Genomic DNA, 135,603 nt, shown 5'->3' with positions numbered 1-135,603 from the left:
TATTGCATAATTGTAAATTAATGTATAATCTCGATACTTACCCATTATTTAATAAATGTTTAGTTATTACTTATCTTGGGTTCAATGGGTTCTTATGTTGATATTACAAATTTTAATAATGAAAAAATCTGTCGTTTAAAAAACGATTGATAGCTGAATAACGGACGGAGCTCATAATGTATAACAGTTTATGTTCAGATTTCACTGTGCTATAGTTGTTTACCCAATGAGTAAAGTAATGTGTTAAATTCTAAACTTTCCCAAATAATATGACTACATGTCTATATCTTTAAAGTACGAAGAATCCTTATTTTCTGATAAATAAAAATATATCTACTATTTAATGTAAATATCTTTTCAAGAAAATAATAATTTTAAGACTAAGCCATATTTTGAGCTTTGTTGACTGCCATATAACCAAAAAAAATCCTAGTGAAAATAAATTTATATCCTGCTACTTTTAGATTATAACATGCAAATAGCGAGGAAACGAAATTATTGTTATATTGGTCTACTTAATTACCTTCATAATCTACAATTTGCAACCATGTTTTATTTCGGTTAGTAACACATTTATACAATATACACTAAAATCCAACTAAATATTTTATGTACCAACCATATTCTCTATATATGGAAAATAATTACTTAGATGTTATTTAGAAGTTGTAATTTTTCGATGTCGTATTGAGTTTCTCTAAAAATAAGGAAAAACTACTGTATAATTTCGATAAACGTCAAAGGAATCACGACAGACGTGGGCTTTATTTGTACTCAAACACGTTTTATGATCACTGCAATGATTAATAACTGCTTTCCAATTAAATTACTGTACACTGCTCGTCACTGCTGTTACAGCGTGCCTGGCCATTTAATGTTTAGCAAAAGGTTAATTTTCCTGCTTATATTGTTATCTGTAATAATACTTTTGGAAATCGTATAACTGCATTATAATTTATTAATTATTAATTTATGATCATAATTAATAGCCAGTTAGCACTAGATTGCTGCATATGAGTAAAATATAGCTTTTCATTGTATAGCACAGACACACAGGGGTTATCAACTTTTTACAACAAATAAACTACCTACATTAAAAATATTTAAGTATTAAATTTGTTGATCGATCACAATTTATTTAGGGATTTATTTAAAAAAATATCATGAAAGTCGTAAAAAAAAAAAATTATAAGCCTATTCATAATCATTTTTATACTGTTAGCATGACAAAAATATGTATTTTATTGTGTAATTTTATTATTTTTTCACGTATAATATAGGTTCTTATTCCTAAGTAATAAGTAATTTTAAATAATAATAATAATATGTGTTAAAATCTAAGTGAAAACCCCACTATACGCGTGTGCCGTATACACGTAAAAGGTTTAGCTAATATGTCCAACAACATGGTAAAATGGTTAATCATATGGTAACCTAACCCAACCAACCAATCACAGCAAAGGATTTACGCAAACGTGTATAGTGGAAATCCGCCTTAAGCAAGAAAAGCTTAAGACAGAGAAAGCAACAAATATCTCAGCGAGTACTACTACCTATATTCGATTGCGTACAATTTATTATTTACTTAATTTTAATTTTGTGCCACACAATAAATTTCAATATCAACAATTGATACTTATAATTATAGAGATATTTGTTATTGTATTAAATTACACCATAGCACATTGTTAGATATATGTTTTTTAGTATGATTTCGTGAAGAACCGTGAATATTCATATTATATTACATTTTAAATTTGATATAAATAAATATTTTCCATGTGCCTATTATATATTTAAAAATATTACTTTATGTTAATCGATGACAAGTATAGAAAAAAATAGAAAACAAAATCTATATTAAAACAATTTTCTAAACAATATTATTTCCGGAAATGACACATTATGCAGCAACTCGATGTCAAGTGTCAACACAATAAAACCTTTAAAATGTGAACAAATAATTTATTAGTTCTTATTTTACAAACATTTTCCTTTTCTAAAAATAAATAGGTACTTATTTAATTTTTAAAAGTTCAAAGTATTATTTCCTGAATTGTCTGAGTTGTTTGCAACAGAAAATTTCTATTCTGGAAAAATGCCGTTTTTGGAAATATCATGTTTTGCGTAGAAAGTTTTTTTATACAACGCCATCTACGTGGTGTGTATTCGATATAATTTTGTATAAGATTTGTATAATAAGAATTTTGTATTAATATGTTTATAAATGTTTGTACTTGTATATAGGCAACCTATTGTACATATTCTTATTAATGACTAGGTCAGTAATTACCATGATATTATAAACAACATGTCAACATAGTATGATTGTAAAAGTCCAGACTTTGTTTAAGTTCGAGCAATTCGTCACGTCTTGCTTACCTATGTTATCACATTGTCAGATTGTCTTTAAATTATCAATTATTATTACTACACACTGCACGCCTTCACTATTTCCAGACGAAGTGCCTGACGAAGGATCTGATTTCGAATTTCCGATCATATAATGTTGTTTATATGTCATGGTAATAACTTGAGTATATAGTGGTCTCTTAGTTATAGGTATATAATATAATATAATGTATGGATGAAATTAGCATTATTGTAAATTAAATTGTATAATACTACTCGCCTATATTATTATAGCAAAGATATTTATAGGTACTTTTTCATTCCACGGCTCCTTTTTGACTCCACGATATTTAACGACTCCCAAACTATTTATGACTTTTTTTATCAACGATGTCGGTCGATGGGTAAAATTCGGACGATAAACAATAATGATTTTAATCCTGTCAGAAGCCCTCCACCCAGACAACATAAGACAAATAATAACCTTTATTACCAAGTCCAACCTTATCAATAGTATTTAAAAATGTAACTTATATAAGATGTAAATAATTTAGTTACCGAGGTTTAATTCAAATGAAAAAAAAAAATGATTTTAGTACTATAGAAATTCAACCATAAATTTTGATAATCACCATTGTGAATAAAAATAATATTTATATATCATATTCATTTTGGTTTTCAGTTATTTTACACGGCCCTCTTTGCCTCTTTGCTAATTACCTCGATGCCTTGTAAAACCCAAAATATTTTATCGTTATTATCAGAATAAAAAATAATGGTATATATAATTTAACATTTTGTTGTAATTTCTATAGAATTGCCTAGATATGAAATCCAATTAAAATAAATATATCTACCTAAGTACTGATTATATTTATAGCACATGTTTTGTTTCAATTGAATGGTGATATAATTTAGCACGTTTATAAACATTTTATAAACAATTTATAAACATGTTATAGGTACTCACTCGACTTTTATTCAGTAATTCAAATATTTATGATTCTATATTATACTTTTGTTTAAAAATAAACTTCTATAACCCTAAACATAGCACAATAAAATACACAAAATGCGCATTGCCTGAAAATTAAATAAATATAACATCATATTATAAGCAATATAAATTTAAAAAAAAATAACACAATATACATAATAATTTAATTTTTAATGGATTATATAATAATATAATTGATTCCTTATGCGGTAATTATATTTTATAAGTACCGTTTTGTATCGGATATAAATACAAAAGTTATAATATAAAGATCTATTGTGTAGAATAAATAGTATAAATCGTATAGAAAAAAAGAAGAAGAAAAATAAATAATTATGATTTTTATTGAGTTGGTAGGTAAAAAATATATTGTATTCAAATGATATGTGTGTCGTGTCAGTTTGTGGTCGTTATCGTTGTTTTATACATTAAAATATATACTTTTTACCTCACTCAATAATTATCCTATAATTATTACACTTCGATGGTGAATGTATCACGATTATAAATAATTTTTTACACTATGGTTTTATTTTGGTGTTCTACTGAAAACGATGTGCCAAATGAGCATTACAAAAAGAAATTACATTTGAAAAAGTAGAGTAGTTATAATATTGTAGCTGAGTGGTTACAGGTGATGTGTATTCATTATTTATATACACAGACACCTAAATATATGCGGCGGTACATTGGAGCTATATATGTATATACAGCGTGTTTCAGAGGTTATGATATTTCGTATTTGTAAGTGTAAAAGAAAATTATTTTTTTTTTTTATCAGATATACTCAATTAATAATCTTAAGATGAAAACTAGCTAATCCCGTGTTAAAATCATATTACAGAAGAAAAAATATCGCACGTTGTCGATAAAAATATAATATACTAGCAAGGTATAGGTAGCGCTCGTCTGCATTTGAAATTATACCAATTTGTGGCTTTTACTATAATCTTTTTTTGCCGATACTGAGACGAATACTGCGTCGGACACTTAAAATGCATACTTTTGTGCATCATAGGTATATAGCTGAAACACCCTGTGAATAATTATATGTCGCTCATTAAGTGTTATATGTATTATGAAACGGTAGTTGAAAAATCGTACTAATACAATGATGATGCGTGTACATTAAACAATGTATAAGAATGGATATTTTTAAAAACTTTGTAAGAATAGTAGTAATAATGAAGTTTTAAAGAAACACTGGTACTTATATATAATAATATAATGATATAAACAACTTAAACGCCGTATAGAAGACGCACTAGGCGATGCGGTAAAATACTCAGCGTGTCGGTTATTATAACCAATACCTACCTACATCACGTATTTAAGATGAACAGGTATTACAAAATATGTATTATGCTTGTCCGTATACTAATTGAATCTCGGAGTCGGGCCGTAAAAAGTTACTTATAATAAATTAAGATTAAAATGTAATTATAATAATATTATTATGAAAAAGTCGTACGTCTTAATAATGTGCGATAATAAACAAGCAAAAACCGGGAATAAAATTGCGTAGCTAAACAAATAAGAAAACAAATATGGCGTATTATAATGGCTCATTGGGCACGCGTTGTTTAAGACAAAAGATATATTCAACACATATTTATAATGATATATTTTTAATGTAATACATTTTGTATAACTAGATAATATTAATAGTAATAATAATAATAATAATAAACTTTAATATTAAAAAGATATGTTTAAAGTTGTACATGATATGATATGTATAGTGTTAGCTTTATTTTTGATATGTATTAGGTGATTCAAAACCGAATGTATACGATTAAAATAGTATAATGTTATATTATAAAGTTCGTTTTAATTGACCGAAAATAATTAGGGAAGTTATGTTTGGAATACCGTGGAATTATTGACGAAAGGAGTGGACGAAATAATATTATTATTTTTTTTTTAAATCTTGGATGGATATTCGTATATAGGTAGGTAATATAAATAGGAATAGAAAATTACAGAGGATATTATAATTGTATACAAATCCGATATTTTTTTAGTAAATTAATCTAGAAAGCCGGTGTTGACTAGCTTTTCGAGGAAAAACTTCACATCGCCTAGTTCAGAGTCTTTGATGCCCAGGCTCTTTAACATGCCGATATCGCCGTTCTCGACGGCGATGAATACCGAACGCAAATGCTCCAAGTCAGATCTCATTAGATGGAGAGCAGCACCGAAGTCCTCGATTGTTTGTGATTCTGTAAGCACAATTTTATTATATACGCGTTACACATTTATAGATTAATTAAATATTATCATGCTATTTAAATTTTATATTTTTGTTTGGATATAAAAGAACGATTCGTTAAATCCGTAACAAACTAGACACCTACCTACTCGTATATTAGTTATTATCGACTATTGTAAACAATAAGTACAACAATATAATTATGTGTATAGTTTAACCTGGAGTCGGCAGGAGTCTCCGGATGTAAAGGTAAATCGGTTAACGAACGTTTGAGAACTTAATACATTTTTGGTCAAACGATTGAGAACACTTAAAATTGATAAATAATAATAAAATAAAATAATAATATTGTAATAAATTAACAGAATTTTATCACGTGTTATAATATTTAATGTTAATGTTTAATATTTTGTCTTTCGGTTATTTTATTTTTCACATTGTTTTACCATAGCTTATTACATTTTAGAAGCATCTTCGAATTCTTCATGACTTGAAAATTGTAAACCAAAAAAACGACAATTCTAAGCCACTTTCTTAGGGTCATCAAACTTTTTAAATGCATTTTGAAATTTATTTTCGCTACTTCACAGGACTCGTATCAAATATTATTATTTACTACCTGTCTGTTCGTTATTGATTTAAATATACATAAACTATAAATTTTAAATTCTATAATAATCTTAATAGTATGAAAGTAATGCTAATAATATTTTATCTTTGGCTAAATAAATGAGGGTAAACAAATACGTTCTACAGCTAATCAGAAACCTTCTCCATACATCCCTGATTTGAGATTTCAGTTTTTTTAAAAATCATAAATAATAATATAAAGGTAATCTATCCACGTGTTCCAGTGAGTCGATACGTTTTTATTTATAATATATTATTTGTTCTTATCTTTATGTTTTTATAAGACTTGACCCCAGACTTTTTTTAATTATAATCCAGGGCTTCGTTCAAGTAGAATATAAAAAGAATTATAAAATTAATATGATTATTCGTTTAATTGAATCTGGGTGAAAGTTAAGAGCTGATAATATTTGATCCGGAGGGTTGCATTTTACTTTAAAGTTTCAATTAGTGTGGCATTATAAATTATAATATTATGGTATACACTATTATTTTTAGGCGAACTCCGCATTTCAAACGAAGGCACATAGGACCATTCTTCCATTTTTGTAAACTGATAAAGTATTAACTTTGGATAAAATTAGAAACAAAATCAAACTGAAAATAAATTAAAGTTATAGGGGATCTTGAAATTTTCAACGCCAAAATATAAGTAATGACAAGAATGATAAAACTATAACGATAAGTTGGTCGCAAAAACTTTTGGACAGGAAGATTATTTATTGGTTAGATTATTAACATTACTTTGTGGACCTACATATTTACAGTGACGAAATCGTAAAAGAAAAAAGTGGATGGGCTGTGTTTGTTACAACAGCAGTACAAACATTACATCCGAAAAACGATTCAGAACGAAACTTGATTTTTCAAAACATTCAAAATAAACAAGTAAAAAAAAAAACGTTATTGGTTACGTCTATACATGGTTGTGAGTTTTCTAACATTTACTCGGAAGTTTAAATCACGAGTTTAACCAGAATAAAGTATAACTTCTATATATATAAACATATTGTATATAGAGTACCTAACCATAAGTGTTATTATATGGTTGATGTATATGTGATTGCAATTTGTGGAGCTATTCTACTATTAAAAGACCGTGACCCGACAAATCGTTTTGACTTTTATATTACAGTCAATCATATTGTAATCTTCATAAAGTTGTACTGCAATGCGACAGAATAAGCAGTTTTACTATTGGCCAAAACTTTTCCAGTTAGTAAAAGTGTTATTGACTGCACCTCAATACTTATGGAAAATTTATCGCAGGTGGTATAGATTATTTTATAAGAAATTTCCTATAAATATTTTATATAAAAACGTGTAAGACTTTACTGGGAGTTGTGACCTTACAGGACTGCTCGGATCGATTGCAGACGGTGCAAAAAAAGTTTTTCTACAATTTGTAATTCAAAAATCAGAAAATACGACTCTGACTTTTTTGATGACCTTATAAACTTGTTATGGTATATTGTTGTCAAGTATAATATTACAAGTTTTATACTGGTTTAATGTAAGGGAAGCGATACGAATGCCCGGTATCAAGTACCTATTTGTTAGCGTTTATATCAACTAAATCGATAATTTGTTGAATTGAATCGACTTTATATTACTTTTTTACGTACCAGAGAGAGTGATTGCAACTTTTTCGACGCCTCCTAATGGTTCCAACGCGTCCCTGGCTTTGCTGCCAAATAATTTTTCCAAGTAGTTTGGTCCATGACTAGCTAAAAGTGACTGTAAAAAACTTGCTGTTTCTTCAACCGGTGGTCGTTTAGCTGAAAATCATATAAAATAATATTATTGGAATATCAAAATAATATAAAACAATTAACCGACTAAATTTTGTATTAATTAATACATTTAACCAAATATATTTTTTTAGGTCAAATATATGTATTAAATTTGATAAAACCTAAACGTGAATAAAATAATGTTTTTATGTTTATTTTAAAGATAAATAAGATAAATAATATTCGTATTATGTTTTTAAATTTCAAATTATAGCTACCTAGGTATATAAGTAGTGGATCATATTTTTTTTTTATTTATATCGTTTTCACTTAACACATAATTTTACTTGCCAAAAAATGATCGACCTATACTATTAACTATAATATGAAAATGTGTTGTACTTATAATCACTTATTATTTTACTGAAAGTTTAAGGCAAATTGCAAAATTTTTTATGAATTCGTTAACCATAAAAATATCAACTGAATTATGTGAATTAGTATTTGTCACGTAACTTATCATAAATATTTCATAAGTATTAGTATGATGTGTAAATATACATTATATTAGCATGTCGTAATTTATTAATTTTATAGAAAAATAACTATTAATATTATGTAAATACCTCTTTGAATCAGTTTATAAGTTATTTATTTATTAATTATTTCTTTATTCATAAAGTTGCATTATTATATTATAATTATAATTATTGCATTATTTAAATAGCATTTGCATAGTTGATATTTATTAATATTTTTATTTTCGATTAAACATATTGTTTAAAAATATATATATATATATTATAAACCTTGCATTAAAAAAATAATTTAAAATAAAACGAATGACAGTTCACCAAAATTTTTTCAAGATATTGCTGATAGTTGTTGGAGCGTACATAGAATATTTCTATTATGTAATTAATATACATATGTATGTTTTATTTGTTTTGTCGATAAAATGTATTTTCTTTTTCAAAAATTAATAATAAATTCGAAAAATGTGATGGTAAAATGTTGTGATATCGTCAGGCATATTTCTACAGATATTAAAGTTTTCTCGAACATTAATTTAGGTACCATAATATTAAATTAATTAATGTTAACATATAATAAGTCGTTCAAATATTGATTTAAGTAGAATTTACAATCTAATAAACTTTTTAAGCAGTATATGGCTACAGATAAAATGTTTTTATAATTCTAATTTATAATATAAATTATTGTTTTGCTCAACTAATTCAGATTTTAGAATATAAAATGTAATTTATCAAAAGTTTAATACCTATACGAAATATTTTAAGTGGAACTTAAATTATTTATTAAGGTTGAATATTCGGAGAAATGTAAAATATTAATAGTAAAATAATCATAAATAATAACTGTTAAAGAGTAGACATTTTAGTAAATTAGTTGACATTGAAGACTCTATATATATGCACGTACTGACGAACTTAAAATAGCCTCTATTGACCTCATTAAAATATGAAGTTAATGTTGCTTGAATTAATTTAAAAATAAAATAAGTTGAACCTTAAGTAAATATATAGTATATAGACATATGGGTTAACGTATGTATTAAGAAATTTGAATTTGTTTAGTTAGGTATCATAAACTATTTTGTCATATTAATACTTGCGGAGTTAAACATATTATAGGAGATTATATTAAGTTAATCACTTTATCTATTAAAGGATTAAGAAACTTTGCAGTTATTGTTTATTATTCTGTGAAATACGTTAATAATTGTGTTTTAACAAATATTATAATATATACGGCATACGTGTAGATAAGCGTAGTAGTTTAAATAGATTAAACGACAAAAAAAAATCCTTATCTAATAAATAGATAATCTAAGGACTAATACAAATCTTATGTAATGTGCTTGGAAAAAAAAACGTCAACACCAAAGTTTGGCTATTCAAAATATACATCAAATAAATATAGAACAGTTATGTTACCCGCAGTGCAAAGTCTGGCATCTTCATCATAACCATCTGGACAATCGGGTGCTCCGTCACATAAATATTGAATAGAAATACAAGCGCCGTTTCCAGGACATTTGAATGGTTCATATGGGTGACACGGTTCTCCTAAAACGAATTTAAACACTTTCTATTAATAAATCTTTATAATGCAACTAAAAATTTGGAGTTCATTTCCAAACTGCTTAAAATAATAGATTTCAAATAATAATATCAGGCACCAGGTATATACCTATATATGTATATAAATTATCAAAAATCAATTTCATATTTTATAGTTTCTACCAGTTGACATATTTTATGCCTTCGATTTGATTTTTTTCAATCATTTAAACATCTACATTATGATAATTTTCTATTTTTTTCAAAGTATAATAATTACTACATAATATCGTCACTTTTAGAAAATATGTTTTTATTATTCACATCACAGGGATGATTGCGAATTTCCTGCAAACGGTTTCATATTTTTTTTTTTTTAGTAGACTATTACGTTTTATTTAGTGATTATAATTCTTCGTTTTGTTTGTCTCTTACAAATATATTAATTTGACATTAAGTAATTATTATTTTATATTCGATATCCACCCCTAGTGACTCGTGTATTAGGTTATAACTTTATAAGTGTATAACACGCGTACTGGACGTCACCCACCAATCATATCCCAATCGTTTAATAATAACAGTCTCTATCGGAAATTTATGGATCCACATCCGTTTCGCACTGCCGTGTAGTGCTGTCGGTTGTGAAATAATTTCGTTTGATTACGGTCCGATTTCCTATTTCTGAACGACAATATAATAATGTGTACCTACCACGAGCACCTATTATTGTGACAGCGTTGTCATTTTACCGGCTATATCAACGTGTCAAGTCAAAATCGACATTTTGTTGAAATACATATAACGATATAACCATTAATGGCGCTCGCCACATAAACCGACGACTGCGCGTTCATTTATTAATTATTTAATTTTACAACTTTAACCTTCCTATACCGTGGTAAAATGACGTATTTTGTAAATTTCATCGCCGTACTCAATAATTCATTACTATTAATTGATCTGTTCTCTGTTATACGGAGTTACACGTACGGAGGCATACTACCTATACGTAAAGCGTAAAATATACTTGAGTAACCTAATAAAGATTTTTTGTCCAAAGCCTAGACGAAATAATGCAATAGGTATAGTCGATGACACGGTTGCAGGAGCGACGAGTTATTTTATTGAATTTTTTTTTTTTACTAAACATAAACAACTATCCGCGGCGTCTATGGCCATTCGATGTAACAGCATATTATCTATTAGTATATTTACATATTACATTAATATTTAAAAGATATACAAAGTATAATTTAGTATTTAAAACAAGACAAAGTAGTAATAATTAGGAGTTAAGTGATTAGTAGTATTATTTACAATTTACAGTTTGTTTATAAGATTCGTTTGTTTGAGAAATTGTATGATCTTGTGTATATTGTTGGGGTCCGGGTTGAGTACTTCAGCGAGGTGGTTGGATATTTGATATAGCCTTCTTTCTTTGTCGTATATTCTGCATTCGGTTAAGGTGTGTTTCACAGTAAGGAATGTTCCGCAACATGTGCAAACTGGGGGGACTTCCTTCTTCATTAAGTGGGAGTGTGTAAGGTGGGTGTGTCCAATTTTGAGACGGTTTATAGAGGTCTCGTGTTTTCTTGAGATGTTATCTGGAGAAGGATACGGTAAGGCGGATCTCTTGATTTCGTTAAGTTTGGTTGACATTTCATTTTATTGAATTTATTCAGATGGAAATAAATAATTTATGAAAATACATATTTTATACACCGACACCATGCTAGCAAAGACTAGAATTTAAAAAAAAATATTATTTTGTCATAATGTTGTTCGAATTATGAATATGTAATATTGTGGTCATACCGATATCATAATATCAAATATTAAGTACCAAAGCAAAAACCACAATTTTTTGGTAGTGTACATTCTACAAAATTCGTACATAAATTTTTAATGTGACGTTTTAGGAAATGTAAGAGAACAGTAACGCAGCGGAAAAAAGAAGACATCCTTAACATCATTTGTACTGAAACTAATTATTGTGCGCCCAGTGGCGTATTATTAAGGTTTTTCCGCCTCTAGGCACTTTCCAATTCGCCGCCTCACTCCCCCTTCATCCTTCCTACAAATATTTCTAAAACGTATTTAAATATACAATTTATATTATATTATAATATTATATTAAAAAGATACATTGAGATATATGTAGATATATGATTAATTTTGAGCGAACAAAAATTAGTTGAGTTTGATTTCATCAAATGAAAAATAATTTTTCTAATTTTGTAAAAAAAAATTGTTGAAATTTGCCGTCCTCCAATGTTGCCGCTCTAGGCCCGGGCCTATAGGGCCTGTGCCTAAATACGCCTCTGTGTGCGCCAAGTTACGATACTCGCACCGTTTCAACCCAAATGATGTGTACTTATAGACATGAGTAATGAATTGCACTCATATTGTTTGGTAGTGTTACATTCGTAATGATTTTGGTTTTTATGTAGAAATTACGTCTGTACTTTTTTTTTTTTTTTTTTAATTAGATACAATAAGATGTTCCTAGCCTTGGCTATCTACATCTATTGATATTACAATGGATGGTACATTTTTAACAATTTTAACATGATTAACGTCTGTATAATAATAATAATGTACATAATATATGTTGTAATTCAATAACGAGCATTAACTGAGAACGAGGATTCAATGACGGTGTGGTTAGCAGATTTCGTGTAAATTAATTGCTACTACGTTTGAAATTAAACTCGAGCATCGATAACCTGTTGTGAAAGATAAACGGATACATTGCAAACGTGTAGATACAGAGGATATTGTGAACTCAGGTAATACATACTGATTTGCCATATTGCAGTTCAAAGCTTATTATAAATAATTAATAGTTGATGGGGTTTTAGACTGTTCATGCAAACCACTTTATAGATGGGTGGGTACACATAAACAATTTAATCGACTATATAATTAATTAATCATTCAACAATAGAAATTTAATATTTTCATACACAATATCCAGGCTTAGGCGTTACGCGATCGTACCAAAATAACCTCTGTCCTATAATATATTAAACATTAAAATAGACTACTGCATAATAATTACATATAGTTCATATTCAGAATGATTTCATAAAATCGGGAATTTCTAAATTCTGAATAATTATATAAATTTAAGAATTCTGTTGTGATAGTATTTTTTACACGTTCAGTAAGTTAGCCATGTAACTGCGCCAAAGATTTTCGATAACTTCTCGAATTTAGACTCTTACATGTATTATTTTTTCAATTAAAATCACATTTCTGAGCAATAAAGTGTCGCTTTAAATTAAATTTAGAATATTATAATAAATATATAGTTTAATTTTTGTTAGTTATATTAGTTATAATAATGTTTGTACAACAATCAAACTAAAATTAATTGTTTAAATGACAGCAAACTATAATTTCAAATGTTCGATTGCATAGAAGTAATGACTGACTAATTTTGAAAATGGTTTTTTATTATTTATACTTAGCTTATGCAATAAATTTGAAAACGCAATTTTTCGTACATTTAATTATGCAAAAATTTTAAATCAGTCGATTATTTACGGAGTTTTAGCTTTCAACTGTAATTTATTACTCGTATATGGAATTGTTATTTGGTTTCCGCTCACATAGGTTACTTTTAATATAATAATTGTCATTAGATCTTTTTTTGTAGTGAAAAAATTCATTTTTTTTTTTCAGGAAATTAAATTGAAAAAAATTTATATCCGTAAACTGTATTCTAGACTTCTGCAGAATTAATTAGTTAAAAATCCACGAACTGTAAACTATTCCAATACTCTAAAATATAAATTAAATAAATTTTCTAATTCAGATAGTTTGTAATAGTTTGTTAGAAAAGTATACGAATAATATATTTTTAATATCTATTATTTACCAGAATTATTGGATTAGACTATTTGAATTGCTTTAGTTATTGTTTATTCGTCATATTTAACAAGTTTTTAACAAACGAATTTTCCATTGTTTATAAACCATAAAGTTTGTTCATAATTTGATTAAATATTTAGATTGGTATAAAAAAATAATTTCGAGAATTGGAATTATGCAAACTTTCAAGTTTCAGATAGCTTGGCTTCCTAGGTAGCTGAACGTCTGAATCAGAATTCAGGAAATTTTTAACAAAATAACTATTTATTTCCCGTCACTAAAGGTAATAACACATATTATTTATGATCAAATAAGACACTTAATCTTTTTCAAATAATTTAGTATCGTATACATTATACGTATATACACAATATAACCTTATTCGCAATATATTTTCATATTACTAAAACGACGAAGGGATTGGTTCATTATTAAGTTTCTGTAAATCGTGTTATTTATAATATTATAACCTTATATAGTATATAGTTATACCTATATACTTATTAAATACACAATATACATACATATTTATTTCTTGCATACCAATACTTTAATACCGAAGCTTTATAAATTAAAGATCCAGAAGCGCCCAACTTCCTGATATAATAAAGATTAAAATCATATGATATTGTTGTAGGTATTTATAATCTCGCTAACAAATACTCAGTTATATCAAATTTAAACATGTAAATACCATTTGAAAAATATATAGGTACAAACCGTATAACCATATAGGTAGGTAAAACCAAAATAAAATCGTTAAATAAATTGAAAAGAGTGATGTTTTCTTAAAATATATACATACACATAGGTATGATCTGATAAGTTATTTCAATATATTTATTTACATAATTATAAATTAATTACCTATCGTGTACACGTAAATAAACAAATATTTTTAATTTATTTATATAAGGTACAATACCATGTTGATATTTCATCAAGAGTTTAAGTGCATAAAATCATGAGTACATATAGCATGCAATTACATTTTTATTATAAGTAAGAAATATTTAAAACATATATTAAAATATCAACATAAACGTATATGCTTAAAGCGGTATCTGAAACTCGTACGAAAAATGTCATTATTATTTAAGACTAGAGTGTTTTTTAAAAAAGCTTTTCGACGGGCCATTTAGATTAAAATTTAAAATGTAAACACAACTGTGAAGAATAGTTTGATAATTGTTTTTTGTTCAAATGTTTGTGATACATGTACAACACCAGTCGTAATAATTAAGAGTTCTCAAAAAATTGTATTTCTCAAACATTTTGGTATTTTTTATAGCTGAAATGGGTAAGTGTTAATATCAATTACTATAGGTATAACAAAAAACGCATATAATGCAGATATTTTATCCACTACCTAATTATAAATATTAATTATTATTTATATTATATTCACCATGCACATATTAAATTTTTAATATTATAGATGTATTTAAAGATTTATTAGATACTCATATCGTATTAACACTATATTATATTTTATGTGTATGCTGTATCAAGAGCCTAAACTAATGTTCAAAGATAAGATGAATATATATTAATACCCAACTTTGCTAATTATACAATGTATTTTAGTAATAATAAAAAATAACTATAAAACAATTTTACTGCGAAAAAAACCCATTATCAAACATCATATTAGGACATATACATGGTGAAAGTTACACTAAATTGAAAAGGACAACTCAAAACACTTTTTATTACCGAACTTTCGCAATAATAACTGACGTATTATATGCTCGTGTATAATTTATATGTAAAAATATGATTTACTCAAATAGTTGAATGTATTTTTAAAGAAATTAAAAATATAAAAGAAAATAAACGATTTCGAGTGAATTTGAAATTGACATTGAAGTGTTGTTAAAATAATATTCAGTCCACCATATAATACATAATAAAAAATATTAGTAGCACTTTTAATTTTTGACCTTTTTCTTCCCACGTAAATAGTGCTGTCAAAAACACACCATTGAAATCAATATATTATACGTCACCATATTTTATTATAATATAATAAATACGTATTCTATTTGTGAATTCTAAGTTGAAAATAGTGACGTGCCAATTATAGTGAGATTATTCTAAGCTACCCAGATAAAGTTAAAATATTTATTCACTGGAGATTATATTATTTAATACAATTTATTCTCACTTTAGAGAAGCTGAAAAAAACAAAAATTACTTTTTCTGATATCATATAGGTATATATAATAATATGCTACCTACCTATTATGAATTCAAATAATAAGTGAATTATATGAACTTTTGATAATCTATTTTAAATTTCTAATTTAATATTCTTACACCTATCACACTTCACGACCTGAAATATATTTTGTTCTGTAATTCTTTGGAAATCGTTCAATATGAACAAATTAACGTCGTATGAAATGATTAAAAATACTCAGCACGTTTTATAAAACCTGTACGAAAATGATTATTCAATGTGAAAAATGTAATAGAAATACAATTTGTGTAGAGTTTAGATAACTAACATATTTCTGTTTTTCACGGTATATGTATATTGATATTGATATTTTTGCTTGCAAAATAACTCTTGAGTATATGATGAATGTGGCAGACAAATTTATTTTTATTTTTACTATTTTCCAATGCCAAAGTGAAAAAACCATGGAAATAAGATATACTTATACGCAGAAACTTTTTGAATTCTATTTTTATTTTATTAAATCCAATTTAATGTAGTTTTTGTTGAAAAAGAGTTGCTGCGCGGATGTCATAGGTGGTTGTTTTTTTGACGCCGGTGTCAAATTCCCATCGAACGGTCGGTAATAAAAAAATAACATCAATAAATAAGAAATATATTTGCAATATTGCGATCATGTGCACGTATACCCGTTACAACACGTATATGTCATATTTTCTTTTAATCTAAAACGTGAAAATATTACCTCAGGAATATAAATTCCCAGTTGTCATCGTGAAAATACATTTTTCGGATACCTACTGTCATAGGCTATACCTATACATCGATGCGAACCAGTACAAGAGATGAGTATCCAGTTACAGCAAAAATAATGAAAAAACGATCCAATGTACCTAACTATACATGCAATTATTACGGAAATCCGGAAACATTTGCATTTGATGACATATGTACACGTCGAGCGCTTCCCGATATATCCGATGACAGTATAATGTGCATATTACCTATGTGACTTGTGACAATATAGTTTTCAACTCGATATGACTAACCAATATCACTTTTACACGAAAAACAATTTTCCATTTTACGTATAATATAATATTATATATTTATACCATTATGGTATAATACAGTACTATACTATTATAGCTGCAGTTCCATTACTCCACCATTGCCGCCGGTCGTGCAAGAAATATACAACCGAACAATGCAACCACCGTCGGAGCGTATAATATTATATTATAGAGCAGCTTTTATTTGCGCCACATGTTATGTGTACACTCCGGGGCCCAAAACATTATGATAATTTGACTGTATTATTATAGTGACAGATAAGACTATGATATTGCCAGTATGCGCTGTGCATATATTATATATGAAAGTTGTAATTTCAAAACGGTTCGCGATATGTATATATAATATGGCTAAATCGGTGTGTGGGTGTGTGTCTGTATGAAAAAGAGAGGGAAAAATAGGGAAAGATAGGGGGTTGAGAATAAAAGAAAAAAGAGAATGAGAGAAAATAACTAAATTATCTAGAGACGTTTGCCATCCTTGCTGATGTCAGTGAATACTGAGTAGAACAAGACACGGTCCTTTATGTCTTATGTGCCATCAGGAAATTAATGCAATTGTAGTCGTGTTCGTGTGCCAATATGATATAGGCACCCACAACTGACTACCATGAGCAGTGTAATACCCAATTGGTTATAACAATTATAAGTACACGTGTCAAATAAACATTTTGCAGGACGGTATAAACAATTTTTTTTAATTAAATACGAATATTATTTTACCAGTGGATCGGAGTGTTCATAATATTTGTATTAAAATCAGCACTTGTGCGTAATACAATTATTACTAGGTACCTACAAGTTAACAACTGCAAGCTTAATAAAAGCAGATTAAATTTTTTTTAAATTACGTCAATATTATATGCATATGAATTTTTATACTTTTATAATTTATGCCTTCATTCAAATTTTTATTCATATAGCTTTAAACTATATATTTAAGTACATATTTTAAAATATATATATAGGTGCTCTCTACCATTAAACTATTAATAATAAGTTAAATAAGCCTTCTGTGGTGACAAATTCTCTCAATTTTCCTGAACCATCCCTACTACATTAAAATGTTAATCATACCATTTTTTTTTTTTTGAAAATTGTATGTATCTAAATCGAAATTCAAGCATACACATTTAAAATAGTATCAAAATCTAAGTTTTTTAAAGATAGTACACATAAATAAACTGGATAATTCTTAGAAAACTGAATTTGAATAAATACATTATGAAAGGATAAAATTGGGATGGGAATCACGCTTTACATCAAATATCTAAATTACAAATATAAAAATTAAAGTTAACATAATATTCATCTCTACATAATATGCCCCGTTATAAACTTTTATTTTAACATTATTCTTTGAAATCGATGATTTTTTTTAAAAACATATACATATATAGATATCCTATACAAAAAATAATTAGTTTTATCTAAGACATTTACATTATAGATGAATATATTAAGAAAATATAACTCTTGATAGTATTTTATAGTTAAAATTTTTATGATAAAATAATCATAATGACAATACTTTTAATTTTCAAGAAAAATATTGTGGAGAGATAATTTTTATGACAAGAAAGAAAATGTTTTTAATTATAATCAAACAAAAAGCATAAAATTCTTAAAATCTCACGGGAGCATTTAAAGAATTTTATGAATTCTATTTGTAGGTAATAAATACTTATTATTCATAAAAGATCATTTTTACTAATTATGAAATGTATATACTACCTACCGAAAAAAATTAATTGCACGTTTTAAAAGAATGAAATATTATTGAATTATATATGCTGCAAGTAAAAATATTAATAATATAAAATAAATTATATTTCTTTCCAATAATCCATGTATTTTTATAGCCTCGATTAATATTTTTAATTAAATATCAACAATATTTTATGATAAATATTTTTGAATACATCAATATACCTGATAATATACAATAAACCTATAGATTTAAGTTACAGTATATTTCTATTATTTCTATAGTGTTTATATATATATTAATATGTATGTTTTGGTTATATTACAATATTGAAATGAAACATTAATTAAATAAATTTAACACAATTTAAGTAAATATTAATACTTCTTTACATAATATGTAATATAAAGTAAATACTTAATTTACTACAAAAGACATAGTTAATTTATTTTTTTTTTTTATTATAAGCTACTAAGCTAATGTTTTCTGTGTGAAATTATAATGAAAAACTTTTTAGCTCATGGTTTATCAGCTAAAATTGTAAATTATTTAGTTCAAACTTTTTGAATTTGTTGCTTTAGAAGGTTAATAACTTTACTACAATAAACTTTTCAGTACTTTTACAGTGAAAACCATAATATTTATTAGTAATTATACATATATGTTTGTTTTCATTGGGGTAATTACGGGGATGCATAACGGTGCACTTGCACCTCCTGGTAATATGTAGAAGGCGCAAATATATGCTTTTGCACCTGCAAACGCTGAACTTTATACCTATTGACATATTATTATCAAGTATAAAAAGATGTCTATAGCATAATACGCGAGCAAAGCGATTAACTTTAAATATGACTTAATAATTGTTATTATGATTATTATTTATTGGACTGATAAAGTTTTGCACCTGCTGAAATTTAATGGAATTACGCCAATATTTGTTTCATAATTTCCAAAATATTTCAATCGCATGTGTTTAAACATTTCAATTCCTATTAATAACCTTATTACACTTAAACCTAATAATTACAGCTGTTTTGAGATAGGTATAAGAACATGATGTTTGAATTGAAATTGACTGAGGGATGATGAAAATGTTTACCAAAATATTAAACTATACATTATAAATTTACCATAAGGTAAAACAGTTTGACGCAGTATGGTTAATTTATATTATTAATAGTCATACATTTGAAATAATTAAATAATAATATATTTCAAGTGGTGAGTGAGATGATGTTTTTACTGTTAAATAAATGATGTTCGTTCTGCGTACATCTAATGTAACCACTTGAAAGTATTATTTATTATTACAGCTTGTAACAAAACTGTTTGAGATACGTCATGGGGATATATTGTCGAGGACACTTACTGAAAACTGAGTGGTCCTTATATAATAATGAATAAGGCGAAAAAACATCGTTTTACTCCAAACAAAAGTTTACTTACAAGTTTACATTAAAATTATTTATAAATCTTAACACATAAACTATAACCCTAAGGTTATTTGACCATACTTTTAAATAGTGTGTCATTTTAGAGTAGGTATCAAAAAAAAACATGCTGTTTTAAGAACTACGAAGAAATAATTATTCTATGAAAAATAAATTGCATTACAACCAAGGGAGAATTTTCTATTTTTTCTATTTAATCAATAGTGAAATCATGAATATGATCATCATAGAATAATTTGAATTGATTGGTATGGACAAGTGTTACCCAACTTTATTGATAAGCGACTGACTATTGAATCTTTCTTCTGTGAGATTAAATATATATATATATATATATATTATATAATTAGTTCTGATATACTCGTAATTATATAATTTAAACTAATGATATGCGTATTATCCATCAAAACAATTTTGCGAGTCAACATTGGTTCGTGAAATATAAGTTGGAAAACATAGATTCACACGGTTAAAGTTATGGAATGAAAACAAAATTTATAGATGATAAAAACATACCCATACGATAATGATTGGATGTGTTTACGGTTTTTGGTTAGTTATAATGATCCATTCCAAATTTCATTTAAAGTATACTCGATTTATATTTTAGTTAAAACGAATTTAAAAAAAAGAAATACTGCCGTGGGATAGAATATTAAAATCGGTTTATTAAATGCGTGTGAATTTTTACGGGTCATGTAACAGGTATATTAACCACGCCTATTTTTACATGCAATTTATTACAGTACCGTACAGTATAACGTTTTCACATTAACTAAGAAACTAATATACACTGCTAAAGCAAACTACTATTTTGAAAATAATATTAGTTTAGGTAAATTGTGAACATAATCTAAAAAGTTTTGTAATATTATTATTATTATTTTAGTTTGAAATTAGAAGGAAACTATTGTTAGAATGAGCTCATTTTTATGACACTTTTATTTAATAGTTTTAGGCCAATTGCACACCAAAAGAGCAAAGCTGTGTTAGTCATCGTTATAGGTAGTCAAAAATGTGGATACTTCTAACCGCAGTATCAATCATAACTAATTGAGTTTTAAGCTAAAAAAATGTTATGTTTTGACTATGTCTTATCAGTGTGCGTATATTTAATAGTTTTGCTTTTTTGGTGTGTGATAGTTCTAAGTGAAAACCACATATCATTGTTTTTTAATATCTATGTTATATAACGTTAATATATGCGCATATACAATTTAATGTTAGGTACTGAAGTTGCGCATTAATTTATTTTTATGTTTTAAATTGAGTGGTCATAACGTTATATTATGCATTCTATATGTGTGAGTAATCTAGCAAAAAAACGGTAACTTTTATAATTTGATATGCCTTTCATTAGACTCTTTTCATACATCACACATAACAAGAGCTATTCACCTGCCTAAGTAAATACACTTCTTTTTATGTGAAATATTAACTACATCAATATATTGTATTATATAATTCACTGTCGGTACGGGCCTTTCAACTAAAAACTAACCAATGTTAGTTTTTGTTAATTTTATCTATCAACAAAATGTATTTAGCGTACACGGATATGAATAATACGATTACAATCATTATTGTTTGTTTTCCTAAACATTGGTGTAGTGAAATTGCATATTCAACACGCCGTCAATGGTATTATTATTAAATTTGAATATAGAAGTAATTTCCTTAACCGTTATATAATATATAAACACGTCAAATCGTGATGTTTTTGTCTAACATCTTATTTACTGAACGACGAACATGTATAAATATTTTATTATCAAATTAAAAATAATTAGAACAACGGAAACGTAGTAACTATTGACACTAATTATCACTAAAGTCACTACACTCAAAATAAACTAAATAACATTACATTTAATCATCATTAGCATGTAATAAAATTAAATAAATAATTGCATAAGAATTCATTTTTTAGATAATAGTTCATATTATTATTAAAATACACATATTTACGTATCAATGTATAATATGTATAATAATAGTAAATGGGTTTTAAAAATGTATAATGGATATTGAAACAAAAATTGTAATCAATAAAATATAAAAAATAATGCCGCTTTTATATTAATTTAAGAGTGATCGTGATAATCATTTATTAACCATGGTAGCCAGATCCAATCATATGCAACTGTAGCTAAAGCAATATTTATGAATATACCCGAATTCCACAGTGAAACCAAACAATAAACGCACGAATCATTTCTAATAGAATATAATAATGATAAATATCCTACGTTATCTGGAACATACTTATTCATATAACTATAAGTTAGTCTTAGTTATAAAGTTATCATTTCACTAAAAAAATATTAGATAAAATCAAGTTCTAGGCAATTTGATTTAGTTAAATATAAAAACTAAAACATTTTAAAACTAATTATTTTGAAATCCTGGTGATCCAAATTTTCTTAATTCAAATAAAGTGGCATAAAATATTTAAATAAATATTTCTTATGCGATGGGACTAGATAGTAGTAAATAATATAGCAAACATTTTAAAATAAGGAACAACACACAACTGGTATTATAGCTTACTTTTAAAATGAAAAACTAAATAAAATAGTATATTATTTTTGTGCTGTGCAGTATCGTAAGCAATGTAATCTCACAATATACATTGGATTCAAGTAGTTACCATATTATATATTTTAGGGGTGAATCGAATACCTAAACGTACATGTGTACATATTTTTAGTCATCCGATGACATCGAAAAAAAAAACAGTGTGGAAATCAAAGAAACCTGCAACTGAAATAATCGAGATGGATTACGTACAAATAATAGCATATTATGGGTAAAACCGAACGCTTAGTTGCATGGCCGCTCATCAAGCTATTTTGATTATGCGCGTGTACTAACTAAATATTTTAAAGGCCTATAAAATTTTGCTAAATGGAGTGTAACGATAAATACATTATTATATATCATAATTTTAATAAAATATCCATACAGTTGCACAAACATAAATTAGAAAATTATATATCTTTATTCGTTAATATGCCTTTTAGATTTAATAAAATAAATAATAAATTATCTGTACAAGCTGCACAAACATAGACTAACAAAATATATATCATTATAAACTAAATTACTTTTAGAGTTAAAGAAATAAATAGAATATTATTTGCATAGCTATACAAACATTAAATAAAATTACAATTAATTATATAACTCTTAGATTTAGAAATAATCCCAATCTTTGCAGTTGTACAAATATGAGCTATTTAGTGAATGAGATACTAATGATGACACGCAAATGACACCGCAATCTCCAAATTCAATCACAAAGGCGGCATATCATGTCTATAAAAGGGCAAACAACAATCAATTACACGCTCAGTCGCTTACTCAACATTGTCTCGATGAATGATGTATGATATTTTTTTGTGTTAAATTTTTACAAGTTTAAATAAATTTAATTCACTTTAATATCATATCTTTCGATTTGTTGAATATAACATTCTTGCATACCTCTTTTCACGCCGGTCATCCAGCATCCACTACATCAAGTCGCATCAAATATAATTTCACATCTCGTGTCATTAGAAAGGTAAGTGAAAATTCATACAATAGATATTTTCCATACATTTAGTTTATTTAAAAGGAAAAACTGTCTTACCAAACCCCGTAATTTATCATACAAAGTGGCGAGTTAGAGATAAACATTAAAAATAAACAAAATTTAAAATACTATCTTATAATAATAATTATATATAGCATATTTTTAACTCATTACAGGAGTGACCGAAGATTATTATGAAAACGGTCGGATATTATACATACTCTCAACATAACTCCCCGGGGAAGTGTATACTAACACACATATATTTAATATGCCGCATCAGCTATTTTATTATACTTAATATTATTAAAGTGGACAAAAATGGCAACGTACCTATGTTCCTTTTCGCGTGTATGTGCCCGTACAGTTTGTTGAGATCGAGCGCGGAAACAATGAGGCCGCCACCACAGCAGCACAAGATCATCGCGGCGGTCAGGATGAGCTGCTGCTGCCTCGCCATGATATCGTCTGTCGGCTCGGACGGTGTGACACTGAGTGTGTATGCTTGCGTGTGAGCGTCGTGTCGGTTGCGAATTTCCCGTGACGGCGACGGCCAACACCCAAGCAATGATAGGGCGCCGGCGCCGGGCACCGCAAACAGTCGAACGTATATTTAGTCGTCACCGCCTCCTGCTCCTCCTCGTCCTGCACCACCACGTCCCTGCTCCTATTCCTCCTCTTCCTTCCGACATCCTACCATTCCTCTACTCGTTCTCCCAATCACCCCGTCCTGTTCACTTCTACGTCTCTAGCCGCCACTGTCGCCACCGCGCCCGTCGTAGCTTTTTGTGTGTTGTAGTCCGTACGGTAACAGGTAGGCAGCGCCGTTATAGTTGTTGCACAGCTATATTGCCCGAACAGCACCGCACCGGAGGGGTTTTGGCGTTAACAGCGGCACAGTCGGACCCACAAAAGTTGTTGGATGGCGGTAGGATGGCAGGGGCGATTGGGGTGCACGATGGCAGGAGTGAGAGTTTGCAAGTAGTACGCGGATTATCGGACATTTCCCCCATCCGCCACCCACCGTAATATAATGAAGAAACGCCACCACCGAGTCGGTTAACCTACACGTTGGCTATGAAACGTAAAATAAAATAAATTCATCTTCGTGCTCGGCGCGACACAATATATTTTTTCCATCGGTTCGTCGGGGTTTCTATTTTTATACCATATCATCGAACGCCTGTCACGCCGAAACACACTTTCAAAGTTATGCATTAGTTCCATATTATATCCGTAGTGTATACATACTTTAATATATACACATTTTACGCAGTCTACACGTCTGTACTGAAACATATGTATACATATTACAGAGGGTACTAATATATACAAACACGCCATAGATACAAATATCCATGGTAACGTTGTCACCGTTACCACCGAATATTCTGAACGACCCGCGTGCCAGATTTGATATACTACCTACATATCTTAGATCATATACAATGGATGAAGCCATCGGGCTAATTCTTGAAGCCAGAATAACTCAGAGCCCCGACTGTTTGTGCACATGCGCGTAATTCTGATTGGTTAATAAATTATCACAAAAAATAATATGATCATAATATAATATACTATTATCAGTCATTTACCCATTTACGCATGCGCAGTAATAACCAAGGCTCTAGCGTTTTCAGTCATTTTGGCTTCAAATCTAATACACAAGCATATACCGAGTGGCTACATCCATAGTATATGATCTAAGCTACATGTATAATATTATATAGCCCCATACGTTTGTTGCTGTGGTTGGCGCACCAAACGCAATATTATCATTATAATATTATGTAAGATTTTTATGATATTTCAAGTACCTACGATTTACGTCTTGAGAGACGGCGATAAAATAATAACAATAACAGCAATACAAAAGCGACCAACTGTTGGAGACACCAGGCTGCACCGTTGTGCCTCCGTCACTATACTTTTCCCACATTCACTATACCGCCTAAGTGTAATATATTGTTATGGTATGACGCTGTGAAATTTGTACCTACCTACCTAAACATAAAATGAATTAAATCGCGTGTATTTCAACAGAAAAAAAAATCGGAAAGTCAATAAAACACCACATAAATATTAAATATTGTACGTACTTACCTATTTTATTATTTTATTGTGTAAACACTAAAGCATTCGTTATGTTATTATGTTTACCCATAATTTATAACAATTAATTTATTCCATTATAAATGCATGCTATACTTTCCTTTGTATGCAAAGGTTGAGCAGTTTGTGTACAAACATTATTGCAGTCTTTTCGGTGAGAATCGATTAAAATATTTGTTCTAAAACTCTGTAATTAGTTCAACGTATTCGTTATTTTTCACATGAATACACTTTTTATAATATCTACGCTGTATTCATATTATTTAAATTAAATTTCTGAAACTTATTTTTGGGTCACTGTATTACTAAAATTACATTAGTGCCATATACATAATAAAACTGCATATAACATTTTTGAGTCAGGCAAGTTTTATTGTGTCAATCTAGCCATGTTTGTATATTATTAAAAAGATGTTATAACAAAAGTAAAACTTTTATAACGCCTCAATAGAGCGTTTTTATTTATGCTTACGCAAAAACAACCACTCTTTTAATGTATATTACATATACAAAAAAGTAACTAATTATCATTTAAAAATCTGGAAAATGTATATTTTTCAAACTTGAATACATTTTTTAACCCTTTCATTTAAAATGATAGCATTGTGATAATAATTTTTTTTTATATACCTATCTTATATATATATATATATATATATATATATGGTGTCAGTTAGTCGGTAGTTCTTTATCACACAAAAAGAATTAGAGTAGAAAAGCCACTTTAAAAAAAAAAGAGATTTTGTCATTCAGTAAAATACATTTTTTCTCATTTATTTATAAAAATATTAATTTTAAAAAGTCCTAAGCTTGTAATACATATATTTGGTTCCTTTTTAAGATTGCTTTTAATAATAATATTATATGTAATGAATGAAAGATTTAATTATATATAATTTGATTCTAATATAATGATTATCTGCGATTAATAATTATTGGATGTTTTGAAATCAAATCAAATAATCTAATAACTATTATCTAATTAGACAAAACGTCAAAAGTAAAACGATTGACAGATAGAAATTATTGTGTTCCATGTCCAAAATTGTTTAAACTACTCAATTCGCGCAGGAATGAAACATTCAAACTAGTGTTCTATAGTTGAGAATATCTATATAAAATGTATGCTTGATTTAGAAATTAGAAAATAATATTCAAATTTGAGTTCTAGTGAACTAATAATGAATAACGATCATTTTAAAAGTTAGTCATTTTTAATAATATGTGGCTCTTTAAACCCAATTTATAATTAGTTAAAAAAAATTACTTAATAAGTTTAAAAGTGTGTTTAGTTTACAAATTATTCAGACACTTGCCTATAATAATAATATACTCTGATATAGTGTTTCATTTAAATTTTAAATAACGTCTCGTTTATTAAAATACTAAAATATAGATATAACCTAATATTATGCATAAAAATAACCACCAATTCCAAAACTAAGACTTTGATAACTATTTTCAGATTATCCATACATCGTTAATGAATTAGAAGCTATAATTTAAAGTAAAATAGAAGTTTTACATGAATAAAATATTAACTTAACTAGGTAAACATCAAGTTCATATTCTAACGTTCAACCAATTTATTTTATTTGAACAAATAAATATATGCAATATTGCATAGTATTTTATACTGTTGATTTTAATTCAACACTTTTACAACATAATATGTTATAGAAATAAAAAAATACATTAAGTTTATTAAATTGAATGTCATTTGATCGTTTTATATAATAGTAAAATTGTTTTTATAAGCATAACAGCATATTTAATTTTAAAAAAAACGTAATTTAAGCAGAACACGTCATTATCAAAAGTATTTTTTTTATTCATTCAATCAGGATTTTATTGAAATACAGTATTCACGTTTTCACTGCAGTTACGATTCTAAAAATAAATTTATAATAATGGCCAATTTAAGTAAAATAATTATATGTAAAAAATATTTATGAATGTACACTAAAAATTCCAAAAACATTATTTCTTTTAAGTAATAAATAACAATTAACAACATTATACTAAAAAAACATTTACTAGGTACCTATTAGTTTAAAAATTAAAGAAAAACATATTTTTAAGAACTTTATACTATACCCATTACCCATTACACATATTACAGTAGGAACCTACTAATCTTGTTAAACATTTTAGATGGGAATTTATGAAAGCCAAATTTAATTCAAAAACTTTTTTTATCAAATTTTTATTATTATTTCATATACAATTTAGACTACTTTAGATTGGTTTAACAAGTTTTTATATTTAAATAATTTTTAGTTCGTCAATTTCTAATTTTTAAATAAAATTTCTGTTTTTATATAGCTTATTATTAGGTATTAATAATTTACAATTACTGCTGAAGCCATCGCCATACTATCAGCACTAAAACTTATTGAAAATGATACTCATCAGTATTACAATATTTTCACGGACTCCTTAAGTACCATCAACTCCATCCAAAATACATTTCATACAAACGACATTGCCACCACCATCATAGACCAAATAGAAAAATTAAAAAATCTAAATAAAAATATCAAATTCATATGGACACCAGGTCATTGCAAAATAAACGGGAACGAACTAGCTGACCAACACGCAAAAAAAAGCAACATTATCTGAAGTCCCCAAACAAAAATACAACACAATAATAGACAAAAAAAATCATATAAATTTTTTAACACGGAACATATGGCAAAACCACTGGGTAAACCAAAAAAACAAACTACGAGAAATAAAACAAAATATAAATCCCTGGCCACAAACAAAAACAACCAGGAAAACAGAAATAATAATAACCCGACTAAGAATCGGTCACACCCTCCTCACTCGTGGTCACCTTATGAACAACCAAACACCAACAGAATGCCCCTCGTGCGGAACGACCCTCACTGTTAAACACTTGCTGACCGAGTGCAGATCCAACGAGGAAGAACGTAAAAAGCATAACATACCTTCCAACCTGTACGAAATTATCGGTCCCGACTGCCTACCAGAAACCATCATATCTTTCCTCAAGGCATTAAATTTAGAAAAAAGCATATAATAATTAATAGTAATAAGTCACTAATATTGTATAAACTGTTTTTTTTCTTCTTATTCTATGTAAATATTTATAAGTATATAATTGTATAAAACTCAAAGCTAATGGCCTATGCTGCCGAAGCTGTAACGTTCAATAAAAAAAAAAAATTACAATTATTTTTTTTACAAAAGTTTGATATCATTAAATTATGAGTTATAACTATTCTATTTTTAATTTTAAATCCAAATAAAAGATGGACATTTATGTAAGATCATAGGCGTATGACCAGAGTGAGACTAAAGTAATGATAACATCCCTTTCCATATATACCAATTATTATTAATAAACAAATAGTATCCATATAGTAAATTAACTTTTATAAATTCAATAAAATGGTTTTTTTACATAAAATGTTACGTTTCAAGGTTATTCGAGTTACGTCATATAAAATGTTAAGTTTAAATACCTAACAAACACATTTTAAAATAATAATTATGTAGAATTTTTAGAACATTTACCATTAATAAAAATAAAAAACCCAATTATACTTAACTTAAATCAAAAGCCAAAACCCACAGAATATAAATAATACGTTGTATTTAAAATCATACTAAGAAAAATGTATTAAGAAAAAAATTGAAAGTAAATAAATGTAATACGACTATTTTAGTTATTTTTACTAAATTGTAGTTAAATTATTATTTTATTTAAACTCTATAAAACCTACAACAGGCAATGTTTGTTGATAAGTTGATCACAACATGTCTCATACGAGACATCATTCATCAATAATTTGTGTTGCTTAAAATTAGGCCTTTCCTTTAACTTTTAGTTCCTATCACTATTATCCAAATAAGATTATAATATAATCTTTAAGTTAAACATTTTTTCCATACATGTCTACATTACTTCGCAATTCATCGGTGATTTTGCTTTAAATTTTAGGTTATACTATATTGAAAATCGAAAAAATAATTTCGTTGAAATTTAAAATTTAACAAGAAAATATAAGGTTCCTTATACATTTTGACTCGTTCGTATCATAAAACTAAATGAAAAATTCGAATCGTGGAAAAAATGGCCACTGAAAAAAAACCCCAAACTAAAAAATACACCAAGGAAAAAAAAACCCACGGAAAAAAGCTCAAAAAATATATTATGTATAATATATTTACATTTATTTATAGATACATATTTTAAATAATATACATAATATATAATTAATTTTTTTTAAACTTTTTAATTTCAGTTAAATTTTGTATTGTGTTAACTTAGCTTTTTATAGTTAATTATCATTATTGTACAGCTAAGTTAATTTACAAGTAAATCATGTGATTTGGGTAGTTAAAGGTAACACCAGCGTGTAGCTGAATTAACTTTATAGTTCAACCTAAATAAGTTATATTTAAAATAGCTATAATTTCAAAATCATTTTGTATTAAATATTGATTCTAATAAATGTATTAATTAATGAGTTAAATTAATCCAAGTAAATGATTATCAATTAACCCTTAAAAAGTGTTTTGTTGTTAATTCAACACTAGATTTGTACGTGTGATAGTTAACAATACAATCTATATTATTATGTTATCACAAGTCCAGAAACGTGAATATTTTGTATTTTTAATATTTTGTTCTTATGTATTCTGTTAAAAATGTATTATTCTATCACAGAAATAAAAATATTATATGATTGTAAATCCATTGTATAATCAACAATCAACCCCATTTTATAAAATATTACAATTTACAATAATTGCACTTTTATTTTCTTGGGCTTTTTTTCCGTGGGTTTTTTTCCGGGGTGTATTTTTCAGTTTGGGTTTTTTTCGTGGGTTTTTTTTTTTTGGGGGGGGGGGGGGGTTTCCGTGGATTTTTTTCCGTAGCTATTTTTTGCGCCTACCGAAAAATTCTCTTAGATTCTAAACAGAAATTAAATAAAAATTAAGAGTTTCTATACTAAAAGAGAGTAAAAGAAATTATCAAATAAGCGTTAGTTTATTGATTCATCCATAAATTAAAAGATTTTTTTATAAAGTTTAATTCATGTATAAGGTATATCATCATTAAAATATTTGAATAGAGCTTATAAAAATAATAAAACTGAAAAAATAAATATATTTGCTTTAATATGTATATGCATACTTTATCGAAAACAATGACTCATTAAACACAAGTATACCTACATGGCTACATACATATTTTATGCACGGGATCATTGTGTTAGAAATAATTTATGAAATATTAAAAATAATTTTGTTTCAAAAGAAAAAAAACATACATACCTAATTTCAATTTCAAAATGTATTTATCTAAACCTAATAATGGACTACCTACAATGTAAAATAAAAACTCTCTTTTTATATTGCTGATAAAATTAATTTTACTAAATCCCATCTGTTATTTAGAAAATAGATCAGAAAATTTAATCAGGCAATGGTTTCATAAAATATACTTTTTAAACCTTTAACGCTTCAATTAAAGTATGTATAGAGTTACATAAATAACTTATTAAACATAGGTGTATTTTTAATTAATGAAAGTATATAAATTGTGATTTCAGTATAGTATTAAATTCAGATGTTAGTGTTTTAAATTTTTTTTGTTTGTTTGTTTTTTGATATTATAGTAACTCTTATAAAATCATAGATTTAATATAGTAGCTATTGGTGGATAATGGATGTTCTAAAAAGGTTTGTGCGAAGTGTGGTGAGACCAATAGTCACCTACTTAACTAATAATTTACTTATTTTATCCTTATGTTATGTGAGGAATGGCTTTAAATTAAATTTCTAGTACCATAGGTACATATTATTATTTATTATATATCATTGCAATAATAATAACCATTTATTAAAATTTTAATCACGGATTACAATATGGTTGGTTAATATATATTGAGTTAAAAATTAAATTACGACTGTGAAAAATAATTGTGCAGTATTTCAAAAAAGGAACATTATAGCTATTCTGAATTGTATTTTACAAATTAATTAATAAAAAAAAAAACATTATATATTTATAAATTAATAATGTAAAAACCATGTAGAATTATCTTATAATATATTCATAGTACTTGAATACTTAGTCAACAAACATTTTTATCGACTTAAAATAATTTTTTTACAGAAAATTAGATTTAACTTTGAAAATAATTATGTGTTCGTATACACATGTGCCCTTTTTTATTTAATATATGCAATTATATTTTATATTAATGGTACTGTGTTTAAAAGAAAAAAGAACTCGTTAGATTACGTATTTATGTTGTTGAGTTAGTGTACAACCAAATAAACCTCGGAAATATATAAATGGAAATCCCATCATCAACGAAACAGCCTGACATTTTTCACTCGGGGACTGGTATCGGATTAGATTTCTAGCCAAAGGGTCAGATCATGAGCTGAATGGTAATGTGAATACAATGTACAATGTACATGTGATGAAGTTACATTCTGAATACCTGTATGATTTAAAAATAAAAGTCGTATTGTTTAATTATTTAAAATAGTTTAAATAAAACCACATTATATATTCAGATAGTAGATAACTAATTTTAAAACTTAAGGAACCTCTAAGATAAGTAATTGAATATTTTCAATAATATTATTAAAATCTAGTTAATTAATAGTATATTTTTACTAGATTAGATTATTCATTTTATACTAATATTTTCTTAGCTATCCTTATTCTGAATAAAATATATAAAATCTTAAGTTGAACAAGATATTTCTTTGATATAAGTAAAGACTTTTATCTAGAGTTCTAAATTAGAAGAAAGTATTCCAAAATTTAAAATTTTAGATAGCTAATGACTTATCGCCCAACGTTTAAAATTAAAATATGTTAGTGGTTATAACTTACAACTATATCGTCCATCATACATTAATTTATTATAGTTTCCATATAATAAATCAACTTTTAAATATTTCCTCTTACTGTAAGTCTATGACTAAACAATTTTAAGTATAATAAATAATGTATAGTTTGATCTAACAAATAACTTATAACATTTTTTATTTAAATATATATATAAAAATAATATACATTGAATGTCATAAAAGTGTTTTTTAATAGGTAGGTACTTAACTATATTTAATTTAATATACTAGCTGAGCCCGAGCACTTCGTTGCCCGTTGAAAATACCAACTATATATTATGATTCAAAATTAGACATTCTGGTGACAGTGTTCTAGCATAGTAATGTTCAATATTATTCATAACTTCTCGTTACAAATACCTACTTGTTAATAAACCAAATCCTAATAAGTATATTAACTATAATAGTGACTTATTTTTCATACAATTAGCAGTAAACATTACTATCGCCCACTTAATGTACATTCTATATTAGTACATTTTATACAATTTTCGTTTCATTTCTATTAAATAAAATATGTCCCATCCATATTTACGTAACAATACCTAAATACATACATTATACATACAACATACATACATTAATAAATATTATATATACAATAGGTATATACAATATAAAAGTACCTATGACTAATCAAATAATCTATTTTATATTTGATAAACTAAACTGGATATCACATTTCCATTTCGATTAAAAAAACTTTCATAAATCCACTATATAGATTGAAAATTCAACACAGGTGGTACTACACATACTAAAAAAGTAAACAACAAATTTCCTATTAGTTATTAACAATTTATGAAGTAAAAAGAACAATTTATGGCAATGCTATTCTGTTTTAAAAAAAATAATAATAATCTAAGAGGGTAAAAACTTAACTACCAGAGAGTGATCTATGAGCATATTATACAGTAAATCACCCTGAATATATAGTATATACTGTACTGAAACTACCACATTTTAATTATACACTAATTGGTCCCCCAGAAGATTAAACAAATTAATTATTTTAATTTTAGCTAGACCATTTTTGTAAAAATTTAAAAATTGGCACTATAAAGAAAGAAGACAACATTAAATCTTTGTTGAGATTAACGTGTTATGCTGTAGATGGTTTTACATAACAATAACTGTCAAAATATTTAAATATTATTATACTAAGCTCAACAATAATCGTATTTGACAGTAGTCTGGAATGTACATTTCATGAAACATTAATTTTATCATACAATCCATAGACGAAAAAAAAAATTAAATTTCTAAAAATCATGATCGGTATGAAAGTTGGAAAATGTGTTACCTTTTTATTGATAAACAATCATAAATACATTTTACTGTATACAATACTTCATAAAATATTCCTCACCAGTTAAATATTATTATATAGGTACTATGTATATTCTATAATAAATTCTAAAGATAATATCCTTATATATACCTACCTAAAGCGGCTATAAGTTATAAGTCAAATACAGTAAATTTTAGTAATCCGATATTTGTAGCCTAATTCTGCAAGCATAAAAAATAAAGAAACGATTTAGCAAAATAAAAATATTCATATATTTTTCACAAGTATTGACGATGGCAAAGATTATGATAAATTATGTTTAGATGTGTTAGGTGATGTCTTAGTTTTACTGTCTTATTATTACGCTGCATGCCCGTTTTCCCGTGTAGTAAATCATAACATTGTAATAACCATCCAAATAATAAATTATTATTTGAGTGTCTTGGGTACGGTTGAGCTAATAGTAACGACACGAACCGTTTTAAACAACAGCGGTTGTGTGTCGGTAGTCGGTACATAACTGAATATTTATTCAGCTTATTAAAATAATTTATTATTTATAAACAACTATATTTCCATATCCGTAATTATATGTAAATGTAATTATAGTTATAAATAACTGTAGGAAATACGAATCTTCAACCTTCTTTAGCAAAAAAATAATTCACTATAAAATGTATTAGAGTCCTGAAATCATATGAATATTCAATGCCTCAATGGTATAGGTACTTCTTTTATTGTATGTCTTTTATTTATGCCCAGCGGCCAGCATATGAAAATGTTTAATAATATTTAATAGTAATTACAAGGTGGGTAAAAATAATAAGTTAAACATTGATAATATATTTACATTATACATATTTTAAATAAATTACTATACATAACTAGCTGTGTATGTGTCAGGAAAAAATCAATGCCAGTTGCATTGTCACTTGTCAATATGACATGAAAATTCGATAATTAAAATTTATAAATTGATAAGATAAATATAAAAAGTAAATAATTAGATTTTTTAAATTTAATATCAATAATATAATACAATCATCATTGTATGATAACCATCCGGAAGCTAGCAACTGCGGCCGGTACGTACGCTCAGTGCGTTTCCGCAGATTGAGCATACGATCGCGCCTCACAAAGCCACTCAAATTATATTACCTATATTTAGTTATAACTACAAAGGCCGGGTCGCTGAAGCTGAAATTTATACGATTTATAGTCGAATTAAAATTTAACACCTCTACTTTATTTCAAGATACGTGGCGTTTGTAATTCAAATGTTGACGAAATTGGATATTTTAGCAAAAATATCAGTTTTTCATCTAAAAAATTTAGTTACTGAGTTGTAATTCAAACGTTAATAATTCAAGAAACTTGAAACTTTTTGCAATTACGTATAATAATGTATTCTATACACAGCAGTGAATTTGTTAAACAATTTTTCAGCTGTAATAATACCATAATACCATGAACCTATTCACTTCGTTCTACGGTACATTAGAATTGATTCAGGTATATGTTACAAACTATATTTTTGAAATAATTATTTATGTAATATAACATATAGTTCAACCTATAAAATTATTAAGAAAATACTAATATTAATTCATCATAAGCTAGGTATCCTGAGATATAGAATAAATAAAGGCTCATGCGTAAAACGTTCTTCGCTCAGAATCCATTACCTATCTAATTTTCTTATATAAATATATAATAATCTATCATTGGATTTGGCTTGTGTTATGTACAACCTTACATTCATGTTAACAGCTAAACAACGACGGTTGACGAGGCACTTTCAAAATCTATTACACAGCTTATTAGCTCGAAGAAAAATTTTATTCATTTAATACGCATAATTTAAATGGAAACCTTATTCTCAAAAGATATATAAATTGATACAAACCCACGTTATGACTTAAATGTCATTCAATCCGTAGTATTACAAGATGAAAGTATAAAAAATGTTCTACGATTTAGAAGTAAAGGATAAATTAGATTTAGTTTTTATTAACTTAAAGATATCGTATAAATTTGTATTAGAATTAAAAAACTACACAGCTTGAAATGAACTTAAAAATTATTGTTATTTTTTTTTTTTTATGTATTGAAAATATTTGCACGCAAAACAGCAAACTAATTTTCATCCAATTAAATTTCTTTATAGAACTAGATTCGTTAACGAGATTAATTAATTATACATTTTATTTTTAATTATATTAGTTATGTTTCAAGTTCCTGTAGGTACAATTTATATGTTTTGAATTACAACCGAATAATTAAGATTATTAAAGTAAAAATCGATATTTTCTTCTAAATATCAAACTCCATCAACATTTGAAATTCAGATACCCATAAAATAATTGTGTTTATTACATAATAATACATAAAAATAAAATAAAATAAATACTTTTTAGTAAATTTAAAATCCTATTATATTATTATTATATTATTTATATTATGGCGTATATTGTAATTAAATAAATAATAAAATAATCACAAAAATCTCGTGATTCGTGTGATATCCTTTTTTACTACAGGTGCAATCAGTATGTAACTAATATTTTATAAACTACAGCTACGTAAATGACCACACATATTTTTACCAAAATAAATTGATTATAAATTACACGTTTTTCCACTCTAGTTGTTCACACATTTTCTGAAAAAGTACCTACTTGAGAAATTAGTTTTTTCAATTGCTCCCTACGGCTACTTCCAATCTGTAAAGCCATGTATTAAAGTTCATCAGAACTCTATTTACTATGTATATAAATATACATAATGCATCCTAAAAATAAAATTCACGTAAAATCTATAGCTAAGACTTTTAAATCTAAAATATGGAAACTATTCATTCTAATCTTCGGCGATTTTTAGTTAGTAGTTTTAATCATATACTGTTCATTGAATATAAGCTGCAATTGGCATAAAATTTTCATTATAATACGTTCAAGACTTACGTCAATCAGTTTAGCTAGATTAATATTTGTCCTTCAAATAATATGACCTACAATGGCCATAATATACACCTGTATATTGGAACCTGCAGGCTCATTTCAACTTGGGTAAAACTAATAACTAGTCTAATATAATTCAACTTCCAACCATCACGCGTAATAATTATAAATATTTTAAGCAATAATTTCCTGTTAAAGGGACATACATAGCATGCCCATGGGTTTCATTTACTGTGGTGTTTTTGGTAAATGTATATAGTCTATACTCTATAGCATACGTAATGCTCATATAAAAAAACTGGTAAAATCATTTGCCTGTGGCTATTTTTCTATACTGTTAAGTATTTCAGAATTATGATACGTCCACTGATAGATAAAAAAAATTTTATAGCACTTCAAATAATAAAAAAACGGGAAAGTGGATATCACTCTGCTGTACAGTAGGTTACAAGTTGGTTACTGTAATCGATGGAATTAAATTTGAATCCAATGATATTATATCATTGTATACGAAAAACGATTCTGAGCGGAGACGGTTTATCTGTCTAGGATATATTATAGATTATTAAAAATTTTCAAATCTTAAATTTAAAAAGAATTTTTTTTATGAATTTCTAGTTTAAAATAATTTGCGAATTTTTGTGATTTTTACGTAAGTTATCAAAATTAAAATTTGAATGCTTGTAAAAAAAATGGTGACTTTACATTTATTTTATTTTTCTACTGCTATTGTAAAAATATGTTAGGAGCCTTGTACTAAATTAACAAATCTTAGATTTAAAAAGAAAAACTTTTATGAATTTCTATCTAAGATAATTTGAACATTTCCGTAATTTTTACGTATTTAGTAAAAATTTGAACTTTAAACGCTTTTAAAAATAATTGTGCCTATTTATTTTTAATATTTTTTAACTGCTATTGTTATAATGCGTTAGAAGCCTTGTATTAAATGCTCAAACTTTTCTACCCAACAAATAAATTTTTATCGATATTCATAGAAAAAAAAACTAAAAAAGTTGAAAAATTAAAATGTCAGTTAACAGCTCCAAACAAATCTAAATGTTTTGAAAATTTTATCAAACTTAGAAAATGCCTATATAAACATTCTGTCAAAATTTCAAGTATCTTCGGTCATTTGTTTTAGAGTTACACCAAAATAAGGAAATCGCTAAAAGTAAAAATCCAGTGCTGTAAAAATTTAAATTTCAAATGCTCATAAAAATGTATTTGAATTTCTAGTGGATATTTTTTTTTTTTTTTTTGAGATTAAGATTGACAAATTTTAAGGAATCTTGTATTAAATTTTCAAATCTTAGATTTAAAAAGAAACATTTTTATGAACTTCTAGCTTAAAATAATTTGCGAATTTTTGTGATTTTTACGTATTTTGTCAAAATTCAAACTTTGAATGCTTATAAAAAAAAAATTGTGACTATGAATTTATTTTATTTTTCAACTGATATTGTAACAATATGTTAAGAGTCTTGTATTAAATTTTCAAGCTTTTCTATCTAACAAATAAATTTTTATCGATATTAATTTTAAAAAAATAATAATTTTGAATAGTTCAACTTAAGTCAAACATTTTTGAAAATTGCATGGTGGATAGAATATACTTATATAAACATTCGGTGAATATTTCATGTATCTATGGTCATTTGTTTTAAAGTAACATCAAAAACCAAAATCGATTTTGTCGAAAACTGATTGTGCGTAAAATTTCCCGTTTTTCCCTTAATTTTTAGTTTGTTTATCCCGATTATTTAGAAAAATATTAAGAATTTTTTACTTTTGACCCCCAAAGTCCACAACTAGATACACTTTCTGATCGTACAAGGTACTGAAGTCAAAAATCAAAGAACTTTTACTTAGCGGTTGACTTGGAAATAAAATAGTAAAGGTACTCTAGCTACTTTTAAAATGTAACGTCCCTAGCATTTTAAGAAAACTTACATAATCATGGCGGTGGGGGGTTAAAAGTTAACATAACAATCCATCCCATGCGTTCCCCTTTAAAAAAGAAGTAGGGGTACGCTAGCGTATCCAAAAAATTAGTTGAGGTACTCAGTCCCCCCACGTCCTCCCCTCAAGTCAACCACTGCTTTTACTGCCCCAAAACGTGATGACAGACACAAAAAAATAAATAAAAACACACATCATGGTAAAATCAATACATTCATCGCTCCGCTCAGAATCTAAAATAGAATCTTGGACCGTTCAGTTTAAATCGATTACGCACTAATACCAAAGTACAAAGCAGCAGCAGTTGCATAGTCACATACGTGTTTCATTTGACAACAAACACATCAAAGCACTTAATTATTTAAATAATAATATAGGCTCGCATAAAGTTATATTATACTCTATATTGAAAAGTAATATTTTTTCTATTAATCGTTTGGGTTGAATATAAATTATTTATAAAACAATTTTCAGATCACTGTGTGTGAAGAAACAATGTACAACGCAAAAGAATATAATTTACATTTTTATATAAAAAATAAACTCTAAGACTATTTGCGTTTTTTAAACTTAAAACCGGATTAGTTAATTATTTTGTAAAATATTTAAGGGATAATTTATTATTTTTATTACTCTTAAAATAACTATAATATTTAAACATTTAAATATAACACTATAAAAGATCTGTTAAAACAACAGTATACGAGTGTTTGTACAGTTTCTCTATTGTTTTCAAGATAGTTTTTAATTTCTTCCGTTATCGTTGTTAAATATTTATTGAGGAATAAAATTGATTAAGCTAATAACTAAGATTATTAAGATTGTTTAAGAAAGTATTTTAATTATAACTCCTGAATTATTGTTGAATTTTTGAATGAAACCTACTGCTGATTTTCTGCTCCGTGTTTTCATAATTAATATTTAATTTTGGTAGGTGTATATTTTGTTTAATTGTTTTGAAACTTAACAATCTTAAATTTTTAAATTAAATTTCAAATAATTGTTTTTACTATTCAACATGAATGAGAACTTAACAAAATTAACGCATTATATTTTTTTGTTTAGGAATAAAAAATTCCAACTATTTTAAGTGTAAGAAAAATGTATCTTGCAATTTGTTCCCATACAGTATACAGATTGAGAATACATATTTTTGCAATCCAGTAAGAAAATACAACACATGGATAGGAAATGAAGTACGAAATAATAAAATCAAATAAATAGAGAATTCTAGCAAATATCTATCTATAAAAGGAATATGATAGATGAAAGAAACGAAAAGATAACTTACGGATAATTATTACGGAGCTCCACAAAAATAAATAGATAGGGACAACATTATTTCATGAAATGTGTACATTGTTATACTTAAAAACTATTTACTTTACATACTATAATAAAAATGTACATTTATGATAAGGTAACAAAAAATAATTTTATAAAAATTAGATAAAATTATATAAACTAAAAAAAAAAGAGTTGATATTAAATTTATAAATGGTTGATGTGTAATGGATACTCAAACAGCATTTACTTAGTCACAGAAACAAGTATATTCACAGTTCAAGAGTACAACTTTAGCTTGTTTAAAGCAACAGTTAAGAATAATTCGAAGTTCTTCAAGATAATCTAATGGATTCAATGCTTGTTATATAATATAATATTATGTAAAAAATTTAATTATTTAAAAAAAACTAATAATCGGTTTTCTATTGATAAAAGTTAAAAACCTCAGTGTTTCATTAAACATAATAACATTAATAATCAAATGCATAACTATTAAATATTAAGTATATGTCTTATAGATTGATATAAATTAGGTATGTATAAAAAATTTAACAACTTCCCATCAAGTATTTCCAGATATGATTGAATTAAATGATAAAATACTATTTTTTTTTCAACTGCCTTTTTATGTCTTTACCCTTTAAATTTTTTCTATTATAGTTGATAAATGTATAACAAGAAAATTGTTTTCATGATAAACCATCTATAAATATAAAATATAATAATAAAGTAAAAAATACTCATATATAATATCTGATTGTATTATAACGTATTCTTAAAAGATAACTTTTAATTTATAATCACAACCAAAATACTTCAAATTGTAATTTAATATTAATCTTTACACTATATTTTTTATTTGATGATATGTCACCTTTTTATTTGTTGAGTTTTATTTAACTCCATGCGTTAGTACTATTGTTATTTGATATTTAATTTATAGTTAAAACTTAAAATTATTTTAATAAGCTAAAACCACCATTTCATTTTTAAAAGGATTATAAAGACGTTTCTACTTTAAACATTTTCTTCCCTATGATTATTTAATATTATTTAAATAAAATAATTATAAGAAGTTAAATTTGAGCAAATATAAAAAATTTTTTATAACTAAGTGGTTTATAATATAAATTTTAAATTAGGAATAGTTTTTAAACTTATTTTTTTTATATTTTTCAAACTAAGATGAATAATCATATTAAAAAATAATTAAAGAACTAAATCGAAAATTAAATATTTTTTCACTAAAGTCGGGTAGCCCCTAATACAAGAATCAAAAATTAGTTGATACATAATTAAAAAAAAAAAAATTAATCGTGTAATTAAAAGTATAATGGAGTAGTGTAATTGAGGCAACGAAAGTACTTCAAGGACCGTAAAAGCTGAAGAATAGTGTATCATAAATATAAATCTCCTATGATTACATGTAGCATGTACATTGTAAACCTACCTATAAAAGCAGTTGCGCCGAACCCTATGTGAAGGTCGGGCCATGGCCCGACATATTTTGAAAATTTAGGATAGAGTCGCTTCATATTGACCACTTTCTTTTTCCAATATTAAGATATTGGACCTCTTTAAATATTTTTCACCATACTAGATTTTTTGGACTTCGTGGGTGCCACTGATAAAAGTATATATTATTATATTTATACACTTTAAATGAGAAATTAGTCAGCTGCAATGTATAAAAACTATATTTTACATTTTTACCCTGATAGAAATTAAAAATTTAATCCTATCTAAACAATATGATTTATTTACAAATTTATTACGTAATAGTCCATATCCTACCAACAATAAAATAATAATTATATATCACTATTTATGAATATTTAGCATTTAAATTTAAAATATATATGTTTTAATATTAAAAGTAGTAGTTGTCGAAAAGAAGCTTCATAATTAGTAAAATAAAAATGAAATTTGTAACTTTAAAATTATTTATTTAAAAAATTAATTTTTATAAAATACTGTAAAAATCCATTTCACGAAAATTCATTATTGTAATGTATGAATAATATATATATATTCTATTTGATTATATATAATAACGACACTGAACACACCAAACTAACTCGTTTAATGTAGCGTTCATTACTTGTCAAAAATAAGAATAAACTATTTATTATTTATTATTTATTATTTATTATTAAATGACCTATGGTTCATTTAATAAATAAAATAATTTCCCAAGTGAATTAATTCTTAACTTAATATAAAGTATTAAATCACTAAAGAAGTATATTTAATGTAATATTAAAGTAACGCGACGAGTAAAGCATGCTTAATTAATTCGTAAAAATAATACTACCACTAAATTTAATAGCATAAAGTCATTTGTCTGTAAAATGAAAGAAACTTCGTTTACATAGTATATGAGATTATGTTATTTTCTTAAAAGTTAAAAAGTACGATGTCATACAATGTTTCACCAGGAGATAATAACTTACAATTATGTAAAATAAATTATTTCCAAAAACGTAAATACTTCTCAAAATAGTGAATCACTATTAGTGAGCGTTTATTATTAAAATTAACCCTATATAGTATAATATATTTACTAAATAATATTTATTTAAAGTGACAATATTATTACCAAATGTCAGAAAAGTGGTCGCTCGACAGAGGTGTAGCTAAATAGCCTACATAAAGCGCCGTGTGGTTATGTTTTATGTTTTATTTTTTATGTTATGTTTTGATAAAAGCTATGTAAACAATTAATGAAAAAGTTAAAATATTAATTATGTGTATTATAAAACTGTCACTATGGTTTTTATTTATTAATGTGCACAGCAAAAGAATAATATTCGAAATACTAATTTATATTGTGCATAATACATGCCTAACGGCTAACTTCATAATTCATAACAATATGTACTTATTTAATAAGTACAGTTGTACGTATTATATAATCTTTGACAAACTTTCAATGTTAAAAGATTATTAAAATATTTATCATATAAAATCTAATAATTATGGACAGTATAATCTAAGGTAGTTAAATATTATAAATTATAGTCCAAAAAAGTCCATGTTGCAGATAAAAGTTCAGTTTTTAATTTTAAATGTCTTAAATCATAAGAAAAGAAAATTAATTTTGAAGCAACGCAGGCGCAAGAACGTTTTAACTATTACCCGAGTTCAGAATCGGCTTTGAGTACTATGATTTATCATTGCTTTTAAATTTAATATCAACTAACGGAGTGTAGCTTAGGTCTTTTAGTATTTTCCATGAGGTGTTATTTAAACATGTCCTAGGTGCGTGAAATGGGGTGATAACTCAACACCAGGTCTCTATTAGGTATACTCCGTTCGATAATTATTATTAATTAATTTTTTATAAACGATATTTTATTATATTTTGGAAGTATAAAATCAGAGTTAGAACATAATATTTTGGTCGTCATGCATATCCACGTCGTCTATTTAATATTGTATTTACTCGACGTACTTTTATTTGTAAATCCATACAATTTGTATTGCAAAGAATTTTTCGTATTATATCAACAGTATCAAATGTAACACCAGACACCATGTATATTAGATACTATATCCGCTTAGGTATACCAACAATAGGTAATGGTCTAAATAATAGTCTTGCATACATAAACATAATATACCTACCATTGTTCCACAAGGAGTTGGTAAGTGCGGTACTTTCGGCCTCAACACTTGTGGCTCACAATAACGGCCACTATTAAATTACACCATATCTCCGAGGCCGTTTACACTTGTCGTCATATAATGACGTATTTAAGACACAACACTATTATATCGTTAAATATATTATTATTATCATATAATATTTACACGAGCGAATACAAGTCGACGGAACGGCGGGAGACTCGTATTACAATCCTCCAATAGAAACGTGACGTTAATCATTGACATAATTACACCACGACGCGACTTTGGTGGTTTACGCGACATGCCGGTATTAGGTATAATACGTGTATAATAATATAATATATATATATAAATGTGTCTGATGTATAATATGTATTATATGTATACGTTATTCGTGTACAGCGAGACTCGCCTTCGCAGTGAGTGATGTGTTTTGTCATAATTTCAACTGGTCATGACTGATGAATAATAAAATATAATAATAACGGTGATGGAAGAAAAATAAAAACATACTCGACGTGAAATGAAATTATAACCGCAACGTTGGGGGTATAGAGACGGATTGAAGATGATGCGGCAACGGGTTTCTTGATAAATTATCTGTGCCACACGAATAAATAGCCTTTGTGCGTGTGTTTTGAGGTTTTTATGTGTTAATGTGTGAGTGTTTTTGTGTGTGTTTGTGAGCGCACCACCCCGAAGAAGCTGCACACACACACAGAGGTCAAACGAGGTGGGAGACGCGCCCGCTACCGTGCTGCCTCCAGCCACTGCCGTCCGTCAGTCAGCAAACGGGCAACAGGTGCGCGGGGGAAGCGACCCCACCAGCCAGCCATCCCTTCGAGGAATGCCGTCGTTCGATCGATATCATTAAAGCCCCGCGTGACTTAGGTATACGTATATAACATTATATATATGATACTTTACTCTCCGTCACTACCTCTCTCTAACTATACGTAGGTATACCTACATTTATTAACGTATTTTCTGGCCGTCTTTTCGCATTGTGTCCACGGCGTCTAATCACACACCCACCCCGTTGCAGACCACCGTCGTCTCCCGAGCAGGGTCATGCCTTTCGCCCCGAACGCTCACCTCTAGAAACCGCCCCTAGGTCCAGCTATATACCTCTACGTCATGTAGAGCCCCTACTCCGACTGTCGTCCTGCGACCGCAACGACCCGAGAAAGCAGAGACTGCAGCAAGACCCGACGTGTCACGGCGTGCAGTGACACGAATGCCTATGAGCGTGTATTCAGTAGGACGGTGTCGTATATATTTTAATACATAGGTCAGTGTGTACCTACGTCGGCATATGTCACCTCTCTCACTCTATAAATTATTACAATTCGTGTGTGTACGCGGACCCCGCTCAACCCATACCTTTTTCGGCCGTAACAGCGGTGTGACGCGCAATGGGTAGATTCGGAGAGCGCCGGTGGGACCGGCTAATTGGGGTCTGGCGTGGGTTTATTTTATTGCGAGTCTACCGGGATTTATTTATTTGTCGGCGTCGTGGTCGAATGCCAACCACCGGTGATTATATGTCACTGCCGCAAGACATATACGTAGTATATCGTGTTCGTCTACATAATATTATACCTATACACAGTTATACACATAAAATAGGTACTCCAACAAATGATGGTGTTTTTAAAACACGATTGGTTTATTTATTTTTTTCCCACCACAAAATTCGTGCCTTAAAAGTGAAAAAAAAATTTTTCGATTACACGCGCGTATTTTTTTGATCATTGGAAAACGACTAAACCACCATTACTTATTATATAGAATAAGTATCGTTTAAATGGCAATTTCCTATATTATAAAAAGGTTGGTCTATATAATATTTTATGTGTGTCGATTACTAAAAGGGAGGATCAACGGGAAATATAAATTGAGAAATGAGAAATCTTAAACTCAAACAGAATACTATAATATACTACTATAGATAGGTACTATAATAATTTATCAATATTTTGGATTGGTATAATACACCGTTTAACGAACGCCATAATTTTATGATTATATACACTAAATATAATATGATTTTGAAAAGAGTATAAAATGTAATATTAAAAACACATAATATGAATGTTTACCGATTGATTCATCAAAGAAAAACAAACATAAGTATATATTATAACATAAACTTCGAATTAAATTAAATTACAATTTTATTTTAACTACAAATTTCAGGTTAGGTATAAGTATAAATATAAATATATCAATTCTATTATTAATAATTCTGTTACGATTAACAATATTATTTGTAATTCAATAATTTGACTAAACACACGGTATAATTTCTACCTTAATAAACCTGCTGAAAAAATTAATATAATCTAACAGTTATCTAGGTAGAAATAGAAATATAATTTTGGTAAATATTTTATAATGAAAGAAGATGGGAAATAAATAATTTTAATATGATATAAATTAATAATCTGAATCATAACAAAATATACAGTGCATCAGGTAGGTACTTACACAATATTTAAAATTGAAAATATTTTTACTTTTATAACGTCGCGGCAGTGAGTTTTCGAACTCATTATAATCAATTTCAGTCAGTAAAATATAGATGTATAATACACAGTATGCATGATAATATTTATTATATTATTTAACTTAAAGGTAATGACAATATTTATATAAGTATAAAACAATTATTGTTATAATATTTTGTATAGTGACTTGGGGAAAACATTTAAAATGATATATAATGTAGCAAACTAAATTTTTCATGAAATTTAATTCTACTTTGATTACTTTAAATGAAGTATTTAACTGTATACTAATAGTAATTGAAAATGTTTTTAATATCATTTTTTGACTGACCTTTATGTTTATATTTATATTATTTATAATTTATTCATAAAATATACAAAATCATCGTTAGGTATAAATTTATAAAGATGACATATTGACATTATGAATTAAAACCTATCATATGAAATCGCAAATTCGTTACGGTTAAATGTGGATATTATATTATATTTATTAAATATTACATTATATTATAAAAGTAGCTACCTACTTACCTACACATTTTTTTTCATTTTTAGTAAGATGGTAAAAGACTTTTTTATGTTGGCACTGCGGTCATTGTACTCACTATAAAAATAAATGTTCATAGGTTTTTTATTTTTTAAACTTTGAACATAGATAACATTTCATTTCAAAGTACATTCTACACATATAAAAGTATTTTTCTTCGTTTACAAACTGTTTTTTTTTTATACTTGAATCATCTCACTCGAATATCTTTAACGCATACCTTTCTAATATAGTAATACATTTATATGGTATTTTATATAAACATATGTATCGCTACACATAGTATGTATAATATATACAAGGAAATAATAAAAAATACAAGACGCCTGTGGGAAATTATCTAACAATACTAAGAAGTATGAACGTCCAACATTTTGATTTGAATATATAACTTAATAGAATTTCGACCGAAATTTATTTATTTATTCGTAACTCGTAAGTACCTATGTAGGTAAATTGAAAGTAAATACTTTTTATAAAGTAAAAAGGGGTTACAAAAACAAAATGTGACGTGAAGGAAGACGACTGAAATAAATTTATTTCACAATAAAACCCTGGCTATGTTAAATTTTAGACAACTAATACAATAGGGTCATTCGGTTTTTAAGTAGGTTGATAGCCATATAGGTATTTGTAATATCATTGATTATAAATACTAGTATTTATAATCAATGTCATTAGTCACGATACAATCCCTCTCCCCTCATGAAATCATATATGGCCTAGTGACTATTACAGAAATACCAACTTTTGATATTTGAATATTTTGATTTTTATTAATGACATTTTTAATATTATTTTTTTCCATATTTTTAATATTAAACTACATAATAACAACTGTACATCCTATGTTTTATAAATATTGATTTTTTTTCCCATTAGGTATATGGTCTAAATTAATTTTATGTATAAATTCTTTCGACAAAAGTTGGTTTAGAATTTCTATGTATATATTTGTAAGTCCATTTATAAAGCCACCCGGTCCTCTACAATTACTTCTTTTAAATTTACTAAAAGAAACATTTATTTGAAGATATTGTATAAATGTATAATGTATAAGAGAACTTAGAAAGTTGCTGTTGTCTCAAAGATGTACATTTTGTTGAATAAAATGTCTAGTTGTTATTAACCGCAGTTCCTTAGGGTTAACAATAATATAATAACCACGGAAACATAACAAATTTCGTAAATCTTTACGTCTCAAACTCTCAAAGGAAAAACAAAACTTGCTTAAAGTATATAAAACAATAATGAATAATAATAATAACAATATTTTTATGAAAATTAAAATAACAAAATAAAATATGTATATATTTTTGTATTTTATTCGTTTCACATAGATAGGTTTTACACGTTGTAAGTATATTATTAATACAGTGGTCGGGTTATGACTCTCCGCAACTCCACACATGTTTAGACATGTTTTATAAATCACACTGCAGGAGCCAAACATGATTTATACCACTCGTGTTCTTTAAATTATTATATTTACAAAATACAAATAAATCGTTCAAATTCCCAAAGAATACATTTATCATACATCTTATTACTTAGTTACTTGCAGGCTACAGCTAGCGATTTTGAGGACTATAAGGAAAGAGGTTCTTCTGAAGTGTTCAAAATCGTTAATTCTCTAATTACTACGAGTTTTAGTATACATAGGTATACCCTGAACATTAGGTATATAGGTATTAAGATAAATATCTATATTATAAGTTATAATATTTTACTTTTCAAAAATATGTAAAAAAAAAAAATAACCTTCAACAAATGAATATTAATTTACCTATATACAAGTAGAATATATTATAAATGGGTTCTCATTAATCCATATGTACTCGATTTAGGCTGATTACTGGAATTTCCTAACTTGATAGTACTTCCAAAAACACTCATTATTTAAAAAAGTATTTACTTTTTTTAAATATTTTTTACATGGTTTCAAGTTGTTAAAAAACCAACGTTTTTATTAAAAAATTATATTTTTAAATATTTTTTATCCTAATCATTTTTAAAGTTTTTTACTTTTTTGAATGACAACATAGAGTTTTAATTTCATATTCCAAAGCAGAATATTTTTCTAAGTATTTTGATTTATAAAAACCGAATTTAGCACTAGTTATTTATGAGTTATAGGTATTCTTTTTTTTTTTTTTTTTTTTAACGTTTATTTAAATATACACAATCTGTAAATGTTGTTTTACAATAAGTGCATGTGATGGAGGTGATATGGTTTTTGAGAGGCTGGAAATAAGAAACCGCCCATTGGAGGCACTTAAGGTTAGGATTTTAGGCTAGGATTTTAGTTTGCTAGTAGGAGAGGGTGTGATTACAAAATTAAGGGAGATAGAGGTATAAACAATTTTAGATTAGTAGGTCACGACACCAGGTACGTTTTAGACGCCTTCTGGGGTCACCAGGAATAGTGTTGGTAGATAGTTCGGAAATCAGGGGATTACGATGGCTGTGGAACTTGGAGTGTGTGCGTTTGTAGAAGGTTTTTGCGACGTTTTGAACTGTTGGAATAGCTAGATCTTTATGTAGAGTGTCGTTAGATATATAATAGGGAGTGTTTGCGCCACGACCATTCCTACAGTGAGGTTGACACCCGTGACTCGCACCTCTCTGGATGTAGGTAATTTCAAACTAAATAAAATGCAATCTTTTAATTTATATTACAAACATTACTCAATATATTGAAGCTTACCAACTGGTACAAATACAATAAATAATAAATACATTACATAAACAAAAGTAATAAGGGGAAGGAACATGTGCCTAAGGCTGAGCTGCAAAGACGTTGATGATTGTGCTGAGCTGCGAATACGTTAGCGATGATGCTGAACTGCAATGGTGATACCAAGGAACTACAAGGCTGTAGATGGGGCCCACAATGATGGTGCTCCCACGACGAACTGTCTGGTGGATTACCAAGCTGGTAAAAATGTCGAACCACTGTCGTATCGATGATCACACGTCGAGCTGACCGTCTCCAATGTCAATGGTGATTACACGCCGAACGGGCGGTAAATATAAAATATAATAAATGTCAGGCTTGAACTGCACGTCGTAGTTATAAAAAAAATGGACAAAGACTTAAAAACGTTAAAAGACACGAACATGTGCTTTCGAACGGAGCTGCTCATAAGTCATAAGAAGAAAACAAAACCCGCGGAACATACATGTGTTTTCAACGGCTTGGTAAAGCATTATATTCGACCATATGGCGACGACGCCACGAGCGGCGGCGCCGTCGGCGGCAACCAGTTGGTCAGTGCCGCCAACATTCCGAACTGGAAGTCGGGGCACGTACGGGGCGCGAACATACTCCCCCTTGTGATACAAGGGTGTATCACAACAGTGGCAAGCTAGCCCTGGTCCGGAGCTGGAACTGGAGATGAAGTTGTTGAGTGTAGACACAGCTTCATGACATCAGGCACATGTGGGGGGGGAGACATTTTTTTTTTTTTTTTTGAGCAAAATCAACACATAATCATGTCATGTGGAACAATAACATGGTTAAAACAAGTTATGTTTATAAACACAATTTAACAATATACAATATAACTTTCACAAACTTAATAGCAAGTGACAAAATTTAACAAACAAGTTAAAAAAAAAAAAAAAAACAAATGAACAAATGAACAAATAAAATATACAATGTATATAACAGATTACAAAATGCAAGAAACTAAATACAAAACAATGTATGAAACAAAATATAAAACAATGTATGATATAATATGAACAATGTGAGAATTATATTACCCCATCCATTGAGGCGGAGAACACAAGTGTCAACCACGGTCAGGAACGATAATGACACATCACATTGACACTAATTTTCATACATTGTTGTTATACAAGATAGGTAAAGGATTATGGATCATTAACAGGAAGCGGAACTATCTTCACCACAGGTCTCGTGACTAGGCCCTGAGTAGTCATAATCTTAACCACCCTTACCACCCCATCTGGGCCTGGAAGGAGTTCATGAACTCGTCCCAATTTCCAAACAAGTGGAGAAGAAGATTGGTCCTTGAGTATGACCAATTCACCCAACTTGATGTTTTCCTGGTCAACTGCCCAACGCCCTCGCATCTGTAGGGAGTTCAAGTATTCGCCAGACCACCTGCGCCAGTAAGCCTGGTACAGCTGATGGAGGAGCTTCCAACGCTGCTTAAGGTTAGTCGAGCCGACTGGAACCTCAGCTTCAGGTACAGCACGCAGTGGTTTACCAATCAAGAAATGTCCAGGCGTTAAGCATTCCAAATCATTAGGATCATTAGACATAGGTGTCAGTGGTCTAGAGTTTAAGGCTGACTCCACCCTACACAAAATGGTTACAAACTCCTCTAAAGTCAAAACATGGTTACCTACTACCCGGACTAACAAGTGCTTGGTCGAGCGGACCGCAGCCTCCCAGAGACCCCCGAAATGAGGAGCACTTGGCGGATTAAAGTGCCATGAACAAACCGATGAGGAACTGATCTGTTCCCGGTTTTTCGGATCATTGACAAGGTTGGACAACTTTCTAGCCGCTCCCACAAAATTTGTTCCACAGTCTGAATACACAGAGGTAGGTAACCCTCTGCGTGAGACAAACCTGTCAAAAGCTGCTAAAAAGGCATCAGTGGTCAAATCGGTAACCACCTCAAGGTGAACTGCCTTGGTAACCATGCAGACAAATACGGCAATATAGATCTTATATTGTCGTGCTTTGCGTAGACTAGTTTCTGCCATAGTTAAGGGCCCTGCATAATCAATTCCTACACAACTAAAGGGTCGGCTCTGCTGTACTCTAACCGCAGGCAGATCGGACATGATCGGTTGAGGATGTCGAGCCGATAACTTGGCACATGTTATGCACTGCCGTACTGCCCGACGAATAACATGGCGGTCCCCAATGATCCAGAATTGTCTACATATCAGAGCTGACATGAGACGATAGCCAGCATGACATGCATACAAATGCCAATGCCTGGCTATGAGCAAAGACAAATAAGAGTCCTTCGACAACAACATCGGAAACTTGCGTCGATCTGACAGCAGAGAGTGTCGAAGTCGCCCTCCTACGCGAATGACACCTTCATGATCTATGAACGGGGCTAATCGGGCCAACAATCGCGAGGAAATTACGTGTCCGGATGACAACTCTCGAAGCAACTGCGGAAAAGTGTGCGACTGGCTGGACCTTACAACTACCACAAGAGCTTCGTGATATTGTATGCTTGAAAAGAATTCGTCAACTGGTTGCTTCAGACATCTCTTGATGAAGCGACGCATACACATGACAATTCTCAACAGGCGGTGGAAGGATGAACACCTGGAAAACCATTCAACTGGCTCCCCCATGAGATTGACAACACAAGAAACAACTTCCTTAACTTCCGGGAGCTGTTCCGGAGAAATTAAAGAGATTTCAGAAAACCAATTCTCACCGAACTGGTGGAGAAAGGAAGGACCTGTCCAATATAGACTATACTGAGCTAGTTCACTTGGAAGCAGGCCCCGAGAACCACAGTCAGCTGGATTCATATCCGAACTGACATGAAACCACCGACATGACGGGAGCAACTTGTGAATCTGATAGAGTAGATTCGACACAAACACCTTGTATGCTACCTGAGGAGTATTTAACCAAGATAACACCACAGAAGAATCCGACCAAGCAAAAACATTACGGATCTGAATTTGAGCTGACAATGTGGTGTATATACGGTTCATCCAGCGAGCGAGTAGGCCTGCCCCACACAGTTCCAAACGAGGAATTGTGGTAGATGTTGTAGGTGCCAACTTTGTCTTACAACCCAGCAAGTAAACTGTAACTTGGTGGGATTGGTCCGTTACTCGGAGATAAACAATAGCCGCAAAACCCTTGATGGACGCATCGCAAAACCCACATAAATCAAAGTGACAACCTGTCTGTACTCCCACAAACCGAGGGACACGTAACAAAGATATATGTTGAAGTTCGCTGACAAACTCAGCCCAACACTGCTCAATCTCTGGAGGTAACTGATCATCCCAAGATACACCGGTCTTCCACACGCATTGCATCAAATGTTTGGCATAAAATATTACCGGAGCCAGCAAACCAAGAGGATCAAAAATCCGAGCTATGATCGACAACATGCTACGCTTGGAAGAGACAAATTTAGCCGAACTGACATCATAATTGAAGGTATCTTCCTGAGGATCCCACTTCAAACCCAACACCTGAACTGGCAACGACGCATTATCATTAAATGGAAGAGGGCCAACTGCCTGATCTTCTGGAGGAATGTTCTTTTACAATTCAGGAGAGTTACTGGACCACTTCTTTAACTCCAAGCCGAACTGACTAAGGAGTGAAATGAGTTCATACTGTAGGGCCAAGGCATTGTCAACAGTATCTGCTCCTGTGCAGATGTCATCCACGTACGTTTGATGCAGGAGAGCTGCCTGGACACGTGGGAACTGCTGGCCATCTGTGAGTGCTATCTCTCGAAGAACCCCGAGTGCTAAGTACGGAGCTGTACCCACACCATAAGTGACGGTATTCAGTTCGAACTCCTGAAGACGGTCATGAGGCGAAGGTCTCCAAAAAATATGCTGGTACTGGCGATGCTCTGGAATCAGTAATATTTGCCGGTACATTTTACAAATGTCGGCAGTAAAAACTACACGGTGAGTTCTGAAACGGAGCAAAATATCTACTATGTCCTGCTGGAGCTTAGGACCGACAAAAAGGGCATCATTTAGCGAAATGTTGGATGACGGTCGAGCTGACGCGTCAAACACCACGCGCAATTTTAACTTGCCCCCATCCATCTTGTGCACGGCATGGTGTGGTATGAAATAGGTACCCGGAGTCTTGGCCACTGACATATGTCCCAGCGCTTCATAGTCAGCCATAAATTGCTGGTAAGCTTCATATAGGGGTTTGTCACGTATGAGCTTACGCTCCAAACGTTCGAAGCGGGACACTGCTAGTGGACGAGAGCCAGAAAAGGTGTCTGCGGTCGGTGGGACACGGAATGGGAGTGGAACGACAAACCGACCCGAACTGTCTCGGTAAGCTTCCATATCAAATATCTCATCACACTTGCCCTCCTCTGTGGCAGACAGTGGAGCTTCTTCTGGTTCTTCGACCTGCCAGAATTTCTCAACCAGAGACCCAAGAGATGTGGTAAGAAGCGAAGTCACTGAGGATTGATGATGTTGGTTAGAAAGCACGTGTTGGTCAATTGGTCCGAGGAGGATCCATCCAAACATTGTTTCAAATGCTGTCGGAAGACCTGGACCCAGCTCTTCACGCTTGCTGCGAAGCACCTGGGGGAAGACATCAGCACCCAACAACAATTCAACCGGAGCGGGAGAATCAAACTGTGGATCAGCCAGAACTAGGTGGGAGCATTGATCCCTAACAGCGAGCGGCAATTGGACTGAAGGCATCACACCAGTGATAGTGGGTAAAATCCAGGCATAAAGTTCCAACATATGATTGCCCTCCAGCGACTGGATGCTGAGCTGCACCCGACCTTCAATGGACTGGACTAACTGCCCTGCCAAACCAGCGACTGGAACTCTCCATGGTTCCTGACGTAGACCTAACCGGCTCACGCATGAAGTGGTAATAATGCTTATCTGGGAAGCTGGATCTACCAATGCCCGAACTGGCTGCAGACATCCTGCCACATCCTTCACATTAACTGTAGCTGTACCCAAGACAACGGATCTGAGACCTTGAGTACTGATAAGAGACACGGCAGGTGATTTAGGGGTCTTGGCATGAGAATTATCTCTATGTAACATATGATTATGACGACCATGACACATAGAACAAGACGCCTTACACTTGTTAGCCCAGTGGTTATTACCAAGACAAACCATGCACAAACGGTGCTTGCTGACTAGTAGGTAACGATCATCAATAGACATGTCTTTGAACTTGGGACACGACACCAAAGAATGTGGCTGGTTGCATTGAACGCACGATTGGGAACTATCACCAGGTTTGTTGGCAACCAAGGTTACAGGAGCCTTAGCGCCATGAAAAGGCTTCGAGCTTGAAGCTTTAAACCTAGCAGGATTACCTCTCGGTTCAATAGAGCCAGCCTTGGTGGAAGATCTAGCTGTCGGTGCACCCATAGATAACCCAGCGTTTTCCAACACTTCAATACGGTCCTTAATGAACTCTAAGAGACTATCAACCGTTGGAAAATCTGTAGTGTTATCTTGCTCAAACAATCGACGACTTGTTGATGGCAAACAGCGAACGGCTAATGCAAATAACAAGAATGAACCCAAATCTGGAATTTTAAGTGAACGCAAAAGGGCAATCTTCTCACTGAAGGTGTTCATAAAACTAATCAAAACAGCCGGCGACTCTAGGTGGTTGATAGGCGCACTGAACATATCACTCACTAACGCGGTGGCCAACTGTCGAGGCCTCTCATATCTATTGACCAATGTGGACCAGGCAAGCCCATAGGTTGAGTCAGAAACTGTAATGCCTTTGATAACGTCAGAAGGACCAGTCTGTAGGCAGCCTAACAAATAATAAAACTTTTCGATGTTAGTGAGCTCAGCATTACCATTAACAAGAATCAAGAACCGATCCCTAAAGTCAGGCCAGTTTTGGAGTCGACCATCAAAGGTGGGTAAAGGAATCTCGGGTAACCGTACACGGGATCCTGCCGGAACTAAATTAGAAATGGCCTTATCCAAGTTAACTACCGGGTTTGTTACTTCTTTAGTCTCATTCAACTTGCCTGCATGATCGATGGAACTATCACCCGAACTGGGTGTCGATCCACAACGTAGCTGACTGGCTAATGTCTTAGCGCTCACTAATGTAGATCTAACTTCCAACTCTACATTATTAGAAAAATCTCCTACCATGTCCAACTCAATCATAGCCTCAAGCACTGAATCATTTTCCACTAAGAACTTAGCCCAAAATTCATCAATGTCCTCAATGGCTAATAGAAACTTTTGACGGAAGGTAGGATCAGTCGATGCCTTTAAACCTAAACCATAAATGGCTTCAATCTGGCTAGCTGCAGCGTCCCGCTTAAGCATAGCACGCTGTTTGTTACGAGTGAAACGCTCTACATCACCCATTGTAACAATATAAATAAGAACACTTCACAAGGTAAGACTATGAACTATAGTAACTAGTGAAGATGATTCAATGAGTTAAAAAATTAAACCAATATGTGAACAAAATATTATAAAGAAGGAATACTCAATAACACCACAATTGTGTAGTAACACTTAAAGAAACTTAGATATTTAAATAGAACAACAATTCATAAAACTATTGATAACTATCAACAATATTTAACAACAATAAAAAAAGAAAGGGATAACCAACAAAATAACAATGTGTGGTTGAGCGCAACTAACAACTATGCAACCAACTAAATAGGAACAACAGCAATAACCAATTAAGTCTGAACAGAAGGCTACCGACTTAACATCAAAAATTAGTCCATAGCAATGACTAAATGATAATACAAGAACAATAAAATATTGAGATCCAAAGTCAACAGTAACAATATAACAGTAACAATATAACAAATACTTTATACAATAAATAATAAATTAAGATAAGTATTATAATAATGCCTACCAACACTTATCCGGGTAGCATGTAAACTGATATGACACCCAAGTACCTAGCTGGTCACGCTTAAACTATAATGAGATAGTAACAGGAACTAATGGTATAGGAGGTTGACAGGATTAGAGCTTAATACTTGTATAACAACAATGTACATACAATACTTCAATCCAGGTAGATGCTGTGCTTGTCTGTCTGAAACCACGCTCTGCTACCATATGTTTGCGCCACGACCATTCCTACAGTGAGGTTGACACCCGTGACTCGCACCTCTCTGGATGTAGGTAATTTCAAACTAAATAAAATGCAATCTTTTAATTTATATTACAAACATTACTCAATATATTGAAGCTTACCAACTGGTACAAATACAATAAATAATAAATACATTACATAAACAAAAGTAATAAGGGGAAGGAACATGTGCCTAAGGCTGAGCTGCAAAGACGTTGATGATTGTGCTGAGCTGCGAATACGTTAGCGATGATGCTGAACTGCAATGGTGATACCAAGGAACTACAAGGCTGTAGATGGGGCCCACAATGATGGTGCTCCCACGACGAACTGTCTGGTGGATTACCAAGCTGGTAAAAATGTCGAACCACTGTCGTATCGATGATCACACGTCGAGCTGACCGTCTCCAATGTCAATGGTGATTACACGCCGAACGGGCGGTAAATATAAAATATAATAAATGTCAGGCTTGAACTGCACGTCGTAGTTATAAAAAAAATGGACAAAGACTTAAAAACGTTAAAAGACACGAACATGTGCTTTCGAACGGAGCTGCTCATAAGTCATAAGAAGAAAACAAAACCCGCGGAACATACATGTGTTTTCAACGGCTTGGTAAAGCATTATATTCGACCATATGGCGACGACGCCACGAGCGGCGGCGCCGTCGGCGGCAACCAGTTGGTCAGTGCCGCCAACATTCCGAACTGGAAGTCGGGGCACGTACGGGGCGCGAACAGGGAGCTTTAGTTATTTGACGGAGACATTTAGATTGGAAGATTTGAATTTTGTTTAAGTTGGACTTTTTGGCTGCACCCCAGAGTTGGATACCGTATGTCCAGATTGGTTTGAGTAGGAGTTTGTATAATAGTAGCTTGTTTTTTAAGTTGACATGATGTGATGTGAGGAGATAACGTAGTTGTCGAGAGCGATTATTTAAGGCAAGTCTTTTGTTGTGGGTGTGGGTTGCCCAAGTTAATCTGCGGTCTAAATGTAGACCTAGGTATCGAACATTTTGGGCGGTTGGGAGAGGTACATTGTTGAGGAAGATGGGCGGGCAGACTATTTGCCTTAGTGTGAACGTACAATGGATGGATTTTGTTTCGTTGATTTTTATTCCCCAGTCTTTATACCAGGTTGATAAGAGATTGAGATGATTTTGTACGAGGTTTGAGGCTATTTCGGGGTCGGAATGGATCGCTAGAAGCGCCTTGTCGTCGGCAAAGTCACAAGTTGTAGTGTTGGGGGTGGTAGGTTGATCTGAGGTGAATAAATTGAAGAGTAGAGGTGCTGTTACGGAACCTTGAGGTACCCCTGCGTGGATTGGTGAAACTTCGGATAAGGAGAAGCCAGATCGAACGGAAAAATGTCTGTTTTCTAAATAGGATTTAAATAATAGAAAATAGTAAGGTGGAAGAGTAGATTTGAGTTTGAAGAGTAAGCCTTCATGCCATACTCTGTCGAATGCCTGTGATACGTCGAGGAAGGCAGCTGTGCAAATAAGCTTTTTCTCAAGAGTGTATGATATTTTATCCACAAGACGATGGACTTGGTGTATTGTAGAGTGGTTATGACGAAATCCAAATTGGGTATTAGGTATACTGGCTTCAATGATAGGAAGGATGCGTTTTAGGATAATTCGTTCAAAAATTTTAGAAAATAGTGGAAGAAGACTAATGGGCTTGTATGATTCGGGAGAGTCGGGAGGTTTGCCAGGTTTGGGGATCATAATGATGATTGAGAATTTCCAAAGAACAGGGAAGTATGACAGTCTAAGTATAGAGTTGAAAATGTGTGTTAAGAGAAGTAAGGTTTTTTTGGGGAGTTGTGTAGCTACCTCAGCTGTGATTAGGTCGTAGCCTGGGCTTTTGTGACGAGGGGAGTTTTTTATCGCATATTCAACGTCGCTAGGTCGAATATGTTTAGGTGGGAGAGTCATGGGAAGAGGGTGAGAGAGAGAATGGTTCACTTTTTCGATTTGAGAAGAAGGAGTGAGAATATTGTTGTGGGGTTGGAAGGTAGAGTAGAGATGATGTCGAAATATATTGGCTTTATCTAGGTCAGTGACAGCCCAAGTACCATCGGATTTTTTTAGTGGAGGAACAGATTGTTTTGTTCGAAGGATTTTCCTTGTTGTTTGCCAAAGCGAGTTGTCAGTAGCCGAGAGGGAGACGAGACGTTTGGTGAAATTATCTGATCTAATAGAGGCTAGGAGTCTTTTAAGTTTATTTGTTAAATTGTTGAGTTTGCGTTTGTCCGAGGGATATTTGGTTCTTTGCCAAGTTGCACGCGCTCTCCGTTTGTCTGAGATTAGTATTCTTATATGTAGGAGAAGATTTATGGAGGTGTTTTTAATTGGCATTGGGGAGGAGGAGGACCAAGCAGCTTCTTGTATAGACTTGGTTAGGAGGTGTACGGCTTCATCGATATCGTTTGGAGATTTTAAAGTGATTTTGAGGTTACATTGATTATCAAGGGATGATTTGAATTTTGCCCAGTCCATTTGGCCTAGGATGAGGCTTGGTTGTTTTGGTTTAGCAAGAGGGGCAGAGTCAATTGTTAGGAGGATGGCTGAATGGTCAGAATAGAGGTCGTTGAGATTAGTTGTTAGGCTGTGGAAACTATTGGGAATTTTAGATATAAATATGTCCAAAATGTCTGGCCTTTTTCTGGGTGAAGTGGGCCAGTATGTCGGGGATGGGGGAGAGTGTACTTTGTAGTTACGATTTTGTGTTGCGAGTTCAAGTAGGTTACCACGGGGATTGTTTACGCGACAGCCCCATTGTATATTTTTAGCATTTAGATCGCCTCCTATTATAAATTTATGACCAAGAGTAAGGAAGAAGTCGTTGAATTGATTTAAGGTTATTGTGTGGCGTGGTGGACTATATACTGCGAATATATTTAGAGGGGTGTTGTTAAGTGTTATTTGTATGCCACTGGCTTGAATGTGGTCCGTTTGGAATTGCGGGAGAGGATAGAATAGTAGGGGAGATTTTACTATGATGGCGGCTCCCGCGTGTGCGGTGCCATCAGGGTGGTTGGTTTTGAAGACTTGGAACCCAGGAAGGTAGAAGTGTGTTGAATTGGTGAAGTGAGTTTCTGATATGAGTGCGATGTCGATTCTGTTATTTTGTAGTAAGGCTAAGAGTTCGTCTTTGTGTTTTGCTAGACCATTAGCGTTCCAATTTAGGATGAGGAGAGAGTGAGATGTCGCGTTATTATTTGACATTTTTGGTGTTAATGAGATTTGAGAGGACGGTGGTGAGGAGAGAGATAAGAGGGTTTATTATAGATTTGAACTCATCAAGGAATTTTAGAAGTGAGGATTCGTTGTTGTTTGTGGAGGTATTAGAGTTTGTAGACTGGTGACCCTCAGTTACATTAGCATACGTACGTGACCTGGGTGTGTTTTCGGAGCCTGGTTGTTGCTGTTGATACTCAGGATTGGTGTTGATGTTGAGATTGAGATTATGAGGCGGTGGCTGCTGGGCTTTCTTGCTTGAAGTGTTGTTGTTGTGTTTCCGGGAAATTGTTTGATATATTGTGCATCCCTTGTAGTTGGCTGGATGCGCACCTTGACAGAGGCCGCATTTTGCTGGTAGATCTGGAGATTTTGTGCACGATGATGAAAGGTGGTTTTCTCCACATTTGACACATATGGGTGGGTAAGCGCAGTATGAGCGTGTGTGTCCATAGCTTTGACAGTTTTGGCATTGTGGTATCTGACGTTTTTTATGGGGCTCTTCTATTTTTACTTTTGTATGCAAAATAGAAGTAATAGAGAAGATATCGGTAACGTTTTCTCCATTAGGGTCTATGTCAATAAAGAACATGGGCAACGAGGTTTTGGTTTGGTGGTGTTTAACATTGGTGACATTTCTCACCGTGAAACCTATTTCTTCTAGAGCTGTTGTTATATCAGATTCTGGAGTTGATGGATGTAGGTTCCTTATGACTGCTCTTAGAGGTTTGTCGGATTGGAGCTGGTATGTGTGGTACTGTGCATTGATTTCTTTCAATAAGTGAATGATTTTTCTGTAATTGTCTGGGGTATCAGTTTGGACTTTTAGATGAGTTGATGTCGATTTGCACGAGAAGGTGTTTGGACCGATAGTGTGTTTAAATTGGTTTAGCAACCCCATGTAGTTAAGTACCCCTTTAATGAAAATGGGTGGAGGCAAAATTGTTTTCGGTGTATTGTTAGTGGTATTCAGTTGCTCCTCGTTTTGATTATCAGATATGACGTCGAGGTGTTCGATAGTAGACTCGTCTACAGATAGAACGCTATACCTGTTTGGCGTGACGAACGATTTAGCTTTCTTAATGGCGGCTGTATAGGATGGAGATTGCGGTGGAGTGGATGATGTCGATAAGTTACGTTTTTTTTTTTCCTTTTTGTCATCATTATTTTTAATTATTTGGTTATTGACAATTTTAATCGGGGATACGGTTCTGGAGGCCATATCGCCAATGTTATCGGAGTCCAAAGGTCACCGCGCGCGACGGTGCCTGTGGCCGGTTTGTGTTTGACAAGGTATGTTTCGCAGTAGTGGGATGTATTGTATTTAGATTAATTTATAAATAATTTAAATATTTGACGATGTTACTTGATTTGGAGAAGTATTTATCTCGTGAGTTTATCAGCTAACAAGTTTGTAACAAGAGTGTCAGGTATTTCGTTGAATGAGATGAAAAATAGAATTTTCTGTTCAGTAGAAGTCTTAGAGCTGGACATACTCCGGGAGCGACGTATAAATGCGTGCGCACTATCGGACTGCCTGCGCGTGACTTATAGGTATTCAAAGTTTAAATTGGCAGAGTGGTGTGGTACGGGGTTACCCCGCAAAATGTTTGTCCACTACTCTGTATGCTTGTCTAAACTTAAAAATACTTATAACTCATAAACTACTTGTCCTAAATTCGATTTTTATAAATCAAAATACATATAGAAAAATATTCTGCTTTGGAATATGAAATTAAAAAAGTGGGAAAGTGGGTATCGCTCTGCTGTACATTAGGTGGTGGAGTGGACCTCTGACTAGGGTAAGTTAGATTTGAATGCAATAATATGTATCATTGTACACGAAAAACGATTCTGAACGGAGATGATTTGTCAGTCTAGAATATATTATATTTAAATATTGTCATATATTCTATTTTGAAACAATTATTTTATTTTTCAATTAAGACACATTTTGCATAAGGCATGGTTAATCAATTTTTCCAAAAACATTGCATGTAGTTATCATAATTCATAATACCTTATATTATCATAGATATACATATACCTGGTTTGAAGATAAATCGTTATCATTACGCGATTTCATAAAAATTTAAAACTCAAACGCTCCAAACATTTTTCCTATAACGACACTTCAAATTTTCTCTATAGCTATTTGAAGCAAAACTTATGGGAAAACTTAGTGTTGAATTTTTTAACCTTAGATATAAATACAAATAATTTTATGAATTTTGAACTACAAAATAATTTGAAATATTCATGGTTTTGACGAATTTTTGTCAATATTTGAAATTCAAATGCTAATAAAAATTTAATTTGAATTTCCGGTTGACATTTTTTTTGTGATAAAGATTCACAAATTTGTAAGGAATCTTGTATTAAATTTTCAAATCTTAGATTTAAAAAGAAAATTTTTTATGAAATTCTAGCTTAAAACAATTTGCGAATTTTTGTGATGTTTACGTATTTTGTCAAAATTCAAAATTTGAATGCTTATAAAAAAAAATGTTGACTGTATTTCTTTTATTTTTCAACTGCTATTGTAACAATATGTTAAGAGCCTTGTATTAAATTTTCAAGATTTCTTACCCAACAAAAAAATTTTTATCGATTTTAATTTTAAAAAAACTAATAATGATCGAAAATTGCATATACCTATGAATAGTTCAACTTAAGTCAAACATTTTTGAAAATTCCATGGTAGATAGAATATACTTATATAAACATTTGGTGATAATGTCATGTATCAATCGTCATTTGTTTTAAAGTTACATCAAAAATCAAAATCGATTTTGTCGAAAACTGATTGTAAAAATTCCCGTTGTTCCCTTAACTTTTAGTTTGTTTAACCCGATTATTTAGAAAAACATTAAGAATTTTTTACTCTTGACCCCCAAAGTACCAACTCAAATTGTATTGAAACAGAGAAAAGCTATTATGATTATCAGACGTATCTGGAATATTAAATATACGAAAAATCGCGAATTCGTTTTGATACCTGTAAAAATAACCCATTTTCAATTCTGATTTTTCCCCGATAAACAAAAAGATAAAAAATTAAAAATATTATAAAAACTAAAAAAATGTTTAAACAAAATTTAATATATTATCAGATAAAAGGAAACATGGCGTTAATATAATTCTAATAAAAGGGATGAATAAAATTAAATTGAAAAAAAAACGGGTAAGTCGTGGATGTCGCTGTGCTATACCTACAGTAGGTTAGTTACATGTGGGTTACTGTAATGGTTGGAACGAGGGTTGGAATTAAATTTGAATCCAATGATATTATATCATTGTATATGAAAAACGATTCTAAGCAGAGACTGTTTATCTGTCTAGGATATACTATAGATTATTAAAAATTTTCAAATCTTAGATATAAAAGCACAAAATAATTTGCAAAATTTTTGTGATTTTTACGTATTTTGTCAAAATTCAAAATTTTAATGCTTATAAAAAAAAACTGTGACAATGAATTTATTTTATTTTTCAACTGCTATTGTAACAATATGTTAAGAGCCTTGTATTAAATTTTCGAGATTTTCTACCTAAAAAATAAATTTTTATCGATATCAATTTAAAAAAAAACTAATAATGATCGAAAATTGCATATACCTATGAATAGTTTAACTAAGAATTTTTTACTTTTGACCCTCAAAGTACCAACTAGATTCACTTTCTGATCGAATAAGGCACTGAAGTCAAAAATCGAAGCACTTTTACTGCCCCAAAACGTGATGACAGCCACAAAAAAAATATATTCATGGTTTTAACGAATTTTTGTCAATTTTTGAACTTAAAATTCCTAATAAAAAAAAATTGTGCCTATGTATTCTTATAATTTTTTAATCATTATAAGAATAAATCATGAGGAACTTTGTATTCAATTTCCAAGTATTTTGATTGGGCTAAAAATGTAAAGAAAATGCCAATCTAAATAACTGTTAAAATTTTCATGTATCTACGACTTATACTTTTTGAATAATAACAAATATTTAAAATCGTTTGAGGTTAAATCGTTATCGCTACGCTATTTCGTAAAAATTTAAAATTCAAACGCATAGCTATAGCTACTTGAATGAAAACTTATGGAAAACTTAGTGTTGTATTTTCAATCCTTAGTTATAAACACAAAAAAATTTATGATTTTTCAACTTCAAAATTACTTGTAAATTTTCGCATTTTCGACAGATTTCGTAAAATTTCATGTTTTCCCTTAATTTTTAGTTTGTTTATCCCGATTATTTAGAAAAATATTAAGAATTTTTTACTTTTGAGCATTTTCGACAGATTTCGTAAAAATTTGAACTATAAACGGTTATAAAAAAGAATTGTGACTTAAAAATCGTTATTTTTAATTTTTTTTTAGCTACAATAAGAACAACTCATAAAGAACCTTGTATTAAATTTTCAAGTTTTTTTGGTGATGCAAATTTTTTTTACCGATACTTAAAAAAAAAATTCTCATAAAAATCGAAAATTTCAGTGGTCTATAAATAACTCAAAAAAGTCAAAATTAATTGAAAATTAAACTGTATATAGATAACACTAACATAAACATTTGGTGAAAATTTCAAGTATTTACAGTGATTAGTATTTGAATTAAAACCATATAAAAAATCGATTTTGTCGAAAATTGGTTTTGCGTAAAAATTCTCGTTTTTCTGTCATTTTTTTCGATTTTTTTGAAAACTATTGGAAAATGTTTACTTTTAACCTCTATAAGACTATAATGCATTAAGGATATTCACTTTTACATCAGAAACCACCCCCAAAGTTTGAAATGAAGCATTACTTCGATTAGTTATGCTGTACACACACAAAAAAAAAAACACACATAATTGTAAAATCAATACATTCATCACTTCGTTCAAAATCTAAAACTATGTTGTCATTCAAAAAGTAAAAAACTTAAAAATTATAAGGATAAAAAATATTTAAAAATATAATTTTTTAATAAAAGCATTGGTTTTTTAACAACTTGAAACTATGTATAAAAATATTTTGAAAAAAGTCAATACTTTTTTAAATAATGAGTGTTGTTTGATAAAAGAAGCAACTTGTATATGGCTAGTGGCTACCTATATTAAATTGTATATTCTAAATACATTTTTAACCATGTGGTGTATTCCTGGACTTTCAATTTTCTAAAATAACAACCTCCACACAAATATTGATACTATTTTTTTTGTTATAGCACCGTTAATCTAACACTAAAAGAGAAGGTCTAGAAGTTCTATAAAAGCCTAGTAGGCCACACTACCACTCTGCTCCCTGATCCGTGTCATCAGAAGTCCGGAAACTCTGTACTGACGTGCTATTGCTATATATAAAGTGTTATTCTCAATTCACGGGCCAATCGGTACGGGGACTTGAGGTACCTCATTTTGCGAACTAATTAAATCGGAATCCACACTTGTGGTGGATTGTATACATATAGCACATGGTATATTTTCATAAGGTATTGAGTATACATATAAGCTAAAACATATAAGGGTACCTACATGCCTTTTGTTGTAGGTAAATTTGAATAAGAACCAATAAATTAAATATTTTCTTTTAAAACTCCATAGTAATACATAGTGGATCTATAAAATTCCTTATTTAAAACAAAAATATACTTCTGTAAATGTCACCAATAGAAATAACTTAGTATACAAATAAAAGTTATTCAATTTCTATAAGCCAGAATGAAATTCATGTGTGAACAAAACCCTATACCAACTTATAGGGTAAACGTAAAGGGTTGATAAAAGGATCCTAGCTATAAACACAATTAGAATCTCAAAGAATCTATTGAAATTGGTCTAATAGTTTGTGAAATTACCCGTTAGTAAAAACTCATTTCACATTTTATGCATAGAGAAGATAAATAAAGTATCAGCCTTCACGATTTTGTTTGCACATGAAATTGTATTTAACAATTTTTTTTTTCTTGTTCTATTACCATATTATACGCTTATTGGACTAATTTTAGTATACAGTGTGTATATCTTATGTAAAAAAAAATAAAAATATAGGTTGAATAAATCAAAAATCGTATCTACTTAAATAGAAAAAAACTATTGTGGTTTTCTAATGGTCCATTAAGTATAAAATTTAAAATAATTTTTTTATAATTTATACAACATAAATGTGTATAATACTAATCAGAAATAATACAATTACATACATGTTTTTTTTCGCAACAAAATGATCGTAGATAATTACCTGTTATGTGACCATGGATTGTGGAGAGAATGGTAAAATTGATTATTTTAATAGTGCGATGCAAATGTGCCAGAATATCAAGCATTATAGAATAAATAATAATAAATGTTAATCTATTTTATATAATTTACTACATGAATTATGTGTATTATTTTGTACTGTTTAAGGTTAATAAAATGTAAAATATGTGTTCATAGACACAGATAAAAAACCGTCTAAAACCTCTAAATATTGGTACAAGTAAATATTATGATTTCTGCTGTTGTTGGTACAATAAAGTAAATCAAAATGTAATTATTTAATTTTATTACATGATGTATCGCACTCTAGTAGTAAAATAATGAACTAATTTTGCATAATATATTTTTATATAACAAATAATACCTATCTTCATTGTATTATTATAACTTTGGGTCTCTGTCCGTATTTTTAATTAAATAAATAAATATACCAATAGCATGAACACACCTAATATAATATAGCTATTACTGCATATTTCACGGTTTAATTTTAATAGTATTCTTTGCACGTATTTAAAATTGAAAAAGAAAATTAAGAGCGACCGGGGACCAGAGTTTTGGACTTATGACACTAATACTAACCAACATAAAAATAAGCTTTTAAAAACGTAAATTTATGTAAGTACATTAAAGACATGTATACATGTTAGTATACTAACTAAAAAAAAACGGGTAAGTCGTGGATGTCGCTCTGCTGTACAGTAGGTTACTGTAATGGATGGGATTAAATTTGAATGCAATGATAGGTATCATTGTATATGAAAAACGATTCTGAACGGAGATGATTAATTGTCAGTCTAGGATATATTATATTTAAATATTTTCATATATTCTATTTTGAATAAGGCATGGTTAATCAATTAGTGTAGTTATCATAATTCATAATACCTTATATTATCATAGATATACATATACCTGCAGGTTTGAGGATAAATCGTTATCATTACGCGATTTCATAAAAATTTAAAACTCGAACGCTCAAAACATTTTACCTATAATGACACTTCAAATTTTCTCTATAGCTATTTGAAGCAAAACTTACGGAAAACTTAGTGTTGAATTTTATAACCATAGATAAAAATACAAACAATATTATGAATTTTGAACGACAAAATAATTCGCAAATATTCATGGTTTTGACGAATTTTTGTCAATATTTGAAATTCAAATGCTTATAAAAATCTAATTTGCATTTCCGGTGGACATTTTTTTTGTGATAAAGATTGAAAACTTGCAAGGAATCTTATAATAAATTTTTAAATCTTAATTTAAAAAAGAAAATTTTTTATTAATTTCTAGCTTAAAATAATTTGTGATTTTTACGTATTTTGTCAAAATCCAAACTTTGAATGCTTATAAAAAAGTTTTTTTCACGGTGGATAGAACGTAGATACTTATATAAACATTCGGTGAAAATTTCATGTATCAATGGTCATTCGTTTTAAAGTTACATAAAAAATCAAAATCGATTTTGTCGAAAACTGATTGTACGTAAAATTTCATGTTTTTCCCTTAATTTTTAGTTTGTTTATCCCGATTATTTAGAAAAATATTAAGAATTTTTTACTTTTGAGCATTTTCGACAGATTTCGTAAAGATTTGAACTATAAACGGTTATAAAAAAAGATTGTGACTAACGATTTTTAATTTTTTTTAGCTACAATAAGAACAACTCATAAAGAACCTTGTATTAAATTTTCAAGTTTTTTTGGTGTTGCAAAATTTTTTTACCGATACTTAAAAAAAAAATTCTCATAAAAATCGAAAATTTCAGTGGTCTATAAATAACTCAAAAAAGTCAAAATTAGTTGAAAATTCAACTGTATATAGATAGCACTACCATAAACATTTGGTGAAAATTTCAAGTATTTACGGTGATTAGTTTTTGAATTACAACCATATAAAAAAATCGATTTGGTCGAAAACTGATTTTGCGTAAAAATTCCCGTTTTTTCTGTCATTTTTTTTTTTTGTTTTTCTCGATTTTTTTGAAAAATGTTGGAAAATGTTTACTTTTGACCTCTATATTGCACCAAGGATATTCACTTTTACATCGGAAACCACCCCCAAAGTTTGAAATTGAAGCATTATTTCGACTAGTTATGCTGTACACAGACACAAAAACAAACATAAAAAAAAAAAACACACTTCATTGTAAAATCAATACATTCATCACTTCGTTCAGAATCTAAAACGGTAAATTTTATTTTTATAATAATACCAACTTTATATAACAAGTTTTATATGGCCTTATGCGTTGTATAGAAGTTTATACACACTAACAGACTTACCTACACCTATAATTGAGTATGCATAAGTGTTTAGTTTTACTTGGCTGTTAAAATGGTCAGGAACTATGTCAAAAAATCTACTAAAGGTTCATGGTCCAAAAGTAATTTAGACAGAGCAATAAATGATGTAATTCTTAAATCTATTTCTTGCAATTCTGCAGCAAAGAAATTTAATACACCTGAGGCAACATTAGACAGTAACATTTTGTTAAAGATGCTTTAATTTATGTTAATATTTTCAGTTTTATTAAATAGGTAAGACTATAGGTATTGCCTAAAACAAGCTGTTTTTAAATTGCTCAATGCATTTATTTTTAATGTATGAAAAGTTTTTGATTTTATTAAAGATATATTTACCTACATAGGCACTATTGTATTATGTTATTCTTATTTGTTTAGCACTGAGAACTTATCTTATTAACTTTGTACAATTATTAAGAACAGTATAAATAATACATCCACTAGATTTATATATTATAATATGTCGTTTGATGAATATTAAAACTCTTTAAGTAATGAAACTTATTTCTTATAGATATAGTCAAGTTGCCCCGGCACAAAGTCAACTTACCCCAAGCATGGGGCAAGATGACGAAATTGAAAAAATAATTTAGAACTCAATTAACTTCTAAAAAACCATTGAGTATAAAATCATAATATATTTTTTTAATGATTCTAAATATTTTATACAATGTGGGTACAAATTTCACATCTTCACCTCAAATATTTACATTAAAAAAAAAAAATTGAATCTTAACATCATCAACTTGCCCCACTCTCCCCTATCATTTTTGTAGTTTTGTACCTTTGACGCTTATATCATACAGCGAGACCAAAGGAGTCGTTGCCAACCAAAAATTTATTTATTTATTGGATGGAAGGAAAATCAATCTCGAGGAAAGTCCATCAAAAATTCTTGGTTTTCTAAAAAGAAATGTGGAAATAGAAGATAAAAAGTTTACAAATACAGTTATCACTTATCACTTGGCGTAATTAAGTATAATACTATAATATGCCCAACATAGCAGGCTGGTATGAGCGGCGACATTTGGGTGACAAATTATATTATCTTATTTGTTTGCAAAATGACAAAGAGTGTTTTTTATTTGCTGAAATCGAATTTGATTAATCTGAGAAAAATAATTTGTATTCAAATATATATATATGTATAATAATAGTATATATAGTTAAGAAGGTAATCGGAAAAAAAAATCCCCAGACTACAATATCACTCATAACCTCATTCACAAATATTTTTTAAACCTTAATTAGTATCTATAATTACCACATTATTAATATTTCATTACAAATACGTAAATTATATTATATTATACTATATTATTATATTATATCATTCAATAAATTAATATAGTTCGAAATATTTTTACATGCTATGTTTTTACTGTGAGTAGGGGTGTTATCGGAATATAAAACAAAATATTAATACAATTATTTATATTATATTCTGTTATCACTAAATATTAATAATGAGCTAATTATAGATAATAATTAATATTTAAAAATATGTTCAATCATTTTCAAGAGGTTGTGAGTAATATTGCAGTCTGGGCCGTCTGGGGATTTTTTTTCCGCAATTCGTTAAGAAGTGTGAGTTAAAAGATCGTGTTCGACGTCAGTTTACTTAAAACCTCGGCTATGGATAATCTTAAGCCGAGCTTAAAATACGCATAACAACATAACACATAATTAGGTATACGATGTACGTAATATGAAAAGTTGGTACACACAAAAGAAAAAGTGCACACGTTTAATTGTTCTAGTGCTAGGCATATGGATGTGTTAAATTTTAATTAAATTATATAAAATCATAATAATTTATCAAAATATTTTAAAATGTTCATGAAGTATGTGAAGTTGTCATATAAATATTTAATTTAATTTAAAGTATCAATGGTTATTAGATTTCAGGTTAAACAAATAAAACCAAATCAATTTGGTGAAAAATGAGTTTTAATTCTTAATTTTTTTTTTTTATTATTCTCGTCCTTTTAGAATAATAGAAACTTTAAACTTTTGACCCCTCAAAATACCAACCAAATTTACTTTCAACTTAAAAAGCTACTGATATAAGAAATCAAAGAATTTTTACTGTATCAAAAGGTGATGAAAAACAAGAAAAACATCATTGTAAAATAAATACATTCATTGGAGCAAGAATGATTTTTTTTTTAATTCAACTCCATCAATAATTATTTAAAATAATATAAAGGTTGCTTACAAGAAAAACAAAAATAAACTAACAATATACAATTAAATCAAAAACCTATATGGTTAAAGAAAAAAAATATAATCAATATTTTGTTATTTTGAGAATATATATATAGTATCAAAAGGGATGTTGATGGTGGTCAAAAGAGACAATTTGTTGGCACAATGTGTTAATAGGCTAGGCAGATGAAGAGTAAGTGGCTAATATCACAGAGCCAGTAGCGAGGCTTGAGGTTTTTGGTCGGGGAGACACTGAAAAAAAATGGCACTAATATGCCTAGACTCCCCCCCTTTTTTTTCGTGCTTGAGCCCGGCAATTATGGACATTATCTATAACTTATAAGGTAAAAAATAAATGTTCAAAAACTAAAAACAAAATTGAATTATATTTAAAAACTTAAAATATATACTAAAGATAATATTAATTAATATTTAATATAACATAATATATTGTACATAAACATAATATATGCAATAAAATAAAACACTACAAGTTTACGATGGCGCGGCGTGAGTGTGACAATCGCAACGGCAACGTATTAAATAATAAATATTAAGGATTGAGGTAATTACGAACGGCGAGACATGTCTCATAGCGTACATAGTAAACCCCACTCTGATTGACAATCCCCTGTACCCGCGTCCCCATATTTGTGAGACGTTGCGTCGCAACGTCTCTTAGATATAATACCATATTTGGAATGACCCGTATCGCCAGCTCGTACGCACGGCCGTATCGCGCGCTTCTAATCTATTTTAAGAAATCCATAACTGTACAACACTACAACGAAAAACCGATTTTAACAATACTGAAACATATACATAATATATTTTATAATATAAAATAAAATTCACATTTTCTAATATTAAATAAAACAAAATAATTATTTGTTTGTCCCGTGTTCTAATTTCTAAGTGGGGAGACGTTGTCTCTTTGTCTCCTATGACGCTTCGCCACTGTCACAGACTATCAAGGAAGTTGTGTTTGGTTTAAACGGAAACAGAAGAACGATAAAATGTATTTCCTAGAAAGATACATAGTATAGAGTTATAGTACATAGTTATAGAACTAGGGTAGTGTTGGAATAGTTGGACATATTTCTATACCAAGTGACAAAATGAGAAGAGAGTGAATCCCAAAAACATATTATTTAAAATTAAATTAGGTAATCTTTATAATTGCTAGAACAAAATCAACATTATGAATTTATGACTAATCCAATCTTACACTATTTTTTTTCATAATACATTTAATAATCATAGCAGTCTTTTATAATGATTTATATTAGTAAAACAAATTTCAATAGTAAATATTAATACTAAAATCACTTTTAGAAAAAATAGTTGCATCAACATTAAAGTGTCTATTTTCTATTTTTCACACCTATCAAGTTGATTGTACAACAAATAATTTCACTACAAGATATAAGATTATAATATAGAGTAAGTTAAGTGATTTCATATTGTTTTAAGCAATATGGAACAGTGGGTGCTGAATTAGGAATAGCACTATGATTGAGAACACTGACGCTATACCTCATTCTGTAACATAATACATACACTGTACATAATAATATATACTCCTAAACTGGTTCATTTTAGTTTTTTTTCTCACATAAGTGTATACTAGTATACTTTAACTAAACCAGTTTTAACTGTGTAACTTATCAGTATAGTAAGGATGGTGCAGATTATTAATGTCTTTTTGCTGTTCTTAATATTGTTCACTCTTAAATATTTTTTATTTTATTTCTTGATATAAATACAAAACACATTAAGTAAATAATATTATTATAATTGTTTACAATTAGACTACTTGCCTGTACTTTAAATAATAAACAAATATATACACAATACTAATAAATGACTTAATTTAAAATAGAAAAATATTACATATTTTATCCAAACTAAATTGATAGGAAGCTTTATTGTTTGTTAATAGATAATACCTCCACATGTTCAAAAATAAATATAACATAGTATTGTATGCACATAAATCAACATTGAATTATTTGGGAATTTACTTAAATATCTTGTCTTTTTATACATTAAAAAAGTTTTGAAAACAATGAATTTAATACATAAAATTGATTCACACAGAATACTTAACATCATTTGAAACTATAACACAAAATATATCACCTGTTACCACTCAGCATCACCAGTTGCTTTTTGGAAGACATAGTCATAACCATTTAAACTCATTATACCATCTTTAAAATAGAGTTTCCATTTATTCCTGCTACGAGTAATCTACATTAACAAATAAAAACATTATGGTCACTTAATTTGTAAATTTTCGCAATAAAATACAAAGTTTAAACAATAGGTACATACAACAAAAATCATATTTAATTTGAGGGGAAATACTATGTGTTCAGTCTTAAAGGTAATAGGAAATATTTCGAATGCATCACTTAGAGTTAAATTCAGGGTTCTTTTACTACCTACTGGGAATATAAATACAAATATTTTTGATAATTTATAATTTAAAACTATCAATAAGAATAGTTAGAAATTAGAAATTATCAAAAACATTTGTACATGAGCAGTAAAATACATTTTTCTTAAATAGGAACCACAATTTTTGAGATTGGATTTGGATTGCTTTATTTTTCTGAGCAACTAATATTTACAGTTTTTTGATATTTTCAAAATTGAAAATTTTAAACTGTCTTTAAATGTTCCCATAAAAAATATCAAATGATCTAGAGAGCCATTGTACTGGACCATGTGTCCCCATCCATTTGTGGCCAAAACTTAGTTTAAGGTATTCTTGAACAATTATTACATTATGAGTGAGCGTCCCATCTTCTTGGAAAAAAAATGACCTAATTTAAAAACTTTAGACTGTCCTAATAATTTCAATTTTGAAGATATTAAAAAACTGTAAATCAAAGTTGCTTGGAAAAAAAAACAATTCAAATTGTCTCAAAAATAGTGGTTCCTATTTAAGAAAATTTTAATTTACTGCATATATGCTCAGTGTCGGTCTGGCCCACCCGGCTACTCGGCGATTGCTGAGACATTTTTATATATTAGGGGCCAATATAGAAGTATATATATATATATATATATATATAAAAAGGGGAAAAAAAATATTAAGTTTACTTGCGATTCTGGACTCGGGTTTCAATTGAATCTATTTGTAAACATTGAACCATTGATTATAAATACTGGTACCTATATGTATTATGTAATGGATGATTGAACATTGTAATTGTTGAGGCCGGCGATTACGATAACGCTATCTTTAGTCGATGTAATATCATTTACAATAATTTCCCAATAATTAAGTGATACACGGATACACCCATACACTGATACATACAGACACACAAACTTATGCTGGCTATACATTCGGGCCTAACCAAATTTTTATAGATGAACCATTATTAGACTTTCAAGATAATTTTGTATCAAAAAGAATATCTGTAAAAAAAAAACCTGGAGAATTATCTAATGACAAAGTCAAAACTTTATCTACTTTTAAAAAAACTCAAGCCACATATTTTGAAATTCTTGATACAGTAAAAATGTCTATTAGTGAAAGATTTGTACCTAACAAAGAACTGTTGATGGATATTGCTTGGTTGGGCCCTTCAAAATATAAGGAAATAGTAAATCTTTCATTAGAACAGCTTCCATCTAATTCATTAAATAAACTATCTAAATTGGCTGGAGTAGATAGGAAAACACTATTTGTTGAATTAAAACAATTTGCAGAACAATATTCAAGCTTTTCAGCAATAACAAGATCTGTATATTATGAACATAATTTAAGAGAAACAATAGATACAGAAGATGATGTGGCTGGTATAAAACAACCAATATGTGGTGACTGCTTACCTAAAGTCTTTCAAATACTTTATGAAATAACATCAAAATCAGATTTGTTTAATACTTTATATTTAACAATGAAATATGTTTTGATTCTTCCTTGTACACAAGTTTCATGTGAACGTGCGTTTTCAAAATTGAAAATTTTAAAAACAAAACTAAGATCGTCTAACAATTAAGAACATCTTGAACCACTAATGTCTTTATTTGTTGAAGATGATTTAATCAAATTTATTAAAAAAGATGAAATAATTTATCAATTAGCATCTTCTAGTCAAGTATTGAAGATTATTATTTTAAAAAATATTATAATTTACCTGTTATAATATTATTAAATATTATTAAAAATATTATTTTAAATTTTTATATTATTATTATTATTATTATTATTTTTTTGTAAAAGGGCCCATTGTAAATCAATGTGCCAGGGACCCAATCATAAGTATACGCTGATAAAAATAGTTAAAAATTAGAATTTATCAAAAACAGATGTATTTAAATGTCCTGAAGGCAATAAAAAAACCCGAATCAAACTAAGTGATGTGATCGAAATATTTCCTGTAACTCTTAAAAGTGAACACACATTATATCTCAATTGTACATAATTTTTAACTTTAATACATTAATCATAAAATTTACCTTATCATATTGGCAAACAATAACATTTTCCGTTTCAAATAATTCACCATTGTCAATATCACTTACATCATCACCAGAATTTAATGGCTCCTATAAAACAAAATATACATGTCATTTAAAATAAGACTATCAACATATACTACAGTAATATTTTAACATATTTTATTAAAAGAAACAATTAGTTAATATTGTCATATTAAAAGTACAATTAATTATTGTTTGTATATAATGTCAAAATAGTATGCCATATACAAAATAACTTAATCAATGTACACACAATATATAGTGTATACCTATTGGCTATTTTATTAAACACATGATCAATGTACTAAATTCAAAACACTAATCTTATTTTAATTTGTATTTAATTTAAAGTAGAAAATATAATATTTATTTTATTTAAACTAATTAGAAATAAATATGGTACAATAATTATTAAAATTTTTAGCTTCTAGATTCATTGAATAATAATAGTATGAATAAATAATAATATAAATTTCTATCAACAACTTGACTCAAACACATAAATATCCAATGGAAAATAAAACATAGTTAATTTCCATATAATAGTTGCAATGCCTTTTGTTCATAATATGTTAAAAATAGAAAACGTATTTTTACCTACAAAGTTTATTCATTTAACTGATACTTTGAAAATTTCCAGTAATTAAGATCTAATTTATTTATTTATATTAAAAATGCTTACAGCATCAGAAGCACTATTCTGATCTTTTTCATCGTCTTCATCATCATCGTCATCATTATCACCAATATCATCATCTATATCATCGTCATCATCATCATCATCATCTGAGGTTGAAGAATCATTAGCTCCATCTATCTGAGCAATAGTTCTTTTAACACCACCAGTTCCATTTCCACTAATAAATGCTTGATTATTTTGTTGAAGTTGCTGCTGTTGCTGTTGTTGTTGCTGTGTAGTTCGTACATCTGATAAAAATTCTGGTTGAACAACAGTTTGAACACCTAATAATTATAAAAATACATGTAAGATTATACAAAAAATAAATATTAATTAATATTCTACTTGAAATTGATTGAGCAGCAAGAACACTATTGACATGTTGTTGTAAAAAAGATGTAGCTAGAGGAGTAGTCATTGCCATACTATTAGTTATTACTGGACCACTAAGTATACTCTGTAGCATATTTCCTACAAACATTTAAAACAATAATAAATAAAAATATTGAAAAAAAGAATATCTCAAACTAAATATACAACAAACCTTGAATGGCAGAACTTGGAACTTGAATAGAAAGAATTCTAGAACCCGTTTCTTGGGAACCTGTCTGAGCTGGTAAGGTTATTTGAATTGGTACATATTTGTTTGCATAATCTGCAGGTAAAACTATAGTATTCTGTTGTTGTTGTGGCTGCTTCAGCTGCTGCTTCTGTTGCTGCTGATGTGGTAGTTGTTGCTGCTGGGGTAGTTGTTGCAGCTGTGGTAGTTGTTGCTGCTGTGGTAGTTGCTGCTGCTGTGGAAGTTGATGCTGCTGCTGTGGTAGTTGATGCTGCAACTGTGGCTGAAGTGGTTGCTGCTGTTGTTGCTGTTGGGCCATTTTTAATTGATGAACAGAGTTATCTAAAAATAATAATTGTCAATTGATAACATAAAAAAACTATAATACCTAAATCTAAAACTATAAATATTTAGAAAGAATATTCATAAACAATCTAATAGAAAAAATACTTACTAACTATTGTAGGAGTATATTGATTTTTAGTTTGTTTAACAACAGTTGGAGTAACAGTTTTAGGAAGTTGAGTAACTTCTTGTGGAGGAGGTGCATCAATTGCTTTACTGGCCATTACTTTAGATTCCCATGATTGACGCAACTCCATTAAAATTTGATCGTCAATACCTTCTTCTGCGAAAAATTCTCGAGAGCCATTTATTGTATCTTCGATAACCGATTGATATAATTTCATCTGAAATAAATAACGATAATTTACTAAAATTAATATATAAACTATTCATTTTTGAAAATTAGAACATCTACCAATGGACATGGTAATATGCTTAGGTTAAAATAATGTTATGTACATGTTTGGATCAGATTGTGTGTGTGTATTGGAAGAGGGATACTGAATTTTTCCATTTTTTTTAAATTTTCATTAGCATATACTTTTTTTTATTGATATCAACATATAAAAATTTATGATTTATAAAATTAATAGTTTTCAACATGATGTATTTTTGTACCTATATTATAAAACAAAACACTATTCAAATTTCACTAGTTTCAGTATTCAACTAAGTAATGTTTAGATATGAATTAGATTTTAGTGTAGGAAAAAAACAAAACATAAGAAAACCCTACATCCACATGACGTGTTGTCTTTTATTGAGCTATGGTCTATAAGAAGCTAATCATACTCTAACCAATAAAAATCTTCGTTGTAATTAAAAAATGAACAAAATAGTATGTTGATTCAACTTATACCTAAGATATAGCACAAGTCATTTAAGATAAATAATAATAATACTCACAAGAATATTAGATATGCAGACAGATAACAGAGGTTTCAAATATGGTGACACAAGAATCATTAAGTACATACAATTTATTAAAATTCTAACCAGTCCAGTCCTATCATGCTTAAATGTTTATTTTGTATAATTGGTCAAAATTATAAGATAATTGGATTACAGATGCTAACAGAAAAATAAATTTTGTTCATAAATATTAACATAACATGTATTATTATTTACTACAAATATGATAAATATTAAATCCTAAAAATGTAATTTATAGTACAATTTTTAGTAGGTATGTGAGCTATTCATTCACACTTCATAAATTTAATTTAAAAATAACAACTTTTATACACACATAAATAAATTTAAAATTTAAAACAAGTTCAAGGTTTATTCTATTGTAATAAATATAATAATAATTAAAATTATAATAAACTTAATAATAACTACAATAAATAACTTTAATTTTCTATCTGAAACTGCCATGCTTATCATAAATCAAAATTAATCAAATTAGGCAATAAAAAATGAGCCAAACAAATAAATCAATAAATCAAAATCAACAATCTTATCAGAATTTTAAATGTTTGATAAACTAAAAAAATGAATTGTAGGTAGATATTACTATGCTTATATAATCTATGAAAACATAATATTTTAATCAATTTTATCCAATACTTCAAAATGTATTTTAGGCTTACAAAGTAGAATCTTATTAGAAATGACGTATTTTACTTTGTCTATAAAGTATAAAATAATTTTTTTTAAAGTGCAGGTTATGTAATGGATATCTACGATAAAATATTGTATCTATTATTTATACCATTATTTTATGTTAGATTTTTCATGTTATAATAAGTTATATTATAAATTATTATCTAAGAAGTATAGGTAGGTAATCAATTTTACCTCTGATAATACCGAGTAATATATGAACTATATATTTTTAAAAAAACATTCAATACATTTTTGTATTCTTTTCATTATTTTTGAATATAAATGTTTGAATTTGTTAATTAGAATTACATTTAAGACTTTACTCATAATATTAACATTTTAATAGGATATAGGTACATTTAAACTAAAAATAATTAAATCTTGGAATAATGGCGCATGCTATAGTCATCATAGCATACCAGTAGTTCTCAATATCACGGAATAAGATAATACCTAATAACAATAATAATTTTAAAATGTAGGTACTTAAAGGAATTTAATAGAAAAATTACTACTAAATATACCTTACACTAAAATAAGAATAATCAAATTTAATGACCTACAAAATTAACCTTTAGATGTGAGTCACAAATTTACATAATATAATGAGTGAATTATCACCATATGGAAGCAATAGTCAATATTTTATTAGCCGCAAAGAGTGGCTTTTTACTCTCTATTAGGGCCGCCAAACATACTGAGTAAAATAAACACTCAATCCATTATTATCGTAATTATTATTAGAGCGAAATCCAAGTGTGCTCAGTGCATATGTGACAATATATCTTTTAACTTGTTACAATAAATACGGTATAGGCCAGGGCCAAGACATGTCGGCTAACAGGCGCACGTCACTCGACAATATTAATATTGTAAGTCATTGCAAGCGGCATACCCACACAATTGTACTTGAGCAATACGTACTACTTAGTACTTACCACAGACGATTGGGATAACGACATGTTTGAAGGGCCAATGGACACAGCAACGTCTGTCAGTCTGAGATTTTGTTTGGCAGTGTTGTACAGATTGCGATGACTAGCAAGAGATGTTTTATTTATACGTTAAAAAAAATCCAACAAACGAAGCAACACGACCGCGACAGCTGCAGCAGGACGGCCGGACGTGTGAGGTTTCTCGAGCGAAAGAACCCAAGTTTCACCATGTGCCGCGACTCCTTTTATACTGTCAGCCGATATAGGGAGGCAGCGGGTTTTAACGCACGGCCGACGTCATCGACCGCACGGGCTGGCCAAATACTACGATAATTTACTACCGTACACCGTACTACAGTACCTATGCACACATAATAAATGTTGCTGATCAGATTATTTTTAAATTAATTTCATCCACAGATTTACAACATTTTTTATATATCTGTAATTTCATTTAACTAAAATATCTTATATTGTATACACATTATACGGTATATACCAGTTACCAGCTACCAACCTATTAAATGTTAATTAATATTATAATTGTTAATAATAATTAATAATAAATTTTAATGTTAATTAATATTATAATTAATTTATGTTGTAGTTGTACCACAGATTATATAAAATATATAATTTATTTATATAATCTGTGGTTGTAGATCGTAGAATTTGTAGGTTCATCACAAAGGGTAATTACATGTACCTATTGTACCTATATTGCTCTATGCCTCTGGGGTACTCAGTAAATGGTACATCGATGTTGCTTGGAACTTTGGCATTTTGATACCTATGTGGCTATGTTTATTTATAGTTTAATGACTATTGCTTATACCTTGGCATATATATTGAATATTTTGAAAACAATTTTATCAATTTTTAAGTTTTTATTTTCAGTATTAAAAAATAAAAAATGTATTTTAAAAATGTAGCGCAAGTATCTATGAATTATATTTAAAAAAATTTTTTTTTTAATATTGATTAGAACAAAAGTTATTTCATTTATCAGAATGTCAGATCTCTGTGGGACATCCTGTATACCTATATTATGAATTTATGCGTGTATTACATTATTTTCCTTATTATCATAACATTCATAACTATATAGGTACTGTATGTATACATAATACACATTTGTTATTTACTAATTATTAATTAACATATTATGAATTATATAATTAATTTGACACGACAGTTCATCTATGATCTATAGTTATTAATGTTAAATTTATTATTAAGTAAAGATATGCAGTTAGGGAGGTAATACCCCCTACTCCATTATTATCAACGCTATTATAGCTATATGCCTAAACTAGTTTAGTATTGTGGGCATATGGCTATGTGGGTATACGATAAACCTACCGATATCTTATATACTTACCAAGTTGGCAATAATAATAATTCATATAAATATATATATCATATATGTATAGACGTAGCCACATAGGCTTTAATTGTAAATAGTTTTCAAATTCAAGTGGGTTCTTGAGCTACAGTAGTGTAGGTAGTTATTAACGAGGTTACTGTAATAAAGCTGCAATACTCTTAAAAGTTTATAACAGATTGGTAGGTTGGTTACACAATGACTTCGATTATCATTATTTATAAATTAATGTCAAATAACCAATAGGTAGTAATTAGTAGCACCGTAGCAATTATGAATTATTAATGGCTAACGACATCTGAAAACTTAACATTACCAATTGAATCTATCGTCTATCATCGTTGATCGTCCTATTCAGTTTTAATAAAATAATAAGCCGTGATTAGAACCCTATAAACTTATGTATGTAGATAGTCAGATAGGCACTTGATACTTACCTATTTTATATCTATACCAAATTGCTGTGCAATCTGCTATTGAATGTAACGCGTTATCGTAAAATAAAGGCAATAGGCATATTCACATAATATAACATATTTTTTATAGTACCTTGAAGCTTTATTAGTTTATAACCTACACAATAATTAGTAAGAATGCGTCGAACGTGTACTAAAGTTCAATTGTACTACCTTGAAAATTGGGTGAGTCGTGGATGGGTGGGCAAAATAATATATAGTTTACTTTTCTCAAAGTCTTACTGCTATATAATTTTCTCAAACACCGAAATGTCATTAAATTGTTTGTATTTAATTAGTGGCGCCCGTTTCATAGTCGTTTGAACTATTGAAACTATAGTTTAAAGGGTTGGGTTGGTCAATCAGTTTTTATTTAATTCAATACCACTGGTTATTAGTTATTACTAAACAAACAACCGATGAGTCAAACTATGACACACATTTAATTTTGTCATCAGTCCTTAAAGTCGAAGCTAAGTCCGAACTTCTTTTCAAAGTTTTCTTACTGGATTTTCTACTTCCGAATTCAGTTAATTGTTATATTACGACTGTCATATAGGATGCGGTCTACCTGCGACCGACGAGTTTTTACAGAGGCTCAAGATTATGTGTAATATATATAAGGTTTAATCGTTTTCATTAGTGAACTGTGAACAGTGAACACTTACCTTTATGACCTTGTACTTATCACTTTTGATAACAATGTTTCAACATTTTGTAAAAGTATAGACTCAAAAACGCTCAGCACGTCACTTATTACGCGACACTACAATTTATACTCACCGTACTCCCAATATGTTGGAAAAATATTTATATTTAATTTTAAGTAGTGAAGAATCAACCACAAAGTTTTTAAGTACTAAAAATAGGAGTGAATATGATTGTGATGTATAAAAAATAATTCATACAAGGAGAAATAAAATATAATCATCCCTGGACATAAAAAACCCATGTGAATACGTTATTTAGCATTGATTAAATACAAATAGATAGCACATTTCAATGTAGATTTTGGAAACTGTAATTTTTAGTGTTATTATGAATTATGATTTCACATAGATCACGTCTACAGTTTTGTTGCATAATAATAATAGTCGATGAACAATAATAAACATTTCATGTAATAAATATTATAATATAGTACAAGCATCAACTATTTAATCAATGGATTTAGTTAGGCGTCTCTGGATGGGATGGATATTAACTTTTGTACTTTACCCACCTGTATAAATTGAATTCGGTGCCACTGCCGCATCCTATACTCGTTAATTCTCTGGTTTATCGCATACTATACGATAGCCGTTATTACTTATTAGCACGACTTAAGGTATATTTTATTAGAATGTTTCAATTTTGTATAATTGTATATGATATTAGTTCTGTGGCATTCATGCTATAAATAAAGATAAATAATAATTATATATGTACTTAATGTTTTGACTATATATTAACAGATTAATTTAGTACTCAATACTAAATAGCTGAATTACGAAATTTAATCTAATTTTATTCTTGAAAGTAATGAAAGCTGACACTATAAATCACGATGTAGAGAAAAAATATCTTCTCAACATTGTGCATTCCTGCTATGAATTAAATTATTTATTACCTTTACCTTAGACACCGTCCTAACGAAACAGTCAAAACACCTCGCAAAATACAGTGTGGCTGAGGTTGGTGTGTAAAATATTAGAAATTCCCGTTAACACTGATATCATAATGATCCGTTTATTTGTCGGCTTGTGTTTTGTTGATGTTTGTGTTTGTTATCTTCGGGCTTCGAGTAAAATAATACAATTTACTTTATGGTATTTACAGATTTCCTATAAGGTATTCTGTTCTGTTCTTCTTGCCTCTTGGCATTAATAATTAGTATTATTAGCATGCCGTATATCTATTTTTCAGTTCTCTTATTTTACACTATTTAGTTCGTATGTGTTTAAATATTCAATAAAAATTATAATATTACATTTTGATTTGGTTTAATATAGGTACCTAAATATCAAGCAAATTGTAATCATGATACCCGAATTTTGCGTGTTTTATGGTGTCTTGACTTTTTCTTGGATAGAATTTCTTTGGGAACAGTACTTAACCCTAAGACAGGTAAATTAAATGATTTTGATATCTCATTTCGTTAAAAATCAAATATATTAGAGAAATGCCTATTCATAATTATTAATTATCATTGGTATATTAATTTTGCGAATAATCTATTTATTCTGAAATCAAACTTCTTAAATTAATGTTCTCTTAATTCTTTAATTATTAATATTAAACATTTTTAGAGACGTGTATATAAAACTACAGACAAGATACCTGAAAGATTAACTGGTGTACTAGATGTGGAAACATTTAATAAAGCAAAGTCTTATGGAATTGACAAAAATAGCTTTAGTATTGCGGAGGAATGGTTTCATATGATAATTTCAACTGTAAGTAAAAATATTGTTAAATAAATTATTTTTATATTTTTGAACCAATTAATTATAAAAATAGGCTTTTCTATTAGAAACCCATTATTTATGTTTAATTAATTAAATTATATTTTAATGAGTATTGATATACCATTTTTAGTTAAATAATATAAATGATTGATTGACAATTTAATTTAAGACTCTTAAAAAACAGATACTCGATAGATATCAAGTTTTACCATAAAAGTAATTTTCTGAACATATTATTAAGTACCAGAGTCTTAATAATATTTAATAAATAAAACATTGCAATTTTTGAGTTTGAATTATTGCTAAGTCTTGTACACTAAATATCACTTATACTTGAATGGGTAATCTAGATATTTTAGAAAATTGTTTAGTCATTTACAAGTTATGCTTACAGAGCAAGTAGAGAAAAAGATGTCTAATTTTTATAGAACAATAAATTCTTACATTTTCTTTATTATATTTAATTTTTAGTACATTTACAGAAATCACTTAAAATATTCAATAACTTTTTTTTTATGGAATTAAAAATCTATAGATGTGTACATATAGTACACTTTTAAATATAATTAAAAATATTACATAATTTAACATACTTAATAATTTATTTTTTATTTCAAATTTTTAGGGTTTCATCTGTTTGAATGGATTCACATTATTATGGAATTTTAGTAAATATTGTTTGATTGAGACACGTTATTTTGATAGTGAAATCATGACCAGTTGCGTATTTCTTCTATGTATGAATACCCTAGGTACATTAATGTCTTTGCCAATCTCAGCATATAGCACTTTTATTATTGAAGAAAAACATGGGTTTAACAAACAAGTAAATCACTAAATAAGATACCTAAAATACAATGTATATTCATTTGTTTTTAAAAAATTTTATAATTTTTCTTTTTACTAGACTTTAAATTTCTTCGTTAAAGACAAGATCAAGAATTTTTTATTGGTTCAAGTGATTTCATTACCAATAACTGCGGCAGCAATCACTATTGTTAAATGGGGCGGACGTTATTTCTTTATCTGGCTATGGGTATTTGCTGTAGTGACTTCATTATTTATCATGACAATATATCCAGAATTTATTGCTCCATTGTTTGACAAATATACACCATTACCTGATGGTGTTTTGAAGACTAAAATTGAAGAGCTTGCCAAGCAAGTCAAATTCCCTCTTTACAAAATTTATATTGTAGAAGGTAAATTATTTAAATTATAATAAAATATTATTTACCCCCTATTTAACTATATTTGTTTTAAATAAATTATTATACAAATGAGCTTCTTGTATTAAAAATATTGTTATTTGTTTTTAATGTTTAATCTTCCTTTTTGATATTAGGATCAAAGCGATCAGCTCATAGCAATGCATATTTTTATGGATTTTTCAACAACAAACGTATTGTGCTGTATGATACATTATTGAAAGATAGCAAAGATATTATGAATAACAAAACAGTAATAGAAGAAAATGCTCTTGGTGATAAAATTGAAGAAAAAGGAAAAGGAATGAATGATGAGGAAATTTTGGCAGTCTTAGGTCATGAACTTGGTCATTGGAAACTAAATCATATTTTATTTTATCTTATAATATCTCAGGTATTTTTATCAATAAATAATAATTTGTCTTTTGATATACAAGTAGATCTTCATTTAATATTGTGTTATATTTATGTTTCAGGTAAATTTATTTGTTATGTTATTTGTCTTTGGATGGTTATACGACAATTCAATGTTATATCGAGCATTTGGATTTTATGAGTCAGCCCATCCGGTTATCATTGGTCTTGCAATTATTTTTCAATATGTGTTTTCTCCATATAACACTGTTATTTCATTTGCAATGACTACTCTTAGTAGACAATTAGAGTTTCAAGCTGATGCTTTTGCTAAAAAGCTTGGATTTGCTAAGCCACTTGAATCTGGATTAATACGTTTACACAATGATAACTTAGGATTTCCAGTTTATGATTCTCTGTTCTCAGCTTGGCATCATACTCATCCTCAACTATTGGAAAGATTGGAAGCAATCTCTAAGACAGACTGAATATTTAATTTTAAATTAAAAAGTACACACAATTCCAATTTTAATTTAAGCAGTGTTTAACATATTATAATATATTTAATTTTTACATTCTTCTGTTAAGTTACGAGGTATCATTTGTTTTGTGAGTGTGCGCAAATCTTCTAGTCGACATGGCTGTGGACAACCTGGTAATTCAATTAACTCAATGTTTGATTCTTTCCATTCATAGTCTCTGTTGTATAATAGCTAGTTTTTTTTTAAAATTAATAAACATTTAATCATTTAATACTATTGAATTTATATTTTATTTTCTTATTTACCTTTACAATTGTTTCATTTGAAGGTGTTGCATATAATTCCATTACAACAGCTGCTCCATAAAGTGGATAGGTTATATTTTTTATATTTAGTGTCTTTAGGAAAGGAACTATAGTCGAATCATGGCCAACATGCAAATATAATTTTTTTGCATGAGGTAATTTATTTATTGATGCTTCCATTCTTGTTAACACATCATTCAACATTTCACCTGATAAATAATTATTCATATATATATATATTTTTTTTTTTTGTTAATTTGTTCAATATGTGTAAAAATAGTAACCTGAATATAAAAGTTTCATTTGATCTGTTTCGACTAATATAGCCATAGAATATAATATAAATTCTTCAATATCTTTATATCGTTCTAATGCCCAATTAGGGATTGGATAGTTTGCCATACGCTAAACAAATAAACACATTAAAATATTAAATAGATGCATTGAAAAAATAAAAAATAATTTAAAATTGTTATGATGCAATGCAAACATTTTTAATTTAATTAATGCAAATTGTTATATTAAATAATATGTATGTCTATTTCAGTTTCTTACTTGTGTCATAATGACATCTGCTACTTTTAATACATCATAAAGTGTATTTAATGGATTTGATGTATAGTTTTTCATGTAGTTAATTAATTTTTTTATCTTTTCAGTTTTTATTGCATTTTCACAAATTTCGTGTAATTCCATAGCATACTTTGGACATAATATTGGATCTCCTGTAAACTAACGTTTTTCTCTACTTCAAAAGTAGTTATTTAAGTTTATATCTTATACATAAATTGAGTTTTTAATTTTTTCTTCTTATTTTAAAAGTGGTCATTGAATATCACTTGTCACTCATGATTTGTAAACAGTTTAAGTAAAATCCCAGTACATGCCTCGCTTTATTCAGGATCTAAATTCAATACCCATTTATTGTACCCTATAGAAAACCAGCACACAATTTAATAAAAGGTTAAACTGGTTATGTAAACAATTACATTATTACATTTTTTTTCTCAATAAATTTAAGATCTCTGAATGACATTTTTCTACAGATATATACATCAAGTACACTGCACACAATACTAATGCATTGGTATAATTATAGTAGGGTGGCACAAGTAGATTTATAATCTATGATATTATGTCTAGTTGTTAGGACAAGGCCACAGTGATTCCTAAACTTTTTCAGCCATGGGATTTTTTTTTTTGCAGTTTTAGTAAACATTTTCTCACAGAGCCCCAAGAAATACATAATATTTGTCTGTGTTCTATGAAGCATACCTACCTAATCTATGTGAAGAAGAGTAAGAATAATAAGATATTTATTAAGAAAACAAACAACAATCTTAATAGAAGTGGAGAAAATATTTTTTATTATCTAAAATTTAAATCTACAAAATGGGAATAAAACTAGTTAATGTTATTGAAAAATAAAAAGAACGGAGCCTTTGAAAACCCAATGCGGAGCATAGTTTGGTAACCGCTGGAGATTAGATTAAGGACTCTACTAGATTTAAATCGAAATACGGAGGACGCAATTGAGATATTTAACTACTTTTAATAACCACGGAAAATATTATTCCTACCTTAACCAAGATACGGAAAAGGAAAACAAAATTACTTTGAGCCACTATTGGGTGATATCGATACTGGGTACCTAAAGACTAAAGTACTCTTAACCAACACGCAAATAAATACTACCACAGTATACCTACCTTAGATGGATGCATGTAAATTTCGCCAGAAAATGATAAATTCCACCCGAAATGAAAAACTCTTAACCTAATAATAATTTAAAAAAATTATACAAAATACCTAATTTTTAATCATATGAATAATTATATAGATTAATCATTATTATAAGTATTTAAATAAATATATATTTCTCATATCAAATCAACAATTATTACATAAATTATATAATATTAATAAAAAATAATATTTTTTTATCAACCCAAAAGCTAAAGGTCATCTATTTGCTCTAGAAAATTTAAATTTGACTAAAACTATAAGTATATTTCCATATCCGACTTCAAAAATTGATCCATTCTAGTTACTAGATTATGGACTATATGAAAATAGAACGTGTACTGAACATAAACACTCAATTCTAAAAAAAAGGAAAGTGATTTAAACATTTTAAACAATTAATAATGTTTTCATCTATCTAATTATTAGATCCACAATATGGTCATAAACTCATAACATATGACATGATTAAAGATTGTCGTCGGATACGACGTTACGTGTTCGAACATTTTGTAATTTTTTTAATAGGTATACTACAAAACGCCGCTTCACGAACAGTACGGTCGAGTCGGACAGTCCTGGAACGCTTGGTTTTAAAAAATTTATTTTTTCTGGTCGGAATTTACATAAACCTTTCTTTATCTGTAAATCTTCCATAGATTTTATTTTTACCTATTCACTTCGGGCGGAATTTTCAGTCTCTTGATAGAAGCCAAAGGTCTATTTACTCTAAAAACTTTAAATTTGCACCTACCATTCATCTATTTTAAGTACCTATGTAGGAATATTTTAATGATTAGGACGTTTGAATCTTTGTTTCTTACTTTCTGGTGGTCTTTTGATAAACTCGTCTTGATTGGTATAGGCTGCCATTTCAGGTCCTTGTTCCACATCTGCTCGTCGTTGGGCGGGTACATACCGGCCAACAGGTATCCGGCGGACTGGTAACACCGATCCACCTCCGTGGTGGACACGTCGATCTCACTTGGCGTGTACCGCTGCAGGGGGTGTAAGAAGCTCAAGTACCGTTCACGCAGAGCTTGACCCGCGCGGTACGCGTTCCACACCCCCTGTTCGGTCAACTCGCCCAAACCGCGGGGCCATGGTATTTGGTCAGTTTGATTTCTATACCGGATCAACGGCGCGCGATTTGTGTGTCTCATCAACTGTGCCAGACAAAACACATCACACAACTTGTCAGTTATCAATAGAATTTATAATTAGGTACCATCAATCGAGCCAGTCGAGGTCCGACTCTAGATGATATAAACTTACAACAGTACACGATATGTGCAAAAGAGCACTAACAAGTAGGTACTCAATAAGTATTAAAGTAACTGAGTGATATACCTTATAAGTATAGGTATAATCGTATGTTGAAGCAGGTATACATATAGGTTTCCTAAAGGTAACTTACCTTAGCTCAGTGGTTGAATTGGAAAAAAATAAATAAAATTGTACTCTAAATGAAGTTGAACAATTAAGCAAATTAATTTAATAGTAACTCTATTCCTTGATGAATATAATAAAAGGGTACGCTATAATTTGAAGAAAAATGAAGAGTAGCTCAGTCCCCCTACGTCCTCCTCCAATTCAACCGCTGCCTTAGCTTACAACTTACAAGGTACTGCATTTGATTTTAGATGTTATTTTCAAGTTAGAGGACTTTTTCGAATTTATTTCTTAAATGTCACTTTATTTTCATTTTTTTTTTTACAGCATACAGCAACCAGTTTTATATGCATTTTTATATTTTTTGATTATTCATATCCAGAAAATAGTAAAATATATATTCATTTTAATAAGTAGTAAGTACTAATTATACTATACTAATAAGTAATTAGGTACTATACCATAACTTATTAATAATTGAGATACCTATGTAAATTATGATAAAGTATCTATATGGTACTAACTTTTTACCTAACATAAATTATATCTTATTCTTAAATAATAAATTATAAATTATAAATTTATAAACTTTAATTTCTTCTTTATATTTTTTATTTTGTCTTTGTAGTTTCTTATATACCTACCTATTGGTTATTCCTATTTTGTATTCGTATGTAAGTATATGTTACAAATAGTGGAAATTGGTCTTCAGTAATAAAATACAACAATAAATTAGCGGCATCCGACCGCCGTCTTCGTGGGCCGTAAACGGTGCAGGATCTAAAGTAATATATTTATATAAACTATATAATTTAAGGAAGTCAGTTGTCAGGGACAGACGAGTATAATTGATACAACATTTATTTAAGAGGACGTCTGCGCAATATAAAACGTGCAACGATAAAATGCTTTCACACGAAATAGTTTTTTTTATGATTTTTGAATAATTTTAGAGTAAAATCAACAATTCAAAATTTGTATAGATATCTATTTCCTATCCCATAATTTTTCTTTTTTTACCTGTGATTTACGGCGCAATTGATATATATAGGCCGTATAGACATCGTAGATAATTATTAATTATTTATATACCTACTTAGGTACCTTCTAATTATAAATATCTGGGTATATCATGAGTCATGAGTTCATGACCAATTAATATTCTTGTGGGGACCTCATTGTTCCTTAATTTACTTATCAATTATTGGATGGGTGACATATATATATATAGTGTATAGGTATAAGGTATTAGGTAGCTATTATTATATCACAATAAATAAATAGGTACCTATGATAAATAGTCTCATAAATTGCATGTTGAGTATTAATTCATATTATAGACTATTTAGACTAGGACATTGAATTTAGTTATTTAGTACACAATATTAACTATTATTGTGCTCATTTTGAGCCTCTTTCAAGGTATGCCATGAACCATGATCCAAGGCTACGTTGCCAAGCTTATATTTCAAAATATATATATTATACATAAATATAATACAATGTGAAGTTTATAACTACGTTACAAATTAAAATAAAATTATACAAAATAATAGGTCACGTTTAAAACGGCGATTGATTAAAAAAAAATTAAAATAGTTGTTCTGAATTTTTTTTTTTATTTAAATTTTTACCTTGGTAGGAATTTTCAGTTTTTTGTAAATATAAAATATGATTCTTATGGATTTTATAAGCATTTAAATTTTTTAATGTTGATTCAATTCTAGATTTATCTTTTTTGGCCATAGGATTATGACGTACTTCATTTTTAATAGAATTGTCAAAGTTTGTGCCTGTGTTTGTTTAAAAACTGAAAACATTGCGTGTGTTGAAGGGTGGTGGTTATAAAACTGACTTAAAATAATATATAATATAAATATAATTTACTAACAATGAATCTGGCAACGCTGTACGGAAAAAGGCAGGTAAAAACGATCGCAATATTGTGTACCGGGTGATTATTTTATCATTGAACATTGAACACTCATTATTTCAAAAATTACTAATGTTTTTGAAAATATTTTTTTACATAGTTTCAAGTTGTTCAAAAACCAACGTTTTTATTTTAAAATATTTTTTATCTTTATAATTTTTAAGTTTTTTAATTTTTTCAATGACAATATAGCGTTTTAATTTCATATTCCAAAGCAGAATATTTTTTAAGTATTTTGATTCATAAAATTCGAATTGAAGACGAGTTTATGAGTTATAAGTATTTAAAGTTTAGATTGGTAGAGTGTGGTACGGAGTTACCCCGCAAAATGTTTGTTCACTACTCCGCTTGTCTAAACTTTAAATACTTATAAAGTTATAACTCATACACTATTCGTTCTAAATTCAATTTTTATTAATCAAAATACTTAGAAAAATATTCTGCTTTGGAACATGAAATTAAAACTCTATGTTGTCATTCAAAAAAGTAAAAAACTTAAAAAATGATAAGGATAAAAAATATTCAAAAATATCATTTTTTAATAAAAACGTTGGTTTTTTAACAACTTGAAACTATGTAAAATATAATTTTCAAAAACATTAATAATTTTTGAAATAATGAGTGTTCAATAATAAAAGAATCACCCGGTATATACCTATTTGAAGCTAAAGTGGTTAATATAGATACCTATAACAAATCATCCATGTACTGAATTGATATCTAAATACATATTATAAACATACAGTGGCTATAGCCGCATTTCTCAACCAGGGAGTCGCGAACACCTTGACTTGGGGTCGCGTAGGTCAAAAATAATAAAACGCTTATTTAAAATTGACATTGATAATGATGGGATATTTTTACTGTTCAAATTTTTACCTAATATTGATGGAGGGGGGAGGTCGCGAAATGATTGCCCATGTTTATTACCTATTTTGGGAGTCGTGACACTAAAAACGTTGAGAAACGATGGGCTATAGTAAATACAGTTCTGTAATTATTGTTATAAGCCTTGTAATATTGGTAGGTATATTTAGGTAGGTATACAGGTATAGGTACTTACTATGAAAACAAATTTTAACTGTAAATGATCTTGATTGATAGATTTAGAAACACATTCGTTTGCAATAAATATTATTAAAAAAAAAGACTCTAAATTAAAATACTTCATATTATTATATTCGGTATTATTTTGTTAGTATTTTAAAATAAATATTTACTAACTCTGATTATAGTTCTGCTGAGTTGTACTCACGACACGAGATAGATGGTTAGTGGTTATATTAATACTATATGCATGTTTACTGTTTACAAATGTTTTTAACTCACACTTTTAGACTTTAATACTGTAATGAATACGTCAATTTATACAGAGTGGTCCACTTAAAGAAACACACGTATTATCTCAGTCAATTGTACATTTTAAAGTTTATAACTAATATAATGATTTTTTTTATATAATTTTTATTTGATAATAGCCAATAGCTAGGTAACATTTCTTATCTTATCTTATTATATATTTTTATTTAATGATTTATAATTTTTATTTTATTTATAATAGTTAGGTACTTAAAATGTTTTAAGTTTAAATGACGGCTGAGACACGATTGAGCAAAAAAAAAAAAACTCTGCAACGTAGCCATTTTTAATTTTGAACTGTATTAAACAAAAATATTTATTTAAATATTTACTATAATAATTCAAAATATAACATGATTGCATAGTCAATAATATAATCACATTATAATAGAATAATATAGATCTGCAGTTTGATAATAATAATAGTTATGCTTATGAAAATAAGTTGATAAAGCTGGACTTGGCTCACGGCTTCGGGTTTGCGTTTTATATCAAAATAATTTGTGTAATAATACGTGAAAAGTTATTATTGCTTATTAAGTTATTATTATTGCTCAATCGTTTTATTCTCAATCGTGCTTTACCGTAAATGACAACCAGCATATAATTTTTAACTTCAGTAAACTTACTTACTTTGAAATCGAGTCCTACTGATAATGGTAATGTATACTAATAAAAATAAATATTATTTATTATTTATTGACTATAATATATAAGTATATTTTATAAACTATTAGATAAGATACGGGAGCATGTCAGCCATTGTCAGGGATTACCGTGATAATCACTAACCAGTATAATACGTTCATAATATTATTAACTTAAAATTGAAACTTTATTATAATAATTTATAAGTAAGAGACTATTGGTTCAATACCTGTCCTATTCAATAGACAATATTCAATATTCATATAACATAATCATAAAATTATTTTATTTTGATATAATAATTATGAAATAATGTGGCCATGTGTGGATCACCATAAAAAAAAAAATAGATAAGGAACCGAATAACTTAATAAATTTAACTATATATTGCAAAATAATAAAAAAAAATAGATTTGAAAAAAATAAGAAGAACTATAATCGCAAAATTTTGCTGGGCCCGAGGCAGATTATTTTCACGGGCCTTAGAAGTTTACTAGCAACAAATTTCGATAACACATTCGACATCGTGAATACAGATTGAGAATGTCGATTGTCAGGCGTGCGTGAGCGGACTAACAAAAGTTGCACGGACGATCGGTCGTTTAGAGAATAAAAACTTAAACGAGTAAGTTGACAAAATTGCGAATAGTGTTTAATGTCGTCGCACAACAAAGCTATACGGTGAGCGGCGTAAATATTACGTGCTTGCGCGAATACTATAGATCACTGTAGAGCCTTACAACGAGTACAACAACAAAAAGGACGGGGCGAAATTCGGTCGATGTAGGTATAAGCGTTGTTACCGCGCGGTATCGTCACATCGCTCTCACCCGCACATTCCGTGGACGTGGACAGGTCACGTTGCACCTTGAACGTCCTTTCCTAGCGTTCGAGGACGACGAGCGGGCCTTCGTAACCAGGCTGGAACGGTGGTCTGACCGCGCGCGCGTATATGCGCGCGGTGAAAACGTTCCATCATCCCGTTGCAGTCTAAGGGTGCATATAGCGATATTCAAAATTTCCTGAATGCTGAAGGCATATCCAACTCCTACTGTCGGCCTTGGTTGGTGGTAATGACGTCGGGCAAGCCGAACCGTGCCATCCAGTTCGTTGTTAAGAGCTCCACGGCTGCATAGGCCGACATATTCTCGATCTGTCACGCCTCTAGCCAGCGCGTGAATCGGTCGACCCAATCAAGTCAAGGTGAATATGACTGAAGCGTCGTTCGGTGTGATGCTGAACGTCTTGTGTTTGTGTACTTTGGCGTGTTGGCTGCAGCACGGTTGACAGATTGATTTCTTGATCCATGTCCAGCCTGCTGCAGCAATACCGCAATTTGATTAGTCGGAGGGTGGCGCGGCGAACGTTTTGCGCTTGACCGTGCAACGAGTCGATAGCAGCGTGCGCTGCCCGTGGAATAATCCAAATTCAGCACTCCGTTTCCAGGAAAGGTGCGCGCTTGCAGCGATGACGAACTTGTTGTATTATTCGGCGATGGAGCTGCGGATCGTTAGTTCAATCGATTCCCCACTGCCATAAGTCCGGTAGCGTTGTTGTCTCAGCGACTTCAATTGCCGACAGCGCGTCGTGGACGATGTGGTCCTTGCCCGAAATGTGTTCGATGTTGTGTATGAATTGAGACAGATACGAAATTTGTCGTCGCTGTTGAGATAACTATTTGAGCGGCTGCCACTGACCATAGAATAAAGCTGCCACTGACCGCTGACGTTCTATTCGAGACGTCGGTGATGCTGAGGTGTAGCGCGCCGGCCGGGCTCAGGTCATAGGCGCCAGGTTTTGTAAATGCCAATGGGGGCCGAATTTTCTACATATTAGCCTTAACTTTTGCTCTTCAAAATAATTTAAATATGTGGTTAAAGAGTAGAGACGCGGGAAGTGGACTACTTATATCTATATTTTTAATTGTATCCTCTTAAATTTTAAATCAGGGGAACACTCAAAATTTTTCATTAATAACGGTTCCCCTCAAATTTTTAGTCACTTAAAGTCCTAGTTTAAACTAATTCAAATATGTAAAATATGATAAAATAAATACTACCTGTAGTATAACACAAAATAAATTAAAAATATTTATTTACTTTAATTTATTTAACATTTACAATGTTCTCGAATCTCGGATATATTATTCTGTAAACGTGATTTGGGAAATTCAAATCTCAATCTTTTCAATGGGGGCTGAGCCCTGACTCCATCTTTTCAATGGGGGCTGCGGCCCCCGAGCCCCCATGTAGTCGGCGCCTATGGCTCAGGTGCATTAATCGTGCTGTATCGACGAGCGATCGTCAAAACTGGCTTGCGCGGTCGCCGTCCACAGTCGACCGTCGACCGTCCTGTTTTTTTTATCTCGGCAGCCATGTCGTACAGCTGGTCTGGTAATTCTGCCGCGTTGGGAATAAAGCGATGATAGAAGTTCAGTAAATCTGCAGTAAAAAGTGTTGAATGTTTAGATGACATTTGTATTTTGAATCTGAAAACAAAATATTATAAGCTTACAAAATTACAAATCATAAAATGCGACGAAAGACGCATATTTTTTCCATTTTTATTTATAATATAAACATTATTTGTTCAATGCCTTTATCGGATCTATAGATGGAAGAGTTATTTTTTTCCCATTTTAATCTTCCTTAGTCTGTGCACCGATTACTGTATATTATGTGTTAAAAATATAATTCGGGACATCGATAATGTATAAATGGATATTATGCCACCCGATAAATAGACGATTCGTAAATCCCCTTATTTGTCTCTTTGTAACAACCGACACACTTCATTTAAATGTATTATTATTATAATATCTCACACACAATGAAATTCCTGGGCACGCCACTGTACTTAAGTATCTAGCTATATAATTTGATTCATTTTATAATAATTAAAAACATATTAATATTTTTTTTTCTTGTAAACTGTAACACATTTTTACTTCATATTAACAAATTAGTATTTTCTAATATAAGTACCCTTAAGGCCTTTATATATGTAGATTTTCAGTCGTCATTATTGTGGACTGATTCGCTGCAATCCATTAATTAATATATTAATATATATAGACAAATAGTATTATTTTTTATTATAAATTTATAGGCGATATTGTAATAATTACCTACCACTAATAATAGCAATTGTACAATGAGTAAATCTCTCGCAATCTATACGCTCTGGCTCTATGCATTATACAAATACAGAAATACGTACTTATAAATTATAATTCAAAGTAGGTGAAATATCAATTAAAGATTATTAATATAGACACAATATAATACATAATATGCAAGAATGCAACTAAAATAATGGATACATTTTAATTGATATAATAGTCGAATATGTTATTTAAGCTGGCATTCTTTTTCCCAATTCTTTGGTACATAATTTTCGGTTGATATTATGAAATCTTCCAATGTTGGTAAAAAACTAGTTTGGCCTTCCATTTCTAGAGATAGAATATCTGGAGTGTCGTAGCTTTTTGTGTACATTATCTAGAATAAAAATATTTTTTTATCAGGAAGTACTTACTCATTTTTTTTTTAAATTATCCATATTCATAAATATTTGTAATTACTTTTACATAGAATTCTTCTTTGATTTTGTGTAATTCGACAAAAGCTGCAGCTCCGTAACTAGGTTTAAAAAGATTTTTCATTCCCAATGTATGTAAAAAATCAATTAACGTCTGCTCATGACTAAAGTAAGCAAACATTTTTCTGTCAGGGTTTAATCTTCCATCCATTTTGTCCCTCATTACTCTAACTATTTCTCCAATGAGTTTCCCAGATCTTAATTTTTTCATGAAATCTGTTTTCGAATAAGTTATTAACCATTCTAAAACAATATTTTCCATAAGACCCATGTAATTTCTAACTTTTACCCATGATGGCAAAGTCAGATGATTTCTTTGCTATAAATAAACGACAAAATTATTTTATGATTTATTTAAACATTATATAATTGATATAATTGGAATTGATATAAAACAATATACATCATTATAGCACCTAATTATATATGTATAAGTATAGGTGGTAGGTAGTTACTATTATTATAAAAAAAAAATCACCTGAATAGTTAATGAATTGAATATATTTTCAACGTCTGAAAGATGTTTTATTTCTAAGCCCGTATGACTAGATACATAGTTGAAGAAATTTTTATACTTGATTAACATATGTTTTTCAGTTTCATTTTTTGCTTTTTCAAATTCTACGTCATATGCAGGACAAGGCATTGTTACTCTAAGCATCTAAATATTAAAAATATTATGTGGTTATTTGATTTCTATAATATAAAATTTTAAAAAACAGGAAGGTTATGCATTACAGATAATAGGGTTTGATTTATCCTCGTTTAAAAAAATAAATATTTTTGCAATTTGTAGGTTTTTTAGGTACCTACATCTAATAGGTACTAGGTACAGTATAAATGTGTTGTTTTTCAATTTGTTAAAAGCTATTCTCTAATAAAAGTTACAATATATTATAACTTATAACTTATAATTTATAATATTATACTACATATACTATATATATACATATATACATATATCGTATTTGATATATATTATCAAAGTTATAATATTTGTTTTCTTAAATTTTGAAAAGTTAAAAGTTGTTTAAAACAAATTTAAAAACAGAATACTTTCGTATAAATATAATATCTTAAAATGATTGAACTTTGACTAACCTTTGGACTTATGTATGTTTTATACCATATATTTAGTTTTAATTTTCAATATTTTACAAAAAATCAAAAATATTTAAGTTAACTACAGTTATCATGAACATGATACTTTAAAAAATAATATTTTTGAACGAAATTTACCATAAGAAAAATAAAACGAAAAAGTATCTATGTGACTACTATATTGTAAAGAAATCTGAAATAGGTACCTTTTGAGAATCAAAAAAATATTTTATAGGTGAATTAATACTGTTAGTATAATAGTATATAATATGCAGATGAGAAGATGGTATATAATATTAGTACCTACTACTTAGGTAGGTACTTTACAATTAATATTGGCGTTATTATAATAAGTATTATATACTATATAGTAGGTTTCTGTTATATCATCATAAGATTAATAACTTTCTAGGTCCATGCAGCTTAAGATACGAAACACAAATTTACGTTGTCTTGAATTGGAGATATCGAATGGATTGGTATAGGTATCCATGGTAAATCATTGTTCCAAATTTGTTTACCACCGGGAGGAAAAGCTCCTGCTAAAAATGCTGACGCCGTCATTTGTGTACGATCAGTTTCTGTACTCTTTACCAAAACAAAGCTACTATTGTAGGTGGCTGGGAGAAATTTCGTGTACCGCTTTCGAAATCGTCTTCCAAATTCATATGACTTTAATTTTCCAGCCTTTTAAAAATTAAAATTAATTACACATTATAGATAGGTACCTATAAATATACATCTATACAATATTATATCACATGTTCTTAATCTACACGTATGAGCAAATAGCCAAAAAAAATTGGGAAGACTAAAGCGTGCCATTACTTGACAAAAAAAGTATCTATTTTAATTTTCTAATTTGTTGAAAAAAAGTTATAAATAAAGTATGAGTTGATAGGGATATATTTGAGAGTGATGTAGCTTCATAGGGCAAGCACGGTGGGGCAGTACCCCGAGGCTTTACAACATTACGTGTTTATTTTGAATGTTTACAAAAAAGTATAAATATTAGTTAGGGGGGGAGGGTTGGTTTATTTACTGCCCTAGAGTCCTTTCCTATCTACTATCTAGCCACGGTCAATGGCCGGTGAACAATCATAATATAAAATGTAGAACACATTTTATTATGATAGGTAACATTATTTTTTGTTATTTTATAAATCATGATTATTATTCTGTATTACTTATAACAAATTTTTTTTTGTTATTGGACATTTTAGCTTCGGCAACATAGGCAATAGCTTTTGACAATCTTATAGTTACATTTTTATTTATAAGTTTTTACATATTAATCACTTAAATTTATTTATTACTAGATGCTGTTTTCTACTTTTAATGACTTGAGAAATGCTTTATTACAATTATACATTGTTATAGACTTGTAGTTATTTGAAATTAAAAGATAAGAAGTGTTGTGGGTATAGTACATGATGTATACTGTATAGAACGGTCAGCGGACCAACGGAGACACGCACACATATTAAATTAAATAATCATTTAATTTACTAGTTACTACGCAAGTAACACACACACACATGCACTTCAAATATTACCTGTACCTCTCCTTAAAAACTGTCTTTACCCTTAAATGTATGTATACCTATTATAATTCTAGTATATATTTTTATTTTTGGACATCCCAATCGATTCTTATAGTTTAGTTAACTTTGTCAGATGAGTTAGTACCTAAATAAACATCTGAAACTATAGATAGTTGACTATAATTCTGTATAGACTTAGCTACTTAGTTATTGGAGTGTTATGTAAGCGTAAATGTGTGTTAGTATTATCATTTTATTATCTACTTTGTGGTATAATACTATTATGTGATTATTGAAATTCGATATCGACATTTTTACAGTTTTTCTTCGTCTATATTGATGAAGTTCAATTTTAAGTATTGGTAATGCAGACTTGCAGTCAGACTGTCAGAATCAAAATACACTCTAGATACTGTTGAATACATCTAAAATAAATGGCTTATTGCAGGAAACAATAGTCCAAAAATAGTTTATTTACCCGCAAGTGGAGAGAAAGTTTTTAATTCGTCAGTATAGCCGTGTATAGGTGCATATTCAAATAATATGGGGTCTGCAAATCAGTAAAACATTTGTCTGTAGTCTAGAAGACTAGAAATTAGGTATTTGGATTAGAGAAATTAGGGTAAACGAAGATTTGTCTCTAAAAGTCTTTCCCCTATTTCTGTGTATCTATTATATCTAATCATATTGATTAATATGAATTTAGTACCTATTTAATATTGACTAACAAAAATATTTTTCTTACATTGGTCAACTGCCCAAGGCCGTCTGGCCATGTCCCTTCGCTTGTAGGTGCATACATGTCATTAGGATAAGTTTCCCATCTCAATGGACTTCGGTCTCCTTGTCTAAAAATCTACAAGGACATTTTGATTGTGTATTAAATAATTATTTATTTCAGTCATTGATTTAGGTCTTACTTACGGCTATAATGAGCTGTAAAGAATTTTTTTTCCGCGATTCCTCTCCTAATATTAAATAATACACCACGAATACAGTGATAATTACTCCTGATAATAATATAGCCGCGTAAGCTCCTCTCTTTTCATTTCTCAATTCGGATGCCTTTTTTGGAGAAATGAGATTTTGATTGTTATCATTTTGAGACATAGTGACTACTGACTAATAGCAATTATAACTATAGCTGACAGCTGACTTAACGCGTATCTATATATGGTTATTTTAATTATAATTTTATAAACCAACATTTACGTTTTAAAATATTGAAAACTGTTTAATTAATAACTTACAATTTTCGCAATTATCTAAATCAATTGAACATTTTAGTTGACATTTTGATACAGCCATACACCCATACCTGATAATTATCACATAAAAAGTATAGCACGATTGTACTGATTTTTAAAAATAACTAAAATACTAATGATATAAAAAATACAAAAAATAATTGAATAACAGTCGTAAAGCAAACATATTTTATTTCAAATGGAAATTCTTAGGCTTGTATACAGACAACAATAGTTAGTTTGTTCGACGCCATCGGTAAGACCATAGTACAAAACGTAATAAACATGCACCTATTATGTGGTTATTTTATAATCCTGAAGTATATATACAGATTAGATAAGCCAAATTGTTATATTGTTAGTCCTCTTTTCATTGGCAGTTTAAAAACGTGTGGAAATTAAAAACAATCTTAGTAATATAAACGTAGGTAGCTACGACCTATATAGTACAATATTTACTTACAATTTATTATGTACCACTTAACTATGTAGCCGTCTATGCTGTTTGTCAGTTCCTTTTCAATATCAATATTCATTATTACCTTGGCCCTAGGTAATAATTATTGTATGAGTGTATTGACGTATATACGATGTACCTATATGGTGTATTTAGCATGGCTACTGGCAAGTCTGAATTAATAAGTCCTATATACCTATAAGGAATAATGATTATTGATTCATGATGGCAAGATAACTTGCAGGTATATGCTGGCAACTCGCGTAAACTTGGTGGATAGGATTTATCACTTAAATTATATTAAATTTGCATTGATGAATAATATGAACTATATTATGATGAGCAAAGAAAAGTCCATCATGTTTTCATAAGTTACCAGCGTACTGCACATAGGTACCTTTTTACTTTTCACGACCTCTTAGTCACACACACTTTAAGTAATTGGGCAATTAAAGTTTTTTAACCATGTTTGACCGTAACATATAAACATTATTCATCCTATTTTAAAATAGTATACAATATATTTTATTTTTTTGGTTAGGATTTACGTTTGGTAATTCAACGAACGCTCAATTTTTAGGCTAAAATATGGTTGACGATCTGACCATCAGCAGTTGATTTTGGAAGACCACTTACGTTTTGAAAGTATATACATTATACATACATCTAAATAACGGTGAAAAATACGTTTGTAGTATTTGTAAATTATGTTCCAGTAAAATTATTTTTGAATACATATTTAACTTGCTGTAATTATCAGTCGTTTCTAACTTAACAGGCGTACTTTATTATAGTTTGTATTATTATGTTGTTGGGTGTTAAATTTAAATTGTCAGGAAAACTTTAATTAACAAAAAAAAAAAATAAAAATGCAAACGCAATTAAAAGTTTTGATTTTATAATAAAAAGCAAGTTTCTGTGAATAAAATAAAATATATTAATCATAAGCATCGAAGAACTCAATACAGTATTAAAGATAATTTTCATTAATATTAAAATTGATGTCAAAAGGCACATGGATGTTTTCGCTTTCTGCCAGCTATGGGGTTCTCTCTTCCTCTTTGTTCGTCAGGATCTCCACCACCATTTTGAACAGAAAATCCTAAACGACTCTTTAGCTTCCATCAATAATGATGCCCCGGTCTTCCTGATTCGCTGGTAAGTCCCCAAAAACCAGCCCTCGCGGTGCACACGAATTGGGCCGGATATCAACAAACGTTGGCTGATATGACTCGAGCGAAGGTTGTTTAGGTGCATTTTGAACCAGTTCCAGTAAGGGAAATTTAATTGCGAGTGTTCTGCCGTATTGTCTGCACAGGGACAGTGCGTGGCACATGCTCAGTGAGCGCTCGCGTCATTCAGTAAAAGTTTCAGTATGATATAAAGGGTTTAGGAGGGACCTCCCCACCAATCCAACGACGTCGGGAATAAGCTGGCGAGTTGTCTAGGGGTTGACCTTCCGTCTCATTTTACATTGCACTACGATTCCTTACGTAGGTAGGTGCCTCATCCTTAATTATGGCTCTGAAAAGAAGCGGGGAAACGGTCATGGGCTAAATATCAATTGGTAGGTCTAAGCAAAGAGTATAGAGTATAGTATATTATTATAGTTTATATATTTTTTTTAAAGTCCGTGGCACTAGGCATGATTAAATAAACATTGGGACTAGGATAACAATAATCACAATACATGCTATTCATATTATGACAAGAAAAATAATTTCTGTTCATGACGTTCATGTCGTTTATAATCTACTCTATGCCGTGATTACAGCTATAGATAGTATTATCTACATTGTACGGTGCCTTGTGATAAGAAGATAATATTCCGCTTACTCGGCGGCGAGTTAGTCTGTTCCGTTGAAATGTTGAATATTATGTCGATGTTCTATGAAACTTTTAAGCTACTAATAGTTTTTTAACTAGACAGCGTTACTTCAACAATTAATTAATAACTATTATAATAATGTCAATTTTCAACATTTACAACTCGTTTCTAGTTTTCATAAATTCGCATCATCTCAGTTTCTTAAAAATAAATAACGTAAATGAAAAACCTGTTGACAATATTCATATACATCATTCTCAAGCAGATGTACCATGTCGTTCATGCACTGATTTCCGAACGTTTAGTCGTATGAGACGTCAAGAATTTAGTCAAAGTCAGGTAATACATGTTTGATTGTACAAAATGATTGATTACAATTCTTGAAATAATTTAGATTAGTAAACCAAGTGTTTTATCTGAAAAAAACTGATTCCTGACTGATCAGGGATTTGAAAACAGAACATGCAGCCCACATCAGCTTAAATTTATGAAGGTTTTTGGATAAGAAAACTATTATAAGATATTTTGGACTAAAACAAACACCATCGGTCATTAAATTTAATTATGTGTAAACAATTGAAAAGGATTTAAATTGATAGCATTTGGCATTTAACTATATTCTATGATTTTTATGAAAAATGAGTAATTTAATAAATTACTCGCATGTTATTGAGAAAGTTGGTAACATGATTTATGTAGCTGCTTTATAGACTACCTATGTAGTAATAATTGTAGTCTTATATGAAGAGTCATATTTAATGTTTTTAAAAATAGGTTCAATCACTGAATAGCCAATCTAAAGATAAAAAAGATGAAACTAAAGTTCTGGAACATCAAAGAGATGACTGTCCGTTAGACAAAGATGAATTAGGTTTGTTATTCAATTTATCTAGTTATTTTTACCATAAACAATATTATTTTAAATTGTTTATCTTAGGTCGGAGTACATGGAAACTACTTCATACCATAGCTGCCACATATTCAGATAAACCGTCACAAGAAGACCAGTCCAATATGGAACAATTCATTAGATTAATACCAAAAGTCTATCCTTGTGAAGTTTGTGCTAACGATTTTTCTGAAATGTTAGTATTAATTAATTAATTTTGTTATGTTAATTGTTTTTTTTTCACTTAAATTAGTAGATAGACTATAAAAAGTATTATATTTTTCAGATTAACGTATCATCCACCAAACATAAGCTCTCAAAAGTCATTTGCAAAATGGATGTGTGAAGTACATAATATGGTAAATCGGAAATTAGAAAAGCCTTTGTTTGATTGTTCTAATGTAAATGAACGATGGCGTGATGGTTGGGCTGATGGACATTGTGATTGATATTTTAGTAAACCAAATTAGAGGAATAATATAGAACAACTTCATTAAAATATTTTTAAATAAATATTCTGAATTATTCAAATTATTATTCATTATGAAGTAGTAAATAATCTATAAATATATATATTTTTTTTTACTGAAGTATAGTGTTTGTTACATTCTATTTACACAAAACATGTTATATTTAAAATGATTGCATTTTAATTAATTAGGGGTTACTACTGGGCATAACTTAGCCTACATATTGTTATTTGTAAAAATTAAAAAATATGTAATTACCTAATAATTGTTATCAACTGCTCAAATGCTTCCAAAAAGATTATATACCAATACCACCATTACAGGAATATATTGTATTCTTAATAGTTTTTTAGTCATATTTTGAATTCTAGTTCTGACCTATTGAGTTTTAAGGGTTAAAAAATTTTTTTTTTTATTATTCTTTTATTAAATATTCAATCTGTTTTACAATAAAAAAACAATAAGAAATAGGGATAACAAAGAGGGTATACAAAACATGATTAACATGAAGAGGAGACAGTTCATTAACAGAACCTCAGAAATTTTTTTAATTTTTTTCCCCCTTATTTAGGAGATCTCTAGCCCAGTTTATTTTTAATAGAGTTGGTAATGTAAAAGAGGACATATTTTGAATGACGGAGTTTGTATGATTTTTTAATTTTGAGTGGAAACTATTGTAGTGACTTTTTGAAAGCTCATTTACTGTTGGTATTTTTAAGTCGTTGTGGAGGGCTGCAATTTTGAAGTACCAAGAGGCACCGGTGATAAGTCTAAGAGTGATTGACTGGAAGGCTTGTATAGGACAAATGTTTGCGGGTTTAGCTGGGCCCCAAATTTGAATGCCATAAGACCATACTGGTCTGATGATTACTTTGTATAAGAGTAGTTTGTTTTTGAGACTCATGTTTGATTTTAGTAGAGGTCTAAGTAGGTGGAGGTGGAAGTTTAATTCTTTTCGTTTTTGTTTGGTGTGGTTTGACCAGGTTAGTCTTTTATCTAGAGTTATACCAAGGTATTTAGTTGACTGGTGAAGCGGAATTGGTTTGTTATTAAACTTTAGGGGGGGGAGGCATTCCCATTTGTTTAGTGAAAAATTCACCTGTGCGGATTTGTCATCATTAATTTTAATTCTCCAGTCTTTGGACCAAGATTCTATTTTACTCAAATGTAGTTGTAAATTTTGAGACACGATATCAGGAAACTTTTTTGACGAAAGTATTGCTGTGTCGTCGGCAAATCAGGCAAGTAGAGTTTGGTTTGATGTTGGTATATCAGCAGTAAATATGTTATAGAGAGTAGGCGAAAGAATTACACAGAAAAACTTATACGGTTAGTTATTATTTTTTTATATATTTTTTTTTTTCATTTTAAATGTGAAATTTCAAATATTAATATACTGTGTAAGAATAATAAAAACTTTTAAAAATGTATTCATTCTAACAAAAACAAAGTAACGTTAAGAGAAATAAGGGAACCAAAATGTGTAGGTACCTAATATATCAGTATTATAATATTATGTGTTAAAGTTAAACATTATTCTTATTGTTTAAATTAGCGGTTCTTTAACTGTAGTTTGTGGCGCTATCAATATTGAAATAATGATTTTGATAACTAAAAATTTAAAACAAGTTATTCGAGAGAAAATTGTTAAAAATTAATGGTACTAATTGATTGTCATTGCTCCATCAAGCGAGATTACATCAGCAGCTATTAATGTACAATTTTTATATTTGTCTATATAGATTAGTCTAGTATAATATTGTGATCTCTATATTGGAAAAGAGTTAATATTTAGTGTAATATTTGAAATTCTATTCTATTCTATTCTATTATAATTATGTAAATATGTTGTCAGCTTGTTGCTAAATTGTAATATGAATAATTTCAAGTGCATAGTTAGTGCAAACTACCTGTTACTAGCATTCAATTTTTACGAAAAAGAAAAAACCATATCCAAAAGGAATAAAATGTATGACATTTTAGGTTCTTTTTTTTACATATAATTATAAAATAATAATTTTTAATTATAGTTCTTTCTGAAATTGTACAAAATACATTATTAGTACAGCAGGCAGTTAGTGAGGTTATGGTGGAAAACATCCTTACCACGAAGGAGGATGAGGAAAGGCGTCGTCAGGCCACAGAAAGACCTCCGAATTCACCGAACTAATTAAAATTACGCATACCTATAGTTAAGTTTCAAAAAAATGTAGCCGAAGGCAAGTTCTCTACTATTGTACAACATCCATTGTAATAGCTAGCGAACGGGAGACTGGCCCGTCACAGCTACTAAATGTGTAATTGGTTATTTTTATCAATAAACGATGGGGGCCGGAGGAGAAGTATTGGCACCATGGTTCCTCCTCCGGTTCTCGATACTAACGAAAAAAAAAAAAAAAAAAAGGCAGTTAGTGAGGGTATGATTTTTTACGAGGTAGGATACCAACAATTAGGTATCAATTAATATTCATACATTATGTATCAATATTAAAATTAAATATTTAAAAATAAATTTATATTTTAATTAAATTTAATAAAAGATACCAATAAAATTACTATAAAAATTGTTTTTATTGCAAATAAGAGATAAGCGAAAAAATGTATACAATTGATATATCTTATAGTAATGTCATGAATATATAAAAACTTGAAGTAGAAATTAATATATACCTATAAAAATAATAACACAATTTATTTTGCACTTTATAAATTGTATTAATCAAGCAAAACTTTTATAGGTACTTTTTTATTCTGTATAACACTACTAACATGAATTAAATTCAAATAAATATACATAATTATCAGATTAAGAGAAAAACTAAATTTTTGATATTAAAACAATACAATACACATAAAATATTTAAATTATTATTGATAATAATAATTAAATTTTTAAATTAATTGTTTGTTAAAATATGATCCTACAAGCTATACAATAATCAAAGTAAATCATTCTAATAAAATAAACAATAAAATAGACAAAGGCATAAAATCAATCTTAACAAGACTTATAACTGTATGAAAAGTGTTAAAATGTAACCACTCCAAGTGTTTATTAATTTAAATTACTAATAAATAAATCACAATGAAAATGTTTAATGTCTAGTTTACATACATAAATTGTAATATATATATATATTATAATAATTATACAAGTCAGTAACTTGTTTAAAATATATAATAACTAATTTACAATAAATTTAACTGCGCCCAGCATATTGAATTGTGTCTAAATGTATAAGTATATTATATATATATATAACATATTTCATGACATTCCCTTTTTTTGAAGGTCTTTTTTGAGAGCTGATTTCTTTTTTTTGTGAAGAGATAGTGCTGTTTTTGTGAGTTTGTCACATTTTTCATTAAAAATGCGCAATATCACACTCTTTTGAATTTCTAAGAAATCGTCTACTATAAAATCTGATTCCTTCTTACCTATTTCAATGAATCTACATGGCGGGTTTAATGATAAGGCTCGTTTCTTGTGTTCTTCCCAAGGTTTGTCGGTCGGCTCCCAACCATCCAATTCGATGAAACAAGAAAAACATCTTACTGTATCAGGTATATCTGGATTTGGGCAATAGAAACCGGCTTCGGCCATTTCCTTGGCACTAGGTTTAGCCATGGTCCAATTTTGTAGCGATTTTAATCTTTTCATCTGCCAGATGTGATTAAGTGGTTCTGCTTCAAGAGATTTAATTTGATTATCGATCTGTTTCGTTAAAATATTGTCTATATTCTCCATGATGAGTTAAAATCTAAAAAAAAAATATGTTTAACACAGCTATACTAGCTTATACAAATTAAAAAAATTAGTAGTATTTATGGACCAAAGTTCAAATACCTCAATGCAACAGCCAGTGAAACGCAAAACAAAATTGAAAATATCTAAAAATTAATAATTATTATTACCTATTTAAATTTCAAGTCTACTCACTTATGATAAAATTATAACCGACTTCCGAGTTTCTGACACCAAACATTCGTGTATCGTGTTTAAACAGTGTAGCCGTTATTAAAACTAAAAACATATTTTACTAGTTTGATAATTGATTTCTATACGAATCGATAATATACTTATTATTACTATAATTATTATGAATCAGTTATACCCATCCATTTCATATTCTCTTTTAAAGTTTTAAATGTATGCATTCTAGATTTAAATTAATTATTGCTTATAACTATTAATTAAATTTTATTATCTATTTGTTATCACTACAAAAATATGACCGCGGGTAAAAACACTAAAAATTTACTGGTCTTTATGCACATTTGGTTGCCTATTTAAAACGCTTTGTGAGTAAGTTGTGACCATGACTAGCTAATTAAACTTATAAAAAATTATACCTATCAGAAAAAAAAACACGTTTATTTATAATAGTATTGGAAATTAAATGTATACAAATCAATTTAAAAAATTATTAATTGCAGATGATATTTCAAATAGAATTCTATATAATAGTTTTTTATATTTATTTAATAGTTTATATACACATTCTTTAACATAAAAATTTGCATGATTCATATTCTAAGAAATGATTCTAAATCAAGAATTGATAACCTTTTCATTTAAGCTGCTCTTATTTCGATGAGGGTCAAAGTGGTCACACACAAAATTAAAAGAAACTTGATTAAAAACACAATTTTAACATATTATAATATTAATATATTTATGGATAGTAACAATCATATTATGAGTTTTATTAGTCATCCTTATTAACTAGTTTTAGATAATATAAATTTGAATACCTGTAGAAAAGTTATACAGTCCACAGGGTGCCAGTGCTTACTCTAAATTTGAAAACACCTGTACCAATAATACATTTTATATTTTTAAGACAATATTAATATTAAGTAAAAATATAATCTACATTTTACTCTAAATGTACCTATAATAAATAGAATAACTTAATTTTACTAGTATAGAAAAATAAAATTTAATTGACAATAATTTAAAAAAATAAATATTTTCTATAACATTTAAAAGTTATATTAAGGGGTACATAAATCTATAAGCTACTATAGTAATTGTATATATACATTGAAATAAATTAGTTTGTGAAGGAAAAATACATGCATATATTATATAAATAAATTTAATATTTTACTCAGTATTCAAAAAATAATTTACAGTACAATTAAACGTTTATGTTTATGCTAAAGGATTTCCAGGACTTTTATTTAAGAGCTGAAACAAAATATTAATATGTTTTGTATTAATAGAATAACAATAACTATATACTCCACTTACGATTTCAATATGCTTTCTTAATTCAGTTGGAGTCACTTGGTGCAATAAACGTTCTTGTTCAAAAAATGAAAAATCATCTTCTAATTTTGAAGATGAATTACTATTATTATTGGGTCTTTTTCTTTGATATTTAATATCACTGTTTATTTTCTGAAATTTTATAAGAATTCAAATAATTTATTTTTTACCAGTATTGTAAATTGTAATAATAAAAAATGCATTGATAAGAAATGTATTCAAGCAAATAAAATCATGTATTTGCTTACTGAATTTGATTGACTATCTATGTTCACATTTTTTACAACTCCCATAACACTTTTAACTAACTGTCTCTTTTCTTGAACTTCAGCTTCTAAACGTTTTTCTAATGCAGAAATACATTCCAATTTATCTTTTATAAGTTCTTCGAAATGTTCTAATTCTTCTTTGTGTTTAGAATTGATTTGTGCCTTTTCTTTTTCATACCTAAGTACGAAATAATTTTATGATTTTTTTTTAATTAAAAATAATTAAGAAGTGTATCTAACTTTTCTTTAAAATTAACTATTTGGTTTTTCATTTGAAGTTTTAAAAATTTATTTTCTTCATTTGTAATTTTAACAATACCATCTAATTTACGCTGATAATCCGATATTTTTTCTGCCAGCATAGCATCTAGTTGTTTTTGGTAAAAGCTTTTTAGATCATTTTTTACAGTTTTAATTTCATCTTTTGCTGCATTAAGTTCCTCTGCAGTTTGTGCCTAGATAACAGTACTTACAATAATTGCGATTATAATGTTAAAATTTATTTTTAATATGAAATATTATTGGCATAGTTTAAATACCTCGGTACTTTTCATTTGATCTACTATTTCTTCAATTCTTCGTTTCTGATCTAAAAGTTGATCATATTTTAAAGTTTTTTCAAACAGTACTTTTTTTTCTTGATTTAATGCTAAAACATCTTTTTCTAACTCACAACACTTATTTATTGATTTATTACACTTTTCAGCTATCTAAAACATTTAATATTATATTGATTTTATATTTAAAATTATTTTTAAAATACTACAGTAGGAATTGTTTAGAGTGCCATCAGGTTAACACATCATACTTATATTTTAAGTCATAGCTTTATTTATTTGCATAATTTTGGACAATTTATCAGTTAGGAAACTATGTGGTCCCTTTGATAACGCATTAAGCAATTTCTACTGTATCTTCAAACTCACGCTTTTATTTTTTTCTTGTAATTTAACCAATTCATTTTTAAGTCTTTCATTTTCTTTATTTTTATTTTCAATACTTAGTTGTAATTTTTTTGCTTGTTCTTCTACTTTTTGACAGTTAATCAATAATTCATTCAACTTTTTTTCAGCATTTTCTTTTAAAACCTTGTAAGAATTACTTCGAGAAATAGCTTTAGCTGTATCACTTTTATAATGTTCAATTTTTTCTTTCATTGCTTCCAAAATGTCTTTTTTATTCTTACGCTCAGATAGTAAATCCCTGTTGATTTTTTCATTAATTGTACTAAATGCTCTTACTTGACTTAAAATCATAGCAGATCGGGCGGCCAGATCATCAAGAAGATTATTTTTTTGGCAATCTACTTCTTTAAATTTATCTATTTTTTTTTCATAATTTGTTAACTTTTTTTCTAAATCTATAATTTTCTTTTCTATATTCTGTAAAATCCAACAATAAAAAAAAAAATTAAAAAAAAATTAGCTAAATTATATATTATAATATTGTTAAATTTTTTTTTTGTATTCTAAAATTTAAGAATTAAGTATCAAAAAAAAAAAATATTTACCTACTTGTCTACGATAAATTTCTTTTCCAAGCTTTAACCACAAATTTTCTTTTGAAACTGAGTCCAATTTCTGGTAATCATTTAAATCTGTGGTTACACGAGGGGTTACATTCTCCAATTCGTCACATAAACTTAAACAAAGAAAAATTGGATGGGGAAAAAAAACAAATAAAAAAAGTACCTCTGCAAATTGCTGTCTTCTAATTCATCGCTAATAGTTTTTTTGTTTAGAATAGTAAATCTAGTATTTTTTTCTTGAAAACTGACATTACACTGTGTATGGCCATTATCTATGTTTCTTAATAACTTGTCATTGCATTCGTAGGTATTCACCATTTCATGCAAAAGAGAATCGATGGAATTATAGTTAATTTTTGTTTCGGCATTTTGTTTTAGAGGTGAGGAAGCACTAAGAGGGCTGGACAGACCATTGCTGATATAACTATTTTCCATTATTTCAATAAGGGCAGTGGGCACTGGGCACTGGCTAGTGACTATTAAGTTGTATTAAGTATTTACTCGTCCGACGTTAAATGTAAAACGGTTCACGACTTCACGTTCAGCCGGTTGCCATTATCTTTTCTATGATTCAGCCCCCTTATTGGTCGTATTGTCGACTAAATCAGTAAATAAACAGATTTTAACAGAAATGATTACAATAATATCTGAGTCAGATATTATCTGTTCTATGATATTAGTAAAGATATGGGTAACTTACTGAGTAATATTACTCTATGCTATATATTTATTATTTATATATATTCATATCTATGGATTATTGTCATTGATAGTACTATCTTAGTCTGAGTTATTGCTTATATAGTTGTTCATCCACAATAATTGACTAGAATTTAAGGAATTTATTAAAGTATTAATTTTAATTTAATATATTGTATGTTATGTACTAAATAATAAATATGTAGTATTTGTCATTAATCATTGTTTTTACTCTAAATTGTAAGACATAATGTTACCTACCTAAATATCTAAATCTTATGTAGTAAGATTATAATTTATATTTGTTATTGTTTTAGTTACTTTTTAAATTTATTGGTTCTTAAAAACATTTTAAAAACAAACATATAATGAGCAAATCTTTAGATATTTGTAAAGCATCTGTAAGTAAAAAATATTATTTTATTTTTAGGATAATATATTATTTATTAATTTTGAGTTGATTTTATAATTATTTGTGCCGTAACTTAATTTCAAAACAATGATTATAATATTTTTATAGTTATGTGGAAAAGTATTATATTATGATTATTATAAAATCAAAACTAATTGAAAATACTCAAATAGGCAACTTGAATTAATAATAATTTAACTAGCAAAACAATCAACATTTTAAGGAGCAAGACATATTCACTCATGTAGTATAATAAAATTATTTTTAATTGCAAACAAGCTATTTATTTTAAATATCCCTATCCAAAATAAATATTTAAAAATATGATATATTGTAAGGCTATTTACTAATATAAAAATACTTACTCATGAAATAATTGATAATATTTTTCTTTCTTTTTCTTTTTGTGGCATCTACAATTCTGCTAGAATAGCTTGAGTAGGTACTGTATTAAAAATTATAATCAGTTGTTTATGCGATACAATATTGGTGTAGTCTAACTTTAAAACTTATGAGATTAAAATAATATTTTTTGGGACAAAAAATTGTTAAATTTAATAGGTATAATTATATAATATGTTAATAATTATCAACCAATTTATATGAGTGTTTACAAATTTAAAATTTTTAAGAAATGTAAAGACAATAGTCGATAAACTGAGTTGCTTGTGGTTTTTTGAATACAAAGATGCACCTATTATTGTTTTCAACATGGTTAATAACTATTATGCAATATAATATACATTATAGTTTATAGCATACATTTTTTACCATCATGCTAACATATAGTGTATATTATACCCAGAGCTTTGAAAGAATTCTTTTTAATTTGTATTATATTTAACACAAAACATTTACCTACCAAACAAATATATGTTTTATATTTTAGCTAGTAAGTTTAAAAGCAGAACTTCTACGCAAACAAGATGAAGCAAACAAAGCAAAAAGTTTTTCTGGTGATACATTTATTCGACCAATACCTGGTGCTAAAACACCATCATGTCTTCTCCAATCTAACGAAGGTGTTGAAAAAAGAAACGCTAAAGATTTAGAAGAAGAATATACACCTGATGTTGAAAATAGTTTGAAAAAATCAAGGTAATTTATGAGTACTATTTACCTAGAGTATACTATGTGTACGATTATATAATACAGTGAAACTTCCATATAACAAATTTTCTTTTAACAAACTGTTCTATTTAACAAATGATTTTTGAGAACCATGGCTTTCATTGTTATTTATGCCTAAATTATATTTAACAAATTTCTCTATATCATATTTATTTTTTGTTCTCCATGCCCCTTCATTATTTGAAAGTTTCACTGTATTACAATTAAAAATGATTAGCAATTAATAATAATATATTGTGTTGTTTTATTAGAGATGTCTTAACAATGAAAGCAAAACTGTATGACAAACTGGTTAATGGTGAAATGGTAAGTGAACAAGACAAAACATTTTTAGTTGATTTTAAACAAAAAGTTACTGAAAATAAAACTACTTACCCTATATCTTCCACAAAAGATAATGTTAAGGAGCAAGAAAAATCTGATTCGGATGCAGATTTAGATAAATATGATTCAGGAGCTGATGATGACTGGTAAATTTAATTAATGTATTTTTTATAGGGTGGTTATTCTTAAATTAAGTTGTTAAGTTGTTTTAATATTGTTATTATAGGCGTAATCTGAGGAGGGGGCAAGAGAGGGAAACTTCCCCTCCAGATATTTTATTGAGGGAGCAATAGTATCGTTTCCCCCCTTAAAAGTTATAACTTTTAATTATATTTCTATTTTATTATAGAAAAATTAAACAGCATAATGGATTGTATAATAATAAATAATAATAGATTTATCGTTTTGACTTTTTGAGTGCGTCAGTTTATTATTTATGATTTGAATGAATTTTATGAAGGTACATCCATTTGTGGTCATTGACTTTTGTTAAAATAAATTTGCATATTATATAAGTATAATTTTTAGTAATTTTGTTGAGTTTTATGTCTTTTTATCAGTTTTATAATGTAAAATAAAAAAATAAAATTACTTTTAAGAATTTTTTTATTTATTAATTTACTAACCTAACCCCCCTCACCACCCACAGGATTGACTCCAAGTTACGCCACTGATTGTAATATTTTAAAAGTTAGAATAATTCTTTATTTATATTATGTCAAATAATCACTCTATTTATATTATAGTTTTAAACTATACATTTTAAAATAATATATACAATTTTAATTTATCAGGATAGATTATACAGATTTCTTTGGGCGTACCAGGAGATGTTTGAAAACAGATCTAGAATTTTTTAAAAAAAGAGATCAAAGGATTGAAAAAGAGTTAGAACCACCACTACCATCACCTAATGAAATAAAACAACAAACACCTTTAACTGTACAAAAATTTGTAAAAGAAGGTAGGAACTCTGAAGAAATATCTGAACTTGTTTCATCAGATATGCGAAGAGAACAATTGCGTCTCAAATGGGAAGAAGAAGAAAGAAAATTAGCTGAACGAACTGATATTCATTATGAAGATATACGATTTGACGGTGAGTCAAAAAAACAATATTTTCTAAATTTAGAATAGTGTTTCTTAGTTTTGAATTAAATAATGAATAATGAATATTAAATAATGAAAAAAAAAAACAATGAACTAATAATTCCCTTCATTGTTTTTTCGAGAATTAGGATAAGCTATTAATGAGTACTTAAATTTTACCAAATTGTTAAGTTTGGTAAAAAATTCTGTATTGCAAAAAATTTGTTGTAATTCGCAGAAAGTATGCAATTAACGAACGAAAACAATTTTTTTTTAAATAATAATTAGAGATTTGTCACAAAACTGCTTAAAAACCAGTCTCAACAATTCGTTGATGTTAGAGACATTTTAGGTATACGGTAGAAACTAGGAATCGATTTTTTAGCTTTTTGCTTAATGCAATATCAAACTAACGGATTTTCCAAAACGTTATAATTATAATTAGAAATATGGCAAATATATGGGTTATAATAGTTTGTTTTACTTGATGGTTTTTGTCTTAGATTAAGTTGTATCAATGTATCAATAAGTTTTAGAACTGTGATCATTTTTAGTGTTGTTGTCTTTGATTGGACTAAGTCCTTATCTGCACATAAAATGTTCATAGAACATTTTTGAGTGACCTATATGTAATCTATTATTAATTACTTTGTATTTGCGACTGAATGAATGGGGTTTAGACCTGAAGTTTATGGTAGTAATTTTGATTATGCTAAGCTTATTTTTAATTGTATGTTATTGTTGTCTGTTAGGTTGTACAATTTTATTGAATGGTTCTGTTATGTATAATATATGTATGTTCTAGATCTAGGTACCCATAATATTTAACCTATTTTCAAAGTTCTCATAATACCGTCAAATGGGGTGAATAGAAACAGTGTGGTGAATAGAAACAAAAAGTGATAAAGTTATATTCGGTCTTGTGGTTTTTAGGAAAATTGGTTTAGGACACTTTTTTCTTTATCAAACTCAAGTGAATGTAAACGATATTACACCTAATCTGTTATAAAGATAAAATTATTTACTAATGCATTGATAACACGGTGATCTTCTGACACAAGTTTGTTATCAGTTATAACACGTGATAATACAAATATTTTTTTCTGTGTGATAAAATCGATTGATTATTATTATTTTTTTTTTTAAATGTCCGTTGACTTCTACAATTTAATAATTCGTAAGTATACATTTTTTATTTGTTACAAGTTTTATTTTATTAATTTATAATTAAAAAATTGTTTTTTTGGGGTGTATAGAAACAACGTAAAAATGCCACGAATTTATAAACCAGATCCTCGAAGCAAAAAGTGTATGAAACCAAATCAAAATGATCTCAAAAATGCTATTATGGCAATTAAAAGTAAACAGGTAACATACCGGGAAGCTCAGGAAATATATGGTATACATTATTCTGTACTCTACCGTCATGTTACCTATAGTATTTACCTACAGTAAAGAAACTGTGATAACTACCAAACTAATTAATTAAGTGTTGAATATTTAATAAATATTTTTAAAAATTTAATTATTTGTTTTTATTCACCTTACATGAGTTTAAATCGAAAAAGTTGGTAAAAACCAATATATGTTTCTTTTCACCCCACTCGGCAGGTGAATAGAAACAAAGCACTTAAAAATATATATAAAATCAATCTTTAAATATAAAATGTTATCAATGATACTATATTAAAGTACTCACAGAGACCCATATTTTAAAGTATTGCTCATTATTCTATGTTAAATATTTAAGATGCTACAAGCTTTAGAAGTTTGAAACTGTTTCTATTCACCCCATTTGACGGTATTTGTAAATTTAAAGTTTCAAAATATGTAATTTTAAATAACAAATTAAAGAACATCTAAAAATAAAAATAAAAGACTCACATTACATAAACAGTAAACAGAAATAAGAAATAAAACCTAAATTTCACCCACATTATTTAATTATGTAGGTGCTTAAAAAAAGGCTTTTTTCTTGAGACTATATGAAAGACTAACGTTTTATTATAACATGTTTCAACTAACATTTTTGACAAGGAAAACAATTGGAATATAAGATGTAACATCTTGGCATTGTACTTATTAATTTTAAATTGTCATTGTATTTTCAAAACATTTTAAATATTATAATATAATTTAGTATTTTTACTATTATTCAACTAAACATTAATTATAAATAAGTTTATAATATTTATATCATACAGCTACAAATTAAATAAATATGTATAATTTAAGATCACATACTTATAAAAATATTTTATTTAGGAACAATTTTATATAATAATTTGTTATCATATATATCTATAAAAACTATTATTTACAGATTAGTACATTATAATATAACACTGCACTGAATAGTTACACCAGTAAGTTGTCAGGAACTATTATAATTTCTACACAAAATAGTGATATACCTACCTATTATTTATTATAAACGTTAATGATTTTAATCAATGATCATTTAAGTATAAAAGTATAGATTATATTATTAATTGTAAAATTTAAATTTGTTCATAACCATAACGAGAGTAAAAATATTCAAAAGGTATCTTTTGAACAGAAGTTACTAGTTAGCCATTAGATAGTTATTCATTTTTATTGCTTTATCCAGAATTTAAAAATTTCAAGGAACATCAACCAATTATATTTAAAATATAAAAAATATAATACATTAATATTGCATGGCTTAATTAAAAAATATCACTATTCTCTTCAATGTTGTATGTGACTATTTTAAAAAGTCTAAATATTATAAAGCTTTATGGAATATGAATATTAAACATAAAATATAAGTATAATTAAGCAGTACTAATTTATCAGCTGATGCTTTTGTAAATGAATTATTTTTTTTAGATGTATCTAATATTACAGTAGTGTTAGTAATTTTGTTGGTGTATTTATGTTTATCTAATTGCGTCAAATCGTCAAATAACCCGCTTCCATCTTCTGCTGATTGGTCTAAATCTTCATCATCTGATGGAATTGGAACTGGAGTTAAAATGGTTGCGTTGTTACATAAAGTATTAGCACAAAAACAATACTTCACATTATTTGCTATTTTACAATCAGTAATGGGATACTCATTGCAAGATTTCAGTATACTTTTACCTTTAAAAAAAAAACATAACAATTAAAATTAATGAATAATAATTAATGACATTAAATTAATTGTATTACCATAAGTTTTAGTTAGACATCCTTTATATCTTTCTGGACATTTTAATGTAAAATTGACTGCAGCTTTTGAGCCACAAGTTGGTATCGATTCAATGTCGTAATTTGAAAAAGTAATAGAGATTTCTGAAGCTTCTGTGTTATCAGACATTGGATTTGGTGAACACACATAACATGTTATATCTTTTTTGACGGATGATGAATAAGTTAAACCTATAACTAAATTGTATCAAATTATTAATACATAAATAAAACTTATGAATTATGTGAGTCCTATAAATTAGGATTTAGGTCAAAGTAATGGAATAATTAGTACTCATTGTAATAATATATATATTTGCTGAATCTGAACAAATTATGAATGCCTAGTTAACTGTCTTTTTTCTTTTAGATACTGTATTTTTTTAAATTTAATCATATATTCATATGTACATTTTGAAATAATGGATAAAAAAACATTTAAATTTAATTATATTTTAAAATATAATCGGAATTTTAAAAAGATCATATTTTGATTTATTTATAAAAATTAAAAAAATTGATTATATTAGAGATTGGTGTTTTTGACAATTTTTTTATAATGCTGTAAAATAGACTTTACTAGTTTTATTTTATCTTTGGTCAAATTTAAATGAATAAAAAAATTTACTGTGACTTTACTACCCTGTCATATATTATGCATTTGGACGCGCATGGATGCATGGTGGCAAGGAGGTGCACGGATCGTTAGACTACATGATTTACTTGCATAGAATTCGTATAAATTGTTTTTTATTACAAAAGATATTGTTGACAACGGCTAGTGAATGAAAAACACATTCGTTATTTTTTCTCTAGATTTTAAAACACGATATGTAGTCACGAAAAGGCTGACTCATTGAACTCGTATTTTAACGGACCGAGGGAGTCATGTTATGGCCAATTGGCTTAATGACTTGGCATTTAGGTAGCCAACTACAATTATAAAAATGAAAACTGTATACTCGTAATATTATAGTGTGTAATATTCGTTTAAAAGTTTAAACAAAGTGTAAAGGGATATCACAAAAATATTTATCTTTTCTTTAATAAGTTATATTTTTTATTCTGAATTGAAAAATAAAGCGGTATTCTGTAAGTATGTAATTATAAGTTATAAGTATTTAAAGTATTGTGATTTAAATGTTAATAACTTTTTATCGTTATTATCGATCTTTAAAGAAACTTCAATAATTCAATAATTCAATAATTTCGCAAATGCAAATGCGGATTAAAAACCTATAACACACTATAATTTATTTCATATTCTCAATATCGCATTAACTATTAAAAATATCCCTTTATTTATTTTAATTTGGTTTTTGTTTAATTTATCAACATTTCTAGTATAAAAAGTTAAAAATATTGGAATAACTAGATTTACGATGTTCCTATATCCCACGCAAATGAATTCGTTTTTATAAATACCGGACAAGACAGTCGATAAATAAAATTCCGTAAGCATGAATGATGAAATTAAATAAATACATATACCTTCCATCGTCCATCGAAAACTGAGTTCTGCGGGTGATTCGTAAGCGTTAAAAAAACATTTTATAGTTCAAAATGTTTATTTGGAATTCAATGTGTAAATGTGTTGCTCATTCACACGTTATAATAACATTAATAATAACCCCTTATTATTTTCTCCCACAAGAATTTTAAATGATCATTGTTATGTTTATTCATGTACGAAATGTCAAACTATCAAAAATTTAACTGGTCATTTGTATTGCATTCATAACATTGTTTTAACACAGTTATGTAGTTATACAAATTACAAATATACAATTAGTATTCAATTATTATATGAATAGGTACTTTCTAATTAGTAAAGTTAAATTAATTTTTAAAACAATCTAATCTATAATCTATATTTATTTTACTTTTAATAGCAGTATGAATTATAAATAGTAAATACTAATCTTATAATAAGAAATCCTTTTTTTTTAATTTGAGCAATACCTATATCTATATCAAATTTGTACGTGCGATTAGTCGACACAGACGTATTTATTTTTCTTCATTATTTATAGATTATTTTAGTGACATTTGATACAATAAAAGATTATAAAATAATATTTGCATAATGTAAATATTTATGCTTATTCCCTAAATATATTATTTGATGTTAACTCATAATTCATAATGTTTAGTTTAGGTATTAGATGTAATATTATTTTCTGAAAATTGTTTTGTTATGTACTAAATGAAACCAAAACTTAGGATTTAACTTTTAAAACTTTTCTTAAACGATTGTTTCTTTTAGACGAAACTTTTGACTGTTTATTTTTTGACGTAATATTAAACTAGATGACAATCTTCAATCTTCCAGACTTCGGTCTCCAGCTAAATATTTTAAAAGTTTATGACCAATGTTTATACAACTTCTATATATATTTATTCATATGTGCAATATAATAAAAACTAGCTTTCGATAACTTCACGATAAAATAGAAATGGCAGTACAAACACTGTCAATTCAATTTTTTATAAAAACGTTCCTGTCATGATTTAGCTTGATTTATTTTTTGTATCATTTTATGACATGTCGCGTACATTGTAGTATTGTACTACCTGAAAACATTTTGAATAATATATTAGTTTTTCACACATTTGTCAAATCGTGTGGAACGAAATTAAATTTAAAATGTACTATCCTTTGTTCCTTACCTACTTAAAATTAATTATCTTTTTTGTGAGACAGCGTATTGAATTAAACATTTTTTTTTAAACTTATCTTTAACAATTGGTTGATTTAAAATCTAAAAATTGTTTCATTATATATATAGTATATGACAAATATCGCAATTCTAATCTTAAAGTATTGTATTATGTGTCTTATATAATACAATTTTCTTATAAAGAATGTTATTATGTAGGACTCGTAGAAAAATAATATCGATGATATTATTATGTTTATAATATTTTAGAGAAAATATAATTTTTAATAATAATTTGGTAACTACTCAATATGTAATACCTACCTACAACTCTACTCGCCACTATTTTATCTGCTTTTTCTAACACTCAATTATTAGAATATGATTTGTATTATATTATAGTTATGTAATGAAATTAGAATGACCTTTAACATATTCATAAAATAATTAGTCTTTTTGTATTTAAAGCTTAAACGTGCGTAAAACTGAATTTATGTTTTATTTTATTGATTATTTCAAACCTTATCTAACAAAGTTAAAACAACTTAACAGTTGTAGTCTCAGTAGTTAGTATTTATAATTTTAATCAATAATTTTGTTTATTTTGATTTTCTACTATGGTACTTACTTAATATCATAAATACTTGACTAATTCTAAAATTAAAAATACACTATATTTTTTACTTTATAGTACAAGTAATACAAATAATTTATAATACAAGTATTTAGTATATATATTATGACTAATATATTTGTAAATTAATTCGTTTCATATTTCCCAAAATATAATATGTTAAATTAAAATTACTGAAAAATGGATACACATATTGTCATGATTATTTATTTATCAGAGAATTTTCTCTACCAAGATTTATTTTATGTACTAATATTTGAAAACGACTGTATGAACTACATATTCAAACGAACCGCGTCATTAACCCCGACAATTAACTATTTATGTAAATTCCTATAATTACATAATAATATTGTAAATGCAATTAATATGTTCTAGCTGGTTCAACAATTTTAGAGCCTATAAATATTTTTAATCAAAATTTTTACTTCAATGGAAATAATATAAAGTAAACTAATTCTTTTTTGCCGTTCTTAATTTTGATAATTTATTTATTGGATTTGGCTATCAGCTTGTCTCGTGTTATTTCATAATTTATTTTATAAGTATGAATGGCAGTGATCAATAGGTAAGTATGTTCGCAGAATTATTAAATGCAAACAATTTATGTATAACGTATTTTAGTTTCCATTTATTAATAAGTGCGATGATTTATATACACTATATTGAGCTCATTAAAACACATGTAATCAAATTTGAGTGTCAAAAATTCAGAGCCAGTAATAAATATATAAGTAATATTATATATAATATTATTAATTAGTATTTAAATCGTTTTTAGTATAACTTACTGATTACTAAAAACCAAACCGTTGTGGTTTTCGTCCATCGTAGAAATCCGACAGACATTTTGTTTTTAAATATTTTGAAACAACAAAAAGTTGATACGTATTCAGTGGGCATAGAGAAACAAATTCATACAAATTATTAGACTAAAGTCGATTTTGACCGCAAAACTAAAATTAAATCTTAAAAAAACTGCCCGTTAGGGGTCCTTAATATAATTGATTTTCGTTTCGTGTAATCGAGTAATCTGTATCCATAAAAAAAATTTTATATTAGTATATTATCCTATATATCGTTACCGAAAAAAATATACAACAATACCGAACATAGTCACGCGGTTCACACTGTTTAGGACACAATGCTAGAGAACGTCTCTGGCTGCCTCGCGCTCCCTCTCGTCGTTTCCTATATAATAATATTATTATACGTCCACAACTGACCGTGGAGGCACACCATCTCGCGGGGTCGGCGCATATTATACCATTACACAAACGATCAATTAAAAAAAAAGGACAGGAAAAATGTAAACTTTACCGGAGCCTAAAGCCCTAAAGGACTGCATTTATCATTCGTATTTCTTGTGTGCATATAATATATATATATATATATATATGTGTGTGTGTGTGTGTGTGTATACATTGCTAAATATTAAATGGTTCGCCATAAATTATTTTGTTCTTCCTATACAAGGGGAACAAAATAAGTAATGAGATAATTTTTAAAAGCTCTGAAGACATGCGTGAAAGACTGCACTATGCGAATATAATAGTATATTATTGTTTGTATTATAGTCCGTTATATAAGTGCTGCAGTTAAATCAATCGATCGAGTAATGTTGTATATTATTCGTTTATAATAATATATTAACTAGTAACTATACCCAGCAATAGTCATTTAAACTAAACATCTACTGTCGTCTACTGTCTTCAGTCATCGATGGTTCGATGCATGTTCTTAGTAAAATTAAAAAAAAAATCCTATGCTTAACTATACAAAATTATAATCGGTAAAACTAAAAAAATATGATAGTTACAAGTCATATACATGCACGGTCATCGACCACCTGAGGGTGTAATTACTTAGAAGCTGATACTAAAATAGTAATTTGGTAATAATAATATTTGTTTTACTTTTTAGGTATTGTTTATTTATTACTGTAGAAGAGTTGGTTAATATATTTTAGGTTCTGAGCGATAATGATGTGCGAGTGGTATTTAGTCAATGGATTAATTTAAAATACTTAGTTAGTAAATAATTGTTGAAAAACAGAGAAATCTTAAACTTAAAGTTAATTACCTACTCATAGATACTATTGGATCTTTGAGTGGTATTAAACAATAATTTTAAATTTTTTCATTATTCCGTTTTATTTACTTTCAAAGTTTATAAGTAAATGAAAAAAATGGTAAAATCATTTTTATTTTTATGGCCTATAATTATTTCCTAGTTAAAAATAGTAAATACCGTACAAGATATATTGCAGCATATATAAGGGTAGGCAGACAGTAGTGGTCACATTATATATTGATTAACTTATTGCAGTATAATGTGAGTTGTGTTTAAATTTTGAAAGCAATAAGCAATGATAAATCAACGGAGGTCTGTAAAAGGTTTAAAATCACGTTCCTTTAATATTTTTATTGGGCATGTATTGTATTGTTGTAGATTTTAGGTAAAACACTTAAACAACTTATTCCTATTAAAAAAAATTAGATGCTTAGAAAATCGTGAAATACACAATATAACAAAACTTGATATCTAATTGAAAAAAAAACTTGTAATATGAATTCGCGTAACTACATGTTAAATAGTCTCATAAATCTTATTTTTAAATCCTAGGTATCTAGTAAAAAATTGACCATTAAAATATGTTAAATACATTAGTAATACTAGTTCATATTATTAACGTTATATATTGTATTATATCTTAAAATGCATAATTTACATTCTAAAATTATATGATTTAGTTAAACTTGTATAATTTGAAATTGTATAAGTAAATAAATAAATGAAAACGTTTTTAGCAATAATTCTCTGTCCAAAAAATTGTCTAAATATCATAACATCATTTTAAATCCAATGCATAATTTTTGTGTGTCATTCAGAATTGTACACAACAATCATGAGGTAGTGTTAATCACGTTAGAATATAATATAACTTATGTATTGTTTGTGCATTAATGGTAAAGGTAGATACCAGTGTGCCAGTAAGGGGAAGAGGTTATCAATGTTCTGTTTTGCTTCATACAGAGTGCCTCACGAAGACATAACATACCCATATATATATATTTTTTAAAGAAGTTCCAAAGAAAAATTGTCATAACTTCCTGATACACCCTAATTTTTATTTATATATTCACATATACATAGTCGTATTATATTATGAAAACCATTAGCCATTAATTATTAATTTTTGTATTCATAGAGAATTGTTGTAAGTTACCCTTTTCCATTGCATATTTACGTCTATCGCATGTCATTGTTAAAACTTGGAATTTTGGTTTCATTCTACGAACGAGACGTGTGTATTTTATATGTTATAATCTCGTTTATTATAAATTTATAACTAATTCATAAGTATTGATTGTTATAAATTATATACATGTAGTAATACATGTACATTTTATATTGAACTTGTCGCCTTGACACGTCATAACCGCAAGACGACAACGCATATTTATTTATAATAATATTACGCTTATATTTACGGGCAACAATTTTTTAGTATTATGATTAAGTTATTGGTATGGCTGAATTTACATATAAATAATAAATATAAAATATATTTACCATGACTACTCACCCTCGATCATTCCTTTAGTCATTAATTAAATCCTGATTTTGGGAATTTTCGGAAATATATTGGTATTTACATTTTATACCGTATTGTCAAATACTTAGATTTTTTCTAAACTATTTGAGGATTTGGGTTACATTGTCCTGTGGTGATACAAATAATCTTAAATTATGTAGCAGATAATTTTTATGGAAATATTTCGAACGAAAAATGTCCGGGTTATTAAACTGTGTTTTGGATCTAAAGATAATTATGGTTCATATAAATAATTATGGCTCAAAATAAGTTCATTATGGTTAGGCTTGAGTTAAGATATAGATAACATTAGGGACTAAGCAAATTTTAAAATTATAAAGCCTAATACCTAAGCTATTAATATTTAAACATTTTTGATTTGTAAAAATTGTCAGAGCAAGTACTATAAAATCAACTTACTTTACTACTATATGATATGTACTTTATGTGATCCATTATTAAGGATAATTTTATATATCATATAATTAAATATAATAATATATATATATAAAATATAATCAAATCATGCATCAACATTTTCCAGAACATCGTGTGGTTAACTTTTGTTAAGCCCTAAATGATATATGAAAACAGAGAAACAAAATAAAGGTATTTAAAAATGTAGTTTGTAAATGTATGCTTAAAAATTCTTAGAATCAGAATCTGAATAAATACGTTGTTAAAGTATAAAAGAGGGTTGAATATTTTTGTTGAATCATTCTGTATTATATTATATATTATACACACACGTCCTGTGCATTTGCTATGGTCATCGCCCATCGGACCACTCGTAATATACCATTTTCGTTTTTACACATAACGACGGTGATATATTTTTATATATAATATGTACAATATTCGGCCAAGATTTAAATCTATCTGAATGCATTAACCGAAAAGTTGTGATGACGTTATTTGGTGTGTCGTGTTAAACGATTTCCACTGTAACTTGAACGCTTAAATTCAGATTAAAAAAAAAAAAAAACACAGCGCACGACCGTTTATAGCCGGGCCCGAAGCAGTATGTTTATGTAGATAGATAGATTATGTCATGGCCTTGCGTACCTAATTATTAAAATAATTTTTATCTGTTTATGTATTTTATATCATTATTATTAGGGAGCTGAAAAGTAGACACCACTCTTCAACACGTCTTTGTGCGTTTGTCTTATGGTCACAATAAGCATTGGTGTGTTTACGTCGTATATTCCCATAGTTCACTCTCTATTTTATTTATTTTAGAGTATAATCACAACTAACTTCCCTATTTTCATTTTTAGTATGTGTAATATTCACTAAATTTATAATGATATGACGGAGATTTACAGCCTAATACATTTTCAGCAACGTAAACAAAAATAAATATTACAATAGTTTGCAATTTTCAATTCTTAAATGGTACCTATATACATATACCTAACCTAACCTATATCAGATGATTATCAAAAAAACATTTTGAAAATCAAATAGGTACCAAACCATTAAAAATAATGGGTACCAGATACTTTGTATGTCTACGTGTGTATCATATTATTCTTAATTAATGTTTATGCTTATTATTTAAGTACGAACTTCTTGTTTGCATAATATTAGCCAATAAGAAAATATTTTTTTATTTAATCATAAAGGTTTTTACCATTTTCGTCTACATACGTGAAAAATGTATAAATTATTTACCCACACAATTTTTAACAATATGCCTTAATAATATGATAATATTACCTAAGTACTTAAGCGCATTTACTGTTTATTGAAATAAATTTTAAATAATTTAAACGCCGTATATAATAAATTATTTATTAGGTAATACATATTATACATTAATTTAAACTGGTCATATACTAAGAGTATAAATTCTTATAAAATAAGATTAAAAAAATTGTTTCGAGCATTCGCTGTCCAATTTTATTTAGCTTATTGTTAACATAGCTAGGTAGGTATATCAAAATAATTAAACGGTCTTCTATTTTATAGCGATAGAATAACTTTCCCCCTATATTATGTTGCCATATAGTCTATGACCATTGACCATGATGTATAAATTATTTTTAAAAAAAAATTTCTTCTTAGTATTGGTTTATTAATAATTATCAATCATGAATATTGTAGTAATTTACTTTAGGAAATTTAATATTTATTACTTCCACATCTCCAAAAATAAATCGGTATATTTATAATACTATGATCAGTATAAATTATTTTTAATACGGTAGTACAAGTTGTATTGGGTGATAGGGTACTGAATCATTTGCATGTATTTTTTAAAGGCAAAAAATGTTGTACTTAAAACTTTATTTTTTGACACGAAAATGTAAAAGCATTTAAAAACAATGTATCGTTTATACAGAGGTCCGGGAGCATGGTGTTGGTTATTATTCATTTTCAACGGATGAAAAAGAACGTCATCGCCAACAAGCTGAGCTCAAAAAGCTTCGAGAACAGACTAAAACCACTCAAATTTCCGTACAAAAGCTCAAGGAAAAGCGTGCCGCACAGATGGCTGTCCGACTTAAAGCCATCAAGCGACGTAAAAAAGAAAAACTCGGGCTTCCGCTGGACTCCAGTTCGGGTAAGTTTGTGCCCATCACTTTATTGTAACTGAATAATATAACTTCGATTTTTGTTTTTAATTTTTAGACGAAGAAGCGCCACCACCAAAGGCTCCGTCCCCGGAAGTCGTCGAAGATATGGACGCCGAACGAGCATTTGAAAAGTTGAGGAAAGCCGCTCATGTCAGACCTTGGGACCAAGGAAAGGACGGACTACAAAAACCTTGTATGCTAGATTTATTTTTTAATACATTTTTTGTAATTATAATTATGCGATCTTTATTATTATTATGACGCGTTTATTACAGCTGTGACGTATTATGTTTATATTCTGTATGTTATTATCATTTATTGTTTTAGTGTTGACCCAAGAAGAATGGAACGAAAAGCAACGTGCCGAAAGGAAGCCAGATTTTGCGTGGGATTATGACGACGGCCCAAAAGTGCCCAAAAAAGTATCGTCCAATAACTATCAACACGTCGACAAAGACGAGGACGTTGATGATGACGACGACACTGACGAAGATTTGGTTGGACCATCGTTGGATATGTTTGTTGCACCCACTAATCCAAACAAGCAGAGTACAATAACATCGAAAAGTTTTAAAAAGTTTATTCACAATGAGTTGGATGATGAACCTGGGACCACTGACAATCCATATCATGAAGATAATAGCGATTTAGATAGTATTCCGCTACCAACTGAACCGAGGAAAGGAGCAGAAATCGCACCACCTCCCACATACGAATATTATGGACCAAGTGGGCGAGGACCAAAAGCACAAGACAACTTTATTAGTGTTAATGAAATGCAGGATTCTATTTCTAAAGGATTTACCAACTCAAAAAGCATGAATAAACCTCGAACAGTCAGAGGTATTGTGGACGACGACGACGATGATTGATAATGTTTAAATAAATAGCTTTCAAGGTGATACTATAATTGTTACTCTATTAAAAAACATTACCTACATTATTACAATGAGTGATTTGTTGTTTATATTTAATTATTTTGTGTTATGATGATTATAAAAAATGTTTTAAAAACCATTTACTTGTAATATATTCAATCTCATCATAAAGTATTATTAAAAAACAATACATAATGTTTGTATAGTTATTCAGATTTCTCAATTATTATGAATGAAAAACAAAATATCAATAATTAATCACAATGCCGTGTAATTCAATAAGTTTACACGCTATTTTTTAAAGAAATAACAATTATATAAGTATTTTTAAACAGTATTATTTAGTTAAATTAATTAAAACTGGAATAAAAACTTAAATAAAAAAATAAAATAGGAAATATTTAATATATAACGCATTAAATAATCTCACTCAATAATCATGCAAAAAAAAAAAAAAAAAAAAACATAGTATTTATTTGCTTTGTGATAGACTTTTAATAGCCTTCTCTGTTTCACTATCAGAAAATTTCAAAACTGCTGCTATTGCATTTACCATATGTTTTCGAATTTTATCATCAGCTGTAAGAAAATAACTCAATGTCACATTTTTCAGATATTCTAAATTAGCACCTTCTCTAGATTTACAAGATTCAAGTCTGAAAAAAAAAATTTTCTATTGTTTTTGTAAGAATATTAAATAAATAAAATTAATACCTTATTAACTGTTGGTTTAGTTTATCAACATCTGCTTTATACTGCTGCTGCATATCAGCTGTACTTTTTTGTAAGTCTCTATACTTGGATTCTATTTTAGACTTGGACTTTCTAAATTTGGATATCTCCATATCTTTCAGGGCTAATTCGTGCGCATAATGAAGCAGATGCGATCCTTTTTTGTTAGATTCTTCATCCAAATATTCCTGGAACTATATACATACAAAAAAAAAACACACAATTATAATTTTGAATATGCAAAAGATTACTTACCTCTTTTCTTGAACCAGTTGAGGAATGGGATGTTTTTCTATTATATTTTGTAGAATGTAGAGTTTCACGTAGGGTATTTAGCTCCAGTTCTTTTTCTAACACAAGTTCTTGTGCTTTATCACGTTGTCTTAATAATTGCTGTTCTAGAATTGATGTTCGTTTACGCCATTCCAAATCATTTGTCATATATTTTTCTTTCCAACTATTATTTTCCTATAAGAAATAAATTGATAACATACTTGTTAATGATTTTGTTAAATATAACAACAATACAAATCGATGTACTTCATTATCTTCTTCTAATTTTTCTTTGTACTTGCGTTCCAGCTGATCTCGTTCAAATTGTAGTGTATTAACTTGTTGTTTTAGACTTTTTACTTGATTTAATAAAACTGAATTATCTTGCTTGGAAGACGAATTATTTTCATCTTGTTGATCTGAATATTCAATGTGTTTCATTTTATAATTGTAAATATCAAGATCAAAATCTTTTAATATTATATCTACAAAACAAATTTATAATTGTTAAAAAAATTTTAAATTTTGATTAAAATAAATTGATTTATTATAATATATTTTATTTGCCTTCAATATTTAAAGGGACTTCTGATGTCTTGGCTAAATTTAATAAAAGAGTTTTAAAGTGTTTAAATTTTTCAACTATTTCAGATACAGTGTACTCTTCATCATTTTCATTTTCTATTTCTAATTTTTGTATTTGTTCCTATTAAGAAAACAATTCAAATATAATTAGTATACAGTATAATCTATTTAACAAATCTATACTTTTATTGTGATGGTGTGGGATTTAATGTTTATAAATTATAAGTAATGAATAACTCTACAGGTGTTCAATTTAAATAGTAATTATCTTTACAACTTAAATTTTTTAATAAATAATATAATGTTACTATATATTCTTAACATAAGATTATCAATAAAATCCTATTAATAAATTTAATTGTTTGCAAAACTGTAATTTACAAATATTATTTATTTTTAGGCACTATTTAGTGGTATTCTGCCCAACTGGATAATATGATGATAGTAAAATTTATCTTTTATATACTTTAAATAATTAAATATACTTTAAAAATAATCTAATCAAAAAATTAGAGTAAAACAATTAATTTGTCACCTATATAAAGTACATAATGACAATCCAGTTTGCAAACCAAAAAATAAATAAAATTGTGTTAGGTTTGTGATACATATAAAAAGTTAAGTATGTTATTTATTGTATGAAATTGATAGCCAATAGTTACCAAAAAAATCCATTAGCTATAATCTCTCACGAAAGAAAGTATCACATCTTAATGAAGTTCGGTTTTTCTTGTGGAGCTCAGTCTCATTCACAAAACAGTACTATTCTCTCATGGGACAGACTAATAGACTGTAGACATTAATTTAATATTAATATTGCATAATATTACATTATGTTTTATGCTGTACACATTTTAGGCATAAATAAAAATTTACATAAGCTGCTTATTAGGTATACGCAGATAATTGATACAATCACAATATTGAAACAAATTGCCTCGGGACAGACGGCCTTATATACCATATAAACGCATGTATAAACCAATTGCTTATTAGAAACAATCTGTTAACTGACAAATCAACAACAGCTTCTACTGTATTGCCAAAACTAGATGCATATGTATTAATATTTAATAATCTAAATAACACATTTTGAATTTGAAAAACAAAGTTTTCAAGAAGAAACATTAGTTTAATATTATTATTATTACTATATTAATACATTTGCATTGTTTCATAATAGTTAAGTAATGAGATCTGAATAAAATAGACAATGATACACTCAACAAACTACTTATAGTTTATTCACTTCACCTATACATGCTAATTAATATTGATAATATACTTTTTGTGTATTTAAAATCTTGGGTTATTAACTGGACAATCACATGCACAACGTTAAGATAAATAAAAATATAACAAAACCTTTAATGATTGTATTGTCAGTTCATCTTGATGTCTAATTTTATCATAAACACCAATTGAATTTGAAAGTTCTGTCAAACGTGTTTCTAAATTTGAAACTCTCACTTCATGTGCAATTGCAAGTTCTCTGGCTCGATTTTCTGCATCTGTTGCTCTTTGTTGTTCCTGTAGAAGAAAAAATAAGTACTCACTACAATCAAATATTGATTAAATATTTTTAAAGCTTCATTTGTTACTTGAGAAATGGCAATCGAATGGTTCTGTCTCACTGCTTTAACTTCATGTCGTAACTGAGATAACATATTTGATGTTTCATCTTCCCTATACTTTAGTTTATGTTTAATTTCTTTCAGTTCATTCTCCATATCTTGGGCTACTTTTTTTAAGTTTTCATTTTCTCTGTGCAAATGTACAACTTCTTTTTGTAAGCCATCTGCTAACGATTCAGATTGTTCCTTTTGCCTACGTTCTTCAGCCATTAACTTTTGTAATTCTCTCATCATAACTCCGTGGTCATTAAATTCTTTTTCTCGTTGTAATCGCTCTTTATTAAACTTTGCTTTAATATTTTCCATCTCTAATCTTTGAAGTTTTTTTAGTGTATCCATTTTATTATTCAACTCTTTGTTCGATTTTTCAAGCTATAATAAAATTTAAAGCCATTGCTTTGATAATTACATACAATAATACTAATTATCAAATATACCTCATATATTTTATTTTGAAGGTGTTGTTTTTCATCAGCTGCAATTTCTTCAGCTTCATTTTTTTCTCGCTGTAAACTAGCTATAGTATTAACTAAATTGATAAATCGTGACTGTTGAGAATCATTAGATACCTGTCAAACATAATTTATGATTTAAATGCACGCAATTGTAAGAATTATAAATTTATTATACCTCAGAAGTATCAGTCTCTGATGCATCTTCTTTGTCATAGTTTGAGGATGCCTTCAATGTATCTTCTAAAGCTTTTTTTTCTAATGTCAATTTCTTATACGCAACTACCAAATCTAATAAAAATAGTACACAAATAAATTGAAATATTTGTACCCCATAGAACGTAAAATATATTTTAAAAATGTTACTGTGCAAATTCTTTTTGTATTTTTCTAATTCAGACTGTTCATTTATAGATGACTGACTATTTTCTTTCTGTTCCATCTTAGGCTTTTAGCATAATACAACAATATGGCGTTAATTGAAATATATAAACTTTTATTTTATAAATATAAGTTTAATTTAAGAACAGATAGACATGAACACAGTTTGTAATTTATGAGTAACAAAAAAAAAAACCTTTTATTACAATTGAATATTATTTATAATGTAACAAAATATTTGTGAATCAAGAAGGGCGTCTTCAGTTCCAACAGAAAGTTGCCAAGTGTCTTGAATAGTTGAATATAGATACCGATAAGATTTCGTAAATGAGAATTAGAGATTTAGAGCGATTAAGTCATACTGTCATAGCCCATAGATGAGGTTTGAGATTTTTAAACTTCACTATTTTGGTTATTAAAAATATAATATTTTTGCTACTAACTGTAGTTGTCATCAGCATTTCGTAGACTATTATCAAAAAACATATTATGATAAGAGGAATACCAACATTACGTACATTAAGTTGCCTATACATGACATTTGAAGGTCGATTTCTATAGTGCATACTGTATATACCATTGAGTTACTCAATAATGGTATATCTGTATATTTTAATATTTTCATTCCAACTAAATTTTACTTTTCCATTCTCATTATCCGAGACCGATTACTTACAAGTCAACCGCCATGGAATATGGTGATGTCCAAGTGTCTAATAATCCGGTTCTTGTAGGAAATCTATTCCATTATTCTTTCTGCAGAATGAAAACGAGAATAACGAAATGAATAAATATAAAATTATAAAAATTATATGGGCACAACAAAAAAATGTGAGTATAAATACATATTATTTGCATTATTTTATACTATCTAATAATTAATAAGGAAGTACGATTTATGAGTACTTCACAATTAGTTATATATTTATATAGTAATATCCATTTGTTTGTATAAGCATTAAAACAATGCACAATGTTGGTTATTTTTCGTGTAGATATTATAACGGTAACATTTGTACCTACCTATTCATTTTACATTTGTTAAATCCAAGTCTTAAATCCAAAATATCTATGTAAGTGCACTCGCCCTGGGACTATCACTATAATATGTAATAATATACTCCCATATTAACATAATTAGGGTATTAATATTAAGATTTAAAAATGCAGGTACTTGCATATGAATAGTAATAATATTGCAGATGCCCCTTCTGCCTGTACTTCTATTTATGACATAAAAACCAACAACCATTCGCAATTATTTATTGAGCACGAAATCACAATATGAGTAAGTACCATACAGCCACTCACCATCATGACGCCGTGACGTCTCTTGTTTGTTTATCACATTGTTATTATTTACACATAAATTATTTTACTTAACTCACCTTTATATGAAATATAATCTGACGATATATCGATAAACGACCCGACACCTATAGGTGGTATGATATTTTATTTAGGTGTGAAAACGCATTTCGTGTAAACAATATTATAATTGTATTTACTTATATACCTGACTAACTACTATAATATAGTATGTGTGAACGTATAGATAGCATGACAAATCGTCGAATAAAATTTGTATTTACTTGTAAGTTGTAATACTGTAGAGTGGATATTATTTTTTTTTAATCCATTTAAAATTTTTATGACGTAATGCTACGGATAACGGATATTCGAAGTAAAAATTTGTTTCTGCGAAATAATAAAAATCGGATTCTATAACATCGTTTCGGTATATTATCATTCAACAACTGAAAAAACGCGGGTAACGTAGTGAAAATAGTACAGAAAAGACGTTCTGATACCAACGTCCAACACATAATATACCTATATAATAAATATATTATATAATTACTTACATAGTTACATAGAGTACATATATAAATTCACGTTGCGTGATGAATTTTTATAGGGGTGGAGAGGGATTTTAGGATACAATGTTTCGAGTATCTCTATAATATACATATATTCTAAAAATGGTAACTAAAAAAATTTACAGAGCAGGCTAAACAAAATTCTGGAGATCTATAACCCCCTTGGCCCCCTCCCATTTTATGCCTTTATATATATATGAATAGAAAATATACCTTAAAGGATAAAATAATAAAAAAGTACGTCTGAGCCTATTATATGTTTTTACTATTAGGTATAATTATTTTGAGTATATACCGTATTATATGGTTGTAGTTAGTTAAGCTCTCGAAAAAGCCACAAAAAAAACAATATATATATCTATAGGTACAATATGCAAAATAAACTATACGCATCTATATTATATACCGTGAATAAAAGTACAAAATATCCTCTTTTTAATTGTTATTGTTTTATTTTTATCCACATTAAAATCTGTTGAATAATGTATTTCGTCGGTTGACCCTGTTATACGACGCAATTTCACGCAGTGGGTATGTTTAAAAAACGAGACTTTGACACTAATAAGCTCCGTGCACAATTATTATTCTATATAATTTTTTAGATTTCAGAGCATGCACCAAGTGCCTACCCACTTACACTGTAGCGTCATTTGGTATATTATACTATATCGTATGCCTGCCTGTATATACATTTTTTCTACACTTTTTAATAATGTTCGTTATAGATATTTCAAATAATCCTACAATTTATTGTACTATCATTCTCAACTTATGTGCACTACTGCATCCTTAATTTTGTATCTATATTAAAATTTGAACGAGCAGTGTTTGGGTTATTAAAATGTATATCGTATATGGTATACTAAAATAATATTAGTCCTTATTAATTATGGTTTTACAAAATATAAAATAGACATAATATTAGATCTAGCATCTAGACATCGAGTATTTATAACATTTAGACAATTTTTATAAATTAT

The 135,603-nt window shown here is 28.6% G+C and overlaps 12 protein-coding genes and 1 long non-coding RNA gene across 19 annotated transcripts; 4 read left to right on the top strand and 9 right to left on the bottom strand.

Moving 5' to 3' along the window:
• Window positions 1-3,501: 3,501 nt before the first annotated feature.
• On the bottom strand, window positions 3,502-24,404 carry LOC107163536 (IDLSRF-like peptide). Its single transcript, XM_015510993.2, has 4 exons — window positions 24,215-24,404; window positions 9,883-10,014; window positions 7,817-7,969; window positions 3,502-5,571 (listed from the first exon to the last, which is right to left on the bottom strand). The coding sequence occupies exons 1-4, from the start codon at window positions 24,339-24,341 to the stop codon at window positions 5,378-5,380; spliced, it is 606 nt and encodes a 201-aa protein (XP_015366479.1). The 5' UTR covers window positions 24,342-24,404; the 3' UTR covers window positions 3,502-5,377.
• Window positions 24,405-50,971: 26,567 nt separating this feature from the next.
• LOC149055171 (uncharacterized) lies at window positions 50,972-56,200 on the bottom strand. The gene is made up of 2 exons (XM_089229519.1): window positions 53,437-56,200; window positions 50,972-53,367 (listed from the first exon to the last, which is right to left on the bottom strand). The coding sequence occupies exons 1-2, from the start codon at window positions 56,198-56,200 to the stop codon at window positions 50,972-50,974; spliced, it is 5,160 nt and encodes a 1,719-aa protein (XP_089085645.1).
• A 16,642-nt stretch (window positions 56,201-72,842) lies between these two features.
• TfIIA-L (transcription factor IIA L) lies at window positions 72,843-79,821 on the bottom strand. Its single transcript, XM_015518088.2, has 7 exons — window positions 79,570-79,821; window positions 77,130-77,364; window positions 76,661-77,017; window positions 76,462-76,587; window positions 76,120-76,400; window positions 75,414-75,503; window positions 72,843-73,187 (listed from the first exon to the last, which is right to left on the bottom strand). Exons 1-7 carry the CDS (start codon window positions 79,591-79,593, stop codon window positions 73,080-73,082), a joined length of 1,221 nt encoding a protein of 406 aa, XP_015373574.2. The 5' UTR covers window positions 79,594-79,821; the 3' UTR covers window positions 72,843-73,079.
• A 3,291-nt stretch (window positions 79,822-83,112) lies between these two features.
• LOC107168625 (CAAX prenyl protease 1 homolog) lies at window positions 83,113-86,177 on the top strand. 3 transcript variants are annotated; one of them, XM_015518109.2, is made up of 7 exons: window positions 83,113-83,235; window positions 83,397-83,511; window positions 83,694-83,840; window positions 84,478-84,678; window positions 84,760-85,054; window positions 85,198-85,454; window positions 85,537-86,177. In XM_015518109.2, exons 2-7 carry the CDS (start codon window positions 83,425-83,427, stop codon window positions 85,900-85,902), a joined length of 1,353 nt encoding a protein of 450 aa, XP_015373595.1. In that variant the 5' UTR covers window positions 83,113-83,235; window positions 83,397-83,424; the 3' UTR covers window positions 85,903-86,177. The 3 variants fall into 3 exon arrangements, with proteins under 3 accessions (XP_015373595.1, XP_015373594.1, XP_015373593.1); XM_015518108.2 differs by having other exon boundaries at window positions 83,192-83,336; XM_015518107.2 differs by lacking the exon at window positions 83,113-83,235 and having other exon boundaries at window positions 83,242-83,511; window positions 85,537-85,924; window positions 86,003-86,177.
• LOC107168626 (testicular acid phosphatase homolog) lies at window positions 85,935-92,563 on the bottom strand. Of its 2 annotated transcripts, none has more exons than XM_015518110.2 (6): window positions 92,333-92,563; window positions 88,769-89,110; window positions 86,757-86,933; window positions 86,486-86,606; window positions 86,202-86,410; window positions 85,935-86,127 (listed from the first exon to the last, which is right to left on the bottom strand). In XM_015518110.2, exons 1-6 carry the CDS (start codon window positions 92,438-92,440, stop codon window positions 85,978-85,980), a joined length of 1,107 nt encoding a protein of 368 aa, XP_015373596.1. In that variant the 5' UTR covers window positions 92,441-92,563; the 3' UTR covers window positions 85,935-85,977. The 2 variants fall into 2 exon arrangements, with proteins under 2 accessions (XP_015373596.1, XP_089084519.1); XM_089228393.1 differs by having other exon boundaries at window positions 92,494-92,545.
• A 3,782-nt stretch (window positions 92,564-96,345) lies between these two features.
• On the bottom strand, window positions 96,346-101,048 carry LOC107168623 (lysosomal acid phosphatase-like). The gene is made up of 7 exons (XM_015518103.2): window positions 100,772-101,048; window positions 100,446-100,688; window positions 100,267-100,377; window positions 98,425-98,664; window positions 97,355-97,537; window positions 96,860-97,195; window positions 96,346-96,776 (listed from the first exon to the last, which is right to left on the bottom strand). Exons 2-7 carry the CDS (start codon window positions 100,629-100,631, stop codon window positions 96,627-96,629), a joined length of 1,206 nt encoding a protein of 401 aa, XP_015373589.2. The 5' UTR covers window positions 100,632-100,688; window positions 100,772-101,048; the 3' UTR covers window positions 96,346-96,626.
• Window positions 101,049-103,052: 2,004 nt separating this feature from the next.
• LOC107168624 (FAD-linked sulfhydryl oxidase ALR-like) lies at window positions 103,053-104,532 on the top strand. Its single transcript, XM_015518104.2, has 4 exons — window positions 103,053-103,392; window positions 103,828-103,924; window positions 103,991-104,138; window positions 104,229-104,532. The coding sequence occupies exons 1-4, from the start codon at window positions 103,192-103,194 to the stop codon at window positions 104,389-104,391; spliced, it is 609 nt and encodes a 202-aa protein (XP_015373590.1). The 5' UTR covers window positions 103,053-103,191; the 3' UTR covers window positions 104,392-104,532.
• Window positions 104,533-107,661: 3,129 nt separating this feature from the next.
• LOC107168615 (baculoviral IAP repeat-containing protein 5-like) lies at window positions 107,662-108,419 on the bottom strand. The gene is made up of 2 exons (XM_015518091.2): window positions 108,260-108,419; window positions 107,662-108,173 (listed from the first exon to the last, which is right to left on the bottom strand). Exon 2 carries the CDS (start codon window positions 108,158-108,160, stop codon window positions 107,681-107,683), a length of 480 nt encoding a protein of 159 aa, XP_015373577.1. The 5' UTR covers window positions 108,161-108,173; window positions 108,260-108,419; the 3' UTR covers window positions 107,662-107,680.
• Window positions 108,420-109,069: 650 nt separating this feature from the next.
• On the bottom strand, window positions 109,070-112,132 carry LOC107168617 (uncharacterized). The gene is made up of 8 exons (XM_089228391.1): window positions 111,648-112,132; window positions 111,471-111,597; window positions 110,883-111,338; window positions 110,496-110,666; window positions 110,197-110,411; window positions 109,936-110,134; window positions 109,670-109,819; window positions 109,070-109,606 (listed from the first exon to the last, which is right to left on the bottom strand). Exons 1-8 carry the CDS (start codon window positions 111,917-111,919, stop codon window positions 109,571-109,573), a joined length of 1,626 nt encoding a protein of 541 aa, XP_089084517.1. The 5' UTR covers window positions 111,920-112,132; the 3' UTR covers window positions 109,070-109,570.
• Window positions 112,133-112,273: 141 nt separating this feature from the next.
• Window positions 112,274-128,825, top strand: LOC107168619 (coiled-coil domain-containing protein 174). Of its 2 annotated transcripts, XM_015518098.2 has the most exons (8): window positions 112,274-112,423; window positions 112,501-112,584; window positions 113,485-113,693; window positions 113,978-114,196; window positions 114,845-115,149; window positions 127,574-127,795; window positions 127,864-128,001; window positions 128,136-128,825. In XM_015518098.2, exons 2-8 carry the CDS (start codon window positions 112,552-112,554, stop codon window positions 128,678-128,680), a joined length of 1,671 nt encoding a protein of 556 aa, XP_015373584.2. In that variant the 5' UTR covers window positions 112,274-112,423; window positions 112,501-112,551; the 3' UTR covers window positions 128,681-128,825. The 2 variants fall into 2 exon arrangements, with proteins under 2 accessions (XP_015373584.2, XP_089084516.1); XM_089228390.1 differs by lacking the exon at window positions 112,274-112,423 and having other exon boundaries at window positions 112,436-112,584.
• Window positions 115,156-116,664, top strand: LOC149055170 (uncharacterized). The gene is made up of 2 exons (XR_016191891.1): window positions 115,156-116,316; window positions 116,396-116,664. It is a non-coding gene; the product is annotated as an uncharacterized LOC149055170 (long non-coding RNA).
• On the bottom strand, window positions 117,319-122,830 carry LOC107168620 (uncharacterized). Of its 2 annotated transcripts, XM_015518099.2 has the most exons (4): window positions 122,736-122,830; window positions 122,420-122,661; window positions 118,317-118,532; window positions 117,319-118,247 (listed from the first exon to the last, which is right to left on the bottom strand). In XM_015518099.2, exons 2-4 carry the CDS (start codon window positions 122,529-122,531, stop codon window positions 117,889-117,891), a joined length of 687 nt encoding a protein of 228 aa, XP_015373585.1. In that variant the 5' UTR covers window positions 122,532-122,661; window positions 122,736-122,830; the 3' UTR covers window positions 117,319-117,888. The 2 variants fall into 2 exon arrangements, with proteins under 2 accessions (XP_015373585.1, XP_089084518.1); XM_089228392.1 differs by having other exon boundaries at window positions 122,420-122,783.
• A 114-nt stretch (window positions 128,826-128,939) lies between the features above and the next one.
• LOC107168611 (GRIP and coiled-coil domain containing 88 kDa) lies at window positions 128,940-133,205 on the bottom strand. 2 transcript variants are annotated; one of them, XM_089228389.1, is made up of 10 exons: window positions 132,729-133,205; window positions 132,541-132,653; window positions 132,348-132,479; window positions 131,878-132,282; window positions 131,642-131,806; window positions 130,259-130,397; window positions 129,959-130,176; window positions 129,674-129,886; window positions 129,401-129,606; window positions 128,940-129,342 (listed from the first exon to the last, which is right to left on the bottom strand). In XM_089228389.1, exons 1-10 carry the CDS (start codon window positions 132,802-132,804, stop codon window positions 129,159-129,161), a joined length of 1,851 nt encoding a protein of 616 aa, XP_089084515.1. In that variant the 5' UTR covers window positions 132,805-133,205; the 3' UTR covers window positions 128,940-129,158. The 2 variants fall into 2 exon arrangements, with proteins under 2 accessions (XP_089084515.1, XP_089084514.1); XM_089228388.1 differs by having other exon boundaries at window positions 129,401-129,612; window positions 132,729-133,204.
• Between the last annotated feature and the right edge of the window lie 2,398 nt (window positions 133,206-135,603).

Source organism: Diuraphis noxia, unplaced genomic scaffold (assembly GCF_037042655.1).
Source record: "Diuraphis noxia isolate RWA-SAM2 unplaced genomic scaffold, SU_Dnox_SAM2 contig0005, whole genome shotgun sequence".
Lineage (NCBI taxonomy): Eukaryota > Metazoa > Arthropoda > Insecta > Hemiptera > Aphididae > Diuraphis > Diuraphis noxia.
Note: the sequence above shows the minus strand (reverse complement) of the source record. Positions and strands in the feature narration are given on the sequence as shown.

What these genes read in the sequence shown, in the direction of transcription:
- LOC107168619 (XM_015518098.2), top strand. Translation starts at nt 112,552, where the DNA reads ATGAGCAAATCTTTAGATATTTGTAAAGCATCT. An exon ending in AATAGTTTGAAAAAATCAAG is followed by an intron (nt 113,694 to 113,977) that starts GTAATTTATGAG and finishes TTGTTTTATTAG; the next exon opens with AGATGTCTTAACAATGAAAG. An exon ending in TCCGCTGGACTCCAGTTCGG is followed by an intron (nt 127,796 to 127,863) that starts GTAAGTTTGTGC and finishes TTTAATTTTTAG; the next exon opens with ACGAAGAAGCGCCACCACCA.
- LOC107168623 (XM_015518103.2), bottom strand. Translation starts at nt 100,631, where the DNA reads ATGTCTCAAAATGATAACAATCAAAATCTCATTTCTCCAAAAAAGGCA. An exon ending in GCCTTGGGCAGTTGACCAAT is followed by an intron (nt 98,665 to 100,266) that starts GTAAGAAAAATA and finishes AATTTTTAAAAG; the next exon opens with GCTGGAAAATTAAAGTCATA. An exon ending in TATCTCCAATTCAAGACAAC is followed by an intron (nt 97,538 to 98,424) that starts GTAAATTTGTGT and finishes TTTAATATTTAG; the next exon opens with ATGCTTAGAGTAACAATGCC.
- LOC107168624 (XM_015518104.2), top strand. Translation starts at nt 103,192, where the DNA reads ATGTCAATTTTCAACATTTACAACTCGTTTCTAGTTTTCATAAATTCG. An exon ending in GTTAGACAAAGATGAATTAG is followed by an intron (nt 103,925 to 103,990) that starts GTTTGTTATTCA and finishes TGTTTATCTTAG; the next exon opens with GTCGGAGTACATGGAAACTA. An exon ending in GCTAACGATTTTTCTGAAAT is followed by an intron (nt 104,139 to 104,228) that starts GTTAGTATTAAT and finishes TATATTTTTCAG; the next exon opens with ATTAACGTATCATCCACCAA.
- LOC107168620 (XM_015518099.2), bottom strand. Translation starts at nt 122,531, where the DNA reads ATGCCCACTGAATACGTATCAACTTTTTGTTGTTTCAAAATATTTAAA. An exon ending in GGTTTGGTTTTTAGTAATCA is followed by an intron (nt 118,533 to 122,419) that starts GTAAGTTATACT and finishes GATACAATTTAG; the next exon opens with TTATAGGTTTAACTTATTCA. An exon ending in ATGTCTAACTAAAACTTATG is followed by an intron (nt 118,248 to 118,316) that starts GTAATACAATTA and finishes TTTTTTTTAAAG; the next exon opens with GTAAAAGTATACTGAAATCT.
- LOC107168617 (XM_089228391.1), bottom strand. Translation starts at nt 111,919, where the DNA reads ATGGAAAATAGTTATATCAGCAATGGTCTGTCCAGCCCTCTTAGTGCT. An exon ending in TACAAGAAAAAAATAAAAGC is followed by an intron (nt 110,667 to 110,882) that starts GTGAGTTTGAAG and finishes TAAATGTTTTAG; the next exon opens with ATAGCTGAAAAGTGTAATAA. An exon ending in ATCAAATGAAAAGTACCGAG is followed by an intron (nt 110,412 to 110,495) that starts GTATTTAAACTA and finishes ACTGTTATCTAG; the next exon opens with GCACAAACTGCAGAGGAACT.
- TfIIA-L (XM_015518088.2), bottom strand. Translation starts at nt 79,593, where the DNA reads ATGTCGTTATCCCAATCGTCTGTG. An exon ending in CGTTATCCCAATCGTCTGTG is followed by an intron (nt 77,365 to 79,569) that starts GTAAGTACTAAG and finishes TATTTATTTCAG; the next exon opens with ATGAAATTATATCAATCGGT. An exon ending in TGCTGCTCAATCAATTTCAA is followed by an intron (nt 76,401 to 76,461) that starts GTAGAATATTAA and finishes TATAATTATTAG; the next exon opens with GTGTTCAAACTGTTGTTCAA.
- LOC107163536 (XM_015510993.2), bottom strand. Translation starts at nt 24,341, where the DNA reads ATGGCGAGGCAGCAGCAGCTCATCCTGACCGCCGCGATGATCTTGTGC. An exon ending in ACACGCGAAAAGGAACATAG is followed by an intron (nt 10,015 to 24,214) that starts GTACGTTGCCAT and finishes AATTCGTTTTAG; the next exon opens with GAGAACCGTGTCACCCATAT. An exon ending in AGTTGCAATCACTCTCTCTG is followed by an intron (nt 5,572 to 7,816) that starts GTACGTAAAAAA and finishes TTGTGCTTACAG; the next exon opens with AATCACAAACAATCGAGGAC.
- LOC107168611 (XM_089228388.1), bottom strand. Translation starts at nt 132,804, where the DNA reads ATGGAACAGAAAGAAAATAGTCAGTCATCTATAAATGAACAGTCTGAA. An exon ending in CAACTGGTTCAAGAAAAGAG is followed by an intron (nt 129,613 to 129,673) that starts GTAAGTAATCTT and finishes GTATGTATATAG; the next exon opens with TTCCAGGAATATTTGGATGA. An exon ending in CTAAACCAACAGTTAATAAG is followed by an intron (nt 129,343 to 129,400) that starts GTATTAATTTTA and finishes TTTTTTTTTCAG; the next exon opens with ACTTGAATCTTGTAAATCTA.
- LOC107168626 (XM_015518110.2), bottom strand. Translation starts at nt 92,440, where the DNA reads ATGAAGTATTTTAATTTAGAGTCTTTTTTTTTAATAATATTTATTGCA. An exon ending in TATCAAAAGACCACCAGAAA is followed by an intron (nt 86,934 to 88,768) that starts GTAAGAAACAAA and finishes GAAAAACGTTAG; the next exon opens with TTTACAGGAGATCCAATATT. An exon ending in CAAATGAAACAATTGTAAAG is followed by an intron (nt 86,128 to 86,201) that starts GTAAATAAGAAA and finishes AAAAAAAACTAG; the next exon opens with CTATTATACAACAGAGACTA.
- LOC149055171 (XM_089229519.1), bottom strand. Translation starts at nt 56,200, where the DNA reads ATGGGTGATGTAGAGCGTTTCACTCGTAACAAACAGCGTGCTATGCTT. An exon ending in TGAACTCATTTCACTCCTTA is followed by an intron (nt 53,368 to 53,436) that starts GTCAGTTCGGCT and finishes ACATTCCTCCAG; the next exon opens with AAGATCAGGCAGTTGGCCCT.
- LOC107168625 (XM_015518109.2), top strand. Translation starts at nt 83,425, where the DNA reads ATGATACCCGAATTTTGCGTGTTTTATGGTGTCTTGACTTTTTCTTGG. An exon ending in AACATGGGTTTAACAAACAA is followed by an intron (nt 84,679 to 84,759) that starts GTAAATCACTAA and finishes TCTTTTTACTAG; the next exon opens with ACTTTAAATTTCTTCGTTAA. An exon ending in CAAAATTTATATTGTAGAAG is followed by an intron (nt 85,055 to 85,197) that starts GTAAATTATTTA and finishes TTTTGATATTAG; the next exon opens with GATCAAAGCGATCAGCTCAT.
- LOC107168615 (XM_015518091.2), bottom strand. Translation starts at nt 108,160, where the DNA reads ATGGAGAATATAGACAATATTTTAACGAAACAGATCGATAATCAAATT.